At 40.2% G+C, this 112,979-nt stretch overlaps 2 protein-coding genes across 3 annotated transcripts; one reads left to right on the top strand and one right to left on the bottom strand.

Moving 5' to 3' along the window:
* The first annotated feature begins 979 nt into the window (after positions 1 to 979).
* Positions 980 to 66,707, top strand: KIAA1958 (KIAA1958 ortholog). Of its 2 annotated transcripts, XM_068974698.1 has the most exons (4): positions 980 to 2,147; positions 32,115 to 32,198; positions 50,829 to 51,001; positions 65,901 to 66,707. In XM_068974698.1, exons 1-4 carry the CDS (start codon positions 980 to 982, stop codon positions 66,705 to 66,707), a joined length of 2,232 nt encoding a protein of 743 aa, XP_068830799.1. The 2 variants fall into 2 exon arrangements, with proteins under 2 accessions (XP_068830799.1, XP_068830800.1); XM_068974699.1 differs by lacking the exon at positions 32,115 to 32,198.
* Positions 66,708 to 90,953: 24,246 nt separating this feature from the next.
* On the bottom strand, positions 90,954 to 108,201 carry INIP (INTS3 and NABP interacting protein). The gene is made up of 5 exons (XM_068974157.1): positions 108,076 to 108,201; positions 106,740 to 106,815; positions 97,065 to 97,167; positions 94,913 to 95,003; positions 90,954 to 93,591 (listed from the first exon to the last, which is right to left on the bottom strand). Exons 2-5 carry the CDS (start codon positions 106,762 to 106,764, stop codon positions 93,496 to 93,498), a joined length of 315 nt encoding a protein of 104 aa, XP_068830258.1. The 5' UTR covers positions 106,765 to 106,815; positions 108,076 to 108,201; the 3' UTR covers positions 90,954 to 93,495.
* Positions 108,202 to 112,979: the final 4,778 nt, after the last annotated feature.

Below are 112,979 nucleotides of genomic sequence, written 5' to 3' on the forward strand. Positions count from 1 at the left end.
TGTATAGGAACCTAAGATGGTAAAATAGACCGGATGAATCTTTTTACCTCTGAATTGTGAGATAAAGGCAGTATTTCAGGAATTTCAGACAGCAAGAAGATGGGAAGCCTGCTCCTAAGACTTGGTTAGGGTCTGGCAACCAGCCTACCCATCCTTGCTTCTGGTCTGCAGCCTGCCTGCACCCCATCCCAGCAGGGGCCTCTAGTGGCTCTCCTTTCAGTCTGTTTTCCCTTCTCTGTTAAAAGATTTTTCTTCCCCACATCTCAGATTTAGCCCCACATTTCCTTCAGGGACTCCCAGTAATGTCATTTGTTTTCTGGTATCCAGCAGAAAACAGCCAGACTTCCCTTCTCTTCCATCCATCCTAGAATGGATCTTAGCCTTTGTTAACTCTTCCTCTAGTGATGAAGTTTATGGTGGTGGAAGGTGAAATTGGAAGTTCATCCTCCTGGTTAATTGAACCTGTCTCTCTGTAACTTTGAAAGTAAAATGTGCTATGAAAAAGTTCACCTCTTTTTTATTGCTTGTTTTTTTTTTCACTTGCCTGCAGTGCAGGAGACCCAGGTTCGATCCCTGGGTTGGGAAGATCCCCTGGAGAAGGAAATGGCAACCCACTCCAGTATCCTTGCCTGGAAAATCTCATGGACAGAGGAACCTGGTGGATTGCAGTCCATGGGGTTGCAAAGAGTCGGGCACGACTGAGTGACTAACACATACAGACATTATATTAATAACAATAAAGGAAATAACAGAAAATTCTCAAATCCCACAGCCAGAAACCATAAACTGTCTCTACTTTTTGCCTACATTCTCTTCCAGTCTCTGCCCATATACATGATATTAACTATTGCTTTTATTGTGTGCCACCTAATCATAGTTCAAGGAAATTGAAGTGATTGAGATCTGGGAATATATTGGGTAATAATGGCTTCTTATTTTGATTATTTCCTTTTAGGAAAGACACTGCTGATCCTGTAACATGGAGGATTGCCTTCATACCTCATCTGAAAATCTATCCAAATTGGTCAGCTGGGCCCACAGCCATGGGACCATTTGCAGCCTCATTCCAAACCTGAAACACTTACTTTCAGAAGGTTCCCATGGGAACCTGACGGCAATGTGGGGCTGTAGTGCAGGCCACGCTTATCACTGGCCACTGACAGCTACTTGCAGAGCTGGCTCCCAAGAAAGGGTCTGTTTCCAGGATAACAGAAGTTTTAACTCTGATAGTCCAAGTATAATTGGCATGCCCTCTGAGACTCAAACTAGCCCCGTTGAAAGGTACCCTGGGAGACCAGTGAAAGCAAAGCTAGACTGTAATCGGACCAGAGACTCTTGTGACTTCTCTTATTGCAGTGAGCCCTCTGAACTGGATGAGGCGGTTGAAGAGTATGAAGATGAAAACACTCTGTTTGACATGGTTTGTGAGTCCTCTGTGACGGATGAAGATAGTGACTTTGAACCCCAACCGCAGAGGCCTCAAAGCATTGCGCGAAAAAGGCCTGGAATAGTCCCATCTTCTCTCCATTCGAGCTCCCAGACTCAAATGATTGATGAATGCAGCAGTGATGTCATCATTAAGAAGATCAAACAAGAGATTCCCGAAGATTACTACATTGTGGCAAATGCAGAGCTGACTGGAGGGGTAGATGGACCAGCCCTGTCATTGACACAGATGGCAAAACCCAAGTCTCAGGCTCATGCTGGGCCCTCCTTAGGGTCTGCTAAGCTGATTTCCCACGTAACATCCGCCATCAGCACAGAGCTGGACCCACATGGTGTGTCCGCATCCCCCTCTGTGATGTCTAGACCAGTCGTCCAGAAGACCACCAGGGTATCTCTGGCTTCACCTAACAGGGGACCCCCTGGTGCCCATGGCACCAGCCAGCACGTGGCCATGCAGATGCCCGTGAGCACATCCCATCCTAACAAACAGATCAGCATCCCTTTGTCTGCCCTGCAGCTGCCGGGACAGGATGAACAAGTTGCTTCCGAAGAGTTCCTGTCCCATCTGCCCAGCCAGGTCTCTTCCTGTGAGGTGGCCCTTTCTCCCTCAGTTAACACAGAGCCAGAAGTGAGCTCCAGTCAGCAGCAGCCCCCAGTCGCTCCAACCATAACCACCGAGGCCACGGCACAGTGCATACCAGGTATGGCGCGTGAGGCGACAGAGTCCCTCGTTCACGTACATCAGAGAGTTGTGCGCCGTCAGCACTCCTAAAACCGTCGGCCCAATTTGCTAGAATTTGGGCCTTTGTTATTCTCAGAAAGATAGAAATAACGAAATAGAATATACTCAGGTGATATAAAAAGGAAATTCATCATCCAGTCGGTGTACCTCAGGGCTGAGAGGACAGCTGTAGGATTGTGCTGTTGATATCACATGGCTAGATTTAAGGTTTATATCTGATCTGAAGCTGAATTTTTATATAGTAAAATGATTTTTGAAAGCTTTGCTCTCCTATCAGTATCAAGGTATTTGGTTACAGTTTTGAAACCAAAATGATGTTGGGTTAGGCATATAATGAAAATAAACCTAATATTTTTTTTGCCAGTATTATTTATTGGAACCAATTTAGCACTTTATTCATTTTAGTGGTGTGGCAATTTAAGACAGGTTTTTAAAAATAAAAGCAAAACCAAACACACAAATATATCTAGAAGAAGTAGTTTATATTTTTTCTCAAAATATATAATAATCAGATAACTTGCATTTCTGAAATACATGCATCTAACTAGAATGGATTGAGAGGAGAAGAAAATAGTTGTATGAGGCCCCTGTCTGTAATTCTAACATTCTGAATGTTCTGTAATTCTAGCATTCAGTATTTATTTAATCTGAGCTGTTGTTATATAGAAGGGGCTTGAGTGTCATGGTTTTGGGTTCGTGATTCAAATCTGATAGGCCAGAAGCAGAAACATGGAAGGGATGAACAGACATGCAGAGTGCTGTGGAGAAAGCAGACATTCGTGGCACATTTTGGTTTCATTTTAGTTCTTCTCATAAAGTCATATATTTTAGGAAAAGCTTCTGGAAGCCTGAGATATCTATGCTTTTACCCTCTAACTTCCTGAAATGACATTGCTTTGCAAACATGCTTTCTCCATTTTAGTGTCAGCCTTAAGATTCCAAAAGGAAATCTTCAATTTATAATTTCCAAATATAATCTTGATACTACTAATAAAATATACAATGAAAATACTCATATCTGATTCAGAATTATGGTTTTCAGTTTATTCATCTTTCTTTCTTTTCAAAAAACAGCTTTATTGAGATAAAACTCGTGTACCTTAAAATAACTCTTTTTAAAGTTTTACAATTTGGTATTTTTTGGTATATTCACAGAGTTGTGTAACTATCGCCACTGTCTAATTTTGGAATATTTTCATCACCCCAGAAAGAAACCCCATACCCGTTAGCAGTCATTTTTTCCCCCTTCTCACAGCCCCTGTCAACTGCTTATCTACTTCTGTCTCTATAGATCTGCCTGTTGTGCACAGTTCATATAAATGGATTCTTATTTTATGGCCTTTTGTGACAGCCTTCTTGTACTTAGCATACTTTTTTTAAGGTTAATCTATGTGGTAGTGTCTATCAGCATTATTTTCCCTTTCATTATCAAATAATATTTCATTGTACGGATAGACCACATTTTGTTTTTTCTTTATCAACTGATGGACACAAGTGGTTTCCATTTTTTGACTGTGGTAAATACTGCTGTTAATGTCATTTATGTACATGTTTTTGTGTGGACATACAGACACGACTGAGCAACTGAACTGAACTGATGTTTTCATTTCTGTTGGGCAACTGTCTAGAAGTGGAATCTCTGGGTCATATGGTAACTCTATGTTTAATTTTTTGAGGAGCTGCCAAACTGTGTTCCAAAGCATCTTCACCATTTTACAGTCTCACCAACAATTTTAAATGATTCCTGTCTCTCCATATGCTCACCAACACTTGTTTTCCATTAAAAAAAAAAAAAATTATCCTGCTGGGTGTGTGAAGTGATATCTTGTTGTGGTTTTAATTTGTGTATCTTCTTCTGAGAAAAATCCATTCAGATCCTTTGCCCATTTTCTAGTCATGTTGCCATGTTATTGGTGAGTTGTAAGGGTTCTCTGTGAATTCTAGCTTTAAGCCTTTTATTAAATATACATTTTGTAAATCTTTCCCCCATCCCTTGGGCTGTCTTTTCCTTGTCCTTCCTTCCTTGTTTTACTTCAATCACTTAATCACAAAATGGTCTTTGACTTAATCTTCACATCATGAGACACAACATTGTCTTTATTAGGCCGGTGAAAGTTTTTTCTAAGAAATCTGATTCTGGATATCTATAAGATATAAGTAGTACCTTTTCACTTAAATAGTTGTGAATCTAGTTTATTTGTCCCCCTCCCCTTTTTGTGTGTGAAATAGGAGATAGCCTGACAACAGTTTCTACATTCTACTTTATGTTTGAGGGTAGAATTCAGAAATGTATCTTACAAAGTGGTCCAGTATAACAAAACAGCTTAGTAAAACTGCCACTTGTGTTGTGTATCCTAATAATTTAACCATGCGAAAAGCAAGTTGCAAGATTTCCTTGCATCTGTCTAGTGGATATTAGTCCACTGTACGTGTATAGTAAATTAGAAATTAAAGCTTGAACTAACTGTAATAGGAATTTCCTAAGGAGTGATCCTGATATTTTGATCCATTGTTCCATGAAGGATGTTATATTATTAGGAAATTATTGGGTTTGGAGAAACACTTTCTGAACTGGAAGTATCAATGAGACAAATTAAAATCTGATTGATACTCTTCTTTAATGAGAGATATATAAAGTTAATTTACAATTTACCTTTGTTCTGTGGAGCCCAAACTATGTTCTGTGCTCTTGAAAGTTTTATTTATTTATCAGTATTTGTGTTTTTTGCCTATTTATAATAAAATGAAGCAAAGTGAAAGTCGCTCAGTCATGTCCAACTCTTTGTGACCCCATGGAATGTAGCCTGCCAGGCTCCTCTGTCCATGGAATTCTCCAGGCCAGAATACTGGAGTGGGTAGCCATTCCCTTCTCCAGGAGATCTTCCCAACCCAGGGATGGAACCCAGGTCCTCCCACATTGCAGGCAGATTTTTTACCATCTGAGCCACCAGGGAAGCCCTGATAGCAACAGAATAAATTTTTTTGAAACATAGATTTTTTAAAAAAGAAATTCAGAATCCAGCACATCCAAATGTATGTGGATGAATATGTGTAGATGGACTATAAGCACTTAATATGTAAAGCATGCTTAGGACTAAGCAAGGAAAGGTTCTAGAAGAACTAACTGAAAGCAACATTGGGTACTTTTAAAATGGATGTTATATTCGCTTAAGTATTTATCAGATCACTGTAGAAATACTGTGTATCTTTGAATAATATTTTTAAAATAAATAATTTGACAAATGACTATTGAGTCAGCCAGAAACAAGAAGAAACTGTCCATTTTGTTTAGTTTTACTGATACCATTTAAATTCTATTTTCTGGGAGCACCCTGGTGGTCCAGTGGTTAGGACCCAGTGCTTTCACTGCCATGGCCCTTGGTTCAGTCCATGGTCATGGAACTAAGATCCCATAGGCTACAGCATGCCCCTCCCCCTAAAATCTGGCTCCCTATTGGAAAGCCATTCTTATTTCTTTTCTATTCAGGACTAAACTCACAGCGTTATAAAATGTTAACAAGGTGTGGATAAAACTGCTAATTTTCATGTTAGCTCTGTTATAAAGCTCAACTCAAATCTTAGCAGTCATGCGTAAAGAGGATATCCATTGTTAGAAGAATTATTGTCTTATCCCCAAGTGGTTTGGATTCTATTAATTTTTGAGATTTTTATGTAAATTTGGAGCATTTGTCACAAATTTAAATTTTTATTGCATTGTAAGTTGAGTTTTTATGTGTATATTTCTTAAATATATATATACACACAGCTTCCTTTATGATTTTGTGCAGGAACTCTCCCTTTTTTATTGAACTATAGCTGATTTACAGTATTGTGCCAATCTCTGCTATACAGCAAAGTGATTCAGTTATACACATACATACATTCTTTTTTTATATTCTTTTCCGTCATCTTTTATCACAGGATATTGAATATAGTTCTCTGTGCTACACAGTAGGACCTTGTTATTTATCCATCTAAATGTAATCGTTTCCTCTGTTTGTGTGCTGAGTCGCTCAGTTGAGTCTGACTCTTTGCAACCCCATGAACTGTAGCCTTCCAGGCTCCACTGCCCATGGAATTCTCCAGGCAGGAATACTGGAGAGGGTTGCCATACCCTCCTGCAGGGGATCCTCCCAACCCAAGGATCGAACCCAGGTCTCCTGCATTGCAGGCTGATTCTTTACTGTCTGAGCCATCAGGGAACCCCTACCAACCCCAGTTTCCCAGTCTATCCCTCTTCCTTGCCCCATCCAGCCACACTATGTCACTCTATGTCCATGAATCTGTTTCTCTTTGGTAGGGGGTTTCATTTGTGCCGTATTTTAGACTCCACATATGAGTTATATCATATGGTATGTCTTTCTAACTTCAGTTAGTGTGATAATTGCTAGTTGCATCTATGTGTGTGTGATAGTTGTGTTCAGCTCTTTGTGACTCTATGGACTGTAGCCTGCCAGGCTTCTCTGTTCGTGGGATTTCCTAGGCCAGAGTACTGGAGTGGGTTGCCATTCCCTTCTACAGGGGATCTTCCTAACCCAGGGACTGAACCTTGGTCTCCTGCATTGCAGGCAGATTCTTTACCGTCTGAGCCACCAGGCTGCAAACAGCATTATCTCATTCTTTTTTATGACTGAGTAGTACAGCAAATCTGGAAAACTCAGCAGCGGCCACAGGACTGGAAAAGATCAGTTTTCATTATAATCCCTAAGGAAGGCAATGCCAAAGAATGTTCAAACTACCACACAATTGTACTCATCTCACACGCTAGCAAAGTAATGCTCAAAATTCTCCAAGCCAGGCTTCAATAGTATGTGAACCTTGAACTTCCAGATGTTCAAGCTGGATTTAGAAAAGGCAGAGGAACCAGAGATCACATTGCCAATATCCATTGGATCATGGAAAAAGCAAGAGAGTTGCAGAACAAAATCTGCTTTTGCTTTACTGACTACACAAAAGCCTTTGACTATGTGGATCACAACAAACTGGAAAATTCTGAAGCAGATGGGAATACCAGACCACCTGACTTGCCTCTTGAGAAATCTGTATTCAGGTCAGGAAGCAACAGTTAGAACTGGACATGGAACAACAGGCTGGTTCCAAATGGGAAAAGGAGTATGTCAAGGCTATATATTGTCACCCTGCTTATTTAACTTATATGCAGAGTGCATCATGAGAAATGCTGGACTGGATGAAGCACAAGCTGGAATCAAGATTGCCAGGAGAAATGTCAATAACCTCAGATACTCAGATGACACCACCCTTATGGCAGAAAGTGAAGAGGAACTAAAGAGCCTCTTGATGAAAGTGAAAGAGGAGAGTGGAAAAGTTGATTTAAAACTCAGCAGTCAGAAAACAAAGATCATGGCATCTGGTCCCATCACTTCATGGCAAATACACGGGAAAACAATGGAAACAGTGAGAGACTTTATTTTGGGTGGCTCCAAAATCATTGCAGATGGTGACTGCAGCCATGAAATTAAAAGACACTTGCTCCTTGAAAGAAAAGTTATGACCAACCTAGATAGCATATTAAAAATAAGAAACATTATTTTGCTGACAAAGGTCCGTTTAGTCAAGGCTATGGTTTTTCCAGTAGTCTTGTATGGATGTGAGAGTTGGACTATAATGAAAGCTGAGTGCCAAAGAATTGATGCTTTTGAACTGTGGTGTTGGAGAAGACTCTTGAGAGTCCCTTGGACTGCAAGGCAATCCAACCAGTCCATCGTAAAGGAGATCAGTTCTGAATAGTCATTGGAGGGACTGATGCTGAAGCTGAAACTCCAATATTTTGACCACCTGATGTGAAGAGCTGATTCATGGGAAAAGACCCTGATGCTGGGAAAGATTGAAGGTGGGAGGAGAAGGGGATGACAAATTATAAGATGGTTGGATGGCATCACCGACGAAATGGACATGAGTTTGAGTAGGCTCCGGGAGTTGGTGATGGACAGGGAAGCCGGGCGTGCTCCAGTCCATGGAGTTGCAGAGTTGGACACGAGTGAGTGACTGAACTGAGCTGAGTATTGCATTGTATACATGTACCACATTTTCTTTATCCATTCATCTGTCAGTGAACATTTAGTTTGTTTCCGGTGATGTGTCAAACTCCTGCCCTGGAAAGGATACCGAGACCAGTTCTACACAGACTACACAGCTGACTGTGGGGGTCAGATGGCAGTGTTCTTCCAGGGCCATTCTGGATTCTAATCTTGAAAGAGACAGCATACCAGAGATACCTACTACTTTTTTTTTTTTTGAAAGTCGCTCAGTCACGTCCGACTCTTTGCAACCCTGTGGACTATACGGTCCGTGGAATTCTCTAGGCCTGAGTACTGGAGTGGGTAGCCTTTCCCTTCTCCACCTACTACTATTTATACAGGGTGAATTTTTGTTGTTGTTGTTGTTTTTGAACATTTAGTGTTCTTTGTGAGGCAGATAGAGTTGTTTATATATATATATCATTCAAATGCTGGATGTACTAGAACAGTGTTCTAATCTAAGGGATAAAAATATACATAAGTAAATATATGCTTATGTGTATATGTATGCATATGTATACATACATACACATGCAAACATAATTTTATACAGTTCTTTGTTCCACAAGAAATATGTGACTTCTTATCAAACAGACTAATACTATATTTGCTTTCTTAGGCACAGTCTTTCTTGTACCTTCCCTGCAGGAAGACCTGCAACATGAATTCTGAAAGCTAAGAGAAGCAGAGTTGAAAGTCAGGCTTAGTTTATGCCATCATTTCCCTGCTTGTTATAAAGGGGTGCTTATCTGAGGATTGGTGGCAGGGAGTGTGGGCGCTGAGATAGTAGAGCTTGGCCACTCAGGGTTTGGGGTCAGACATGCCTGGGTAAATTCCCAGCCCTGTCTCCTACTGGCCTTGTGACCTTAACTCAGTTCATTTCTGACACTCAGTGTCTTCATTTGAAAAGTAATAACAACTGTCTGTCTCACAGGATTGTTTGAGGACCAAATGCAAAGTATAGGTGAAGCACTGAACAGAGTATTTGACATATGATAAACATTCAGTGAATAGTAGTCTCCATCATTATTATTTTCATTGTCATTGTTACTGTTATTAGATTGTGCTGAATACTCTTGAATAGTCAAGTAGATTCTGATTCTGATTAACATTCATTCATCTACTAAAATGGTCCATGAGCAAGTATCACCTGGGTTCTTACTAGAAATGCAGGTTCTCAGGTTCCACCCCAAACCCACAGAATCAGAATTTGCATTTTAACCATGATCTCCAGGTAATTTGTATGCACACTGAAACTTGAGAAGCAGGGATGTAGGAAATGCAGGTTCCATGTTAGATGGCACATTGTTACTCCTTTTGACTGCACAGTGACTTTGAACACTTTTCCTGTTTGAGAGAATTCCCTCCTTTGTGTATCTGCACTACTCCATTGGAGAGGCCAGAAACTCTCTTTTCCAAGTTGATATTTCAGTGAGGGCACAGTCTTGTGACCTGAGGCTTTGCCATTCAAATGCATTCACTCTAGACTCTAATCAGAAGTACCTAAAACTTCCCTGGCCGTCCAGTGGTTAAGACTCAACGCTTACAATGCAGGGGGCATGGGTTCGAGCCCTGCTAGAGGAACTATAAAATCCCACATGCTGCACAGCATGGGCAAAAATAAATAAATAAAATGGTCCCTATAGGAATCTGTTTTATAAAATACAGTCCAATTTCTAGAGGCAGCAGGAACAGGATTCCACCCCCTGGGCCTAAGCTGGAGTGTGCTGGCTGGTTTGTCTCCACCAGGGCAAATCAGTGGTTGACCACCTCCATATCTGGGTTCTTGGTGTTCTGGGAAATTATGTGGCCTTTATTAAATTCTTTTTCTGCCTAAACTAGCTAGACTGGGCTTTCATTGTTTTAAACAAAGAAGCTGGAGAAATATAACCTCCAGATAATTTTACCCTTGAATTGCCTTTGGTAGTGAGTGGCAAAAATATGGAAAGTTTGGTAAGCTCTTATAAGGGAGAGTGAGCTTTGTTTCATTGGGCCTCTTGTTGTTGTTTAGTTGGTAAGTCATGTCTGACTCTTTGCGACCCCATGGACTGAAGCATTCCAGGCTTCCCTGTCCTTCAGTATATGCTGTCTATGTTTGACATAGCTTTCTTTCCAAGGAGCAAGCATCTTTTAATTTCATGGGTGCAGTCACCATCCCCAGTGATTTTGGAATAAAAAAAAAAAAAAATCTGCCGCTGTTGCCATTTTTTTTTTCCATCTATTTGCTATGAAGTGATGGGACTGGATGCCATGATCTTAGTTTTTTGAATGTTGAGTTTTAAGTCAGCTTTTTCACTCTGCTCTTTCACCTTCATCAAGAGGCTGTTTAGTTCCTCTTGACTTTCTGCCATTAGAGTGGTATCATCTGTATATCTGAGGTTGTTGATATTTTTCCCAGCAATCTAGATTCCAGCTCATGATTCATCCAGCCTGGCATTTCACGTATTTTAAATAAGCAAGGTGACAGTATAAGCTTTGATGTACTCCTTTCCCAATTTTGAACCAGTCTGTAGTTCCATGTCCCATTCTAACTGTTGCTTCTTGACCTTCTTACAGGTTTCTCAGGAGGCAGGTAAAATGATCTGGTATTCTCATCTCTTTAAAAATTTTCCACAGTTTGTCGTAGACCTCTTAAAAGAAGGTAAGTGGACTAGATGCTTACCTAGTTTATTCATGTACTTCTTCTCTTGTAATGCTCAGGGCAGCTTAATGGAGCTACTAAGCACTCTTCTCTTCAATCCCAACACGTTGTGCACCATACCATGCAGCCATGTGTTGATAGGTAGTCAATGTTGAGAATGTATCTGGGGTAAGTTAAATACCTGCTCCCAGGAGTTTTCAGGACTCACTGCTTGGTATTTGCAACATCATCTAAAAACAACAACTTTGTTCCATTCAACTCACCTAATTGCACAGGGAAGAAATCAGGTCCCTCTCTCCCATTATGATATGGACTTCACGTCCACAGGAAGAAAGAGCAGATCAAAACCTTGATGAAACTGCATATCCTTAAACGTGTTGCTGACACTCTGAACCCGCTAAGATATTTCTATCAGCACCCCTTCCCATAGCCGTTTGGAGGCTCCCCTCTACCCTTATGCTGAGCGTCACAGGTCTCAGCTGTTTCTGGACAAGATAACCACCTCTTAACTCCCCTGCCTGAGTCTCACAGGATCTCCTGTCCACTGCCTAAGCGTCACAGATTCCCTTCTCCCCAGCTGATCAAAGGGCAGTTCTCAGAGTGGTGGTGGTGGTGGGAGTTGTCTTAGGTTTTATTATGTGTAGTAGAATACCTGTGATCAGAATGAGTTTAAGGAACTGGGGATGGTGGTCTCCAGCCTCTGGCTGAGGGGCACTTTCCTCCTTCCTTCTTTCCTTCCTTTTTTGTAGTTCTTAAGAAAGACAAAAGTTGTGGTTTTAAGTTAGTTTTTAGGCTTGTTTTCTACACTTGGGGAAAGGGATAGGGAGGAGATAATGTGACTAAGTATATACACTCATTCTGTTCTAAAAAAAAAAATTGATTATATTGCCGTGTCTTTTCAAAGTATTTAGGTTTTTACGAAGAAAGTTTTACCAAGACAGTAATGAACACCCACTCTACCTTGTATAATATAGTTTATAACTTAGGATAACTTATATATAACTTATCATAAAGCTGTAATAATATCAGTGGAGTAGTCTGACCAAAAAGATAGACAAACAGAGTGATGGAACAGAGTAGAGAGCCCAGAAACACGTGTACACATGTGTGGGACTGTATGTGAAAGAGAGGCACCATGGGTCAGTGGGGGGGGAATCCACCAGGCAGTGGATGGCATTGCACAGTTGGTCTTTGCTGTAGAACAAGATAAAATTAGATCCTTACCTCACATCAGGCATGACAGTAAGTCTCATATAAAGATCTAACTATGAAAATATAAAACTTGAAACAGCTTTAAGGAAGTCTTGCTAAGTGGCCTTGGTGTTGGGAACAGTACACAGACCATAAAGGAAAAGATTGAAAATGCTGACAGCTATTAAAATCTTAGATGGGACAAGGGATATCATAAAGTTAAAAGACAAGCAGTTAAACCTGTGTGATGATTTTAATGCACATAACCAAGAATATTCATTTATAGAATATGTGAAGAACTTCCACAGATCAGTAGGGAAAAGGTCAAATAATCCAGTAGGAAAATGAGCAAGGGAAAATGAAGAGGCGCTTCTAATAAGAGCAAACCTGTTTAGTTAATAAACATATGAAAAATGCTCAGCCTCACTGGTAATCAAGGGAATGCAAAGTAAAACGGCGATATGATACCATCAGAAAGGCCGAAATTATGAACTTCACTGCAAATGTTGCTTCAACTATAGAGAACATGCTGGTGGCAGTATGACTTGGCACATCCACTTGGGAGAGCAGTTTCTAGTATCTTATAAAGTTAAATGTGTGCATATCATACAACCTTGGAGTCCAGTTTCTAGGCATCTGTCCTAGAGAAACTTCCTCACATATAAAAGGAGAAAAGTACAGGGGTGTACATTGCACCTTTGTTTGTGATAACAAGAAAAAATCGGTTAACAACCTTAGTGCCTGTCAGAAGATAAATTGTGATATATTTTTCAGTGGAATATATACGTCAGCCAGATCTGCATTCATTAGTATAGATATATCTTTGAAATGGAGTTGCGGAATAATATATAGAGTACCATACTTTAAAAAGTGAATAAACCTCATTGTGTGTTGTTGTATGTTACATTCTCACATACCACATGTAGTTACGAAACGTAGGCTGGGAGGAGGCATACCAGTACACAATGTTTGCCTTTGGGAGAGAGGAGGGATGACATTGAGTACACGGAAACTTGAGATGTATCTATGATGTTTTCTCTTAAAACCATGGGATAGATATTACGTTATTAACATGTATTAAGTCTGGCAGAAACACAAGTTCATGTTATATACAGGTAATAGAGGCACGGTGCTTCATTATGAAAATCTGGGTACACAACTGCCTAGATTCAAGTCCCAGCTCCGTTACTTATTTTCTGGGTGACTTTGGCAGGTCATTTAACCTCTCTGTCTCTTAGCTTTATCATCTGTAAAATGAAGAAAATAATGGATCTATTCTCTAGGGTTGATATAAGGGTTAAATTAATCCATATAAAGCCATCTGGTTCATTGGTAAGCATAATTTAGTATTCCGCATACTTTTCTGTATGTTTTTAAATGTGAGTACTGGAGAAGGAAATGGCAACCCATTCTAGTACTCTTGCCTGGAGAATCCCATGGAGGGAGGAGCCTGGTAGGCCACAGTCCATGGGGTTGCAAGGACACGACTGAGAGACTCCACTTTCACTTTCACTTTTATAATATAGCTCATGAAGCATCAAGTTGATAGTGGAATATTTATGAGATAAAGGCATTTGACATTATTGTTATTACTGAATATAGAAGGTTTTTTGGTAAGAAAGCAAACTTTACTAACATTATCTCCCAGGATACTTGTTTATAGACAAAGAATTAGAGAATTAGTCTCACAGATTTCACTATGGCTTTCCTCAGGATTATGATGGGTGAATTATTTTTTAAGTTCTTCTATTAGAATGAATAAAAACCACAAAAGCGAAATGTCCTGTATTATCTATATGTATAGCACTTTCATTTCCAGGATCACCACTGCGTGAGTTCCGTGCAGAAGAGATTGTTTGCTCTAGGTTACTGACTGGAAGTGAGGTGCTAGATTTGCTTGGAGTTCCAAAAGTGTAGTTTCCTACTGTTTATCTAAGAGAGAAAGGGTTGGTACTCTGGTCCCTGGTCTCTATCTCTGGCTGTCTTGGTGTAGGAATAGCCCACACCAAATTGTTTCTTTCATTTTTAGGTCATGCCTATCACTTTTCCAAAGTTTGGGCTGCTAGAGTATATCATAAAGCGATTATTTTTTCTGAGAATCATTTTTAGGAAGACCTAGGGTTTAATATGGAGAAGGCAATGGCACCCTATTCCAGTATTCTTGCCTGGAAAATCCCATGGACAGAGGAGCCTGGTAGGCTGCAGTCCATGGGGTCGCTAAGAGTCAGACAAGACTCAGCAACTTTACTTTGACTTTTCACTTTCACGCATTGGAGAAGGAAATGGCAATCCACTCCAGTGTTCTTGCCTAGAGAATCCCAGGGACAGGGGAGCCTGGTGGGCTGCCGTCTCTGGGGTCACACAGAGTCAGACACGACTGAAGTGACTTAGCAGTAGGGTTTAATAGAAGGATTCTCTTAGTCAGAAGCAAGAAACATGTATCACGGTCTCTTTTTCTACTAAACCTCCGGACAAGTTGCTTGCACTTCAGTTTATTAAACATTTATTGCAAGATCTGCTCTATGACAGGACTAGTGAAGATACAAGGATGAATGGCAGATTCCCTGACCCCAGAATATCATTGTGTAGAGGAGGGGGCAGCAGACCAGCAAGACCATATCTAAGAGGGATATAAAATGTCCCAGCCTTTTGGGACACAGGGAAGGGTATTTCAGGGTGATGGAGCAACATGAGCAAAGACATTGGCACATGAGCATGCAGGGAGGCAAAGGTCTGAGCGTGGTGCGAGTCAGTTTCAAAGAGGCCAGGAGAGCTGCTGCTGGAAGATGGACTGCAGCCACCTGTGGAGGACTTTGCACGTGAAGTCACAAACTTACAGGCAGAGCAGAGGAGCACCGTTCCTCTGTGATCTTAGAAGATCACCCTGATAGCAGTGGGGAAGTAGGGACTGGCACTGAGGACTGTTTTACAGGGTAAAAATTGCAATAATTCAGATGGGAGATGGCAATAAATGCTCAAATGAGGCAACAGCAAAGGCACTGGAGAGCAGGAGACAGGTGGGTGATTTGGAAATTAGACTTGGTGACTTTTGAGTGTTTGGCCTCTTGTGATCTCTGTTGCCACTTTTGTATTCTCTGTCCAAGGCACAACACTGATTTCAGTAACACTGAAAGATCTTCAGGACTTTATCTGTATATAGGATGAAACAGCCATTAAGAATTCTGAAACATGCCGTGACCATTTATTCAACAAATGTCTACCAAATGGCCTACCAAAGGCCAGGTCCAGGTTGGGTGCTGCAGTTACTCAGTAAACAGGTAATGAACAAGACAGAAGCATGGTTCTTCCTCTCCCTGCCCTCTAAATGGGAGACAGACGTTTTAACTCTTCCTCTCTCAGAACCTCCCTAGTTTTAAAAAAACAAAAACTTGTCTTATATGTCCTGAGCTAAGATGCTGTTAAACTGTCAGTGACTTTATAAGAAGACTGAATTGCTTGCCTTTAGATAGCATATATATGAAGACGAGGGTGATATATGGCTAAAAGTGGTGAAGTGAACAATTAGGCCACTATGATAAATGAAAGGAAGGTCTTTCTTAGCTGGGAATTAAAAGTACAGTGGCTACAGGCAACCTATTTCACATCATAATTTATTTGAGACACTTTCTCCATACCTAAAAATAACATGAACTTAAACTTGTAATATTGCTTATTTTTACAGAGAACTAATGATCTTTCTTTGAGAATTACAAATATAATTGTTTACTAGTTTTCTGAAAGGCAGAAGTAGAAAATCAAGTTAATTGCTCTGAGTTGTACAAATGCATAATTTTCTGAGAAGTTTTAATCAGTTTTATCAGCTTTTTAAGTATCATTTGTCTTAATATTTTACAGGAAAATCTTCCCAGTTGACTTTTTATTTCTTTAAAAGAGAAGCATTTTTCTATTTTACCAGTAAAAGTAGCAAAAACTGTTGTTTTTATATGTTTAAAGCTCATCCGCATATGATTGAGACCTCCCAGATAGGCAAAATGCATCCAAATACAGCAGCCTAGCAAATTGCTGTAAACCTGAAGATCTAATTCTCTTCAGTGAATTTGGATTTGAGTAAGACTGCTAGGAAACCAGGCGCCAGTTCAGAATTGAGGAGGCATTGACCTTGATTTTCTAGCCATGGTATTCATTCCTTGTGGTCTGGAGAGATGAAATAATGTACAGCCTGTGGGCAGACAAGTCAGTGTCAGAGTGCCGCAGTCTTAGTTAGCTCCAGACGTCATCCCTGTTTCTGTTTTCCTGCGAGAAGCAGCGGCCTTCTCCCACTCCTCCCAGATTGAGCCGCCTGACTGTCTTGGGTCTCTGCAGGGGTGGGCAGAGTGCAGGTGACCCACTGTAGTTTAGGCCCAGCGATAACTTCTCTTTCAGTCTGGATCTCATTTATATAACTAATGGCTTGTGTTCCCAAGGGTGTATTAGACCCAGAAAAAGTATTTATGTAACATGGCAAAAATGGTGAGTTGTGCTTCTGTGACTGCAAGGTAATTTTAAGCTTTATTTTAGGTGAGAACAGTGATGAGTACAGTGATCAGAGAACAGTAAATCTGACTTAATGATTGGTGCATCCTAGGTGCTTTATTGACTTCAGTTGTGATACACATAGCAGCCTGATTCTTCAGTACTGCCTTAAAACTTTGATTGCTTTCTTAGACAAAAACAATAATTTTATTGCCTTTTTAGTGTTCTTCATTTTTGTCCAAGTTATTAATGTATTTGGCAGTCCTAAATGTTGAACAATAACAGTCTCACCTCATCTTTCATCGCCTCATAATTCCACTCTTCAAAGGAAACTTCTTTTGAGTCTATTTTCAATTCTTCCAAAATTTGAAATAAACTGTTTATACTTCTGTTTCTTGATTTTTTTTTTCTTGGTTTATCAACTTCAGAAAATACCTTCAGATTCCTTGTTATCAATGATGAGGATTTAACTCACTTTCTGTTACCTCCCATTATTTGATTAATAACATCATTAAAACAGTTACCAACAGAAAACTAAAGATAATGAAAGAAGAAATAAATATGCTTTCTCAACCCAAGGGTGAAGGTATTAGTGTTCATATGCTGCTGTCTACTATTCTCCCCCTCTCCTTGTCATCTTCTTAACTTTACAGGATTGTCAGTATTTTCATTTTCTTCTGTGGCCATAACTAGTCTTTTCTTCTTTATCCTTAGGTTGACTGTAAACATCCAAAACCATTTATATTGTTTTGACAGTGTACATATTGTGCATAACTATTAGTGTTCTAAGATTGAATTACTTTTCAGCTTGATGAATTTCACAGCATTTGGGACACTGAAAGGAGAATGTTCCTAAGCGCTGTTATGTGGATTAATGACTTGATCCATGTAAAGGGTTTAAAACAATGCCTGGTACAGAGAGTAAGTTCTCACTGGCTTCCCTGGTAACTCAGAGGTTAAAGCATCTGCCTCCAATACGGGAGACCTGGGTTTGATCCCTGGGTTGGGAAGATCCCCTGGAGAAGGAAATAGCAACCCACTCCAGCATTCTTGCCTGGAGAATCCCAAGGACGGAGGAGCCTGGTGGGCTACAGTTCATGGGGTTGCAGAGAGTGGGACACGACTGAGTGACTTAACTTCTAACTTCTTAAGTGTGTTCCAGCATACTTTCAGAGGTGTTAAAATGTGAAGAAGTGCATTTTACAGTCAGTGAAATACGGTATTATTTTAGTTTGGGGGTTTTATGTGTGTGTGTGTGTTTCCCTAAAATTTTGGTAGCATATTTGGACAAAAGAACAGTGTGCTCTTACATAGCTTTGTGGTCCCTCCAACGTTCCCACACTGGGCCTTCAGCCTTGCTGCTGCAGTTTGGACAAGCTGATTTATTGTAAGCCCGAGGTAACCCTCCCACCTATGCTGAGTTTTCCCCTGGTTTGTAACTGCTGTTCTCTAGATTTCATGTTTCCCTTTACTTTCTCCTTTTTTTTTTTTTTTTGTTGGAGTCCATCAAATAATTTCCCAAGAATGGATAGGTAGGAAGTAAATTTTGAGTCTTTAAATTGCTGAAAATTCCTTTCTGAAATAACTTTTGAAAGTATTCTGTTAGTACTTGTTTCTTTTATGAAGATTATAGTTATAATAATTTATCAGATCTTCTTTGAGAATTTGAATTTGATTTAAAGAAATTACTTTCTGTCTTTGAATTTTTTTCCTGTATTTTCTATGTTCCTTTTTCTTCTTTCTTCAATGCAGCCGCTTTTCTTCTGATGCCTGATCTAATTGTCTGTTCCCACTGAAGAACACAGGACAGAAATCTGGTGTTGGTTTCTTCTATAGTTGTGTAAATAGGTTTGCTTCCCCTCGGTCCTTTCCTGAATGAAATGTAGGAATTGCCAGGCAGGGCTCTTTGTAGAGAGAGGAGTTGGAAAATTGGTGACTGGTCAGCAGGTGTCCAAAGGCAGGTCTCAGAAACCAGCACCACATTGGAGGCCTTAGCTCTCCTGCCATGACGTGTTTGTTCAGTTTTCTTAGCAGTTTTGTCTGGCCGTTTTAGCATCTGCAGTTGTGTGAACAGGGGCATCTCCCTCCGTGTCCTTGGGCATGCAGGCCTGTTCCTGTGATGGGGCTGGAGCCAAGTTCAGGGTCCCTTCAGATTTTCCAGGGTCATGGGTGAGAGTATCTCCTGTGAGGTCCCTATGTCAACCTGACTCTTGGTGACTGTGGCTGGGATGGGCCAGAGCCCTATTGCAGGCCCTTTCAGAATCTCCAGACTAAGTTGAGTGGGCTTCCCTCTGGGGCTCCACACCGCAGCCAGGAGAAGCTGTAAGCACTTAGGGTCCACAGCCAGAACCAAGATCTGTACACTATTACCCAACCTATGGCGGATGTGACTCCTCCTGTGTCTTTTGGCATATAGTGCTGGTGACAGAATCAAAGCCAGACGGGGGTATAGCTGAGTCCCTCACTATATGGAACTGTTTCTGGCTTTGTAACCAGGACCATAGTCAGCAAGTCAGCCACCTGGGCGCAAGCTTGCCTTCTCAAAACAGCCATCCTTGGTCTTGGACTGTACCAGGGTTTCACGATCTCTGACCCAGTCCCAAAGCTCCCACAAAGGCACTTTTGTACATGGATAGATGCCAAATTGTTGTTGGGAGACAGGGGGGGAATGTCTTACTTGGCCACCTTGCTGATGTCACGCCCTGAGAAATTTAAAAATTAGATAATTTAAGTATTACTTAATTTTTTACCTAACTTCATTCAGCAAGAAAAATAAAGGATCTTTATGATCCTAGAATGTGCTGTGCCTGTAAATTTGACTTTAGGGTTTGGTTCAATGAATAAGAAATACATATTTCTTAATACCTGAAAGGATATTTCATATAATATTTTTAGTCTCTGGAGTATATTCAGATTTATGTTACAAGTCACTAGCTTTTCAACACCTTCATACTGTTATAATTAGTGCTGCTAAGTTATTATTTTATATAATGGAAAACAGCTATCTCATTGTTAAGAAAAGGGCTTTATTTCTGTTTTGCCTGTACTTATAAATGTGCAATAGAAAGCCAACCCATATAGATAAATATTAAAATTTTTATTTTATAATGAACTTTTCAAAAATATGTTTTGTTATTATCCATTGACTCAAGAAGAATTGGCATCTTCCTATCCAGTGGGTTATTACTTCTTGGATGGAATCTAATGAATATTAATAGCATCACTCAGAAAAGGAGGGGGTAATTTATTAGAGTTTTGTGCATTTTCATTTTTACATGTTATCTGTTTTCTTTTACTCTATGTGCCATACATCTTTTGTTTCTGAGTTGATAAATAATTCCTCTGTGGTTTTTACTGTATTATGCATTTTCAGTAAAAGATACTGTCACATTTTGGTCCTTATTAATTAAGATATGCAGTTCTGTAAATTGCATGGAAATTTAAAGGAAGAAATGGTTTCTAATAAAAAGAAGTTTCCTGTAACCATTTCCATTGTGATATACCATTTCATCTCCTAAATTCATCAAATATTGCCTCATGTATTGTGCTTGAGTTTGTTCTCACTCATTGAAGCCATAGAATTTCAGCAAACTCATGAACAATCACTTTTCAAATACTCAGTACTGACATACTGATGAACTGTTAACAAATGGTGATGATTGTTTTGCTTTCAAAATCCTCTTCAGTAGGCAGGGTCATATACGGTTAGCTCTCTGATTACTGCATGCAGAATAGCAGTTATAATAGCTAATACTTACAGACTGCTTATTATCTCACTAATTATTTCTCGTAACTCAGTTCTCACAACTCTGTGAAGTTAGGACTATAATTAACTCCATTTCGCAGGTGAATAAACTAAGGCAAAGAAAGGTTGAACTTGCCCAAGGTCATACAATAAGAGGATGGGAGAGCTGGGATTCTCACCCAGGCAGTCTGGTTCCCAAGTTTCATGCTCCTCACCACTAGGCTTACTGACCATGGGGACTCCTCCTCTCCTACACATTTCAGCATTCATCATTTTAGCACTTAACAGGCCTCTTAGGATGTTTTCCCTTAGTTTTTTTCATTTCCCCCAAACTTTTACTCCTCTTTCTTAGTTCCAGTTTCCATCTGCTTTTATGTCTAATTGTCTCCACCACTAGGAGATGAAAATTAAAGTGCTTTAACAGTTGAGGAGACGTGTACAGATGTGCCTAGAACGGTGCCTATCGTGTTGAAGCACCAAATATATTTTTATTAAGTGGTGAGCCAAATATGCAAATACTAAAATTTCCAGAAAGAAAATAAGAGCGAACGTTCATTTCCTGTTTCTTTTAGGAAAATTCATTAGGGCTGCTGTGTGGAAAACAGTTTGAAAGGGGGCAAGAGTGGACATAGGGAATTCTCAGTAGCTAAGAAAGGAATTTCTGTGAAATCGGTGGATAATAAATCCAGTTCTAAACTCTTACTAAAGTCTTAAAATATGTCATTTCAGATGATCAAAAGGAATATGTCAGAAATAGTAACTTATCCAGGAATTACCATGTTAAAAGTTTTCCTCTTAAATGTGAGACAGAGCAATATTTTCAGAAAAAAAAAATTGCAAGAAAAGTGTATAGTTAATACAGAATGGACCAGACTCTTGGTGATTAAAGAATACTATTTTTAATTAAAATTTTAAATTGAAGAGATATATACCAAAATGTATCCAGTGGCTATCTTTGAAGGATGGATTTATGGGCAGTTTTTCTCTCTTTTTTAACCTTTATTTTCTGGGGAAATTTTTTATAGTAAGTGTGTTACTTTAATGATAAAATGAATAAAATTATTTTTTTATTAAATGTGTTACTTTCATGATTAATGAATAAAGTTATTTTTATTAGGGGACGTATACATGATCTTTTCCTCAGGTAAACAGGTACCCGTGTGAATAAAGGGCCATTAAGCCATATATTTTTAGTGTGGGTTTAAAAAAATTTTTTTTAATTGAAGGATAATTGTTTTACAGTGTTGTGTAAAGCAGTTATCCTCCATTAAAAATAAAAAAATTTTTAAATGTATTTTTAAAAATTTCAGTATTTCTAAATTAGAAAATGCTTACATATGCAAAGCATATTTAAGAGTATGTAAACCCACTGAGGTAAAATGCATTTATGGATGAATTCCTGAACTGCACAAGAACTAAGTTTTACTTTTGAAAAGGGGTTAACATTCAAGAACATTTTACTTAGGAGTCAGATTTTGAAAGGGAAAGGACACAAAGAGGTTGATAAAATAATGCCTGTTTAACAGTATTCTGCACTTAGTTTATAGTGGAGTCATCATGAAATAAAGTGAATAGGAGAGTCATGCTTTGAAGCATGTGACTTCACGACTGAAACCATGGAAAATATGAATGTCACATCTCTAATGAATCCATGTATCTTCTATGACTGACCTAAGTCAAGAAAAGTAAAAATTAAAAAACAAATTCTTTTTGGAAATCGGGTATTATGTGTTGTATATCCAAGTCTGATAGCAGCTCACTGTATATTTTAAGTATCACACCAGCAGCAGATACTTCAGACACATCAGGAGGTATTGTTGATTCAGTGTCTCTGACAGTATAATAAAAAAAAAAATGCAGGAGAAGTCTCTAGTCCCTAATAAGCAGTATATCAATGAGCACTGTCAGGTTCTGCAGAAGATTCCACAACATGATTTATTACATTAATTACAGTCATGTGGGTTTCATGCTGCTAAGCTTGAAAATGCAGCCACATTCGAAGGTTGATTTAAGAATATATTTTGGCCCAGATGAAAGTGCTCCTTATTGTGATTAATGCAGTACAATATTTATTCTCTTGTTCTATGCTTTCACCTTTGGAATGCTAAATTTATTTTCTATGACTTGAAATTAAGTTTGAGATTTGAGAAGGTTCGTCTAGTTTTTATTCATGCCTGTCATCTGGTCTCCCTTTTGCCTTTTGTGTCTCCTTAGTTTGTCACGGAATGTTGAATCTCCTCTTTGTGAAGCCTGTTTGAATTTACTCCCTTGTAAGCCAGGATGGCTGGCCTCGAGCTTCCCTAGCTGACGGGGCTGCCCTTGAGACTTATTGCATTACGGTTGGGTCGCTGCATCTCTTTTTGAGTAGAAGGAGCAATTGAGGAAAAATCTTCATTTTCTTCATTTAATTCAAAATAGCAGCATTCTTAGAGAATTCCATGCTTATACCTTTGTCTAATACCTTACTGAATTCATACAGTCACATGTCTCTTCTTACAGTGACACACTGAGCTTGTCAAATCACAGGATTCTAGGTCATGTGGAATGAAAGGTCTCCTGAGAGCTGTTTTAGAGATAGATGTTAACTCCAGTTGTTTCCATGTGCCCATGGTGGGGTATGTTCACTTATGCTCAATGTTGGTGGCCTTTATAAATCTGTCTTGGAAGAATTAGTAAATATTTGCTAGAGATTAAAGCATCGATAGAGAAGGACTCGAGTGAGGTAGGAAGACGTTGATTTAGTGAGTTGGAAGACATTTCTCAGCAGTGATATGTATAAAGAGTTGAATTAGGTTATTTATGTGTCCAACACTGAGGTAAGTGGTTTGCTTTCCGACCTTAATTCTCATACAACTCTAAAGACATAGGTACAACTATCATATCCATTTAACAGTGGAAAAAACTGAGGCTTAAGTTTGCAGCCTCGTATGCAGATTCACATAACTGGTTAAGCAGCAGAGCTGGGATTTGAACATAGGTGTTCTTATCAGCAGGAGCCATTAACCATTCACTACACTGCCTACATCAACTGCCCTGAAGGATGGAGCAGGCTAGGTTAGAGTTTAAAAAATGATATTTGGCAATTAGGGAAGCAGTGTTGAACTTAATAAAATTGGAGGTATTATGAAAGAAAAAATCTGAATCCAGTGGGTTTCAGAGGGATACAATTCTTTGACTCATCCATTATTTTGTTGGATGACAATATTAGTCCAGTATGATTTTTTATAGTATTTTTCACTTAATAGAAGTCACTTAAACATTTAGGAAGCACCTCTTCTGTCTGGGACATAAAAACATTCAGGTTGGAAAATCTGGCCATCCCAGCAGTGTGGCAGCTGCTCTAACTGAGACGTGGGCTGAGGCTTATTTGAAAGAAGAGTCATTTTCTAGGCCTTGTAGGGGGAAGTAGAGATGAAGCTCTGTTTTTCAAAGCATGGCCTATTCACCCACAGCTCTATTAGAACCACCTGAGAACTCATTAAAAATGGAGACTCTGCACCCTGTTGGCCATAAATTAATTCCTTGTTGCAGGGATCTGCAAGTACCCACTCCAGTGTTCTTGCCTGGAGAATTTCAGGGACAGTGGAGCCTGATGGGCTGCTGTCTATGGGGTCGCACAGAGTCAGACACGACTGAAGCGACTTAGCAGCAGCAGCAGCAGCAAGTCAGTACCTAGTCTTTACACAAGTGATGTCTTACCTTACCTTCCAACAGACATAGCTCCTTGGCCTGATTTAATTCATATATGCAGACAGCAGTGAATACGGGTGAGGAAGAGGCCTCAGTTTCTTCGGCCTGCACTTTGTTTATTTAATAAACACTGGTGTTTTTCGTGCTCTATTTTATTTCTACATTTTTATCAAGGAAAGAATTCTCCAGAGATTCTAGAGTCACATGCTATACAACCAGGATAAATGAGCAGATGACTAATGTTTATTTAAGTGATTTCTGCTTCAGTGAAAAATACTATCAAAAATCATACCAGACTGACTGGTACTCTTGTGCTAAATTTTCATGCTCCTGAGTGTATATGTAAGAAATATATTTTACTTCCATTATTGGAAATGATTAACCAAGCATAAAAATAATTTGCTGGTCAGATAGCTATAATAGCATATAAGTCTGGCTTCAATTAGTGATGTTAACAATCCTAGAAAATAGCCTGAGTTTTAAGGTTTTAAGGAAAAAGCATTGAAATGTGCAATGAGTTGAGTGTTTAAAGGAGAAAAAAGACATTGACTTTTTAATACATTTTATGGTAGTTATAAGGGTATTGCACTTTGTTTTCTACCTATAAAGTAAATATACCTGTTTTTTTTTTTTAATAAATTTACAGGGGTTAGAAGCTATTGCTGTATTTTAAAAATGAAACATGAATGTTGACAAATATGACTTTGGATCCCCTGACAAAATTAAAGTAGGCCTTGATCATAAGATTACCAACCAGGGCATATTTTTGTAAAATACCAAGATCATTTTCCTTGAACATAGAGTCATAAGAAAATTTATATCAAATGAACATATGTATAGAAGAAGTAAGAACCTAGTGGATGGATGACACCAAAATGCCAGTATAATCTCTTTTAAAGTAGAGGTCAGGATTGGGGGGATATATTGATTTCTGGTACTGTTAAAGAATTACTGCTTGTTTTTTCCTTATTCCGATAGTAAGATAAAGATACTGTCTTGTAGCAATTTGTGTGAGAGCTGATAGATCCTTATTTCTTAAGGAAATAGCCCTAGGAAAAGCTTGCAGTGGGCTTATAAGTCATTTCATCATTACAGACATCCAGATCACCGTTCCTGACCACAGCTGACTCTGAAGAACCTTAATAAAGTGACTTTGAGATTCTGTGAGTCCCCAAATTGAATTTTATGTCGCCTATTTTAATTTTTAGTTCTTTCTAAATGCAGTCAGTACAGTTGGTCTAAAGTAGATTGTATAATTATGCATACAAAGTTATCTCAGTAACTGTCCTTTCAGCTTTGATGTTACTTCGGTCAACAAAATATGAATGATTATTGAATGCTCCTACTTCTCAAGAGCTTTTTCAGACCCTGGGATTAAAGCAGCAAAGTCCTGGCTTTTACAGAGCTCACAGCTCACCTGGGCAGAGATAAATGCTAAACAGGTTGTTGAGTAAATATATATTATGTTAGATGGTAGTAGGTATATGGAAGAAAATAACAGCTTAAGAGGAGTAGAGAATGTCAGAGGTGAGAGATGTTGGGTTGATTTTTTTTAAGTAGCTTCTACTTTTTGAAGTAGCTTTCTTAGCATGTGGAGGATCTTTGTACTTAGTATATTCGGTCTCCTTTTCTTAATATATATCTTTATAATTACTATATAAGACTCTCTAAGTGTCCATCCTACTGGCCTGGCTTTATTCCCCACTCCAGCCCTTCTCCCACTCGCAAACCAGGATCAGTGTTTCACAGTCCTCATGAACACAAACCTTGCCATCCCTTGCCCTTTGCTCATGCAGTTTCTTCCTGGAATGTCCTACCCTCCCGTTCTGCTTAACCAAGTGATGCCTATCCTTTAATACCTAACCCAAATCTCTGTTCCCCCATCGTATAGAGCTCCAACCCATCTCAAACTCATTTTGACTTCTCTCTCTTTTCTTTCTGAATTCCTGTAGGACCTGCAACTCATGCCACAAACTCAGTGCCTAATTACACAATCATGCATGGTCTTTTTATTAGTTTTATGTGTGTTTCTTATCTCTTCTAATGATGATCCCATCTGTGTAAGCATCAGAGACTTGCCTTTGTCGACAAGTCGTCCTAAAATGCTAGGTGGGGCACAGTGTGTACTCACACATGTGGATTAAATATTAATTCCACTGCAGCCTCATAAATATAAATCTGCTCACCAGATTTCTTTTACTTTCTTCTTTACTTTTCAAATTTAAAATATACTTTTATTTAATAAGCTTATGGGCTTATCTTTCACTGGTTTATAAAGAGAATTTGAACATCATTTCTCTATCAAGTAAAAAGACAAAATAGTCTTCTTGATTGAATTAAAAAGAAGTTAAACATCAGGAAATGTTTAAATGTTTCTTGTTGCTTCAGATGTATGGCTTTAATAAAATCACAAAAGGGATGAGATAGGTAAGTTTATTTTTTGTTAAACTGAGTGCCACAGCAGTAGAAGTAAACCCTCTGAGTTTAAATCTAATATAAATCTCCTCAGATTAAATGAGAACACAAGATACCGAACTAGTTACCTGTTTTTTCATGCTATCTCCTAACAAGGGAGGAAATAATTGGATTGATGGGGCATGGAGACTATGTAAATAAGTACAGAAAAACTCTCTGCATAAAAACTTCATGCAGGCTTTCCAAAGAGTCCCGGGGCCCTTCTCCAAATCATAGATCCCTTGAAAGTAATTTAAAACCTTTCAGTCTGTTGGCTACATTTGTCAAAGGCCCATTTCACTACACTAGTTTTATGGGATGACTTCTCCTTTTTAGAAACTTTGAGCAAGTTTTAGTAATAAATATTATGGCAATAAATATTATGGATGGTGCAGGCAAGAAATAAGCAACCGTTGATCTGAAGAACCAAGGCCACTCACATCTTCTGTGTACTAAGGTTACCCACTCAACCTACTTACAGCCGAAACCATACTGGTGATAGTGATAGCAAGCACCCCTAAAACAGTAGCCCAGCAGGCTTATGTGGTGAGAAGGGAGGTAATCTAAACTGAAGGTCTGGGGGAGAGGCAGACCTTTTTAAAATCCATTTTTGCAAGCCATGCATATCCAAAAGTTCTCCCTTTTTATATCAGACTTAGACCAAAATTCAAGATATTGAGTCGTTTAAAATATATGTGGAGGATCTGTGGATTTAAAACTATTAGTACATATTCAGGCAGTCTTCAAACCCAGTCATCATTTGGTAGCTCTGGGGTGCTGGAACACATGCTGGCTACTCAGAATTCACAGATGATAAATACATGAAAAGCAATGTAATTAATGGGGCATAGAGACTATAAATAAGTATAGAAAAGCTATCTGCTTTAAAACTTCATATCTTTCCTAATACCCTTTCTTGGAGGGGAGGTGGGGGTTGACTCGGACGTTCTCTTGTTGTTCCCCCCCGGCTCTGACCTTCTGCTTCCACTGAAGAGGTTCATATTATGGATCATTTCATTGTCTGGGATTGTTTCCACCAGCTCATCTAGATATGAACTAACCCCTGTTTTAATATAGAGCAGAGTTTGTTGAAGATTTTCTTAGCATGGGAGGAGATAGGTTTATATCATAACAGAGTATTACAAATCTGACCATGTAGTTTTCTGAGCAGCCAGTTTTGTTAGGGTAAAATGCAGTGTATTAATAATGACTTACAGACACGACCCAGCAACATCCGGCCTGTGGGTTTTCAGACCTCTCCTCGTGCCTCTCTCCTTCGGATCCCTTTTCTCCAGGCACACTGATGCTCTTTCAGGTCTCCTAACTCAGTTTCCGTTGCAGGAGCTTCTCGCGCTGTTCCCCTGCTCTTCCTCCTGTACTCTGTGTGATCGGCTTCTCATTTTCAAGTCTCACCTGAAAGGTCTTCTTAGAGTCCTCCCTGGAACATCCATCCTTAAGCAGGTCATTTAACTCTTTTTCAGAGTACTGAGTTGTTTTTCTTCATAGCACTTGTCAGTTTGTCTAAAATTTATTTATTTGTGTTATTGTCTGTTTCCCTCAGTCTGTGATGCATTCCACAAAAACACTCATCCATTCAGACTCAGTTTACTTAATTCCTGACATGTTTTAGTTACTTATTAAGTGTGCTTGAAATGCGGCGGGCCCAGCAGGACTTGATGGATTAGCTGTGGCAGGGAGGGAAAGCAGGTGTCAAGGGTGGCACTCGGGTTTCAGGCTAGGGAACATAGGCTGGTGGTGAAGGCACTGACTGAGTGGAAGAGCAGATTTGTGGAGACAGGGCTAAGCTACGTTTTAGGTCTGGGTACTTAACATTGATTAGGCCGTTCGGTATGTGCGGGTCAAGGTAGGCGTAGGAAACGTGATTCTGATGCTTACTCATTCATCTTTTGTAGAACTTCGTTTCTAATTATTAAATGCACGATCTGTTTAGAAAATAAAATTTGTGCTTGCATATTTTGGACTGCCACCTTGTCGTCTTCATCCAGTTTTCAAGACCTTTGGGATTTTACCCACATTCAGTTTTAAAAATTTGTTATTAATCACAACTTCCTTGATACAATAAAAGCATTTTGCTCATCTCAGTGCATTTTTTTTCATTAATGACAGTGGCTCATTTAGTTTGCCTGCTAAACCATATACATACTTCTTTTAAGAAAATAAAAAGTGATCTTTATCTTTGTGTTGAAAACAATTTTTGTTGTTATTTAGAATCAAAATTCTATTTCTTACCACATACATTCAAGCAAAATGTCATGAAGTTTGCTGAGTTTTTGATGAATGCCAGAATCTTTCAGGAATGTAACACTGCTTCATAGAGTATATTTCATGGATCAGAAAGCATTCAGTGAACACTTATGGGATCCGTGTTACATGCAAGGCACCAAGTCAGGGACTAGAAGTTGCAGCAGTTGGAAATTGCCTGGCGGTTGTGGTTGAGACTCTGCGCTTGCAATGCGGGGGCCCAGTTCAACCCTGATGAGGGAACTAAGACCCCACATGCTGTGTGGTGTGGGCCAAAAATAAAATTTTAAAGATTAACTGAAGTTGCAGCAGTCTCATTCAGATACAAAGAGCTGGATCAAAATTCTGACTTCTCTTTGAGAGCACTTCAAGACAAAAAGAAGCAGAAATAAACATTTTCTCAAATAAAACTAGAAATCTTCGGCTGGAACCATGGTATGTAAAGAAAGGCTGCCAAATGCAGTGATGAAACAGGGATTTGGATATGCTGCTAACAGAAGTATGACTGTAACTATCAAATGGAGGTGTGAGACCTCAGTTTTATTCTGCTGAGTGGCAGAATTAACAGTCACTGTTGGGCTTCTCTTGTGGTAGCACTTCCATAGCAGGGACCATGGGTTTGCTCCTGGGACAGGGAAGTTCCACATGCAGTGGGATGTGGCCAAAAAATGAAAAAATTAATAATCACTTTTAAAGACCTGGAATGGGGAGCTTGAGTTAGTGATCAGAGCTTCCCTGGACCCTGTTTGACACCAGAGAGGAGTAGAGGAAGCAGGGCTGAAAGGAGAACCACATGCACTCTTGCTGTCTTTGCAGGAAGTCACTTGCCATGGTGATAGACAGTGGAGAGATGCTTGAGTTTATGGCTTGGAAGGGCACACGGTGCACCAGAAGGAAAAAAGGTGGATGCACAGTAAAGTTATAGCCATTCACAGATAAAGGCATAATCATTTAGCTACGCAGCTCCCACTCCTATAATGCAATCAAGAGATCCCTAAGGGAGAAGGATTATGCTGACCGTTGCCTTCTCTACAACCTTGATCGCCTCTGTTAATTAACAGCTACATGGCTGTCTAGGGGAAAATATGTTAGTACCTGCCTTAAACTAAATTTAAATTTTATTTGGCTTCTCAAAGTCTTTGATATCCCCAGAGTACATAACACAATAGGTTTGAGATGGAAAACTCGATCTTCATCTGAGAAAAATAAGTTTTAGAGAAGAGTCCATGTGAAAGTTGACGAACTGGAAATGTTTCCCCTAAAGTTGTCTGTGAATGCTTATTTCTGAAAAAGTCTTTGTTTAAAGTTTGAAAACTTGTGATAAATGTTTGAACAAGTAGCCACAATGAACAGATGTGCTGACCACTTTGGCTTTGCATGTAAACAGGGAAGTCAGCGTGGTAAAAGGTTAAGGTAGCTTCACCTTCCTAATGGAAAGATACACATTTTTATTGTTGATCCAGAAACAGTTTCAACTGGAAGAAGATAGCACAGCCGAAAGTTAAGTCTAATGAAGCGTAAAATACACTGTTGTGTATTGGAATTTTGGAAGTAACTCAAAAATATGCCTATAAAAATATCGAATTAGCTAGTTTAGTGATTTTTTTTCATTTTATAAAGTTATGAGGACTTTAGCGGTTATACCTTACAACTGTCATTTTAAAATAATATGGACATTCATAAATGTGTACAATATAAAAATAGTGTACTTTATGAATAAAATTCAATTTACTAGAAATTTTATTTTTCTTATTGTTTGTGGTTATTTCAAAGACTTCCCACCGAACAGCCTTACAGATTAATGTTTTCCTAAATAGGATAATTGGGATAAAATAATTTTATACTTTATAGAGTCAGAAATTATGTTTTTATGTTGTTTTAAATTAACCTCAGTGTTTGCCTCTCAACATCCTTAGGATGGTTTCATTTTTAGAATTTCTGAGTTTCACCCAGACCATGTCTGACGTAATTGTGGTAATTTTGACAGATGTTTTCATTGTTAATATTAACATCCCAATTTTAAATTACATGTTACTGAGAGGAAATTATTTCAATGATACCATTGGATTTAACCATTGTTTTAAAAAAATCTAGTAAAACAGAGTAGAGCTTCCTTCATAAGCCGTAAACACTTTAACTTTTTTCTCAAAGTGTGTTCTCTTGACCCTTACCCTGAGCATAGAGGTGTTAGTTTAAATGCAGATTCCTGGGCCTGTACCTAGGAATCTGATTTTAATTGAGCATCTTACGTGATTCTGAAACTTACTGAAGTGTGAGAACCGCTATTCCAGAGCAACATTACTTAATCATGAGTGATTCATAATGGAAAGAGGTACCTCCAGTCTTAGGTGGCAGAATATAAATAATAAATTAATAAAATAAAACTATCCAGGAAACTACCTCCTTCCTTATATCTTGTTTATAATAGCCTTACTCAGATTTCATTGTCCTGTCTTTATAGCTATGAAGTTTTATCCTCATTACTTTCCCAAAACACCAAATTTTTTGTGTGTTGAAATATAGTTGATGTACAGTATTATATTAGTTTCAGGTATATTACACAATTATTTGACATTTGTATACATTATGAAATGATCACCACAGTAAATCTAGTAACCATCTGTCCCTATACACAGTTATTATACTATTCATGGCCATACTCCTCATGCTGTGTATTTCATCCTTGTGAATTATTTATTATATATACCTCTTACTCCCCTTCACCTATTTTGCCCCCCCTCCCACCCCTTTACCATCTGACAACTACCCATTTGTTCTCTGTGGGTCTGTTTTCATTTTGCAAAACATAGAATATTTTTTATCACTCTTTATAATCTGCCCTGTAATTACATACAGAATATTTATAAACTGGGTTTACCTGAAATGCTGTAGAATGTCACATTAACTGCTATAAATGATCTATTTAGTAATTATTAAATATAGATCTCTATAGAGTTAATGCTGAATAACAAATTTGAATGTTTTTGTTTTAATTCAATAAAATGGAACCACTACAACCTCTGGTTTCACAAATGAAGTGGTTCAAAATGAGTATGTTGCTCTCATGGGGCCCTTGCACACTGCATTAGGATAAATAGCACATTTCTATTTTCTTTTCTTTCCCCCCTAAAACAAAGGCTACCTCTAATTTCACTCTTTCCACAAATCTTCGTGCACTAAACTATGTGCCAGTGACATGAGAAGCTCGTTTTGATGATACTGAGTCATCTCATGTCTAGTACATCATTTGTGAAACTGAAGTTGGCTATTATAATGCAACAGGTATGTAAATAACATTTATCAGTGATCTCTGTAAAATTGTTTCCTTCTTCCCCTTTTCATTATAAAAGGAAACTTTATTTCAGAGTAGAAAGTGCATTGTCTGAACTCATGAACACCCTCTCTATCCCTCCCCTCCCCAATTTGTTGCAGACCAGGATGAAAGAGCAGCTGAGCTCAGCAGGGAGCAGAACGAGAAAACCATCCGGAGCACGCAGACTGCGCTCCGCAATTTCCGGGAGTTCCTCATCTCCAAGTATCCTTCTGAAACAAGAGAGATTTATGTCATCCCTTGCAAGGAGTTGGATGCCTACCTTGCCTCTTTCTTTGTGGATGCCAGGCAGAAGGATGGATCCGAGTATGAACCTAACAGCTTGGCCAATTACCAGTGTGGACTTGAACGGTACCTAAAAGAACACAGATATGGCTACAGTATCACCAGGGATAAGGAATTCAAACGCTCCCAAGAGGCACTCAAACAGAAGCAGATTGAACTCCGCTGCAAAGGAAAAGGAAATAAGCCACACAAGTCCATGAAGCTCACCTTTGCTGATGAGCTCATTCTGCGAAAGAGAGGGCTGCTAAGTCGCTATAACCCTGAGGGTCTGCTCAACCTCGTCTGGCTCAACAACACAAAAGCTTTTGGGCACTGCACAGGCTTCCACGGGTCTACCTTGAAGTGGGGTGACATTCGGCTCCGGGTAACAGAGACGGGACTGGAGTACTTGGAGTGGATGGGCCAAGACGCTGGCGACCTAAATGCCAAAACCAAGAGAGGGGGCACAGACTCCCGTGTGTATGCCACCCAGCACGCGCCACAGACCTGCCCGGTACAGGACTATAAGGAGTATGCCCAGCGGCGGCCTCCTGCCATGCGCTATGAGGATGCCCCTTTCTACTTGTCCATCAAGCCAGTCGTGAACTTGGCGGCTCTGCATTGGTACAACTGCCAGGCCCTCGGCAAGAACAAGCTGGCCAAGATGGTGAAGACCATGTGCGAGAAGGGGAACATCCCGGGCAGGAAGACCAACTTCAGTGTGTATCAGAGCTGCAGCACCTTGTCCGAGGCCCAGAGCAACCAGCTGGTGCTTATCTGTAACAATCTGAGCCAGCAGGCCGCCCAGTCAGTGGCGGGGCACTCCAACAGTGGCAATTTCATCGTCTCTGCCTCCTATGACTCGTCCTCAGACACGGCTTGACCAGGTGGCTTGAGCAAGATCCCAGTCTGGTTATTGTGTCCAGACAAACTGTAATTAAGCACTGGTTCTTGTTCCCTTTCCTCTGCCCTCAGTATTAACTTTATACAAATATAAATATATAATATATTTTTCTTTTTACAAATAAGTCAATGGAGATAGTTTAGTATTACTGACATAGTATTTATAGGCTTAAAACAAATGTACTTGTGGTGATGAAATGTAATTACTGTTATAGACTTTACAAAACCATATTCTCAGGCAACACAAACTAGAGAAGGAATTTCGTTTTGGGGTTTTTTTTTAAACTGTCAGAAAGGAAACTGAGAGTCAGCCTAGATGCTTGTGTCCTCAACTCTTGCTTTTCCTTCCCACCCCACCTCTCATTTTTAGTCTATTTAATAAATGGCAGTATCTTTTTAATTTTTAAAATTCTCCATTAATCAGGAGGAGACAACACTAACTTTCCTGCTTACACAAAACTGTCAGGTCCAGAATATGAAAATGTTGATATAAACTGGACAGATTTTTATATGCTTTTTTTTAAAAGAATAATTAGATTTTAACTTCTCTGCCTCATTTTTTTCAATTTATGAAAATCTAGATGTTTAGCTAACTTGTTGTGGGGGCAAAGAGGGTTAGAAGATGGGAATAAAGGTGCCATTCTTTTTAGAAGCTATATAATTTTTAATATGCAAAGTCCAATATTATGGCAAAAAAGACTGTTACTAGCTCATTTTTATTACTCTTGAACCTGGATAGAATTTTTTAGTTGTTTTCTAAGAAATCAATGTAAATGAAGTTTTATTATCAGATTTACAAGAAATTTTAAAAACTACCAAAGCTTTGAAATGTTCCCAAGCATTAGATTGTGTATCAAACATAGAGAGTAGAGAATGGAAAAGTCTTACTGAAAATCGAGAAACACTAGTCAAGACCACAAAAAAACTTACACTCTTCGAACCCCAAATCCCGACTTGTTTATTAGGACTGAATTTCAGTCTGTTTTCGCAAGGGGATTGTTTGACTCTGTCGTTGAGATCAAAGGAATATTGACACACACTTTAGGTAACATTTTGTTATCAAATTTAGTTCAATTCAAAGCACTCTTGAAAATGTGCTGTTTCTGCTACAGTAAATATAAATGCATTTATGTGTGATAATCCTGCGATCATAATAATTATAATTTTGATTAAGCAACCCTTCGTGGTGGTTTTTCCAAGGTCTTTATTTTTAAGCCTGTGGTGAATTATTGCTTGAGATACTTTAACAATAATAAAAGAGTTTAGATGAGCAAGATTCCTATCCTGTATAATCATTAACACATTAAAAAAAGTCCTAATCTTAATTGTTTTGTTGGATCTGGGCTTCCTGTTGGCAAGTATTTGTTCTTCAAAGCATCCTTGTAATTCACGTTAGCTAGGAAGGTAGATGGCATTTTATGTTTTAATTATACGACCAGGACAAATTTTGTTTTGATTTACTTTGCTGAGTCATCCTGTTAGCTGAGCTTTCCCATGACCAGGCAGCTCTTCCCAACACTAAGTCATAAACACATAAACCCATTTCTCTAAATTGTGACCTTTCCTTTGGCTTAGGAGTGGGAAGTCTGCCACGGCCTTTGTGTTAAGCAATCAACTTCATTTCATGACTTTTCTGTCATAGAGAAGCAGCCAAAAGCAAGACCAGAAGATACCTGTCTTTGATTTTTTGTGTTAGTGATGACAATAGCCACTAGTTTTGAGCCAGTCTCTGTGCCAGCAATGTGTGTGCTAAGTGACGTACATGCTCTCCTTATAGAAGCAGTACTAATTTATGAAAATTAGAAAACAAAATACTTATAAATCTGCTAGCCAAAAATAACCACTGTTAATATTGTGTTGGCCAGAAAGTTCATTCGAGTTTTCCCATAACATCCTATAGAAAACCCAAACAAACTTTTTGGCCAACCCGTTATTTTGGTAACTATATATTCAGATTTCAGTACATACATATTTATTTCTGTATATGTAATCTTTAATCCTTTCCACAACTTTGAAAAGAAGGTTAATTATCTCCATTTTACCTTGAGATCAGTCCATAACAGGTTATATGCTAAGGAGATGGTACTGTCGTCTGACTCCAGAGTTTTTTCTGTTTACCTGAGTTCCAGCCTGTAATTAGTTTCCAGTGATTTGAGCCAGAGATGGGGACACGATGTCTTCCCATCTCTCAGGTCTATCTGATTAAAAGGAAGACTGAGTGATCTTTCAGGATGGCACACTGTCCCCTAGTCGCCCCTCTTCTGCTTAATTTGAACCGCAGAGCCTCATTCTCCCTGTTCTTTTAAAAAACATTCCTCTTATTCTGTAGTGGGCTCAGAAGTGCACGTGACAGCCTACTGTGGAAGATCTTTAAAAAAAATTTATTTTTTTAACAGGTTACCTCTCATAAAAGATTTAAATTGTGCATTTTGTTTTTGCATTGACATACTTTCAAAAATTCTTAATTTGTTTTTTGACAGCAAAGTAGGTTTGTCATGGGAAGGTTAGTCAGTATGCTCTTAGAAAGCAGAACTAGGAAATTTCAAATTTCTATTTGTGTATATTGAGGTACGAAAGTGAAAAGCTCCTGTTTAATCCTCTAGCATTTTCATTTGGAAGAATGCAGATTGTGAATTTTTTTTACTTATTTATATTTTGCTTTGGTAACTTAAACCAAATAGGAACGTTGTGACATGATTTAGAAAACTGTCTTCCGAAGAGTGACTTGGTAGAATTTTCACTGAATTATGTTATCTCTTTGGGATAGTTAAATTATGAAAAATTATTGGCAGCTACCTCTAAATTTTGTGTTTTTGTATAAACGATACTGAGGATATACTACTGCCAGATGCCATTTTATTATTTGTTATTTTAACTTTAAAAAACGTACATCCATATTGTGGCAGTAGTAGATGCCAAAATCGTGTTTGTGCTTTAGCAAAAATACAGCAGTCCAGCAGTCTTCACTATAACTGAACGTGTTGCCTTTCCAGGCAGTCCCATGGTTCATACAAAAACAATAAGACCATGTTTGCAAAGTTTACACTTTAAGGTCAGTGTAATGTCATGTAAGACATTTTCTAGTGCCCCTCCAATGCCTGCAAGTTCGGCTCTGTCTACAACAAAAATGCCAAACCCATTTGTCAGCATTTGGATGACATAGCTGCAGAGTTCAGTTTTTCCTCTATATTCATGTGGGTGACTGGCTATTGAACATCACAGATGGTAGCAGTTTTTTTTTTTTTTTAATCAAACATAGTGCTTGAAAGGTTAGAGATATTCAGGATGTTTATCCAACAGAACTTATTCTTAAGAGTCCATCTGTTTCCATGGTTAGGGCTGGTCTGAATATGATTTATAATATATCAGGTACTTGAAGTATTTTTATTATAGTTATTTTTCCCTATGTTAAATCACTTCTGATCTACAGAAGAATGGTCGAAGTGAAGATCAGGTCTCCTTTCATTGAATTAATTTATCTAAGTCACATGGCTTAGGTTCTAGGTGCCGTGAAATCAGATGACTTTAAGATGAAAGTTTATAGTCATATCATCAAATACTTGAAAACCTAGTGTCTAGAGACTAAGAGGGGTACAGAGATGTATAAAATAGTTCCTGCCTTCAAAAGGTTTATAAAAGATACTGTGATGAAAGTTTGATTTCATTTTTGAGAGCCCAGCAAAATGCTCTATGCCAGGGCTATTTTACATAGTTTCTCGAACTTTGTACTCCTACCGTCTGACCATTATTTAGCCATTTAATGTGTTGGTTTGTTGTAGAATATGTAATACTGCTTTGAGTATTTTGTGATGGATCTTCCTTAGAGCCTGTTTTAAAATCGGTAATAAGACAAAGCCATTTCTACACCATCCATCGTGTTTACACAGAGGCACACACATGCATAGGAGTGTGCAGAGGACCGTCAGTGGGTGCCAGTTATCCCAGTTACTATGTTCTTACAGTGTACCCTGGTACTGAGTGCCTCTGGATTGTTTCATTTAATTTTTGCAATTGTCCTGTGAAAGGATCATCATTTCTCTTTTATAAATGAGGAAATCCAGAGAAGTCAAATAGGTTGCCCACATCACTTAATACATAAGGGCATCAGGAGCTGAAACTAGATCCAGATACCATTAAGCACTGGCCTTTTCTGCTGTAGCTGCCTGTTCACCAGATGATTTACTGTGCTTCTGTGGACTCTCTGAAGTGATGAATTATAAATGGAATTCCTGGTGTAATAAAATCATGCATATTTTTTCAACTCTCAATTGAGAGCAGTGCCCTCACCTGGCTGTTTGTTGGCATAAAATTGTATAAGCCCCTCTAACTGTGGTTCTTTTGAGATGAAACATTCAGCAAAGTTTTTCCTTTTTTTTTTTTTTGCTTAGCTATGAATAGAGAGCAAAAGTTTGTATCATTCTTTAAAGAACTCTTAGTTTTGTCTTCTGGTGAATGTGAATATGCACAAATAATTATATTTTTAACAAATGGTTGTCCTTTGTTTTTACCCCATGTAAACCAAAAATCCTATTTCTAAAGAGTTTCTTCTAATTTAGACAGAAAAGGGGAAGGTTCTAGGCAGAGGGAATATCTCTCTTAAGCCCAGGAGCTGATATTGTCATCCACCAGATACTGAATATTGATTGCCAGTCTGCCAGAAAGTTTAGTCTTCTCTCCAAATCAGTGCTAGCAAATTAACTATTTAATAGAGGATTTTGTTATTATTTTGTTTTTGTTTTTTAGTCAGTCAGAATGGTTTTTAACAGAAAGCCTGGTGGCTTAGACGGTAAAGAATCTTCCTGCAATACAGGAGACCCAGGTTCGATCCCTAGGTTGGGAAGATCCCCTGGAGAAGGGAATGGCTACCCACTCCAGTACTCTGGGAATTTCTGAAAAACTCCATGGACAGGAGAGCCTGGTGAGCTACAGTCCATGGGGTCACAGAGTTGGATATGACTCAGCTACTAACACATTGTGGGAAAATGCTATCCTGTGATTCTCAGTATCGGAGATCAACTAGAACCACTCAAATTTTTTCTGCTTTGACTATCTCCACAGTTTTAGATATTAGAGACAAACATTTCTGATTTTAATCAGCTTTCTTCTGATTAGTTTTCTTTATCTACAGGAAAGGAACGTTTTGATCTTTGTTCCTCTGGCCAAAATAAAGCTGTACTATTTAACATCTATAGATAAAAACTCTCTACTGTGTGATAACAGAAATAAATTTCTAAACCTAGGGAGAAAAATCTGGGAGAGTGTATGATAATTTATTACAGTAAGGTATTTTTAAAAGGTTTATTCATGAAAAAGTAGTTATAAATACTAAGGAATTAACAAGTTCTTTATCAATCAGTGTGAAAGATCTCTCTCAAATAGAACTCCTTTATACAAGGTATTATATATCTCTCCATATCTATCCTATGATGTGATGTAGTTACTTACTAAGAAACACATCATTGGCAAGGGCATCCTCGATCATTTTTTGTTTCATTTTTCCCTTAATGCATGGTATTCAAATAATTGCTTCTTCTCCCCATTGAATTTGGCTGAGGTGATGAATGCATAGCTTCTCATAAGGCAAAGTGATAAAAATATGATTTTAAAAGATCTTGTCATGGAACATTCTGGGATAAAGAAATGTACTACATGATCATCCTTTGGTGGTAGGTGTGATTTTTTAAATATATCTATTTATTTGGTTGCACTGGGTCTTAGTTTGGCATGAGGTATCTGGTTCCCTGACCATGGATTGAAGCCAGACCCCCGGCGTTGGGAGCTCAGGGTCTTAATCACTGGACCGCCAGAGAAGTCCCATGGTGGCCAATGTATTTCTAATGATACAAAAACAGAAGAGAGGGGATGCTTTTGCTAAACTGCCTGCAACTCTGATTTCACTTTCTAGACAGAAAAGGAAGATAATCAAAATCTCTCCTACACCACCCTGTTTGTGAATTGACTGATTGGGCCTGCCAAGGCTGAAGGAAACACATAATTTGGTATTGAAGATTGCATTAGTTTTTGAAAGAAAGCATTGTAATACATTGAAATTGTGTTTTTATGTAAACCATGACTTTATTGAATTAGACTCTATAATTAGGTCATAGTGCTAATTTGATCAGAATATTAATTACGTCAGAGTATTAAAGTAACCATCATCTTTATTGAGTGAATTATAGTCATAGAGGCTAGACCTAGAAACGGAGAAGGCAATGGCAACTCACTCCAGTACTCTTGCCTGGCAAATCCTGTGGACAGAGGAGCCTGGTAGGCTGCAGTCCATGGGGTCTCTAGGAGTCAGACACGACTGAGCGACTTCACTTTCACTTTTCACTTTCATGCACTGGAGAAGGAAATGGCAACCCACTCCAGTGTTCTTGCCTGGAGAATCCCAGGGATAGGGGAGCCTGGTGGGCTGCCATTATCTATGGGGTCGCACAGAGTCGGACATGACTGAAGAGAGTTAGCAGCAGCAGCAGCAGCAGACCTGGAAAGGACCTAAGATCATCTGGCCTGGTGATTTTCAGTGCTGTGAAGAGTCACCATGTCTTCTTAGGAGGAGGGGGCAGGGAGGGCAAACAGATGGATGGAGATTGCATAGGGAACACTTTCTAAAACAGATCTCCCAGGAATTCTCATGTTCCCTGTGCTCCTGACTTCTTAGGTGGAGGCTCACTAGACTGATGAACTACCTCTATTACATATCCTTCTTGTGTGCCAGGCTGGAAAACAAGATTAGAAACATCTCATCTAATCCATCCCTCTTGTTTTATAGGAGAGAGAGAGGCAGCCCCTGAGAGATGAGATGAACACCCAGGTGTACACACTTTGTTAGAATCAGAGCCAAAGTATAATCCAGACACCCTGACTTCCAGTCTGTAGATAGGGCTCAGAGAGGAAGAACAACCCTACATTCCCACTGAGTAAGAAGGGGCATCCTTTTCTTGTTTTGAAAATTGTAATAGTTTTTTAAGCTCTCAAGTTTCTATTAAGAAATAGATTCAAACTGCCAGTTTCCAGATAGGCTATTTTGCATGTGAACTTTTACATTTCATTGTGTAATGTTATACCTGGATTACAGCAACTTCTTTTGAGATTTGATGGGATAATCCTTAAATATAATCAGTCATCTTTTACTTTAACATCTTTCAGCCTACCCCATTTATATTCAGTTTTCATTTCTAGAGGAGCAACAAACTACAGTTTTCAAATATGTGAATTCCAGTCATAGATTATGAACTTAAAAAAGTAACTTTTTATTTAAACTGGTATTCTTTTGAGTATCCAGATATATAGCATCTGTATTATTGGTTTTGAATGTACTCTGCCCTTTTTTAGTCTATGGAAAGTTTTTAGTTTGTGGGTACAATCATCTTAGAGGTTTGGGACATCTTGAATCAAAACGATTAAATTTTTATCAATATAACTAGGATTTTGTGAAGTGTATTTAGAGATAGAAAGGGGAAAGAATGGGAACTAATAAAAGCCTGCAGCAGGAAGATATACAAATATGAACTATTTGTAAATTTCTATATTATCCAGATTACTCTTCTAAACAAGAATTCAAACAAGTATACTTTAAATCTCACAAATTTTTATTTTGTAAGTTATATTTACCAGATCATAGTTGATGGTGAAAGATGAAATTTTAAGATGTTAAAAGGTACAGTGAAATTATTTGTCTTTTGAATGCAGAGTTGGATTTTTCTAGGGTTCTAATGTTCTTTGTATTACACTGGAATTAGACATTTTTCCATCATTACACTCATTTTAAGGAGCTTTGAAAATGCTTTGGCATAGTTTATTTATTTGTGGTAAGTAGAATTAGGAAGAATCAGCAATATAGAATCCTAACAGTATTTGTGCATACTGTATTTAAGTGATTTTTATGCCTGTTTACTTTCTGTGATTCTTAAATTTTATAAATCAAATACCTTAGCATACTTTCACTAGAAATTAATTTATAATTGATTATTTATGCTGGATGAAGTAGCAGTTTCACTTTAGCATTAATCCACTCAGATTAACTGAACTTTGATATCTACAATTCATTATATTACAACTTTTTAAATAGCATTTATAACAAAATAATTTTTGTTTTATAAAGTATTTGTTACAAAAAAAAAAAAAACACCATCTTGCCAAAAACCATTACAGTGTCTATGCATTGTGTATATTCCGTGATGTCATTGTTGTGGTTTTGCATGTGGTTGTAGGTGCTCTTTCATATGTGTGTTTGTGGTGTTGATGTGGAATTGTTCACCATTGCTGCTATCACTTATTGTAGTTAAACTGAAAAACTGTGCGAAGAGGCTGTGCCGGTCAACATTTGTATGTGTGACTTGTGAAAATATGTACTTAGCTGTTTAATTTTGAGCCAGCACTTAGTGGCCTCTACAGAAGGAAATGTTGTCAGGTGATGCCAACGTCAAAATCTTGCTTCATGTTTATAATTCCAGGTCAGCTTTCCTTCTGCACTTTCCCCAACTCTTTGAAAGGGAAACATTTGTAAAAAGAGAAAGCAAGAATTCTGAACTTTCCTAGTACCCCCCCACCTTACATTTTTTTCCCCCCTGATACTTGAGAAATTCCATAGAATGTCAATGTAGCAGCATAATTTCCCTTGATCTAGGTGTTTTAGGTTGAAGAATATAATAACAGAAGACTGTGGTGGCACATACATTATCTTTGTTGGTTATCATGCCATATTGTTTGAATTTCATTTAATAGGAGTATTTAGTATTTTCATTTTGTTTATAAGGGACCATGAAAAGCCCAGCTTCCCAGGTGGCTAGGTGGTAAAGAATCCACCTGCAAATGCAGAAGACACGGGTTTGATCCCTGGGTTGGGAAGATCTGGAGGAAGAAATGGCAACCCACTCCAGTAGGCTTGCCTGGGAAATCCCATGGACAGAGGAGCCTGGCAGACTACAGTCTAAGGGGTCACAAGAGTCAGACATGACTTAGCAACTAAACAACAACATGAAAACCCTGGAGTCCCCAAATGTTAACTTTTATATTCAGCATCTGCCTAGACTTAACATACCTGGTTGCCTTATGACCATCAGAATTCTTTCATGCCCACCTGTCTTTAGTTTGCTTCCTGATATTTGTGACTTGCCTCAACAATTCCCAACTTACTGTGACATTAGAACATTATTTCAGTGGGTTAATTTTACTTTATTAAAATTTAATGGGGGTAAGTTGCATATGTATTTAATAGATTATTAGGCTTCCCTTGTGGCTCAGCTGGTAAAGAATCCAATTGCAGTGCAGGAGACCTGGGTTCGATCTCTGGGTTGGGAAGATTCCCTGGAGAAGAGAAAGGCTACCCACTCCAGTATTCTGGCCTGGAGAATTCCCTGGACTGTATAGTCCATGGGGTTGCAAAGAGTTGGACACGACTGAGTAACTTTCACTTAAAATGGAAGGGAAATATCATAAAATGTTAAGAAAAAAGGCTCTTCTTAAAGAACCTTTTCACACCAACTTTGCAAAACTCACTTCAAGTGCAGGATTTCCTTCTGTCTGTTCAGTGGGTTTATACTTATAATATTCTTATAATAAAGGGACAGTCTTCTGAGTTACACTGAGGCTTTCTGTGTGACTGTTGGTGACAGGCAATACTGTATATGGAAACGTTGCTTCTGAAATTGCTGATTTAATTATAAGAACATTAAAATGAATTCATCAAGGCCCCTGCCACTTCTTTGCTTATAGAAAAAGAAAGGTGTATTTTATGTTGAGCCTTTTCTCCAGAATATGCTTTAAACATTTGTCACTCAATGAAGGTGACAAAGAAATAAAGGAAATTCAATTATGTATGTTCTAAGGAAATTATGCCCTTGTCCAGTGACACAAAAATATTTCTCGTTTTCTGCATCTGGAGTTTTCAGGCGAGATCTTTGTACTTAGAATTCTGTTTATATGAACACCAAAGATTCTGGCGTAATATGTCCTGAAACAATGACTAATAGTTTCTATTAGATAGCTATGGATACATTTATTGAATCCTGCTCTTGGGTTTATTTGCCCTCTTTGGGTCTTTTGTACATTTTGTATGTCTGTCCTGAGGCCTTTATGCCTAGGGCAACTTTTTAATCAAATAATACATATATATTTATTGGGTTTCTAATTTATAGAGTTTGTTCTCACCATGACTTTAAACTTTATTTCATTGCTAAAGTTAGACATAGATTTGCCAGATTAGCCTCATAGTTTGGACATTTTTTGTTGTAACCTGTAAATGTAGTTTATAACCCCATAGGCCTGTTAGGTAATGACTAGAAACATTTTGGGTTCAATAGAATCTCTTATAGAAACTCATTTATCTGTTAATGTAAAGAACTTGGTGATTTCATAAAATGAATGCTGTATACAACTTAAGTTCTTCCATCTTTCTTCTAAGAATGACTTTAAGATTCTTTTTATTCTACCACTTAAAAGTTAATTGAAAATAAAAAGATAGATATAACAATTTGGTATAATTGAACACTAAGCATCTGTTTAGAAATGTAATCACCACAGTTAATACTTAGAAAAGTCATATGAAAAAAATACAATACTGTTCTTTGAAGATGGATTTATTTCCCCCCTTTTGATGGATTGTCAATTTGAATATATATTTTCTGGCCACTTAGCTTTTCATTGATTTACATGAAAAAAACATATGTGTGCCTGTTCACTCAAATCATACTTAAAATTCTCTTTTTAAGCTGCTACAATTATAATGTATGAAAGAAGGAAGAGAAAGGTGAATTGAGGAAGAGGGAAATTTCTGTTAATATTTAAAATGTGTAACTGTGATACCCTTGGTTAATTAATCCTCTGCCTTTTGATATTTGTAATAATACAGGAGAATTTTTTTGTTATTAAGAATATACTGTTGGTTTCATTTTTGTCTTGCTGCTCACTGATCTTTAACACTAAGATGTTTTCATCTTTATCAGTTCAGTTTTTGCTTCATATTTGTCTGTGTACCTGTGTTCTAAATAAAATTACAGTTTTATGTCCCAGTGGCTTATTCTGTTATGTGATAATGGTTATCTCTAATGTAGTGTGACTTTCTATTGTTTTCAGTATTTGTTGGTACAGCCTAAAACTTATAGAAATAAAAAAATCCAATAAAATCAGTTAATGAACATCAGTGATGTCTCTATAATGAGAGCATGCTTTAATCATAGTGTTTTATCTGTGGTTGGGTATGACTAGTCTTCATTCATTTACTCAATGGTTTTCTGCAAAGCTGGCTGATTTTTATAGCTACAACAAACAGTTTAAAAGGCAAGTTAAACCACATTAAAAAAAAATTGTCCTGGTCACCATGCATTAGCCCAGGTTATAGTCAGCGCAGACCGAGCAAAGCATTCCGCATCAGTTGTTTTCTAACCACTGAGGAGGGGAAGTCACGCACGGAGGAGCGTTTCTACATGTGAGTACTCAGACAAAGCTCCTAAGTAGGAAAGACGCTTTCGGAAGGCATTTATAGCTAATTAATCATATGCTTCCTGGAGCCCCAGGCCTAACCGTCCTGTTGGTGGAGCAGAAGTCTCCACTGCAAACTTTGTCTTTCTGTCCACCTGTGGAGCTGTGTCAGCCAGTTGTGTGAGATGATACCAAGCTAAGTAGATGTCAGGTTCTAGACTTCCTTATTTGTAGGAAAATTTTTCTGTTCAGATACAGTTCTCTGTGTGTGATCGGTTGCATTCAGCACATTTGACAATGTTCTTTGGAATAGGAATGGTTGTTCAAAGTGATTACAGTTATCAGTTTCAGACATCCTTGTTGTGTCACTAAAATTATTTAATAAAGAAACCCCCAGAAAATAGTGTTCTCTCTCACAGTTCATTATTTTGCAAAAGTGCAAATAAATTTCTTCCATATCTGTGGATAGTCTCCCAAAGTATTTATTCATAGTAAGCTGAATATTCCAAATAGAAATACTGTATTTTTGTATTATAATACTTTAAATTGTATTGGAAACTACTTTATAAATGGTTATAACTAAGTTTGTGTTTTTAGAACTCTAGACACAAAGGATTCATCTTTAAATGTGTTTACAAGTTAAACATTTAAAATGTAACAAATTTTATTTTCCCAGTAGGGGAAAAATATTAGAATTTAAGTCGAGGAATATTTACCCTACAAGTCAGAAAATGTTTTCTTTTTAAAAGTTTTATTCATCTATTTTTAATTAATGATAAGCTTTTCTAAGAAGGTTTCAAATTACTAAAAATAACTAATATGTATAAAATATTTAATGTTGGTACTATTCTAAAAAGGTAATGTTTAAAAAAATATTGAATTTGGTGGCAAACATTTTCAGACTGAATGTTTTTTACTTTATTGAAATTTATAATGATCTAAAAATGTGAACGCGGTAATTGCCTTCCTTTTTTAAGCATTATTTACTCTCCTGGATAAATTTTATTAGAGTTTTGGTTTCTCAGTGCATATCGTTATGTTTATGCTATACTGTAGTCTGGTAAGTGTGGAATAAGCTTTATGTCTAAAAGAACAAGTGTGCTTTTCCATAGTGGCTGCACCAATTTTCATGCCCACCAACAGGGCACAGTTGTTCCTTTTTCTCCACATGCTCACCAACACTTATTGGTTTTTGTCTTCTTGACAGGTGTGAGGTGATATCTCATTGTGGTTTTGATTTGCGTTTCCCTAGTGATAAGTGCGGAGAAGGCGATGGCACCCCACTCCAGTACTCTTGCCTGGAAAACCCCATGGATGGAGGAGCCTGAAAGGCTGCAGTCCATGGGGTCACTAGGAGTTGGACAAGACTGAGCAACTTCACTTTCACTTTTCACTTTCATGCGTTGGAGAAGGAAATGGCAACCCACTCCAGTGTTCTTGTCTGGAGAATCCCAGGGACGGGGGAGCCTGGTGGGCTGCCATCTATGGGGTCGCACAGAGTCGGACACGACTGAAATGACTTAGCAGCAGTGATAAAGTGATTTTGAGGATCTTTTCATGTGCCTGTTGGCCATCTGTATGTCTTCTTTACATCATGCTTGCTTTCTTGGTTCCTTATTTTGTTGTTAACTTGTCCCAAGTTTTGCTTGATAGGTTGCAGATGTTAGTTAGACTTTTGTTTTTGTTTAACTTTTTCTGGCTAATACCTTTTATTTACTCTCTTATTTGAAAATACATTCTAATAGTTATTTCTTTCATGTGTTTTTGTTTTTGGCAGATTTAAATATATATTTTTAATATAAAAAATTAATTCACATTGGTCATCTCTCCCTTTTTTTCTTCTTTGTTCCTTATCCTTCCCAAAGAGGATGAGATCCTAATTATATTTTTTAATATCTTTCCTCTCCTCTTTTTCCCTTATTATTGAAATTATGGGGAATTTTAGTTCAAGATTTTGTTCCATCACACCCCATCTCTTTTCAGTCTTAACAACTGTGTTGAGCTCAGTTGCCACATTACCTGGTGTTAGGAGTAAACTACCTGCTTCTCACTCGCTATACCTTGTACCCAGTATCTTTCCCTCTCTTTGATTCAGTTTTTCTTTCGTTTGCAAATATCTATGACTTTTTTTTCCTAAGGGTGCTTGGATGATACTCTTTTTATGATTGAAAATACCTTTCTTTTTCAAGTTTAGTTTTTCAAGTTTTAGTTAGGTAATAGAATTCTTAATTTTGGTTGTTTTCCCTCACAACTCTGAGTAGACTTGAGTCAGTGTATTTTCATATTTGGTATCACAGCTGAAAAATCTAATTCTTGTTACTATTGCAATGGCTTTCCACACCCCCTGCACCAGAAAAATTACAGAATTTTCTTTTTATTCTCAAGCTTTGGAAATTTCACCAAGATATGTTTACGTATGTGTCTTTCCAGTGTGTGTGTTTGACAGTTCATGGACCTTAACACTCTAAGGATTAAAATCTTTCTTTGATCAATGGGGTTTTCATATATTTTGGATTATTTTATCCTATTCTCTAACTTTTTATTTTAAATTCTTATAAGATGGGTTTTTAGTTTCATTAGCCTGTCTTGTATGCCTCTTAACTTCACTCTCATCAGTTTTTTATTACTTTGCCTGCCCTTCAGGGAAAATTCCTTCCTAGTAACTAATTTGTCCTTTAGCCATATTCATTCTAATACTCGGCTCTTTGGAGAATTTTTAAAATGTGTTTTTTCCATCATTTAAGCTTTGCAGGATCTTTCTTGTTCTTCTCTTTTCCTTTTTTTTTAAAAAATTAATTTTCATTAGAGTATAGTTGCTTTCCAGTGTTGTGTTAGTTTCTGCTGTACAGCAAAGTGAATCAGCTGTACATGTACATATATCCGCTCTGTTTTGGATTTCCTTCCCATTTAGGTCACCACAGAGCATTCATTAGAGGTCCCTGTGTTATACAGCATGTTCTCATTAGTTATTTTATACTAGTGTCAATAATGTATATATGTCAATCCCAACCTCCCAGTTCTTCCCACCCACCCCCTTTTCTCCTTGGTTCTCTTTTCCTTTTACAATAAAAGCTGTTCTTGTTTTACGTATGCATTATCTTCTCAAACCTATGTATTGATCTTTTATATTCTTTTTTTTTTTCTTCTGGTTTTCTGAATTGTCTGTTTTCAGGTAGAGGATAGGGAACATGAAATTAGTTGCTCTGCTTGTATAACTTGGTAACTTCCATGCTTTTAAGTTTTACCCAGTTGCCAGGTGATGCTTGTTTGTATGCTCACATTTTAAAATGAAAGTCTGGGTTTAACATTATTGATAGCTTATAGGGATTTCCTTAGACCATGTTCAAGGGTCCTGTTTGAACCTGGGCAGAGCTCACTTTTGTGGGTAATAGTTGAGCACAGGGTTCTGCAGGTGGACTTCACCCAGCTGTAATGCTGGGCAGAGAAGTGTCCATGAAGAAGCTTCCCTGCACAGTATAAAATAGAAGATAGGCTGGGAAGCCAGGAACCCTCTCCAGTGTAGACACAGCAGAGGTGCTACCTGAGAGATGGAGTACATTGGGGGTTTCTTTCTTTTAATAGCTGCTTTCCTGTTCTCCCCTCTCTATCCAATGGGGCTGCCCAGAGTTACCTTAGGCAGTGCCCCCTTTTCTCCCTGACCTTGGGGGTAGTAGCCATACACTGCAGACCCACTCTCTTTATACACTGTGCTGTAAATGATGGAAGCTGTGTAGAGAAAGTAGGATAATCATTCAGATCCGGCCATCCTTAGGCTCTACTCCCACAGCCCCTCCTAACTCTGAGCTCAGAGTTGGCCTGTTCTCTAGTGGGAGATCATTCAGAGGCTTCTTTAGTAGTCCCTTCTTTGCCCAGTATTCAGCTGTAAGTTCTTACTTTCGTTTGTTTCTCCATGAGGATGCTCTCCTAAAAATGTCCCCAGCACCACAACACTACAACTTATACTCAGAATTTTTAAAAAGCAGTTAAAGAGACAAAATTTAATCCTTAAATACAGTCATGAAGGAACCATGTATGCTGTTTTATTTTCACGAATTTCTTTTCCCATTATGTAAGTATACAAGCATTCTTTCCCTGTTTCTTTATATACTAGGACTTGGTTTCCATTTTCAGTGTACAGACTCTGTTTCTGTGATAGAAAATTAAATTATTTAAGCCCTTATAATTGTTTAATGTAATAATTAAACTTAGGCATCCTGTCTTGTGATGTACTCTTTTCTACTTCTATGCATATTAAAGTGATAGGGATTAGGCTGTGTGGCAAATAAGTCATTTTTGTATTGTTGTTCAGAAAAGCTATAGTGAAACTATAGTGGTTATTTAAATCAGACTTATGAAGGTTAATCTGAGTAAATTTGGGAGGCAAGGATGTTTTTCAGAAGCACAAATGGCTAGTACCTAAATTGTGTTCCTTACTAAGCGCTGTATCCCTGTAGTACCTGATTCCTTTGGTGTAGTGACCAGAGTGCAGTCTGCAGGACCCAGGAGCAAACCAGGAGTTGGCTCTAATATTTTCCAACTCCATGACTTGGGACAGCACAGTGCCTGGTACAGAGAGAATACCTCAGTAAATACTGGATTAATGATGTATGAACTTACTAAGTGTATGAGGTTCAGATTCCTTACCTGTAAAATAGGCATAACAGTAGGATTGCTTAGAGACGCAGATAATTTATATGATCCTTAGCATATAGTGAGCATTTAATTAGTGCTGGGCATAATAGTACATTTTATACTAGAATTCTTTGATTAATATCAAGCAAGTCCCAGAAATAATACAAGCTATATGTCGGTTTAGGAGGGTGGTGAGAGGAATATGCCTGCATGCCTCAGCTGCTTTGGAAAGCATTTCTAGCATTGTTTCTGTCTTACTTTAAGCATTTATTAAAGCAGATTGTGTGTTCAGCAATACAAAGCCAACTTAAAGCGTGAAGACACAGTCTTAAGGAGCATATAGACCAACTGAAGAGATCTTCCAGGCACAATTAGATTATTAGTTCTAAGGAATAAGAAAGCAAATGTGGGGCTCATACCAAAAGCCAGGATAAGGGAGTTGGATTATATGGGGAACGAGTTTGCAACTGGAATTGAAAAAACATGCTATTTGATTGACACAAAGACCTGAGTGAGATTTCTCAGGGTGTGGGGAGGGTGTGACGTGGTGTCCTGGGCACAGGTGGATTCTGGAAAACAGGAGGCTGGTGGTTTGGGTTCCTCACTGGGAGCAGAGACAGGTGAGGTGAGTCAGATACAAGCACTTTGCAGATCACCTTGGTAATGTGTTAGCTTTGGGTTTTGCTATTTCTCAGCCTTTTTGAGCCTGGTTTGAATACAGAAACATTCCAAAGTGGGTCAGAATCACTGGTTAGAGTACAAGTTGGCATTGTTGTAACTTCGCAGTGGTTTTTACCTTGACTTTTTTTTTCTATCGAAAGACAACAATTTGAACAGTTTAAACCCAGCTTTAGTAGATCACAGAGTGTGAAGAAAGGCCAGCTAAATGGTTGTAGATTTAGCTGTCTCCTTGGCAACCAGTGGACACATTGAAAAAGAGGAGTCTTCATCTACAATCATTTAGCAGTTATAATTTACAATCTGTTTACTCTCAGAAGTGAACCTGTCTGGTGTACCCCTTCTCTTTCCCTAATATTCTACTTGACCTTCCATTCGGATTCTAAGCTAGCAGATGGGTTGTGGAGTCAGGGTTGAAATCTCTCTATCAGTTTGTGAAAAGAAATATGCTAATACCATTTAATTTGAAGCTGCCCAGAATGACACATAACACTTTTGAGACTGTTACAGAAAAATAACAGTTCTTCATGTGCTTAAGGTAAAGAGAAAGAATGTATAACTTGTCTTCCCTTTTCTTTCCCTTCTTTCTAGTTGAAATGCTATTTTTTTCAGTGAAAATTTTGGAATCATTCTTTGTTTCTCCTCATTCATATTTCCACATCTGTTACTGAAATGCCTGTGTTAGTGCATCAGTTAGTATATATGGGGGATTAAATCCAAGGATACTGCATGATTTAAAGCTAGAAATAGTGTTTCATACTATATTCTAATATAGACATACTTGATAGAAACTTTTGTTTCTTAAAGGGTTGTCTCTTAGAAATTTTCTGTTATTTAACATGATCCAAAGATTTAATTCTCCAAAGATGGGAATGGCAAATTATTTTAATGCCTTTTATTGTTTTTCTTTCTAGCCTATTCTACTAAGCTCAACAAATTTCCTGTATTTAATATTAATGATGACTTGAATGATCTATGTACCAGTGCAGTAAGCCCAAACACGACCAAAGCCACACGGTATGCCCTGAATGTGTGGCGATATTGGTGCATGACCAATGGGCTCAAAGATCACACAGACATCACCAAGGTAAGAAACTCTTGACTTTACTTCTTACAGCCAGCTTTACTGAGCTTGCCTGTGTCAGACAGGGTGCTAAGCATTGTGGGGAACATGGAACAGGTGCTTTCTGTCTGGGGAAACTTTGAAAAGACCCTAAAATAGAAAAATATCCACAGTACAAAGCAGAATTTAAATGCCAAAAAATCCAGATGGGTAAATTAATTTGACTTTGTTGAGACTGACAAAGGAATTGATACTTACACTTAATTTTGTATTTTGAGAGAGAGGTAGAGTTTCAAGAGAATTGGATAAAGACATGAGTCTTCTAGATGAATCATGTAAGAAAGAGTAAAATTCAGAGGGACATATTTACCTGCCTGCAGCAGAGGCTTTGTGTATGGGAACAATGAACTATAAAGGTAGATTCTGATAACCCTTAAATGCCAAGCCAAAACCTTGTGAATATTGGCCACTAAAATTTTTTCCTGTGTTTCTTTATAAGGAGAGATTTTATTTGAAAGATGATTACAGGAGCAGCAGGGAAGGGACTGTCATAATTGGGAGAACACTGACCATAGGATCTGCAAATGTCTTAAGGGTCAGGTGAAAGGGAAACACTGAATTTTTTTTGAACAGGAAGCAATGTAAGAAATGTAACATTTTAGAGCAATTAACTGGAAGTGATGAGCAAAACTGTATCTGGTAGATTCTTAATTTTCCCAGTTGTAAAACAAGCTCTTAAAATCTCGTCTAACTTGAAATGTTTGACATTTGTTAACAGAAGGGAAAATTCTAGGACGTGTAGAGACAGATGTCAGAAAGAAAAATACCAATACAGTATAGTAACGCACATATATGAAATTTAGAAAGATGGTAATGATGACCCATTACGTGAGACAGCAAAAGAGACACAGATATAAAGAACAGACTTTTGGACTTTGTGGGAGAAGGCAAGAGTAGAATGATTTGAGAGAATAACATCAAAACATGTCTATTACCATAGGTGAAACAGATCACAAGTCCAAATTTGATGCATGAAACAGGGCACTCAAAGCTGGTGCATTGGGACAAACCAGAGGGATCGGATGGGGAGGGTGGTGGACGGGGCTCGCTATGGGGGACACATGTAAACCTGTGGCTGATTCATGTCAGTGTATGGCAAAACCCACCACAATATTGTAAAATAATTAGCCTCCAATTAAAATAAATAAATTAATTTTTAAAAATGTAGAGCAGAGAGGTATAAAATCACCATAGAGCACCACAATGATAATTGCTTCAGGCAAGATCCACTGGTAATGGCAAGATTAGTGGTGAAAGTGTAAGGATAAACAGGATTTTTGTGTTGCATCAACGTAAGACCCTCTTAAATATGTACTAGAGAGAAATAGTAACTATTCAGAGGAGAACCCTGGCAGATGCCACTTTAATAGTGATCAAGATTAATATTTCCCATGTGCTTAGGACAACACACTGCATGTATGGGATTTTTTCTTAAAAATTCGTAAGCTCAGTGTACTCATGATAAAAAAGCAGACAAATCCAAATTGAGGAAAATTCTACAGATTGCTTAACTGGTACTCTCCAAATGTATCAAAGAATGTATCAAGGTCACAGAAGATGTTAAGAGAGAGAAATGGTCACAGTTTGGAGGAAACTAAGGCGTGCTGCAGTCCATGCGGTCGCAGAGTCGCACATGACAGAGCGACTGAGCTGAACTGAAGGAGACAGGACAACTAAATGAAATGTGGGACTATATTGGTACAGGAAGAAAATTTTACTGGAAAAATGGGGAAATATGAGTAAAGTCTGAAGTTTAGCTAACAGCATTGCAACAATGTTAATTTCCTGGTTTCAATAACTGTTCTGAAAGATATTAACATAGGAGAAGCTCAGTGAAGATTAGTTGGGGATTCTCTCTACTATTCTTGTAAGTCTAAAATTGTATTAAATTAACATATTTTTTAAGACAAAAAAAGAAATATACTTTGATTTGGATATGTTGAGTGTAAATAAATAATAGATACATCTACCAGATGTATATGTCAAATAAGCATTTGGGAACATGAGTTTAAACCATGGGGGAAATATTAAAGCTAGAAGTCTAAATTCAGAGGTGTTGCAAGTAGAAGTCAAAATTGAAGCCTGTGTTTAGGGTACCAACAAGAGATGAAATAGGAAATCCAAGTTTCTACTTCTGGAAGCATGGTGCCCTAGATACTGTGAGGGACCTTTGCAAAAAGAAATGGAGTCATCCAAGGGCTGAAACAAGTGGTGTAAGCAGTAGGCACATATGAAAATCAGGCTCTCCCCTCAGGGCTTATGTTAATAGCATCCACTGAGGAAGGGAAACGACTAGGAGCCAAACTGAAGAACCCTTTATTGAGAAGACCCTGAACAGGTCTAAAGAAGTTCTAAGTCAATAGCATACCCTAGCTCCTTGCAGAGTCATATGCTAATAATCTTGGAAGGGAAACATCCAACATGTAGGTGCAAATTTTTCACAAGTTAATAAATATCAAGTAAATATGTGCTCATAAAAAAAAAAATCACATGCCACTTAAGGAAATAAACCACCATGAATGAGAATAATTAGAAACAGAAAACGGATTTAGACAGCAGGAACTTCAGATAGTAGATTATAGGCTAAGTGTGTATGTAATGTTTGTTGAAAGACTGAAAAGAATTAAAGAAATGAACAAGCAACACCACACTAATCAAAATGATCCAGCAGGTCATTTCCACCTGTGATCGTAAGGGAATAGAAGGGTCCAGAATTACCCTCCGCAGCAACCAGAAAACTGAGCAAAATGTTTGAAATAAGTCTTCCGACAGAACAGGCAACACAGACTTGATCCCTAAGATGAGTGCCACCACCTCTCAGGCTTTCTGCCTGGAGACAATATCTAAACTGCAGGAAAGAGAGGGGGAACCCAGACTGAGCCTGGCAATCTTGCTGAGTTGAGGGGAGACAGAAATCAGAACTCAGGGAGGATGGGGACATGAGAACAACTAAAAAGAAATTACAACATTCATTGAAAAGATGGAACAAATCCAGAATTAAATGTAAAATCCATAGCTTCTAGCATCCAATCAGAAGTTGCTATTCATAGGAAGTGGGAACATGTAACCCATACCCAGGAGAAAAATTAGTTAAATCTTTCACTTCCAACCTAGTTGGAGGAGATTGCTCTCCTGCCAAAAACAACCAAAAAAGCAGACAAATGATATAACTAATATGCAAGTTACTATATAACACACACAGGGCCGTGATGTCTGAGAGATGGGAAACAAGGTGAGCCTCAGGTGTGTCCCACCTTGCTGCCTTGAGAGAGTCTGCAGGGCTGTGGTGCAGGGAGAGGGCATGCAGGCAGAGCCCAGCACACTTGCTGAGTTGAGGAAATGGAGCTAAGGGCCCAGAGAGACCCAGGTGACCAGGACTGTCATGACAGAATATTTGAAAGTAGAGTTACCCAGAAAGAAAACCTGAGAGACCTGAACACATTCCATCTCAAATATTGAGCTGAATACTGATCAATATCTGCATGTGAGGGAACTGCCAGAGGAGGGCAAAACAGCACCTAGAAGAATGAAAGGTGTTAGTGCCTGGAGCTCCACTGAGCTGGAGATAGTGCCTTTCCCCACCAACCATACTGGAGAAACCTCAGGATTCACGCAGTAGAGTATTCAGAAAGATCTTGCATCACATGTGGGGAAGAATTAGCCATGGATTGAGCTCTGCTCTGATCCCACCCAGCAAATCTTAAAAGCAAGACCCAGCTACATGAAAAGGTAGGATATCACGAATCATCGGGGAAATGCAACTCAAAACCACAATGAGCTACCACTTCACATCTGTTAGGATGGCTATTATCCAAACATGAACTTGCATGCAATCCTTTATCTAAAGGAAGTGAAAACATTAACTCAAAAGGGTATATACACCTCTCTGTTCATTGCAACATTGTTTACAATAGCCAAGACATAGAAGCAGCCTAAGTGTCCAGGAAGCAACAGTTAGAACTGGACATGGAACAACAGACAATAGGAAAAGGAGTACGTCAAGGCTGTATATTGTCACCCTGCTTATTTAACTTCTATGCAGAGTACATCATGAGAAATGCTGGGCTGGAAGAAACACAAGCTGGAATCAAGATTGCCAGGAGAAATATCAATCACCTCAGATATGCAGATGACACCACCCTTATTGCAGAAAGTGAAGAGAAACTAAAAAGCCTCTTGATGAAAGTGAAAGAGGAGAGTGAAAAACTTGGCCTAAAGCTCAACATTCAGAAAACGAAGATCATGGTATCTGGTCCCATCACTTCATGGGAAATAGATGGGGAGACAGCGGAAACAGTATCAGACTTTATTTTTGGGGGGCTCCAAAATCACTGCAGATGGTGATTGCAGCCATGAAATTAAAAGACGCTTACTCCTTGGAACAAAAGTTATGACCAACCTAGATAGCATATTCAAAAGCAGAGACATTACTTTGCCAACAAAGGTCCGTCAGGTCAAGGCTATGGTTTTTCCAGTGGTCCTGTATGGATGCTAGAGTTGGACTGTGAAGAAAGCTGAGTGCTGAAGAATTGATGCTTTTGAACTGTGGTGTTGGAGAAGACTCTTGAGAGTCCCTTGGACTGCAAGGAGATCCAACCAGTCCATTCTGTAGGATATCAGTCCTGGGATTTCTTTGGAAGAAATGATGCTAAAGCTGAAACTCTAGTACTTTGGCCACCTCATGCAAAGAGTTGACTCATTGGAAAAGACTCTGATGCTGGGAGGGATTGGGGGCAGGAGGAGAAGGGGACGACAGAGGATGAGATGGCTGGATGGCATCACCAACTCGATGGACGTGAGTCTGAGTGAACTCCGGGAGATAGTGATGGACAGAGAGGCCTGGTGTGCTGCGATTCATGGGGTTGCAAAGAATTGGACACGACTGAGTGACTGAACTGAACTGAAATGAAGTGTCCATAGATGGATGAAGAATATATGGTAAGCCATAAAAGGGAAGAAAATCTTGCCATTTGCAACAACATGTTTGAACCTCGAGGGCATTATACACTAAGTGAAATAACTCAGACAGAGAAAGACAAATACCACATGATCTCACTTTTATGTGGAATCTAAAAGCAAAAACCTCAGACCACACAGAACAGATTGGTGGTTGCTAGACATTGGGAATGAAGGGTAATGAAATGGGTGAAGGTGGTCAAAATGCCTGGGGATGTAATGTTATAGCTTGTTTACTATAGTGAATAATACTGTATTGTGTATTTAAAAGTTGCTAAGAGAGTAAATCTTAAAAGTTCTCATTACAAGGAAAAAAATTAAACTATATGTGGTGATGGCTGTTGACTAGATTTATTGTGGTGATCATTTTGTAATATATATATATTTCAAAACATTATTTATATAACCAAAACTGATACAGTGTTATATAGAAATTACATCTTAATTTTTTAATGAAGAAAAAGCAAGACCCCAAAGGATCCAAGAGTTCTAAGTAATTTAACTATGTCCTAGAGCAAACCTTAACAACATTTATAGGATTATAAAAATATCCAGACCCCAAGAAATAAAATTCAGAATGTCTGGCAAATAAGCAAAAATTTCTGGCCAAGAAGCAAGAAAATATATCACTTAAAAAAATGAATCAATCAAAACCAACCCAGAACTGACACAGATTTTAGAATTAGCAGACAAGGACAGTAAGCCATTATTATGAAGAAGATAAAAGCACATGAAAAGATGCTCAACTTCATTAGACCTCAGGGAAATGCAAGCCTAAACCACATGAGATTCTACTTCACATTCAGTAGGAAGATTCGAATGAAAAAGAAAAAGATAATAATAAGTGTTGAAATTGGAACCTTCATCCGCTCTTACACGGTCCTGGTGGGAAAGTAAAACGATGTAGCTGCTTTGGAAAGTCTGGCGGTTCCCTGAAAGTTAAACATAGAGTTACTATATCCCCCAGAAATTTCATTCAGGGACACAAACTCAAGAAAATTTAAAACATATATCTATGCAAAAACCTGTACACAAGTGTTTGTTGTAGCATTATTCACAATGGCCAAAATATAATCCAGACAACCCAGATGTCCATCAGCAGATAAATGGATAAACAAAATGCAGCATATCTATACAATGGAATATTATTTGTCAACAAAAAGAAATGAAGTACTGACACATGCTTGCAGCATGGATGAACCTTGAATATGTTATACTACATGAAATCTCAGACACAAAAGAACAAATATGTCTTGTTCCGTTCATGCAAAGTAGGTAGAACAGTCAAGTTTATAGAGATACAAAGTATAATAGAGATTACTAGGGGCTGGCAGGAGGAGGAAAGGTGGAGTTACTGTTTAATGAGTACAGTTTCTTTTTTAAAAAATTCTGGAAATAAGTAGTGATGATGGTTGTACAACATTGCGAATGTACTTTCAATGCCACTGGATGGTACACTTGTAAATTATTAAGATGATAAATTGTATGTGTATCTTAACTGTAATAACCTAGCAAATCAATTTAAATGTTACAGTTCACCTTCATTCATAAAAATATAAAAACTCATCTATTCTCGTAGGGCCTTATCACCATTTCTTCAGCCCTTAACTTTAACCTTTTCTAGGCCAGAGGATCTTGTCTTCCAGACTTTGTGAAGTCACTGTGAAGACAGTTATCTGTTACTGGGAAACTTTACACTTCCTTGCAGGAATCCGTGGAAAGAGCCCCATTTCCCCACAACCTCCACAGCTTAGGTAGCATACATCCATCCCAGGTGGTGAAATGCCTCACCTGTCTAGTTGGGTGTGCCTTATCATCACTTCTGGGTAGTTTCTCCTGTGTTGTCTAGAGGAATGTGGATGAAGAAAATGTATTTCAATTCTCTGTCTCACATGGGCCACTTAAATATTTTTAATGATAAATTCTTAAGAAAAGCCAGTCTCTTAGAGAATTAGCAGTATTAAGTTAAAAGGAACTGTGGCATCAAGGTCTACAGTCTTTACTCTCACTTTTTTGGTCCCAGTGCAAGGTATTTTTAGTCTGGTTGTGTCTCTAAAGATCGATATAGCTAGCAGCAGACAGGGCAGTTGCAGCTGTTGACCATGGTCTGGCAGCTGGCTTTCCTGGTGGCACAGATGGTATAGAATCCACCTGCAATGCAGGAGACCTGGCTTTGATCCATGGTTGTGAAGATCCCCTGGAGAAGGAAATTTCTACCCATTCCAGTAGTCTTGCCTGGGAAATCCCATGGACAGAGGAGCCTGGCAGGCTTACAGTCCATAAGGTCACAAAGAGTCAGACATGACTGAGCAGCTAACACTTCACTTTGGACCTTGCATTTAGTTTCTTTTTTTTTTTTTTTTTTTAAGGAGGAAAGCAAGCAATCAGATCAGACTTCAAGTCATCTCAATAAGCAGAGTGAGCCCTGCCAGTCTCACTCTTTCATTACCCTGTGGTCTACCAATGTGTTCCACAGAGTGCTTTTTCTTCAGATGTGATCTAATCCTCACTAATACGTCTTTCTCAGAGTTGCTGTCTCATTGATTTATATATTCCTTAGCCTTACTGAGAAAATAGAGCCTCTTGAAGTTTGTATCTGTCTTTCTCAATAAATGGAAATTTGGTAACTACAAAAGTGAAATCATTTTTGTTGTCAGCAATGGTTACTTGAAATTTTGTTTTGTTTTCCTATTAGAGTATGTATTAGTTCACAAGCATTTTCTCCACTTTCTTCATCTCTTGGTCAAGATTATCACAAAAGGAAGTCTGAGGCATTCCCCAAAAGTAACTCTTGGTTTTACATGTCTTAGAATTCTTTCAATTGCCAAGGATTACTACATAGCTCCAAAACTTTGGGATTTATCAGCAAGTCAGTCTTCTTATACTGTTCTTTCCTATCTGGCATCGTCTGCCCTGTGACCAAGCTCTTACTTCTCTTTGGTCATTTTCACATCAAGGAAGCCAGGTTTGCAATCCATAGTGAATTTTTTTTTTCTTTCTTTTTTTTTTCCATAGTGAATTTAATGTAGTAAATCTATTCAGAGTGGCTTATGGAGGGAAATAGTTTTTGGCAATGTCTTCATAAAAAATTAAAGACCTGGAGGAATGACCATCAACCAAAACACAATCTGAGAAAACAAAGGAGGCAGCCAACATGGGCCAGAATGAAGAGTTTCTTGTGTGCAAAGAATATAAATTTTGTGCCTTGACATTTCTCCAGGAATTGCTTTTGCTATAATTTTTCTTTGAAACTTGTATAAATCAAGAGAGATGATCTGCACCCTAACTCAGCTTGGTTCTCTTGACTCTGAGGTCAACTCCTTACTTTAACCCATGTTTGTCAGTGCATGGGGTATCAGTGAGAACAGTTCAGACCTGCTAGTGGGGATCTTCAACCTAAAGAACCAGTCGTGTATGAGATGTCATTCTTGCCTTCAGGAAGCTTTCAGTCCACTTTGAGAGACAGACCTATAAATTGGGGGGCTTCACTCGTGGCTCAGTGGTAAAGAATCTGCCTGCCAGTGCAGGAGACATGGGTTGAATCCCTGATCCTGGAAGATCCCACATGCTGCTGAGCAATTAAGCCCTGGTGCCACAACTGCTGAGAGTGTGCTCTGCAGCCTGGGAGCCAGCTCTCACGAGCCCACGTGTCTGCAGTTACTAAAGCCAGCACACCCTAGAGCCAGTGCTCCATGACAAGAGAAGCGACTGCAGTGCGAGGCCCACACACTGCAGCTAGAGTAGCCCCCGCTTTCTCTTAACTAGAGAGAAGCCAGAGCAGGAATGAAGCCCCTGCACAACCAAAACGAAATAAATAAATAGAGTTATTTGTTCTAAAAAGATTTGTGGGATCCCACTTGAGAGAGTAACTTGCTTAGGGAAGCTGGAGTAGTCTTCTATTTTGAGCTAGATCTGAAATAAGGTTTCAGAGGTTTTCCAAATAGAGAAGATTAGTGGGGGGGAAAAGCTTTCTAGATAGAGGAAGTAGCATATGCAGAGACTTGGAAGCATGAAAGAGCCTTGTGGTTTATATGACTGGCACAGCGTTCCGTGAGGCTGGAAAGCAGAGTATAACAAAAACTACCACACAAAAAATAGATGTCCTTTTCATCATAGGGGACTGGAATGCAAAAGTAGGAAGACAGGAGATACCTGAAGTAACAGGCAGGTGTAGCCTTGAAGTACAAAATGAAGTAGGACAAAGGCTAACAGTTTGGCCAAGAGAACCCACTGGTGACAGCAAACACCCTCTTCCAACAACACAAGAGACGACTCTACACATGGACATCACCAGATGGTCAATACCAAAGTCAGATTGATTATATTCTTTGCAGCTGAAGATGGAGAAGCTCTATAGCAAAACAAGCTCTACAGCAAAAACAAGACCAGGAGCTGACTGGATCAGATCAACAACTCCTTATTGCAAAATTCAGACTTATATTGAACAAAGTTGGGAAAACCACTACACCATTCAGGTATGGCCTAAATCAAACCCCTTACGCTTATGCAGTGGAAGTGACAAATAGATTCAAGGGATTAGATCTGATAGACAGAGTCCCAGAAGAACTGTGGACAGAGGTTTGTAACATTGTATAGGAGGCAGTTATCAAAACCATCCCCACGAAAAGGAAATGGCAAAATGCTTGTCTGAGAAGACCTTACAAATAGCTGAGAAAAGAAGAGAAGCAAAAGTCAAAGAAGCAAAAGAAAAGTATATCCATCTGAATGCAGAGTTCCAAAGAATAGCAAGGAGAGAAAAGAAAGGAGGAGCAAGGATAGCGAGGAGAGCCTCAGTGATCAGTGCAAGGAAATAGAGGGAAATAACAGGATGGGAAAGACAAGAAATCTCTTCAAGAAAATTAGAGATACCAAGGCAACATTTCATGCAAAGATGGGTACAATAAGGGACAGAAATGGTATGGACCTAACAGAAGCAGAAGATATGGCAAGAATACCCAGAGTCAGTTCAGTTCAGTTGCTCGGTTGTGTCCGACTCTTTGCGACCTCATCAGGAGAACTGTACAAAAAAGATCTTCATGACCCAGATAACCATGATGGTGTGATCACTCACCTAGAGCCAGACATCCTGGAGTGTGAAGTTAAGTGGGCCTTAGGAAGCATCACTATGAGCAAAGCTAGTGGAGGTGATGGAATTTCAGCTGAGTAATTTCAAATCCTGGAAGATGATGCTGTGAAAGTGCTGCACTCAATATGCCAGCAAATTTGGAAAACTCAGCAGTGGCCACAGGACTGGAAAAGGTCTGTTTTCATTCCAATCCCAAAGAAAGGCAATGCCCCAAAATGTTCAAACTACCACACAGTTGCACTCATTTCACACGCTAGCAAAGTAGTGCTCAAAACTCTCCAAGCCGGGCTTCAGTGGTTCATGAACCAAGAACTTCCAGATGTTCAAGCTGAATTTAGACAAGGCAGAGGAGCCAGAGATCAAATTGCCAACATCCATTGGATCATCAAAAAAGTGAGAGAGTTCCAGAAAAAATTTACTTGTGCTTTATTGACTATGCCAAAGCCTTTGACTGTGTAGATCACAACAAACTGTGGAAAATTCTTAAAGGGATGAGAATACCAGACCACCTGACCTGCCTCCTGAGAAAACTGTCTGCAGGTCAAGAAGCAACAGTTAGAATCAGACATGAAACAATGGACTGGTTCAAAATTGGGAAAGGAGTACAACAAGTCTGTATATTCACACCTTATTTATTTATTTAACTTATACGCAGAGTACATCATGAGAAACGCTGGGCTGGAAGAAGCACAAGCTGGAATCAAGATTGCCGGGAGAAATATCAATAACCTCAGATACGCAGATGACACCACCCTTATGGCAGAAAGTGAAGAGGAACTAAAAAGCCTCTTGATGAAAGTGAAAGAGGAGAGTGAAAAAGTTGGCTTAAAGCTCAACATTCAGAAAATGAAGATCATGGCATCTGGTCCCATCACTTCATGGGAAATAGATGGGGAAACAGTGGAAACAGTGTCAGACTTTATTTTTGGGGGCTCCAAAATCACTGCAGATGGTGATTGCAGCCATGAAATTATGGTGATTGCAGCCATGAAATTAAAAGACGCTTACTCCTTGGAAGGAAAGTTATGACCAACCTAGATAGCATATTCAAAAGCAGAGACATTACTTTGCCAACAAAGGTCCGTCTAGTCAAGCCTATGGTTTTTCCAGTGGTCATGTATCGATGTAGGGTTGGGCTATAAAGAAAGCTGAGTGCCGAAGAATTGATGCTTTTGAGCTGTGGTGTTGGAGGAGACTCTTGAGAGTCCCTTGGACTGTAAGGAGATCAAACCAGTCAATCCTAAAGGAAATCAACCCTGAATATTCATTGTAAGAACTGATGCTGAAGCTGAAGCTCTACTACTTTTGCCACCTGATGCAAAGGGCTGATTCATGGGAAAAGACCCTGATGCTGGGAAAGATTGAAGGCAGGCAGAGAAGGGGACTACAGAGGATGAGATGGTTGGATGGCATCACTGACTCTAAGTTTAAGCAAGCTCCAGGAGTTGGTGATGGACACAGAAGCCTGGCGTGCTGCAGTCCCAGGGGTCCGCAAAGAGTCGGACACAACTAATCAACTGATCTGAACTGAACAGAGAGGAACAGGATGGGGAGAGGTCGCGGTGTCTGTCTTTGCAAGCAGTCTACTATTGTATGGAAGCAGATTGTGAAGACTTGCATATAACGGAAAGATTTGGAACTTACCCTAAAGGCAACAGGAAGCTATCAGAAGTTACTTGTTTTATTTTTAGATACTAAGGTAATGTGATTTTCTGCTCAAAACCTCTTATGTAAGAAAACAGGGCTCTCCTACAGTCCCTGTGGTTGCCCCGGAAGCCATTACGCTAGTACAGTGGCCCACGCTTTCGTCAGTTGTTGGGATCAAGAGTGGACCAGTCGAAATCCTCTCTTCATATTTTTTGTTCTACTGAAAATAAGGGTTGGCCTTTTGCTAATATTTGAAACTGTGAGATATAAACCTTGTGGAATGCTAGGTGGCTACATAAAGACAGCTGCTTTGTACAGAGAAGCAGAAGGTGACAGATGGAATCCTGAAGGCCTTGGAATCCACCCATTCTGATAGCCCTCTTTGCCTAGGCTTGTTCAGGTCTGGTCTGTCTCTCTTGTAACCACAGGAATCCCAGCTAATACAAAGAGAGGTTAATACCTGCAAGTAGGGAGTTTCAAATGACAGCGTAAAAATCTGAAACCAGCTGCGTTTGGGGGGGTCATTGTAATTGGAAGTTTTTTTAACTGTTACTAGTATGTAAGAAAGCTACTGCTTTTTATATTTTATGTGCAGCTACTCTCCTCTTTCTGATGGCTGTTTGACTGAATCTCTTGGAGTTGCCTAGACCAACATTTAGATTATCAGAGAACAGTTACATTTTGTCTGTTTCCTTTCCTGTATACATATATACATATGTGTGTGTGTGTAATTTCTTTTTCGTCTCTTGGTCAGAATCTTTAGAGCAGTGTTATGTAATAGCAGTGATATTCATCATTTTTATCCTTTTCCTCACTTCATGAAAAAAGATTTTAATGTTTTCATCTTGGGTATAGTTTTTATAGTTCGTGTCTGTAAAATAGTCTTCATCATACTAAGAGGATATTTTTTCCTCCAACCTGAGTTTAGTTTGAATGTTTTTTCTTTTAATTTATTTTTTTGGTTGCACTAGGTCTTCGTTGCTGCACACAGACTTTGTCTAGTTGCGGTGAGCAGGGCCTGCTCTTCGTCTTGGTGCTCCGGCTTCTCATTGCGGTGGCTTCTCTTGTTACGGAGCGCAGGCTCTAGGTGTGCGGGCTCCGGTAGATGGGACTCTCAGCTCTAGAGCACTGGATCAGTAGTTGTGGCATACTGGCTTAGTTGCTCCCAGATATGTGGAATCTTCCTGAACCTGGGGTTGAACCAAGATCCCCAGCGTTGGCAGGCAGATTCTTTTATATACTCTGCCACCAGGGAAGTTCCTGGTTTGAATTTTTTAAAATTTGAAATGGGATAGCACGTTCTTTCAAATAATTTTTCAGTAATTATCAAGTTCATATTACTTTTCCTTAGTATATGGAATAAGTTAGTTACCTTATTTATTACATTTGAATCATCCTTACACTCTGCCATAATCCCTGATGGTCTCAATGTCCATTGCTTTCCTGCAGTCCTGAATTTGATGTGATAACATAAGTAGCCCAGAGCCGTGTCCTCGTTTGCGTGGTTCTAACATGTATGCATTTTGTTTAACATTTGTGCCGTGCAAAACGGAAATCACCAATATTTTACTTAGTACATTTATACTCATATACTTTGGTTTTTGGTATAATATCTGTCAGAGTTGGATTAGGGAAAAAAATGAAGAACGCTTCTTTTTTCTGTGCTCTGAAATTGTTTAAATACAAAAGAAAAGCTGAATTGACTCCATAATGCCATTTCTTTATGAGTGACGTACATCTTTGGCAATCATTTGACTCAGATCTTCTACCTCTTATTGAACCAACTTTGGTAACTTACATTTTGCTAAGGAATTTTTCAGGTTATTTATATTTTCAAATTAATATGAATAAAGTTTATAATATTCTTTGTTTTCGGTACTTACAGTTTTTCTCATTTCTGAAATTGTCTATATGTATATTTCCTTTTCTCTTCTTTCTCTTTCTTTCTGTCATATTTGCTAGGAGTTTGTAATAGTTTCATTTTTTATCCCAATGTATGTCTTTTCCAGTTCATTAATTTGTTTTATTTTTATTGATTCACTCTACTATTTTTGAATTTGATCTACTTTTTCTAGCCTTTTGTGTTGAATAATGTTCGTTTATTTTCAATAAAGTATCTAACAAAGTCATTTAAGGCTGTGATGTTTTGGGAATGTATTTGGTGACATCTCATATGTTTTGATATCTAATGTTTTCAGTTTGGTTCATTTTTAATGTATAATTCTGTTTTTATTTTCTCTTTGACCCAAGGGCTCTTAGAAGAATGAAAGTTACCTGTATAGTTTCTACTTTTAAAACATTTTGTTTTGAAACGATCTTTTGTCCTAGAATGTGTATTCAACCTAAATTGACAATAAGCAGGGTCTGGTTTTATCTTTATCACTCCCTCTTGAAAGTAAAGCTTTCTTTCCAGCCAACCTTCCTGCTCCTCCTACCATACCTAAGGAGCAGTCTTTAATTGTCAGTATAATCATTAAGTTTTTCATATCTTTTGAGAAAATATTGATATTGAAACTCTGTGGAGCATTAAGTCAGAGATATTTCCAGACTTATTCAGATAAATTCAGGTAAAAAATCAAGGCAAAATCTTGCTGTACAAATTGGACATGTCAGTCGTCTTTCTCTATAGGACGTTTCATACCAGCTGCGCCAAACAGTGCAGAGATCAAGGAAATTAATGTTGGAATGATTCAGAGTTTGATCAGTTTAATTCAGGCATGGTTCAGAGAGGATGGTTGGATTTTATTGAAGGGGAGGGAAGGAAATGATTTGCTAGAAAAGAGAAGAAAGGGCATTCCAGAGACAAATAGTTACAAAGGCCAGTAATAAAATATATGTGTATATATACTTATGTTGTATGTATATGTGTTCATTACAGTTTACAAATCCTTTCATGTCCACTACTTTATTTAAGCATTACAGTAGTTCTTTGAGAAGGTATAATTATTATTTCCTTTCTGGTTGCTTGAAACACTGATGTCTAAAGAGCCTAGTATGGAACCTAGATCTCCCAGCGTGAGGCTCACTGTTTTTTCCATTATTTTATTCTAAGAAGGCAGCCCTCTAGAGGGTTGTCCCCAGCACAGCCCCTAGTGAGGATCAGGAGAAGGAAGGAGGGGTCTGGCTACCTGGGTGTCCGCAAAACGTGTAACCTCAGTGTTTGTCTCATTTGAGATCCCTGCAGTGAAGTTGAACGAGTTGCTCGAGAACTTTTACGTCACCGTAAAGAAGAGTGACGGCTCAGACTTCCTGGCCACGTCGCTGCACGCCATCCGCCGAGGCCTGGACCGCATCCTGAAGAACGCAGGGGTGGGCTTCTCCATCACCAGCAGCACCTTCAGCTCGTCCACCAAGAAACTCAAGGAGAAGCTGTGGGTGCTGAGTAAGGCAGGGATGTCAGGGGCCCGCTCCCGCAACATCGTCTACTTCTCCGTCTCGGACGAGGAGGAGATGTGGCAGGCGGGGTGTCTGGGGGATGACAGCCCTATCACGCTCCTGTCCACCGTGGTCAAGTACAACAGCCAGTACCTGAACATGAGGACGCTGCAGGAGCATGCCGACCTGATGTACGGCGACATCGAGCTGCTCACAGACCCACAGAACCATTCCTACTTCGCCCGGACAGACAGCGTCAAGCGGGAGAGCCGGAGCGCTTCCAGCCGCGTTTGCCACGGCAAGATCTACCACGAGCATTCCAGGGGCCACAAACAGTGTCCTTACTGCCTCCTCTACAAGTACATGTACGTCCACCGGCCGCCCACCCAGATGGAGGCCAAGTCCCCTTTCTACCTTACAGCCAGGAAGGAGGCTGCAGACATGGGCAGGGTGTGGTACGAGGAGCAGAGGATGGGCCTGCGGTCTCTTCGGGGAGTTGTCCCGAACTTAGCCAAGAAGGTCAAGCTGGAAAACTGTGAGAACTTCACCTTCGTCTCATTCACTCAGGTGTCCAGGAGGCTCAGCTCCCACAGCTGCTGCCAGTGAGTGTCCCCTGCGTCCTAGCCACTACCTGGTCACTCATCCTGGTCAGGGGGCGCTCCCCACTGCAGCCAAGGCTAGAGCTCCGAGGCGGCCGGGATGACCATGACTTCATGGTCCGGGTGTGGGACTTCCTGTTTCTTTGACTTCAGATTTGTTTTTTTAACTGAAAGTAGACAAGTGAAGATTTAGAATGTTTTATCCAGATGTGTGTCACCTCTGTTAAATTATAGAATCTAATACAACGTATAAATAACTACATACACAAGAGCAAGGAAGTTCATTTTATCTAGTGCCTTTTTAGCACAGATTTTCTCAAAAAAAGAAAAAAAAAACTATTTCAGTAGTCATTAAAAAAAAGAAAATCCCAGTAGCCTAGTAGCTTTAGAATGTTTTGAAGACTCGAAACACTTTAATGAATTACAGTGAGGATCTAGGAAGAGGGAGGCAGACAGATTAACGACTTTCAGGAGAGAACTTGCGCTTGGCACTCCTCTTCATGTTTTGTTGGTGGATAACTTGATCCTGCAGAGCATGCAGCCTTGCTTGGTGGAAGGTCATGGAGCTCCACTCAGTCATGCTGATAGGAAAGCAGGGTTGCTCTTAGCCCTGGGAGGAACTTGATCTCTGCATCAATGGAGACAGTTCTATGAAAAAAGATTAATACACCAAACAGTGCTTGTGAGAACAAGATTTCCAGTGAACTAGGTGGTTCGAGGGAACTTCCTGCAGTGAGAGAAAGTGTCTTGGAAAAGCGATCTGTGATCAAAACGTGAAAAACCTCCTGAAGCAGAAGTGCCTACATTTTCTTTCTCAGCGTGCTGTGAAAGCTGTTTTTGTTTGACCACTGTTTAGAGGTTTGGTTTTTTTTTAATCTGTTCTTTGTGTCATGCAGTTGTTCTGTCAGCATATAGCACTGGATATGTAAAACAACTGAAAGTAATTTTCAGGCCTAACCAGGAAAAAAAACTAACAAAATAAGCTGCAGAGAAAACAAATCCCCAAATGTGTTTATATTAAAGAGTTTTGAAGTATATTTGTCAAAGTACGACTCTTTCAGCCACAAGAGATGTCATCATTTGAGGTTGGCACCAATGCTTGGGACACGGTGATGTGTCATCCTGCCAGGTAAGCAAACCCAGCATCAAGGACATAGTGGTAAAAATCAGACCACGGTGATAGGCTGTTAACACAGTGTGAACACATTTCACTAGGTGAGATTTAATCTGACCGTATGTTATTCACACATGAACAGAAAGTTATCATAACTGCTCTCAACTATAAATGAAAAAGAAACCCAAAGAGTACTAATTAATAAAAATAACTGCTAGGGAATCTTTATTTTGTATCTTGGGAATGACTGTCACAACCTTACCCCATTTTGTTCCTGTGTGTGCTTTCTAACCCACAATTAAAACTCCAGTATACATTCATTTTGCAGGAGTCCTAAAATTAGTCATATTTCTTTTTCAAAATTTTGTTTCAGTATTAATCATTTTTAAGCACTCATTCACTGGCCCTTGAAATATGTAATACTTCCTTTAATGGAGAAGACTCAACCAGTGCTGCCTTAAGGTTTCATGTCATTCCCTTTTTAGTTCCTGCAACACTGATTTTATTCGTTGATCTTTCCTGAATATAGATTAACTTTGATATGTCTCCATCTGTATGTAAATTACAGGTAATATGTAATAAGCAGTATTATAAGCTATTGTTCTGTTGTGGTTTCCTATAGGGGTTTTAGGGTTTTGATTAAAAAGAGACAGAACCTGAAGTACAGTTTGCCTCACTTGCTGAACACCCAAAGGAAATTTCATTTGAAGAAAGCAAATGGTCATTTTTCTTGTCAGTACTGCTGTTAAACAGAAATATAACCTATGTGAAACAGTTGGGCAGAGCCTGCAGCCTAATTAATAAGACTTCCATTTTTCTTTTCAATAGATTCAAGAAAAAATTGCCATTAGGTGTCGCTGGGATCTTTTCAGATTTTTACCTTTCCAGAAGTAGTGATAACTGATCCAGAGGCTATAATCTTCCTGTCGGTAGTGGCTTTTCATCAGCTGAATAACAATCTGCCTCAACTTTGTCGCTTATCACCCATGTGGTGAACTTTCAACCCTCAAGAGTTCTGAAGGGGATGATTATGATTAGAGTCAGGAAGTAGAATCTCCAGTGATACCTGGTGGAAGGAAAGAGTCATTATCTCAGCGTCCTAACTGCCCTTCATCGCGTGCCTCCTGGGGGAACGGGAGTGAGAAAGAACACAGGTATCAGGTGCTGCTCTGCGCCATCCGCTGTGTATTTGTGTGTAGAGGCGTGTGTGTGTTTGCCCACACACTTTAAGCTTATAGGTAGGAACACCTAATGAACCCGCTAACCTGCCAAACACCTGTCCTGCTACATGGCTGCGTCCATGGTCAGACGATCTAAGGGGGCTGCGTAGCTAGCTCGCTAGCCTTCAGAGCTCAGGCCGTCGTTCTGTCTTTTCAGCCAGCTCTAAATCATACCCACTGGGTTCTCGGGGATTTTCTCCTCTTGGCCTAATAATAAGCCAGCAGCAGGGAAAATCCAAGAGAAGAAAGGGGAAGGTTATGAGTACTTTCTCCACTTACCTGTAGTTGTTGTTGTTGTTGTTGTTTTTAATTCATAAGTGGAATTGAATAAGGGGAATTCGCATGTTCACAGAGGCAGAAGTTGCCCTGGCTCCTGTCAGGAATGGTGGGGCTGAAGGTACCTCGGGAGGACCCAGCAAGTCCTGTGGGTGAGCTCTTGCCTGCAATATTTCGGCATCTGCTCTAAAGGGAGCCCTGCTTGCTTGGTACCTCCTCCCCAGAATCTCCCCAGTCTCCCCTGGGAAGTTTATTCTGCCAGAGACACTTGGGGCATCAGCTTGAAGGGTGTGTTTCATTGAAATGTAAAGGCTTAGCACAGCACTGGACACACAGTAATTATGCAATAAGTCTTCCCTATTTAGTTACAGTCTTTGGTGAAAGCAATAATGATATTCAGCTAATCTGCTTTATACCACTTATTCCTTCCATGATGGAAAGTCTCCTTTAAACTGTTAAACTTGAAACCAAACCTTATAATCTGGTCACATTTATACCCAGCACATCAAATTCTACCTCCTACACCTCGAAGCCCGGATACCTCAGATATAAGCAAAAATGGTTAAAGAATTTCAGAGAAGCCCTGAGAGGCTTTATGAGAAAGCTTTCCTTTGTTTACTGTGTTTGCAAAGGGGAGTGTTATGGGAAAACCTAACCAAAGTTGTGAAAGGATTGCTCTCCTCAGTGGTGTGGCATTTCCCAGCTTTCCTTGGGTTATGTGCTGTATTAACCTGCCCTGACTGATACATGGTATTTGTAGAAATGTGAAACTCTTGTTACTTTGATTTTTATCTCAATTCAGCCTTATTAAAACATCAAGCACTATGCCTACTTCTTTCAGCATGTTCATAGACAGCCACGGAGAGAATCTAGACAAAATAGTCCTCCTGTAGAAGCGGAAGCCTCTGGCTATACAGGAAGGATGGCCAGATTGGCGGCACCTTCTCTCCTCGGCTGGTCAGTGCTGGACTCCATTTCCTCAGCTGTGCAGCGAGATGATTGGATTCGATCATCTCCAGAGTGATCAGTGTTAACATCTCTGCAGTTCCTTAAGGCCGTCTAGTCAGGAAGTGGCAAAACCAGGAGACAGAATTCCTGAGTCCTCAAGATCATACACTCAATCTCCTCAATGAGTGCTTCTCAGTATACTGGAATGCTTTCTTAAGGAATAATAATTTTCTTCAAGTTTCACAACTCCTTAAAATTAATATTTTCTCATCTCTGGAAACAGCAGAATGTTGATTATTTTTCTTAGATTAGGCTAACACCTAATTACCATTGGTAATTAACATGTATTGTTAACACTTAAAATGTTTAAATATTACTGTTACCAGATAATACATCCCTTTGTTGCTTTTATTGAAATCTGGATTGCTCACCATTTTTGAGCTAGTTACCAGTTACCTTTAGCCATCCAGGAATACAAACAATGAAGACCTCAAAGAAGAGTTACCTCATTTCCTCTAAGGAGCTCCAATTTAGTCTAAGTTAAGGCCCATACATACTGAGTAACTGTTAACCAACAGCCCTGAGCCGAAGAATACATTAAAAGTTTCAAATTCATGTGTATCTTTAAATGCTTTTACTTTGGAGGTGATCTTTTAATGCTCTATTTTAAGAGAAAACAAACTTGTTTAGGCAGAGTTCTTAGGTAAGAATCTTTGTTGTACTTTCCCATATAAATTATTATCTGAGCAAAAACATGAGGGGGAGACTGGTGATGACCGAAAGCTGAACTCCCTTTCTAAGAGAAGAGGAGGCTTTAGGGAGATGAAGAACTAGTTTATCTGGAAATTCCTCCGTTCTGTACCCATGTATCCTGACATCAGGGGGTTTCCTGAAACTCCTCTGGGGGAGGTCTCCGGTCCTGGCCAAGTTCACAGATTATGATGATGGTTTTGAGCACTTCTAGTTCTTTACAGCCCAAGAAATCCAGAGAAGTTCGTTATGTTTTAATTGTTGATCAGAATCAGATTTCTATGCTCAATTAAAATACTTTATTATTTATCTAATGTGGCTCATTTGGAAGTTAATAATTTCAGGAAGTAGTTATTAAGACCCGGAAAAAGATCACTGGATTATATGTAGATGCATATTGCTTCCATTAGTATTAAAAGCAATTAGATAGATCCCTCCCTGACATTGAGATGAGAATGGGCTCCTAAATACTTTATGGTCAGTATAACAGATTTGATTAATTTACATTTAGCCATAGTTATTGTTACTGATTGACTCCAGTAAGTTTCTGAAAGATTCAGATTTGACTATGGTAAGTGCTTCTCACGGCTGCCTTGTATTCTCACTTAATTCTCACAACAGCTCTGCAAGCTAGGTCTAATTATTCCCATTAACTGAGAAACCAAGGCTCAGAGAAGTTAAGTAAATCTCCCTAAGTCTCACAGAGCTAGTAAATTGGAGAACTTAAGTTTGAGCTCAAGGCTTCTCACTCCAAATGTAGTGCTTGAGGCATGGATGGTCCAGTGGTTAAGACTCGATGCTCCCAGGGCAGGGGACATGGACTCCGACCCCGATCCCTAGTCAGGAAGTAAGATCTCACATGGGTAGATAAAAAAAAAAAAAAAAAAAAAACCCCAAACCTAAACTACCTTCAATCAGGTCAATCAGGTCAATTTATCACAGAGCTTTTTTTTTTTTTTAAATACATGTTTATTTTTTGGCCACACTGTCCAGTATGTGGGATGTTAGTTTCCCAACCAGGGATCAACCTATGCCCCCTGGAATGGAAGGCCAAGTCTTAACCACTGGACTACCAGTGAACTCCCTATCACAGAGCTTTTGAAAAATTAAACAGTTTATGCTTGTTTGGGAAATATTTTCTTTCTCAAACCATATTGTATCATACCTTGTATGTGCTTTCTTACTAATTTAATATTTTTATATAATTCAATAATTCCTGGAAAGCCTGATTGTTTTCTCTGAATGAGTATGACATTGTCTGCCTATCGAGAACCTTCTGTGTTTATCCAGTAAATTACTTGTATTATCTTTTGTCCACCTTAAAGGGAGATGATCATGCCAGTTTAGTCTAATAAAAGTCAAGTCGTTTACAAACTGTACCTGTTTTGACATGGGTATTACTGCTGAAATGTAAAGGACCTCCTAACCTACGTCACAATTACATGCTCAGGGTTTTTACTTTTGCTTTTTAATTTTGACATCAGAGAATTTTTATAATCTTTAAGCTGAAGCTATTTTCTGTTCTTTCCTTTATGAGTACATTTTTCTGTTTTGAGACTTAAAAAAAAAACAAAAGGCTCTGGTGGTTTTGGTTGTTAACTCTGAGATAGCCTAGTCAAATCCCCCTATTTTACCGTTAAGAAATGGAAACCCAGAGATACTAAAGAGCCCATCCAAGGTCAGCAAGACAATAAGTAGTGGAGCGAAGAGTAGAAAATTAATCCAGAATCTTCCATCTATACCATAGCTGGGAAGATCCAGAATCTTCCATCTATACCATAGCTGGGAAGATTTGGATGTTTTAAAATTCATTAATGGGACTGCGTCTGGCAGAACATCTGGCTAGCAGAAGCCTCTGGTGAATTCCAGCCTTCCCAGAAAAACACTCATAAAGACCCAGAAGAAGGCTGCCTCTCAATTCTAGAATGTAGGAGAAATCTTACCATTTACAAGGCATCTGGAGGTGGGCTGAGAAAAACCGTTTCAGGTTGTAGCTCACTGCTTTCTTTTGTTTTGACTCATGAAACAGAGGTTCTGTGAAACAGAAAATCTGAAAGGTATTTAATACTTGTTCTCATTAACCATGTCTGTCTCCTTACTCAAAGCCCTGGCACTAGAGAAGTAACTGACTTATCCTTTCTCTTAACCAGATTGTCTATCCCACCCTCTCTTCCATCTCCCCACCCACCTCCTCTTCATTCAGTCCAACTCCAAGTCCTAGGGCTAACACGTGAGCAGAAAGCAGAGAGAGTCTATCGGTGGCATCGTGCATTGTGAGAAAAAAACGGTAGATAAGCAAGTAGCAGAATATGCAAATATTGTGATTTTTCACTTACAGTATAGGATCAGAGATCCAGAAAACGAAGCAATAAAAAGGAAGAGGATGCCACTTCAACAGACAAGTGTGAAAGTAGAAATTGGGCTTGGAAATATGCACATCTGTTTACCCTCAACCTGTACATCCAAAAGAAGGGATTTGACAAACACTTGTGTGGACAGATAGCATAACCAAAGGCAAATACGGAGTTGAGGACAGCATTTAAGGATGAGTATAGAGAAAAAAAGGGGGCATTAAAAAAAAAAGTGACTGAATCAAGGAAAACGAATAGCTTCCAGAACACTTGAAAATGAAAGTGATCTACTGCAGAGAACAAAATTTTAGAATTCTGTCATATTTGAAGGAACTGAAGAATCGCTTCTATGCGACAGTAATATGCTACCTTAAGATGGGGATGGACTAAGCAAGAAAAACAGCAGAATACAATGAAAAAGACTAGAAAGAAGGATTTCAAGGGAGCTAAAAACACAGTAACAGATTAAAATCCACATTGGAAATAGAAAATAATACCGATGCTTTAAAAAAAGAAAACTAAACGTGAAGGACAAACTTGGTATTTTCTTGTTAATGGTCTTTCAAAAGAAACAGGAGATGAAAATATGGGAAAGATAATGGATTCGAAAAACAGAACATTAGCTAATATTACTGACATTTGCTTTCCTGATGGAAAGACCAGATTGACAAAAAAAATCATTATAAAAATGAAATCTTCCCTGAACAAAATGAAAATCTGTATGTTTAGACTGAAAGGTCTCACTGCATTCCAAGCCAAAAGTGAAAGAAATTTGTTCCCAATCACCTCCTGGCAAAATTTTAAACTACCAAGGAGAGAGAATGAAAAATCCTGCAGCCTTTCATTCAGTCAGACAGTAATAAGTTACCTATCAGAAAACAAAAGAACATTCTGCCTCCAGACTTCTCTGTTGCACCAAGTGCCAGGAAACAATAGGGAATTCTGAGGGGAAAAGTTGTGACTTTGGCATATGATAACATTTTATGTGTTGTACACATTTTATGTGTAAAGATAAGGGACATATTCTTGGTTATGACATTCAGGAAATAAACCATATATGTACTATTCTTATAAAGATATACTGCAACCTACAAAGCTTGGTTAAAAAATTTTACTAAATATAATTTCAAGGGACTCTGCAATATCAGATCATTACCCACTAGAAGAAAAATATATTTGCTTTTAAATAGATAATATGGCCAGAAGCCACATATCCCAAAATGCCCAAAGTCCTCACTAAATGGACTGAACTAATACAAGAAAATGAAAACCAGTCGCCACCTCACAGCATCATGTTTCTTCCTTTTTTCATGACTAAAGTAATCAGGCAGTCAGTTCAGACGCTCAGTCATGTCCGACTCTGCGACCCCATGAATCGCAGCACGCCAGGCCTCCCTGTCCATCACTATCTCCCGGAGTTCACTCAGACTCACGTCCATCGAGTCTGTGATGCCATCCAGCCATCTCATCCTCTGTCGTCCCCTTCTCCTCCTGCCCCCAATCCCTCCCAGCATCAGAGTCTTTTCCAATGAGTCAACTCTTCGCATGAGGTGGCCAAAGTACTGGAGTTTCAGCTTTAGCATCATTCCTTCCAAAGAAATCCCAGCACTGATCTCCTTCAGAATAGATTGGTTGGATCTCCTTGCAGTCCAAGGGACTCTCAAGAGTCTTCTCCAACACCACACTTCAAAAGCATCAATTCTTCTGCACTCAGCCTTCTTCACAATCCAACTCACACCTATACATGACCACTGGAAAAACCATAGCCTTGACTAGACGGACCTTAGTTGGCAAAGTAATGTCTCTGCTTTTGAATATGCTATCTAGGTTGGTCATAACTTTTCTTCCCAGGAGTAAGCGTCTTTTAATTTCACGGCCGAAGTCACCATCTGCAGTGATTTTGGAGCCCCCCAAAATAAAGTCTGACACTGTTTCCACTGTTTCCCCATCTATTTCCCATGAAGTGATGGGACCAGATGGCATGTTCTTAATTTTCTGAATGTTGAGCTTTAAGCCAACTTTTTCACTCCTCTTTTACTTTCATCAAAAGGCTTTTTAGTTCCTCTTCACTTTCTGCCATAAGGGTGGTGTCATCTGCATATCTGAGGTTATTGATATTTGTCCCGGCAATCTTGATTGCAGCTTGTGCTTTTTCCAGCCCAGCGTTTCTCATGATGTACTCTGCATAGAAGTTAAATAAGCAGGGTGACAATATACAGCCTTGACATACTCCTTTTCCTATTTGGAACCAGTCTGTTGTTCCATGTCCAGTTCTAACTGTTGCTTCCTGACCTACATATAGGTTTCTCAAGAGGCAGGTCAGGTGGTCTGGGATTCCCATCTCTTTCAGAATTTTCCACAGTTGATTGTGATCCACACAGTCAAAGGCTTTGGCATAGTCAAGAAAGCAGAAATAGATGTTTTTCTGGAACTCTCTTGCTTTTTCCATGATCCAGCGGATGTTGGCAATTTGATCTCTGGTTCCCCTGCCTTTTCTAAAACCAGCTTGAACATCCGGAATTTCACGGTTCATGTATTGCTGAAGCCTGGCTTGGAGAATTTTGAGCACTACTTTACTAGCGTGTGAGATGAGTGCAACTGTGCAGTAGTTTGAGCATTCTTTGGCATTGCCTTTCTTTGGGATTGGAATGAAAACTGAGCTTTTCCAGTCCTGTGGTCACTGCTGAGTTTTCCAAATTTGCTGGCATATTGAGTGCAGCACTTTCACAGCATCATCTTTCAGGATTTGAAACAGCTCAACTGGAATTCCATCACCTCCACTTGATCCCAAATAATTCAGTTGGTAGAGAATCCACCTGCAATGCAGGAGACCCTGGTTCGATTCCTGGGTCAGGAATATCCTTTGGCAAAAGAGAGGCTACTTACTCCAGTATTCTTGGGCTTCCCTTGTGGTTCAGCTGGTAAAGAATCTGCCTGCAGTGCAGAAGACCTGGGTTCAATCCTTGGGTTGGGAAGATCCCCTGGAAAAAGGAAAGGCTACCCACTCCAGTATTCTGGCCTGGTGAATTCCATGGACTCTATTAGTCAATGGGGTTGCAGAGTCGGACACAACTGAGTGACTTTTCACTTTCACAGTATAAATCGAATATTTAGACATCTTTTTACAAGTATAATTGCTGTGTTTTCCCTACTACCATTTAAAACACTGTCTTGATGGGCCCTTGCTTCCACGTGAGAACAGGGAGGGCCCCCCACGTTTTTCTTGGGGTCTGAGAGCCCAGACCGGAGCTTGTGGAGTCCGCTTTGTGTGCTTCTCTGCTATTCCCAAACTCAGAACTAACAACCAGTGCAAAAGTAAAAAATTACAGAAGATAAGTGTGTGTTGCAACAGGAGACCAGGAGAAATGAAACTTGTTTTAGAGTACAAATGCCAGAAAAGTTCAGTTTCAACAATAGGAAACTGGCCAGAGGCAGTTGAGGGGTTTTCCTTAGCTGTACTTGAAGTTTTACAGAATCGTGTTTAAATTCAGACAGTAAGAATAAAAGCAGTAAAAATAAAAACAAAAGAGCTCACTAAGTTACTTTCAGCGTCTACAGTGTCAGTGTTAGAACTTAAACCTGGGTTGCTTCGTTTTGGTTTTCGTTTGATTGTACTGGACAGACTTGAAAACACACAGTAATACTGAGTATCGTTGACCTTGCTCAGGTCCTTCCTGGTGGTATGAAGGTTTTGTCTGTGCCCCCACAGTGGTCATGACAATTGAAACTGGAATTTACATTTTCAACAATCTTAGCACATTTGCTTTAAATTTAGCGATAGAAAAGTGAGTGGGTTGCTTTGCGTTTGTTTAGTTTTTCTTCTGAAGCACAGCAAAACCTCTTCCAGATGGAAGGAGTCTCTTATGGATAAATTCCAAGTGTAACCTTTCGCAGGGTCTCCTCTTGCTGGGCTGTAACTGACAAAAGTCTGTTCACTTTAACTACTTGGACAAGAAACAGGATGATTTTATTTAAAATGTTAATGCTTTCTCTAGTTGTATGTTCCACAAGATAGCAACAAAACTGTGTCCTGATGTTTTCGTTGTCCTGGATCTTTTTTTTAATGTAGAGAGGCTGTCCATAATTTCTTAACACTGGCTATAATATCTTAACACCGGGAGCATCATTCTGAATGACAGAGGAAATGGTCAGTACCTTGAATTATTTTATTGTACCGTTTTCAACTTTTTCTTTCTTCCTCCAGTGTGGCCTGCACATATACTCCTGTTCTTGTGCACACGTGATCTCCTGGGTGGGAAGGCGTGCATAACCTTGATTTTCTGTCATAAGAGTGTCAGGGTTCCTTGTTCATTTAGCCCAGCCCTCTCATTGGTAGTCTAGTGGAGTCTTAACAATTTGCAAGGTTCTGGGTTTTTTTTTAAGCTGTTGGTGTATTGTTTGGTTTGGTTTATGTACATGCAGCTTGACTGTTTAACCCAGATTTTTAAAAATAAAATGTTAATGTATATTTTATGTCTGTTTTATTAAAATAACTGAGTCATTTCAACTTAATCAGCAGTATGTATGGCTTCTGGGTTTTTTTTATTTTAGTAGCATGTTTCTGGAAATATGTTTTCCTTTGTATTTTGCAAAACGTTAGAATATTTTGAGCAGCTCTATACCTGTATTCTATGCCTCCTGGCTATTGCTCTGGGTGAAATAGTCCTGACTGACTCTCCCTCTGGTTCTCTGACTTGAGTTTCTTCACTAGGCGGGCTGAGAGCCCATTTGGGAAACTCTCAAATCCTGAAGTATTTTTCAGAAACTTGTTTCTTAGGAATGATCTTAACTGTTGTGTATATAGAGAGCAGTAAATTTCAGTGACTGTATATTGACCATTGTATATATGTCTCTCATGGTTTTCTGCTCTTTAAATTAGTATTGATGACTTTGTTGTTCAGTCACTAAGTTGTGTCTGACTCTGCGACCCCATGGATTGCAGCATGCCCAGGCTTCCCTGTCCTTCACTATCTCTGAGTTTACTCAGACTCATGTCCATTGAGTTGGTGATGCCATCCAACCATCTCATCCTCTCTTTCCCCCTTCTCCTGCCCTCAGTCTTTCCCAACATCAGGGTCTTTTCCAGTGAGTTGGCTCTTTGCATCAGGTGGCATTTATGGTTTTAAGGGAGCGCATTTAATCTTAAAGCCTTTTAAAGTTGAAATTTACTGCTCTCTAGATATACAAGAGTTAAAATCATTCCTAAGAAACAAGTTTCTGAAAAATACTTAAGGATAAGTATAATGTAATAGTGAAAAGATGAGAAGTTTCCTTCACAGTTATTGACCCTAAGGCAAATTTCATCTCTGCTCATTGTTTTGCTTATAATTTTTAAAAAGACTCCTGAACCAGTTAAAAAATTAGATGAGCACTATAGGTCATCTTCTGAAGAAGATCCATATTTGCAGGCAACATTACACATATAAACCCACATTTAAAAACCACTAGATTTTTAAAAGTCATCTTCTTGAGATTTATGCTAAAATAATTAAGAATCTGCTTCAAAATAATCCAGAGGGGTAGAGAAGGTGGAGGTGTCGATAGTACATAAACTGACCTTAGAGTAGATCATTATGAAAGCAGATCATTGGGTACAGGAGCATTCATTATACTCTTCTGGGTTTTTGTAGATATTTGAATTTTTCTCTACAGCATGGTTTAAAACAAACACAAAAAAAAATTCTTTTAATAGAGATTCCCCAACCCTCCTCACCAATTGTAGAGAATCACAGAATTTTCAAGCTGAAAAGAAGGACCTAAGGAAATACGAGAGTAACGATGCTGATAAGAAAGATCCTCTAGATAATATCCGAGGGAAATTTTCAGGCAAGAATGCTGAGTTGGAGCAGTAAGGGCAAAAACAAGTGAAATTTCTACCAGATGGGAACACATTTTTGTCTCTCCGTTTAATGCAGAAAGAAGATCTGGGGAACTCCCGATTCCCATCGTCTTAGGTACGACGTGGAGATGTGATCCACCACGCTGAAAGTACTGTGAAGACGGCCACACTGAGCTGGGGTCCCAAGGGCCTGGGGTGGCACCTGGCTTTCTAGGCCTGGAGGACAAATACTCCTCATGGTGTTTCTCTGGCAACTACAGGCTACCAAAATCTTGGAAGAATAGAGAAGCTGCAGACCAGGAACAGCAAGGGTGCAAGTGTAGGGCAGACAGACACAGCGGGGTCCGTGGCCTGGTGCCGCCCACTCTCCCGTGGATGTCAAGACATTGTTTCTCAATGCCTGAGCGTCTCTCTCACGACCAGTGCCTTTTGGCTTGTTTCCGTCTGTTCCACCTCCTTTTTCTCACTCTCCCAGATTAGAACCTGGAGCCCCAGCAGGTGTGCGGCCTGTCTGCCTTCCTCAGCACATTTCCTTTTCTGTTTCTGCTCGGTTTCCATTTTATTTCCTGCTCTGCTTAGGACCACTTTCACTACCATTTTTGCTGGGAACACACCAGGGACAGACGCAAAAGACATTAAACAAGATCTATTTCAGCAATAAACAAGCTTCTTGTATTTCTCATGGGATCCCAAAGAAATAAGGATGAGGAATAAAAATTCCTGCCGGAGTATTTACAATGTACTCAGCTGTTGAAATGTTCCAAATGCAATCAAGGAAGTAATTTAGCACATTTCTAATACACTTAAGTATGGTAATAATGTGTAAGAGTTTGGTCACATTTAAAGAACCCCGTGAATCTTTCAGGACATTGTTAAAGAATCTAACCCCCACCAATAGCAAATAACATTTTCGACAGTTAATAGTTAATATCATATTTGTGGTTGCTGTTGTCGGTCCCTAGGATAATGGCCCAGAATTGAAAGGATATAATTGAGTCTCCCCCTAGGCAGGGGACAGCATGATCTGGATGGCTCCTTTTGTTATAGTCTCAGGATATGTGCAGACTGTGTACAGTCCACTGCCGTGCATTTCTCCCTTAGCATAACCACCCAGACAGGGCACTGTTGCCCAAGTGTCGGTCAGTCATGTCCCTCCTCCACAACTTTGTGATAGCTATTCTGTTATTTACTGTTTTTTTAATCCATTTTTTTAAACTTGAATTTATTTTAAAGCTAGAAATAAGCACTTCTTCAAAAATCAGAGTTCCTGGAGTCAAACCTCTCAGGTTCAGATTCCAAGTCTACCTCTTACTAGTTCTGTGATCATGGGCAAGGTATTTGACCTCTCTGTGCCTCCGTTTCTTCATCTTTAAAATGGATATAACAATACCTACCTTGTAGGGTTGTGGAGAGGATTAAGTAAGGATTTTAACATATATAAAGCACTTAGTACAATCACCAGTACCTGCTGCTGCTGCTGCTGCTGCTGCTGCTAAGTCACTTCAGTCATGTCCGACTCTGTGCGACCCCATAGATGGCAGCCCACCAGGCACCGCCGTCCCTGGGATTCTCCAGGCAAGAACACTGAAGTGGGTTGCCATTTCCTTCTCCAGTGCATGAAAGCGAAAAGTGCAAGTCAAGTCGCTCAGTCGTGTCTGACTCTCCACGACCCCATGGACTGCAGCCCACCAGGCTCCTCCGTTCATGGGATTTTCCAGGCAAGAGTACTGGAGTGGGGTGCCATTACCTTCTCCAACCAGTACCTGGTAACTGTCAAAAAATAATAACCATTAGCTATGGTTGTTTATGGGCTTCCCAGATGGCACTAATGATAGAACCTGCCTGCCAGTGCAGGAGATGTGAGAGAGACGGGTTCAATCCCCGGGTTGGGAAGATCCCCTGGAGGAGGGCTCGGCAGTCCACTCTAGTATTCTTGCCTGGAGAATCCCATGGATAGAGGATCCTGGCGGGCTACAGTCAATAGGGTCGTAAAGAGTTGGACACGACTGAAGCGACTTAGCACGCACGCATGCCTGGTTATTTATATTGCCACATAAATGCTGTATTACTTGCAGTACATTGAGATAAAAATACATAACTACTGAAGTTGAAAATGTTCACCCGTATACACCCCAAGAATCCTCTCAGCATAACACAATAGCCACCCTGTGGGAAGCGGCTTGGCCGGCCTCTCCTTTCCCAAGTGCCAGTGTTCTTGGCTTCCACGACTTAAGGCCTCGCTGTGTCCCAATTTTTTCGCGATTCTTTTTCAGGCACCTCATCCGTTGACTCTCATTCATACTCAGTTTTCTACGCTTGGTCAGGGTGATTTCATCCACTCCCAGGGCCTGAGCATAAGCAGATCTATGTTATTGAACCCTTTCTCAACTGGGGCTCTTCATCTGAACCACAGAATGCAGAGCTCGACTCAACTTCCTCTTTGCTCAGTTCTCCCGAGGAGAGCTAGTGCCTTTCCAGATCAGGGGAGAGGTGTTCATTCCTTCCAGATGGTGGAGGCCTTAGCACTTACTGCTCTAGTGGAAGCCCAGCTGAGAAAGGCTCCCCAAACCCCTGGCCCACCAGCACATCTCCGTAAGCAAATGGCACCCGTGCCCACCGTGTTGCCCAAGGCAGAATCCTGGCAGTTATTCTCCGACCTCCGTCTTCCCTCTTCTCCATTCCCCTCCCATCCTCCCCTGTGTTTCCGTCTCTGGATAATTCCACTCACGTTAGTGTTAGTAGTGTTAGCTGCTCAGGCATGTCAGACTCTCTGTGGCCCCAAAGACTGTAGCCCGTCAGGCTCCTCTGCCCATGGGATTTTCCAGGCAAGAGTATTTATCGGACTGGATTGCCAATTTCTTCTCCAGAGGATTTTCCCAACCCGGGGATCAAACCCGGGTCTCCTGCATTGCAGGCAGATTCTTTACCATCTGGGCTACAGGGAATAATCCTTGAATTTCTTCCCTTCCCATTGTCCTTTCTGCCACCAGCTTGGTTAGCCCATACCATTTGCCCCAGGATGACATATATTAACCTGAGTGGTTTTCGTGCCTCCACCATTCTATCCTCCACTGCTCCCTTGGAAAATCTCAGTAAATGCACATATTATGTCATTTTCCCACCCATGGCTCTCCAGAGTCCTTCTGATAAAGCTGCATATCCTCCATGTGGATGCTGGCTTGTGCTGTTACCCCATTCTGTCCTCTCTGCCTTGGGCCAGCGCCTCTGCCTGGCATACCCTCTCCTTCCACCCACTCCTCTGCCCTCACCCCTTTCCTTTGTGAAAGTCTTGATCTTCAGTTTTCATCCAGCATGCTGGACATGTGAACTCCTCCTCTAAGGAGTAGCTGACGCTCTTAGATTCGCAGCCTCGGGAGTTAGCAACATTGAACTGGACCTACTAGCTGGTCACTGTTGCCCTGCAGGGCCACTCCCATCCCCAAGGAGCCAGGTGTGTTCAAAGGGAGCAGCTCAGCCTTTGCCCCACGAATTCAGCTTGTGGCTGCTTACAGCCTGTCTTTTCACTGTTGGATGTTTTCCTAAGAGAACTTGAATTAATAGCTCAGTAATGAATAATGAGGGGTTGGCACACACTCCTGTTTTCTTAACAGAATTATATCTGCCAGCTTCACTGTGTTTGCTACAATATTGCAAGGCTCTGGAATCTCCTGGGAGACTCCCAGTAGTTATAACATCTGTGGCATGGAGATGGTTTCCAAAAGATTGCACTGAAAAATCATCCAAAGAGGTACAGCTATGTTCCTTTTGACCAAAGGGTTTTAACTGGCACCCATGGCTGGGCTTCAAGGAGTCTAGGAACCCCCCTAAGATTATAGGCATAGTTTGTATGTCTGTGTGTACATTTGCTTGGGGAGAGGGTCCATGCTGGGGACCAAGATGCCAGTTTTCCCTTTGGATGATTAGACTTATTTCATTTACTCATTAAAATGTTTGAACAGTTGTTACAATTTGCCAGGCACTATCCAAAATCACTGCAGATGGTGACTGCAGCCATGAAATTAAAAGACGCTTACTCCTTGGAAGAAAAGTTATGACCGACCTAGACAGCATATTCAAAAGCAGAGACATTGCTTTAGCGACTAAGGTCCATCTAGTCAAGGCTATGGTTTTTCCTGGGGTCATGTATGGATGTGAGAGTTGGACTGTGAAGAAGGCTGAGCGCCAAAGAATTGATGCTTTTGAACTGTGGTGTTGGAGAAGACTCTTGAGAGTCCCTTGGACTGCAAGGAGATCAGCCCTGGGATTTCTTTGGAAGGAATGATGCTGAAGCTGAAACTCCAGTACTTTGGCCACCTCATGCGAAGAGTTGACTCATTGGAAAAGACTCTGATGCTGGGAGGGATTGGGGGCAGGAGGAGAAGGGGACGACAGAGGATGCGATGGCTGGATGGCATCACTGACTCGATGGACATGAGTCTGAGTGAACTTCGGGAGTTGGTGATGGACAGGGAGGCCTGGTGTGCTGCGATTCATGGGGTCGCAAAGAGTGGGACGCGACTGAGCGACTGAACTGAACTGATCTTTAGCACAGCTTCCCCGGTGGCTCAGCGGTAAAGAAACTGCCTGTGATGCAGGAGATGTGGGTTGAATCCCTGGATTGGGACAATTTCTTGGAGGAGGTATAGCAACGCACTCCAGTATTCTTGCCTGAAGAATCCCATGCACAGAGGAGCCTGGTGGGCTACAGTCCATAGGGTTACAAAGAGTAGGACACGACAAGAGACTGAGCATGCTCGCGTCCTAAGCCCTGGGGGCATATATCAGTAAAACACATACACACACAGAAAAGGATCTGCACGTACAGCCCTTATATTCTAGTGGGAGAAGGCAGATAATTAAAAAGTTAATTACATTCTATGTTAGAGGGTGCCAAGTATCACAGAGAAAAAATAAGCAAGGTGGTTTTGAGATGGATGAAGTTTTGAATACCGTGGTCCAAGAAGGCATTATTGAAAAGATAACATTAAGTAAAGACTTGAGACCGCTGAGAGCAAGCTACATGGATAAAGGCGTGGGTAAAGGGAAGAAGACCGTGCCAAGCAGAGGGGTCAGCAGTGAAGACCTGGGGGATACCCCGATCTCTTCAATTACTTTTGCTTGACATTAAGGCAGACAGCAGGGTCTGAGAAAATATCACCACCTTCTGGCAGAGTGGAACCGCTGAGCATCTCAGGTCAAACCATTTTCTGTTGGATGGACCTGGCTAGTTTGTCTAACCAAAGCGGCAGAGAATATCACTCTGGACCAGGGACCAACATTCATTATCAGTCAAACCTGTTAGTTCTAACACAAGTTAGAAAAACTAAGTAAACTGTTAGTTTTCATGAGATGAAAGCACATATAACTTTTGGCTCAAATTTCCAATTGTCGTTTGGTCACTGGCCATTTTCAGGATATCAACAGCCTCTCAGTAGAAAAGCTTATTAACTATAAGGGAGAAAGGGAGTATATTAAGATTCAAGGGGGAGAAATTTTTAACTTTGATTGCCTGTTTCAGCTAAATTCTCTTTGTTCCAACAAATAAGCTCATTTGACAACATTTTGTAGATTTGTAGTCCATTATAAAGATTTTGGCTTTACTCTTAGTGAGATGGAAACTTATTAAAGACGTGATCTTACATTAAAATTATGGTAAAATATACATAAAATTTACCATCTTAACCATTTTTAAATGTTACAGTTTAGTGGCGTTAAGTACATTCACATTATTATGTAACCATCACAACTATCCATTTCCAAAATTTTTTCACCACCCAGTGGTGTAACTCAGTACCCATTAAACAATAACTCATTTCCCCCCCTTCTCCCAGCCGCTGGGTAACCACTGTTCTACTTTCTGTTTCTGGTGAATTTGACTGTTCTAGGCACCTCATGTGGAGAAGACGATGGCACCCCACTCCAGTACTCTTGCCTGGAAAATCCCATGAACGGAGGAGCCTGGTGGGCTGAAGTCCATGGGGTTGCTAAGAGTCGGACACGACTAAGCAACATCACTTTCACTTTTCACTTTCATGCACTGGAGAAGGAAATGGCAACCCACTGCAGTGTTCTTGCCTGGAGAATCCCAGGGACGGTGGGGAGCCTGGTGGGCTGCCATCTATGGGGTCGCACAGAGTCGGACATGACTGAAGCGACTTAGCAGCAGCTAGTAGCAGGCACCTCATGTAAGTGGAGTCATACAATGTGTGTCCTGTGTCTGGCTTATTTCAGTTAGCACATGGCTGCAGGGTTCATCTATGTTGTAGTATGTATCAGAATTTCATTCCTTCTTAAGGCTGAATATCCTGTCGTATGTATATACCATACTTTGTTCCTTCATCCGATGATGGCCGTTTGGGTTATTTCCGCCTCTGGCTCTTGGGAATAATGCTGCAATGAACGTGGGTGCACACATGCCTGTTCGAGTCCCTGCTTTCAGGTCTTCTGAAGTGGAATCACTGGCTCACGGGAAGCTCTCTGTTTAACTTTTGGAGGAGCTGTCCTACTGTTCTCCACAACAGTTGCACCATTTTACATCCCCACCAATAGCACGCCAGTGTCTCCACATTCTCACCAGCTTGTTTTCTGGGTTTTGTTTTGTTTTTGTTTTACAACAGCCGTCCTGAGTGTGAGGTGGTCTCGTTGTGGTTTTTCGTTTCCATTTCCCTGATGATTAGAGATGCTGATCATCTTTTCAGAGGCCTTACTTACATTTTTAAAGTATCAGGTTGGCCAAATAGTTCATTCAGGTTTTTCCATAACGTCTTATGGAAAAACCCAAAGGAACTCTGGCCAGCCGAATATCACTCTGGCTACTGTGTTGAAATTCTCAACTGTGAGGTGAGATGAAGGCCAACTAGAGGGGCTTCCCAGGTGATTCTAGGTAAAGAACCCGCCTGCCAATGCAGGAGACGTAAGAGACACAGGTTCAGTCCCTGGGTCTGGAAGATCCCCTGGAGAAGGGAATGGCAACCCACTCCAATATTCTAGCCTGGATGGACAGAGGAGCCTGGCAGGGTACAGTCTGTATGGGCGCAGAGTCAGACACGACTGAAGCGGCTTAGCATGCAGACACGCAGTAGTCTAGGTATGCGATGTTGGTGGCTTGGAACAAGACGATAGCAGTGGAACTTGGGAAGGAAGAGGGGTAAGGTAAGGTAAGGAGGTATGGCCCGTCCAGGTAAGGAGGATGGCCCAAGGGGCGACTGGAGAAGGGGGAAGGCAGTCTCTGGAGCCCAGGATGTCCTCTGGAACCCTGGAAGACTGGGGTATTAGCTCACACCGAAGAGTTTGCCTATATCCCCAGGACAGTAGCAGGGATAACACAGGGGAGAAGACAGCTCTGGAGTAGGACACGAGACCTTAAGGAAGGTAAGGAAGCGCCCAGGCAGGATACTCGGCCATGGCGACGTTGGAGTCTTTAAGGGGAGGAGGGGGCATGCATTTTTTAAGAAGTGAATTTTGAAAGAAAATAAATATTCTAAAGTGGCAATGGTCAGTGAGCCGGACACTAGGTGAACCTGCAGCCGGGATGCGAACCCCTAATCTGGCCCCCTTGAGAGACACCAGAGACCTGTAGACCTTGAGAGGAAGGCAGGAACTAGGAAGAGCTCATGCATATAGATGTATTTTGGTGACTGAACCAAAGGAATTCCAGAGCTCACAGCAGGGTATCATCAGGAAAGGACACGTCATTGTGGGAGGGTTGGGGGCCGCGGGTGCATGGCCAGAGGCTGAACCGCAAGGAAGGGAGGTCCTGGCAGCTCACTCTGGTGTTGACTGAGAGCAGAAGGCCAGCAATGGGGGCAGCACCCGTGGCGAGGTGGGAGGAGTTCTGCTTTCTCACCCCCTAGCTGTGTGCCTAAGAGGTCACTTAGCAAGGTCATACATCTTGTGTTTCAGTTCAGTTCAGTCGCTTAGTTATGTCCTACTCTTTGCAACCCCGTGGACTGAAGCACGCCAGGCCTCCCTGTCCATCATCAACTCCCAGAGCCTACTCAAACTCATGTCCATTGAGTTGGTGATGCCATCCAACCATCTCATCCTCTGTCGTCCCCTTTTCCTCCTGCCTTCAATCTTTCCCAGCATCAGGGTCTTTTCCAGTGAGTCAGTTTTCACATCAGGTGGCCAAAGTATTGGAGTTTCAGCTTCAACATCACTCCTGCCAATAAATATTCAGGACTGGTCTCCTTTACAATGGACTGGTTGGATCTCCTTGCAGTCCAAGGGACTCTCAAGAGTCTTCTCCAACACCACAGTTCAAAAGCATCAATTCTTCGGCACTCAGCTTTCTTTATAGTCCAGTTGAAAAACCATAGCTTTGACTAGATGGACCTTTGTTGCTGCTGCTGCTAAGTCACTTAAGTCATGTCCGACTGTGTGACCCCATCGATGGCAGCCCACCAGGCTCCCCCATCCCTGGGATCCTCCAGGCGAGAACACTGGAGTGGGTTGCCATTTCCTTCTCCAGTTCATGAAAGTGAAGTCGCTCAGTCGTGTCTGAGCCTCAGCGACCCCATGGACTGCAGCCTCCGTCCATGGGATTTTCCAGGCAAGAGTACTGGAGTGGGGTGCCATTGCCTTCTCCGAGACCTTTGTTGGCAAAGTAACGTCTCTGTCTAGGTTGGTCATAGCTTTTCTTCCAAGGAGCAAGTGTCTTTCAATTTCATGGCTGCAGTCACCATCTGCAGTGATTTTGGAGCCCTCCAAAATGAAGTGTGTCACTGTTTCCACTGTTTCCCCATCTATTCCCCATGAAGTGATGGGACCGGATGCCATGATCTTAGTTTTCTGAACGTTGAGTTTTAAGCCAGCTTTTTCACTCTGCTCTTTCACTTTCATCAAGAGACTCTTTAGTTCTTCTTTGCTTTCTGCTGAGGTTATTGATATTTCTCCCAGCAATTTTGATTCCAGCTTGTGCTTCATGAAGTCCAGCATTTCTCATGATGTACTCTGCATATAATTTAAATAAGCAGGTGACAATATGCAGCCTTGACGTACTCCTTTCCTAACTTGGAACCAGTCTGTTGTTCCATGTCCAGTTCTAACTGTTGCTTCTTGACCTACATACAGATTTCTCAGGAGGCAGGTTAGGTGGTCTGATATTCCCATCTCTTGAAGAATTTTCCACATCTGTGTTTAGATAGCTACTTTAATCTAGCTTAAACAATAATGACAGCTGATTACCCCCATACATACCCTTCCAAAGAGGAAGGGCAGCACTTTAGGAACTGACTCAGCTGTGCAGTTATGTCCTCAAGGACCCAGTTTCTTTATATTTCTCTGTTGCACCTTTTATGGTGGTGGCTTCATTCTAACACTGGTTTCACCTCATGGTCACATGGTGGCTGCCAAGAATACTCAGGGAAAAAATACATAATTTCGTTTTACACATCTAGAATGACTCCCTTTTAGTAGCAGTCTCAGAAAAATGTAAACACATCTGTACCCACCCAGCAAACCTCTCCAGCAGTCTCACTGGGGTTGAATTTGGGTAACACGTCCACTCTTGAACTAGTTCTCATGGTCTGTGAGATGCCATGTGTCAACTGGCTATGGTGAAAGGGAGTTGTCCTGATCAGTTTGGAGCATGTAAGGCCCACCTGTTGCTGAGACAGTCGGCATATTGCCTGTAATGGGGAAGGGCCATGCTGAATAAAATCTGAGCATTGTTGGGAAGATGGGAAGGAGACACGGGGGATGCAGTTTCAATCCCGGGGTTGGGAAGATCCCCTGGTGTAGGAAATGGCAACCCACTCCAGTATTCTTGCTTGGAGAATCCCATGGACAGAGGAGCCTGAAAGGCTACAGTCTGTAGGGTCGCAGAGTTGGACACACCTGAGCGACTGAGCATGCACACACTATTAGGAAGGGGGAACGAGTAGATTACTGAGAATGCCTACTCATGAGCTGAGCCGTCATGCAGGTTGAATGAATACTGTGCAAGTATGCCTTGCTTTTCCTTTCTTAAAGGTTCTTGGAGGTAGCACTCTAGAAGAGCTGTGGGAGAGAAGAAAGGCCGATGGGGGTGGAAGGAGGTAAGGAAACAAGAAATTTGGGTAAGGATCCAAGAACTAAATGGAAGAGAGCAGAGCTGGATGGGACTAGAGCTGAGGCATGGATGTGTAACGAGAGCACGCCTGTCTGAATTCTCAATAGAAACTGAGAGTAAATATTCCTCTAGTTCCCCTTTCCCCAGAGCTGATTAGGGCCTAACTGGTTCATCTCTGTACCTGTCTGTGCTCAACAATGTTCAGTTGCTCCCAGCTGTTTTATGTCAGGCTAGAGACATTTGCCTCACCCTGGAATTCCAGACTCTCTAGAATGAGTACAGCCTGTATTTGGCCTCATTTCTAATTATTGCTGTATACCAATTTTTCTAGTGGTCAGGTATGGATTTGAGAGTTGGACTATAAAGAAAGCTGAGTGCTGAAGAACTGATGCTTTTGAACTGTGGTGCTGGAGAAGACTCTTGAGAGTCCCTTGGACTGCAAGGAGATCCAACCAGTCCATCCTAAAGATCAGTCTTGGGTGTTCACTGGAAGGACGGACGTTGAAGCTGAAACTCCAATACTTTGGCCACCTGATGCGAAGAGCTTACTCATTTGAAAAGACCCTGATGCTGGGAAAGATTGAAGGCAGGAGGAGAAGGGGACGACAGAGGATGAGATGGTTGGATGGCATCACTGACTCAATGGACATGAGTTTGAGTGAACTCCGGGAGTTGGTGATGGACAGGGAGGCCTGGCGTGCTGCAGTTCACGGGGTCGCAGTGTCGGACACGACTGAGCATTCCTGGCTGAATCTCTCATCTCAAATTCAAATGACTGTTCTCGCAAGGAGCCTTCACTAGTCCTTCCACGCTCACGTACTCATCCCTTCCTCACCTCTGGTGTGCTGTTAGCCTTTGCTACTAGTGTCGCCTCCTCTAAACTGTCAGATTCTTGAGGACAGTGAAGTTCTCCTCCTCCGTCCACGTTCATTCCTTCGTTGTTGTTCAGTTCCTGAGTCGTATCTGACTCTTTGCAACCCCATGGACTGCAGCGCGCCAGGCTTCCCTGTCCTTCACTATCTCAAGTTTGCTCAAACTCATGTCCATTGAGTCAGTCATGCTATCTAACCATCTCATCCTCTGAAGCCATCTTCTCCTCCTGCCCTCCATCTTTCCCAGCATCAGGGTCTTTTCCAGTGAGTCAGTTCTTCACATCAGGTGGCCAAAGTACTGGAGCTTCAGCTTCAGCATCAGTCCTTCAGTGAATATTCAGGGTTGACTGATGCGATCTCCTTGCTGTCCAAGGGACTGAGAGTCTTCTCCAGCATAATTCATTCTCTATTCACTCATTTAAAAAGTTGTAGGTGTCTATTGCATAGTAGTTACTATGCACACAGAGGTGAGGAAGCGGCACTGAGCAGACACTGTTGGACTTAATGCTCCTGAAAAGGGGCTCGTGCCAGCTGAAGGGATTCCAATTAGGGGCACCAACTGCACTAACGAACTGATGTCCTCTCTGTTGATATTCCATTTCTGAATGTAACCATATCTGCCAAAATATTTGCCTCAACAGGCCTTAAATGCATAGCAAGGTTGAGTTTTTATTGCCAAAGTAAAGGAAAGACCTAAGACAACTTAATGAGACAGCTTATAAATTTTTCAGGAAAAAAAGTCAGCCTTTGAAATTATTGAGTCATTTCAGTTTTTATTCCAGAGTCATACAAAGAACTATCATCTGTATTATTTAGAAGTGGCTTTCAAAACATTTTTGCCATGACTCATAGTATTAAAAAAAAACACTCTTTACATCACAATCCAGGTCATATTCATTCATTCCTTCATTAAGTACTGACCACCTGCTATATGCCAAATACTATTCTCAGCAGAATACAGTAGTAAACAGGCAGGAAGAACAAACGCCCTTGCCCTCCAAGACCTTACATGCCGGTGGAGCACATGATAAAGTAAACTCACAAACGCACAGAAAAGGAAGATTCGTGAACCAAAACCCCTATTTCTACATGCCATGTACTCTGATATTTTCTATTAAAAAAAAAAGTGGGCCACACCCCATTCAGCCATTTAGTTGGCCTCTCAATTTGGTAATGTATGGAGACCTGCACTCTGAAAAGTACTGGTCTAGGTAAGTTATGAATTAGGCAGTGTGTGTATTGTTCCCCTTTTACAGAGGAGACAGAGCGACAGGTAAGCCTTAAGGTTAAGTGGGTCGGCCACACCTGCAACCCGAGGGAAGCACCACTGGAGCCCACTGCCACCCTCCCCATTATCCTCCGCGGTCCTCACTGCTGTCGCAGTCCGTACTTTGATGGTGAAATCCTGAGCTCTGCCTGGGGCAGACCTTCTCTCCCTGCCAGGGAAGACCGCGTTAGTAACTTCTAGGCCTGACTAGACTGCATGTGCTCAGGTTTGGCCGCTCCCAGGCCCTGCACTGGATGCTGCTTCCTCGCTGCCGCACCAGAGTGGGCTCCTCTGCACTGCGGCTTAAGAGCAGATCTTAACTCATCTCTTCCCCTTAAAGCACAGTGCTTTACAGAGCAGGCATTAGTAAATACACATGGAACTGAACTGAATTTGTAAGGAAAGGGGTGAAGGAAGTGCTTACTAGTCAGGACCGAAAGATTCAGATGTTTAGGCAATATCTATTTAAAGGGCTGAGACCAGAAAGATACCACTGGGAAAAAGATCTCACCCAGGTTATAAAAGTTACATGTTTGGTAGAAGCATCAATAGTATAAAAACTGTTCAATCCAAAAATGTTATATCCCTAGCATCAGTAGATTTAGAATGATGCCAGTAGCTCAGGGATTGCACGGAAGAGTAACTTACATTGATTCAAGAAAAGGAGGGCCAAGGCTAGCTGCGTGAACCTGGACAGGCAGAGGCAAAGGCCTGGGTGCTCGCCAGCAGTGGGAGAAAGGGCACCTTTGCTGTACCGGTGAGCATTACAATGGGGACAGCTGCCAACTCACGCAAATGAGGAAAACCGGTCCCAATTCTCAACAGAGAGAATCTAAATGGCACAGCTGTATCTAGAACTGTCCACTCCTGCTTCGTACAGTTTAGGTGAGATGGGGCTGAGTGTATGGAACAAATACCTAAGGAAATGAAGGAGAATCTGTTCAAAAAGGGACATGAACTTTTTCTAATTCTTCACTCAAACTGTAACTTCCAGTTTAAAATCTCATCCTACCACCAGACAGGATGGGGACTTAAGGCCAAGATGAGGTCAGTTATAAAAAATACTGTATCTGTGATACAGTATAAAACATAATTTCAATCCTACTGAAAGTAAAAAAAAAAAAAAAAACCATTAGCTCAATGACCTCTAAGGTTCAGGGACCTACATATGTATAGATTTTTAGATATCATGAACACTGAATTCTCTAGCCCATGGTTTTCAGACTTTATTTCGAATTGGAGACACTAATTCCGTAGGACTAAGGTCAGTTGTGGGGACTGCATATTTAAGTAAGCATCCTGGATTCTGTTCAAAGATGCATCGTGTTGAGAAACTTGCTTAACCTAATTCTTTCCTCTTTAACTGAAAAGCGGCTCAACTTTGTTTCTAATTAGAGCAAAAATGGGCAATAAAACTGTTCAGGCACACCATTTATGTAGTAACACTAAATAAGAGCATGTACAAAATTCAAAGCTATATTTCTTATTGTTTTTAATAGCATTTAGTCACATAATTTACAGTGGCATAGGTTTATAAAAGGCATTTACGACTGGCTGGTAACTTATTCACATCTTGGGTTTTCTTTTAAAATTGAGAATAGGGAAACTAGTTACCAGTTAAAGGATATTTTAGGATATGATGACTATAAACACAAAAGGTACACTGATATCAATTCTATAAACAGCAAATGTGAATGTAACTTAAGCCTACTGGTTCACATTTTTAAACAGCGCCCTCATTTGTTTATAAAGTACTTTAAATGGTTCTTGAAACTCTACTATAGACATGATATATTCAGTCCAACTAGTTTGGAAGGTGGGTTATGTGACCACATCCAATCTGGGGTCTGATTCAGAATTAAAAAACAAACTGCCTTACACACAGATTATAGTCCTGAGCAGCAGCATCAGTTCCCAGATAATACTGCTTCCAGAGCTTTCATCAGTCTCCTTTTTTTGCTTTCACTTACACATATTTTTCTTTTAAAGAAACGAAACATATAAAAAAAAGTCCACCAAATTCTGAAAGTCACAGTTTGTATAGCGCTGAATGATAGTGGCTTTGGCATTTGACATTACAAAGTCACTGCCGTTACAGATCTTTTCTTCATTCTGGGTCAAGGCGAGGTAAAACAGGAAGAATGAGATTCCCAAATGCAGAATCTTGAGTTATGAAGTAGCCCGAGGAATGTGCATGTGCATGCTAAGAAAGGGTTTTAAAAAAAGAAAAAGAGGCAGTTTAGTTATTAAGAGTCACAGTTCTTCAACCAAGGCATTAAAATTACTTACCCTTTCTGAGTGCTTAAGACCAAATTTGTTTTAAAAGCCAGTTCCGCTGTTGCTAATTTTGTTTAAATACACAGAAGATCTACAATAATAAAGAATTCACATCAACAAGTTGCACCACGTACTAATTTATCCTCCCTACTCTCTTCCTTGTGGTTCCCATCAGTCAGTAACTGGGTCAAAGATGTGAATTACTTGGTTCCTGGAAGTGGGGAGGAAAACTAGCAACAAGGTCCCAGAGTGCTCTGCTCTTGGTCAATAAAGCAGCAGAGTGAGAAAGAAGGGCAGAAGCTAGAAGAAGGGGCAAGGCAGCTGATTACTGGTGATTAAGATGCCAACATTTTGTAGAGAATGCTGGAATGTAAATAACAAAACCACCAGTGATGTCCTTTGTCACTAAACAAAGGACTGTTTATAGGTGGTCTAAAGGGAGATGATCTTTAATGTAATGTTCCTTGCAATTCTGAGATTCTAAGGCTTAAAAGCATCAGTAATGATGCCTTGTCCAAGGTCTCTGAGAATCTAAAATTATCCAAGATCAATGAAATACTAAAACTGTTCATCACAGTCAATTTTTTTAAGATGATGTGTTGTCAGATTTCCATATTAAGAGTTAAGTCTTGCTCAGTCGTGTCCAACTTTTTGCGACCCTACAGACTATAACCCACCAGGCTCCTCTGTCCATGGGATTCTCCAGGCAAGAATGCTGGAGTGGGTTGCCATGCCCTCCTCCAGAGGATCTTTCCAACCCAGGGACTGAATCTGTGTGTCTCACGTCTCCTGCACTGGCGGTGGGCTTACCACTAGCACCACTCAAAACAGATATGCTGACCATTAAAAAAAGAATCCAACCAACAATAAATCAGACTATCAAAGAACATAACAGCATGACCAATTTGAAAAAAATATATGTACTATTAAACTAGCCAGCCAGTTCAGCTTCTTGAGTTCATTCACGCCATCCAAATATCCTACACGCTTTTGTGCACAAGCAGTCTCTTGCCAGCTGTGGCAAAAAATCAATCATGACCACATCAACAACATAAAAGATATTTCATTACTCCTGTATTGGTCCTTCAAATCCTTTGGGCATGACTGAACATCAGCAAACCACTGCAATTATGTATGGAACATTTTTATTGATATTGCTCCAATGAAATACAAAATAAGAACTGTGCTGGTTTCTAAGCCCTGGAAAATCTCCAGTGAGATAAGAGTGTCAGTCACACTTTTCTCACCTGCAAAGCTGCCTTCTGCTGGGCTGCAATATGCTGCTGCTCAGCGTGGTCCCGGAAGTCCTTGTTGAGGGCGGGTCTTGAGAGCGCGATGCTAAAATGAGAATCTTAGTTACTTGACTATTTAGAGACTTCTTTACTTCTGAATCACATTTTTCATTAGATATTCTATATAGGGATTATTTAAAAAACAAAACATCTTCCTGAATAAGTCTTCTTTCCTTCTTCCACTGTTTACATTAATTTATAAGGAAAAGCCCATATTATTTACTAGTGCTTCAGATTATCTCCTTTTTATCAATGATTTATGGTCTTCTGCTTTCATACTGATTTGAGGTAAAGTTATATTTATGATGAAGACTAAAGAGCTGACTATTTCAAGCAGATGGTGGAGCATTCGAAGGCAGGATTCAACCCTGACACACTGGAAGGAATTCATGGTTTAGCAGGACTGGAGGTCTGGAGGGGGGAGAAGTGGGTTGTCAAAAAATGAATCTAGGAAGGAAGGCAGGTACCAGGACATGTACAGCCTCGTGAAAGAAATCAAGAAATTCAATTCCTAGGCCAGGAAATTAAACATAAGAGAATGACAGATGCTTGGAGAAGGAAGTGACAGGGAATAATAAACAATTAAAGTTCACATTTCTGACTTTGATTACTAGTAGATCTGTACCACTCCTGGCAACAAGCCAAGAACACTAAGCAGGTAGAGAGGGGAGATGAGTTCAGTGTGAAACACACCAAGTGTGAAACGCCTGCAGGACATCAAAGTGCAGATGTCCAGGAGGCAGTCTGGTGAGGAATGGGCTAGAGACGTAAGCGTGTAAAAGTTATCGGCACATAAATAACAGGCTATGAAAGTGGATGCAACTGTCCAGTGAAAAGACGCAGACTGGGCAACTGGTCTAGAACAGAACTCGGAGGAATACCAACATTCAAGAGATAGGCAGTGGAGAAATGTCTAAAATAGACACCAAGACGGTATAACAGTGAATGAATGGAAGCCAAGAAGACTATTTTAAGGAGGAAGAAGCTGTATACAATGGAATAAAAAAATAAAAAGCTTGTCATCTGTGACAGCAAATCCCGTATGAGCTCACTTATATGTGGAATCTAAAAAACAAAACGAAAACAGACTTCTATATACCTGAATCTAACGCAATATTTATATCAAGTATATGCCAATAAAAATTAAAACAAAAAATTAACCAGTAATAATAAAAAAAAGAAAAGAGACTCACAGATAAACAGGTGGTTAACAGAGGGGAGGGGTGTGAGGTGGGAGAAACAGGTAAAGGGGATTAAGAGGCACCAACCTGTTAGAAAATAAAGAGGTCACACGAATGTAACATGCAGCGTAAGAAATGTGATCAGCAATGTTGTAATAACTTTGTGTAGGGACAGATGGTCACTTCCTGTAGTGGTCAGATCACAGTGTATGCAGATGTCTGATCAGTGCGCAGTAAACCTGCAGCTACTGTAAGACTGTACAGTAACTACACCTCCATGTTTGAAAAGGAAGAAATCAGTGGTTTCAAATAACGCTAAGCAGTCTAACAAGAAAAGGACTTTGGTTCATCAGATTTAGCCACAAGGAAGTTGCAAGTGACCTGGGCTCCAATCCATTCTTTGGGGCTAGGGTGGGGAGGCCTGGAAGTCAGACTGTAGTGGGCTAAGGAGTCAGTAAGTGAGAGAGCAGAGATGTGTAGGTAGACAACTCCTTTAAGAGATCTGCCTGAAAGAGAGAAAGGGAAGTTAAGGTGGTGGCCGAATGGAATAATGGGTGTCAGGGAAGAGATTTAAGATGGCAGAAATGAAATAAAGATCATTAAGCTACCTCAATTTTACCTACTTGGCATAATGCTTAAAAAGTGGGACATTAACAACAATTTCATGAATAACAACAACCAAAAAACACAAAACTCTTTTCTTTTTTTGCAAGTAGCCTGTAGAGAAAATTAAATATTCTGATTAGAATGAAAATATTTAAAATTAATCAATTTTTTTAAAATCTAATTTTTTCAAATCCAACTAGGAAATAAAACATCACGTTAAATTCCAATGTTAAAGAAACAAATCACTGCCAACCAATTTTAATTCTGTCCAAGATGCTTTTTGTATCACTAAATATAAAAACCAGATTATTCTTCTATACCTAGCTCCAGGATGATTTGTTGAAGATTGGTTCTGCATTAGTAACTTTCTTTTTTCTTTGTCCAGCTCTGCCAAGATTGCAACTCTATTTTTGTTTTGAAAACCTAAAATAAGAGAGGGGGTGGGGAATGAGAAAGAAAGAAAACAGATTAGAGCTGCTTTATAAGCCTAGGCTACCTAGAAATCCAGAAAGCAAAATTTTATTCTCTAACAGGATAATAAGCTACTAGTAAGCACTTTCCTTCTCTATTGCCTATTTTCAACCAACTGTAACAGCATTATACGCAGATAAAAGCAAAGTATAATTCTGACTGACAACTTTTAAGACTTAGTTCTACAGAATTTTAATCACCAAAGATGGGTAACAGCATTTGTTTCTTAAAATCTCTGTGGCCCCAAATTCGGCAGGGACCAATCTCTACCTTGCTCAGTCAATCTCTGAAGTGGAGATTTTCTTAGTTCTCAGTTCTAGGAGTCTTTATGAATGCCTCTTTCATGGAAGTGGAGAGCGTGAAAAGTATTAGATATACTCAGGTCAAAACAGTATTTCTTTTTCTCAACAGCTTTCATTCAGAAATGACACACACAGTCTTTCAAGGAACAAGCCAAAGAATTGCAACTGACTAGCAACAGTTCTGAGAGAGAAATGGAACATAACTGAAGGGAAAGGCTTCAGTCAGGTCTGTCAGGCTCCTATCTTCTGACCTTGTCTGATGTCCCAGAACTGTACTTCCTTCCTGACCTTTCAAAAATAATTTATATGGCAGTTTTTGCACAAAACATTTACTATATTATAGACATATGTAGTCAACAGAACTTAAGTAACAATAATAGCTTATTTCAATTTGAAACTTAAGGCAAAACACTAGGTAGTCTATTTGTTACATGAAGTACATTATTATGCCTCAGTTCAGTTCAGTTCACTTCAGTCACTCAGTCGTGTCCGACTCTTTGCGACCCCATGAATCGCAGCACGCCAGGCCTCCCTGTCCATCACCATCTCCCGGAGTTCACTCAGACTCACGTCCATTGAGTCCGTGATGCCATCCAGCCATCTCATCCTGGGTCGTCCCTTTCTCCTCCTGCCCCCAATCCCTCCCAGCATCAGAGTCTTTTCCAATGAGTCAACTCTTCGCATGATGTCTGGCTCTTTGCGACCCTATGAACTGTAGCCCTCCAGGTTCTTCTGTTCATGGGATTTTTCAGGCAGGATTACTGGAGCAGGTTGCCATTTCCTCCTCCAGGGGATTTTCCCGATCCAGGGATTGAACTTGAGTCTCCTACATTGGCAGGCAGATTCTTTACCACTGAGCCACCCGGGAAGGTGAGTTATGTGAAGTAGTTAGGTATAATTTTCTAAAGCAAGATTCTCCCACTGTCAAGGTTTGCACAAACTTAACTCAAAGGCATATATATATATAAAATTTAACTTCTGTGACAGTCACTACATGAACTGTTTTTTAACACAAACTACCTCTTGCCATAATTCAGTATTTTACTTTTATGTTATTTTACATGTATCTTAAAGGTAACTTTTACATTCTTAGAAGCATGAGGGTAGTGAAACATATTATCTCATGTACAGTAGGAAATACTTACTATTTCTTTATAACTAAACTTTTTCCTAATAAAATTATTTTATAATGCAGCACACTCTAAAAGTTCCACTTTCAGAACTATAACTCTGTCTGCATTCACAATCGTATGTACTCTCATTTCCACATTCATTTACAGAAACATTTTAATACCACACATTTCTGTGTCACTAAAAATATTCTGGAGTAACTAGCATTACATCAAACTGCACTTAAAACCTAACAGCTAATAATTCACATTGTGTGAAGAGTTCTATGACACTTAACAAGGACTAATAGGAAATCTTTTTATTGAAAAAAATCTAAAACTAAAGAATGAAAATTACTGTTTGATAAGTGGGGTTATGGATAATATACTTTCCAATTACAGTTATTATACTGCTTTCAAAACAATGATTATTTTTAAAGATATTTTAAAAATTCAAATCCTTTCAAGTACTTATCTTACAAGCTATATACTCTTCACAACTCTACAGTGAATCGAACTCTATCACCCTAAGAGAGCTGTTTAGGGGGAGGTTCCCTGGCAGCCTACTGGTCAGCACTGCACGCTTTCAGTACCGTAGCCTAGGTTTAATTCCTGACTGGGTAACTGAGACCCTACAAGCCGCTTAGTGTGTCCCATCCTCAAAAAAACAAAACAGCTGCTCAGTATTGGAGGAGTCCATTCCTCCAATTAGCTTACTGGTTTACTAATAAACTATTAGTTTAACATGTTTTAAGTTATTTATTGTGTATAAATGACATAAATGCAGGCACCAAGGCAGGTGCTAAGAATGCAGCCACGTGTCACAACCTGACTTCACTCTAGCTCTCATGGTTCTTAAAACATTCCAGTGAAGAAGGAAATTATCAAATAATTACACAGATGAATGTATAATTAGAGTCTAAGATGAGCAGTCTGAAATAAAGAAATAAAATTCTATCAGCATTTATAACAATCACTGTAGGACTCAATGTTGAATCAACCTGACTCAGACTGGAAGGAGGGGGAGCAGTGTCAAAGCAGTCTCCCCCAGGAAGGAGTGCTTGAGCTGAAATGTTAGATTAATTAGTTTAATTAGGGGTGGAGGGACAAAATAACCCTTCCCCTGGTAGAAAGATCAGAGAAGCTACAAGGCTGAGAATACACTAGACAAGAGGAAAAAAGCCAGTAGAACAAGCTAGAGATGAGAGGTTGTTCATGGCCAGAGAAATGACCAGACATGCCAAACCCAAGAGCTTTTTAGGCAGTTAAATCAATGGGACAATGAGAGAATTAGTATGAAATAAGGAATAAGGAATAATCATTTCCAACTCTTTGCAACCCCATACTGTAGCCCACCAGGCTCCTCTGTCCATGAATTTTCCAGGCAAGAATACTGGAGCAGATTGCCACGTTTTTGGAGGGTAGGCAGGCAGAATATTATTATGCCTCCTTAATGATACATAAAATGTATTCAGTGGTTCAAGCTTATACTAATTCAGGAGAGATTGCCTGAGTCTAAGTCTTCGCAGAATAAAAAATATAACAACATTATTAACTGAATTAATTAGTAGCAGTATCTGGTCTTCTAGATAGCTAGTTAGTGGCAAACACGTCCTATAACTTGCAAGATTAAAAAATTATTCAACTCTTAAAAAAAATTATTCAACTCTTAGAATCACCTTTTAGAATTTACTGAAAACACAGATCAGGGAAAAGAATAAGCCCTGGTGTCTGCTCAGGTGATCTCCCTGCGTTCAAGTTCTTTCTCTCTTAGGCCCTGGGGACTTACCCCTTTAAGCTGCTGCCTCTTCTATCTACTGAGGTTCCTTGTCTTCATCAGTGGCTAAATAAGACGATGAAATCTCTTCTGCTTGGATCACCCTTTCCTCCTCACTCATTTTTCTTTTCCTCCTAAGATAAACTCATTTCTCTGAGTTTATTTATAGTAAATAGCTTTAGTATTTTTAGATTTTATATTTTATTTTAGAGTTTATAGTAAGGATTTTCTGCTTAATAATAGCTGCATAAGAGATGCAAAAGTAAAGGTGAGGTCTTTTGCCCCTAGTCTAGAGCTCCCAATTTTTTCTTGGATGCTATAATTACAATGTTCAAACCCACAGCAAAAGTGCAGTGTGGGAAACAATCAACAGCGAACTTAGGCACAGATTCAATCTGGGTTCTCATCTCAGTACTACCAGTTACTATTTAATATTGGGAAACTCACCTCACTATACAGGACCGATGGGCATAACAATGACAACTTTGAAGGACGGTTATATGAAATATAGTAAATATAAAAAAAACACCTAGCATACTGCCTGCCACGTGGTTCAGTTCAGTTCAGTTCAGTCGCTCAGTTGTGTCCAACTCTCTGCGACGCCATGAACCACGGCACGCCAGGCCTCCCTGTCCATCGCCAACTCCTGGAGTCCACCCAAACCCATGTCCATTGAGTCGGTGATGCCATCCAACCATCTTATCCTCTGTTGTCCCCTTCTCCTCCTGCCCTCAATCCCTCTCAGCATCAGGGTCTTTCCAAGGAGTCAGTTCTTCATATCAGGGGGCCAAGTACTGGAGTTTCAGCTTCAACATCAGTCCTTCCAAAGCTTACTCAATACTAGCTATTACTTAATTACTAGCTATTTACTTACTTACTAAACACTAGCTATTACTTTTAGTATCACTTAGTGTTCTCTATCCAGAGAAGGCAGTGGCACCCCACCCCAGTACTCTTGCCTGGAAAATCCCATGGACAGAGGAGCCTGGTGGGCTGCAGTCCATGGGGTCGCAAAGAGTCAGACATGACTGAGTGACTTCACTTTCACTTTTCACTTTCATGCATTGGAAAAGGACATGGCAACCCACTCCAGTGTTCTTGCCTGGAGAATCCCAGGGACGGGGGAGCCTGGTGGGCAGCCATCTATGGGGTCGCACGGAGTTGGACACGACTGAAGCGATTTAGCAGCAGCAGCAGCAGCAGTGTTCTCTATCATTTAGTTTGTTAACCTCACTAGATTCTTTAAAATATATATATTTATTTATTTGGTTGCGCTGAGTCTTAGTTGAGGCATGTGGGATCTAGTTCCCTGACCAGGGATCAAACCTGGGCCCCCTGCATTGGGAGCCGTCTTAGCCACTGGACTACTAGGGAAGTCCCCTCACTAGATTCTTGTCAGCCCCATTCTGACAATTCTTGTTCAGTAAACAGGTTTCCATTACAAAGGGTACAAGTGATTAGCACAGCTTTCAAGGTTACACTCACATGACTGGCCTCCCAGGTCAGTCTCAATGGACCGAGGATCACAAGCTCTCTTTTACTATACAAACAATCTCATTCTAGTTTATATAACACTCTGCCTCAATTCAGTTTCATTCCTATTTGAACCTGGGCCTATAGATCAATTCCAGCATCAGAAAACTACTGTAGTGCCTTTGCCTTGACAATGAAAAATGAGACAAAAAGAAATCTAGCTTTATTTATTTAGAAATCTAGCTTTAAAAAACCAACTCCAAATTGTGTCTTTGCATCCACACTCTCATCTTTAAAAAACGTACAAATACAAGAATTTTAAGGTGATTTTTATGCATCACTAGGATAAATTCTTAATTAAGAGGTAGCATACCTTAGCACAAGCCTGAAGGGTAAATTTGCTTTCCTTCTGGACCATAGATGGTTTAAGAACTTGGGTCTGAGATCACCAAGACACCTCCCAAGAGCTATGCTACTCCAATCCTACACAGCATCCTGAAATCACAGCTAAGAACATCCAAAGTGGCCCCAAATCAATAGTTCCCATCACTGGATTACAGGAATTCTAGTTATTACTCTAAGCATTCTGAGGTAACTATGACAGAACTAAAAGAACTAGGATGTTACTTGGTTTTTCACCAGGTTTCTCTGTGTAGCTAAAATCAGGTTAGAGCAACCTCCCAACTGCCAACACATGATCACAGGACTCTGATATTTACCAGTCATGAGAGCCTCTTTCCATAGGAATGGTACCTTGGCCAAATTCCAGTTTGACAATCTGCCTCTACATATTAAATTCTCAAAATGTTACTTATTGATCAAATAATTATTATGAACCCATCAAATGTTCCACACTATGGTGAATGCTAAGGAGAACTGAGAGACTTCAGTAACTGTCTGAAGAGCTTGTGAAATTTAGCAGTTCAGACGGCTACTGCAGTATGACAGACTGCTAGATCTCCAGACGGCCTGCCCCCTACAGTAGAGACACTAATACATTACACCACACAGATGAAGGTTTCTGTAAAAGTCATTGTTCTTTCAGTTATTATTGTAAGCTAATTATGGAACTTTGTCTTCAATCTTCATAGTAAGTAGTTCCAATACACATAAACAGTACAGAAGTAATTTAACATAAAGAGTAAAATGCAGTAACTCCAAAAATAGTTTATTTTCCCTGAGAGTCTCAGAGTCTATAGAACATGATATGGACTCCCTCTGCTGGTGTCTAATAGCAACAGCTCATGACACCAAAAAAATCACTGACAAAAGAGCAACAGAAGTCAAAGGACTAACCTAAATTTGCTTCTATTTAGGGGATGTTTCATAGTGGATTTGACTACGAATCAATCAAAGGCAACAGTAAAAACGATTGTGTTTTATTCCAACTGCTTAAAAAATTATAAATCTTGAATATCTGTGCTATTACAACAGAAGGATGAAAATATTTATTTTGTTTTCATTGTGACTTTTAGAAGCATATTTTCTCTCCAAAATGGATTTCTCTTAGTTTCATTTTGGTTCAAATTAAAATTTTAATCTGAATCCCTATAACCTGTTGAAAAGAAGAGGTCAAAGACCACAGGGGAATGCTGACCTGTAATTAGTCCACAGAACACACAAATCACTCTTGGGTATTTGAGAGAAGAGAATTGCATTAGCTGGTTACACCCAGTAAAGCTATCACCACAGCTAGGCTTTTACAATACCACACTTCTATAAAGGGCTTCCCAGGTGGCTTGGTGGTAAAGAATCTGCCTACCAAGGCAGAAGACTCAGGTTCAATCCTGGGAAACATTCCCTAGAGAAGGAAATGGGAACTCACTCCAGTGTTCTTGCCTGGAAAATCCCATGGACAGAGGAGCCTGGCAGGCTGCAGTCCATGGGGTCACAAAGTGTTGGATGCAACTTAGCAACTAAAACTTTCACACCCAGGATGGATTTTCTAATTCCAAGTACCCTTTGAGGAATTGCCCCATTTTGACTGCTTTGTGTAAAAATAAAGACTGTTGTTTAAGACCAAAAAAAAAAAAAAGTGAGCAAGATTTCAGCTTCTACAGCCAACATAAAGGAAACAAGAGCTTGTTTGGAGTATAAGTTGAGCCAAGCCATCTACTAGAACAAAACCACATTTCAGAGGAATATGCCAGAATCCAGGGTCTCTATAACGTGTTAGTCATAGTACCCAGGATTTCATAACAAATCACTAAGTATAGTAAGAAACTTGGGCTTCCCTGGTGGCTCAGCTGGTAAAGAATCCACCTGCAATGTGGGAGACCTGGGTTCGATCCCTGGGTTGGGAAGATCCCCTGGAGATGGGAAAGACCACCCATTCCAGTATTCTGGCCTAGAGAATTCCATGGACTGTATAGTCTATGGGGTCACAAAAAGTCGGACATGACTGAGCGACTTTCACTTAGAGTAAGAAAAAGACAAATGTGACCCATACTCCAAAAAAAAACCAAAAAACGCAGTCAACAGAAACCAAGTCCAAAACCATCTAGGTGATGTAATTAGTGACACAGAACCTGTATCCAGACTCTTAAAAAAACTGGTAATAAAAACAATTTTTTAAAAAATGAGCAAAAGGAAGTCTGAACAAACACTTCACAAAGATTTGCGATGGCCAATAAGCACATTAAAAAGTGCTCAGCATTTGTCATCAGGGAAATGCAAGTTAATACTACAAGGAGATGTCACTTTTTTACACCCTCTAAAATGGCTAAAATTGAAAAGAGCAACAGTGCTCTATATGGAGCAACCAGAAATATCACACTTTACTAGAGGGAATGTAAAGTCCACTCCACTGCTCCACTCCTAGCTATTTAACCAAGTATCTGCAAAAAGACTTACAAATATTCAAAGCAGCTTTATTCACAATGACCCAAACTGATAGAACCCCAAAGTCTCCAAAAAGGAAAACGAATAAGGAAACTGTGGTAAATTCATGCAATGGAATACTAGTCTGCAATAAAAAATAAACAATTGATACGTGGCACAACATGGATGGTTCTCACAGACAGTACAGTGAGTGTGAGCAGGACAAAAACATGTTTATATGACGTTTAAAATGAAACACGACTAAGCTTAATTTAAAAATAAGATCTGTCAGGTGGACGCTTAATTTTGATATGGAGAGGAAAACAGAAGTTTCAATTTTTCAAGTAGGTTTGTAAGTTTTTAAGTTTCACTTACAAGGTGGAACCGAATACTTTCTGGAGATTAAACTTTGCTTTTGAAAACTTATTTTTAAACAAAACAAAAACTCCTTACTTGGGATGTTTCTAACTTGATTGGCTTAAGGGAGCTCTTAACACACATGAAATGTGTATGGAAAGTTTTTCAAGCAAATGAAAATAAAAGCATGGATATGGCCCAATGACAATTTTAACTTCTTTAAAAGTGGTTCTTATCTCAAGTAAAAAAGTAAGAGAACAAATGTCAGAGCAGGACCTAAGGTTTATAATGTGAGCAATATTAACACAGATTAAAATACAGGATTTAGATGTTCCAGATGTTCAAGCTGGATTTAGGAAAGGCAGAGAAACCAGAGATCAAATTGCTAACATCTGCTGTATCATCAAAATGCAAGAGAGTTCCATAAAAACATCTACTTCTGCTTCATTGACTATGCCAAAGCCTTTGACTGTGTGGACCACAACAAACTCTGGAAAATTCTTACCGAGATGGGAATACCAGACCACCTAACCGGAGCAATCTATACGCAGGTCAAGAAGCAACAGTTAGAACTAGACATGGAACAACAGACTGGTTCCAAATCGGGAAAGGAGTACATCAAGGCTGTATATTGTCACCCTGCTTATTTAACTTAAATGCAGAGTACATCATGAGAAACGCTGGACTACATGAAGCACAAGCTGGAATCAAGATTGCCTGGAGAAATATCAATAACCTCAGATATGCAGATAACACCACCCTTATGGCAGAAAGAAGAACTAAAGAGCCTCTTGATGAAAGTGAAACAAGAGAGTGAAAATTTGGTTTAAAATTCAATATTCAGAAAACTAAGATCGTGGCATCTGGTCCCATCACTTCATGGCAAACAGATGCAGAAACAGTGGAAACCGTGATAGACTTCACTTTGGGGGGCTCCAAAATCACTACAGATGGTGACTGCAGCCATGAACTGAAAAGACGTTTGTTCCTTGGAAGAAAAGTTATGACCAACATAGACAGGTTATTAAAAAGCAGAGACATTATTTTGCCAACAAAGGTCCATCTAGTCAAAGCTATGGTTTGTCCAGTAGTCATGTATGGATGTGAGAGCTGGACTATAAAGAAAGCTGAGAGCCAAAGAATTGATGCTTTTGAACTGTGGTGTTGGAAAAGACTCTAGAGAGTCCTTTGGACAGCAAGGAGATTCAACCAGTCCATCCTAAAGGAAATCAGTCCTGAACAGTCATTGGAAGGACTGATGCTGAAGCTCCAATACTTTGGTCACCTAATGTGAAGAACCGACTCATCTGAAAAGACCCTAATGCTGGGAAAGAGTGAGGGCAGGAGAAGAAGGGGACGACAGAGGATGAGATGGTTGGATGGCATCACTGACTCAACAGACATAGGTTTGGGTAGACTCCGGGAGCTGGTGATGGACAGGGAGGCCTGGCAGGCTTCAGTTCATGGGGTCACAAAGAGTCGGACATGACTGACCAACTGAACTGACTGACATATAGACAAAATGATTGAATTGCTTCAAATATGTGATTTTATTTTGCTAGTCTTTTTTTTTTTGCTATTCATTTTTAATTCTGCCTACAATGACTACCCTATGCTAAATTTCTATCAAAATTAATTTTCTATCAAAAGTTCCTAGTAATAAAAGAAATTCCAGGATGTACTTACCTTGTCCTGAAGGGTTTGCTGCCATCTTCCTATTTTCTGTTTCAACTATGTTCAGGGGTCAGCACTTTACAAACACCTGTGAAAAATAATGTGTACACACTTATCTTCATCTCTTCAGAAACATATGTCTGAAAGGCACGCAACTTAAAGCAAGTACCTCAAGTTATTTAGAGGGCTCAGTTGCTTCAGTCATGTTTGACTCTGCGACCTTAAAGCCGGCCAGGCTCCTCTGTTCATGGGATTTTCCAGACAATACTGGGTTGCCATTTCCTACTCCAGGAGATCTTCCTGACCCAGGGATGGAACCAGTGTCTTTTATGTCTCCCATATTATCAGATGGGTTCTTTACCTCTAGCACCACCTGGGAAGCCCACTTAGAGAGTGAAAATCAAATTTTTATTCTTGCAGATGTTGATACCAAGTTAGCATTACTGTCTTTAATTACATCATTAGGTTATGTTTACCAAATACTACTAAATGTATCAACTAATTGATAGTATCAATGCGATTACAGGACTAGGAAGCAAAAATCACTCAACGATAGTGCCTCTGGATTCATTTAAGATACCTAGCTAACAACTACTGTGTATACTACTTACGGCTAAAAAGGGAAAGAAGCCGAATATTTCTCCAGTATATACTCTGCACTCTACACTTTATGACTGAAATTAGTTATTTTATTTATCACCACTTTATAAATGGGGAGATTGTGCCCAAGGTAACCAAGCTAGTACGAATACTGTTAGTTTTAAATTTCGTGCTTTTGAACTAGACCTTGGGTAGATCCCAAATGAGCAAGACCCTACTCTTGCTCTCATGAAATGTACAATCCAGTGGGAAAACACTGTCTCATTCAAGGAACAATACTAAAAAAAGTTTAATACGCGCTTTTTACAAGGCGTAAACAACGCTCTGTGAGCAGAGACGAACTGATTCTACTGGCGTGACGAGGTATGCCTTATAAGATGCGCACGAAAAGACAAGAGCTGGTAAACACATGTCGGTTTTGAACAAAATAATGTTAGGTATCTCCTGCGGCTTAAGTACAGAGCAGACGAAAACCGGGTTAGGAAGGGAGGAACAAGAGGGCCATCTTGTGATGGGGGACTTCAAGCAGGGACGTGACAAGGTTGTACCAGCCTCTCAGAAGGGTCCCTGGAGCGTGCGTGGAGGCTGGCGCAGCGGCTGCCGCCGAGACCCAGGACAACACGGGGAGTGAATGCTGGGAGGCAAAGCTGACGGGGAAGCCACTACCCTATAGCATGGGATGGCGGCAGCAAGTCAACGCCGGGGCCACACACCTCCATAACCGGTGCCGCCAGGCGGTCCTACTTACCGCGAGGCGGAAGAGCCAGGACCGCCTAGCCGTCAGGTCGCGTTCTCCAAGGGGGCGCGACCACTTAAGGACCCGCAACTGGAGCTCAACGGGTAATTCTACAACCCTCCCGCCCCCGCTGCTCTTCCGCCCCCGCTGCTCTTCCGCCCCCCGGTGACTTACCCACGAGGGAGCGGAAGTCCCGCCTCCCGCCTGGACCCAACTGCCGCTCCTCACGGTGATTCGTACTTTAACTGCCAACCTCATGCATACGCCACTTCCTTTCCAAAGAGTGGCAGCCAGAGAGGCTCGGGGAACTTGCAGGCCGGGGGCGGGGCCCGAAAGGGGCGGGGCGCGCAGTGACGTAGGGGCGGGGCAGAGACAGAATGGGTCCCTAGCACCGCGAGTAGCTATTCCGTCCAGACCGCTGGGGGCAGAAAAGCCACCAGGGCAGCAACTGCGAATCCACTTAGGTTGGGACTGAGGCGGAGGTGCGGTTGGCACTCGGAGAGCGAGCTTTAACAACCATCTTGGCGTTGCGCATCTTAATGTACACAAATCCCGGGGATACTTTTCTACTTTCAGTTCAGTTCAGTTCAGTCGCTCAGTCGTGTCCGACTCTTTGCGACCCCATGAATTGCGGCACGCCAGGCCTCCCTGTCCATCACCAACTCCCGGAGTTCACTCAGACTCGCGTCCATCGAGTCAGTGATGCCATCCAGCCATCTCATCCTCTGTTGTCCCCTTCTCCTCCTGCCCCCAATCCCTCCCAGCATCAGAGTCTTTTCCAATGAGTCAACTCTTCGCATGAGGTGGCCAAAGTATTGGAGTTTCAGCTTTAGCATCATTCCTTCCAAAGAACACCCAGGGATGACTCCTTCAGAATGGACTGGTTGGATCTCCTCGCAGTCCAAGGGACTCTCAGGAGTCTTCTCCAACACCACAGTTCAAAAGCATCAATTCTTCAGCGCTCAGCTTTCTTCACAGTCCAACTCTCACATCCATATATGACCACTGGAAAAACCATAGCCTTGACTAGACGGACCTTTGGAAAAACCATAGCCTTGACTAGACGGACCTTTGTTGGCAAAGTAATGCCTCTGCTTTTGAATATGCTATCTAGGTTGGACATAACTTTCCTTCCAAGGAGTAAGCGTCTTAATTTCATGGCTGCAGTTAATTAAACTTAAGCACTGAACTTGTAGAAATTTTTCACTGCTGTGCACTTGCAATAGTGTGTATTTGTGGATATGCCACATTTCAGATGAAGAAGTCACTCCTTGTGGGATAGCCTGATGCCAGCACAGTAAAGCTGCATGTCTATCAGTACATTGGATACTCAGATCTGAAACCACAGTTTGAAAAAGGAAAATGTTAAATAAAGTTTGCAAAATGTAAACTCTTAGAAAAGAAAAAAAGATCTGTGTTTTACTGGATATCTTGGTCAATGTGCCTGCTCAGTCATGTCAGACTCTTTGCGATCCCATGGACTATATTATATATAGCCCACCAGGCTCCTCTGTCCATGGAATTTTCCAAGCAAGAATATTGGAGTGGGTTGCCATTTCCTCCTCCAGGGCATCTTCTCAACCCAGTGATCAAACCTGCATCTCCCGAGTCTCCTGCGTTGGCAAGCAGATTCTTTACCACTGTGTCACCCATCTATCTAGTCAATAGTTCAGGTAAGTGTGTTGTTGTACAGTCTCACAGTTGTGTCCAATTCTTTCCAACCCATGGACTGCAGCATGCCAGGCTTCCCTGTCCTTCACTATATCCTGGAGTTTGCTCAAACTTATGTCCGTTGAATTGATGATGCCATCCAACCGTCTTGTCCTCTGTTACCCCCTTCTCCTGCCCTCAGTCGTTCCCAGCCTCAAGTTCTTTCAATGAATTGGCTCTTTGCATCAGGTGGACAAAGTATTAGAGCTTCAGTTTCAGCACCAGTCCTTCCAATGTGTATTCAGGGTTGGTTTCCTTTAGGATTGGCTGGTTTGATAAGTATGTAAATCCTGCATATCCACTAGTGGAAAGTCCAAGACAAAAGGAATGTGTGTGATAGACCTGGGGCTCTGTTAACTGGTAAGGAAACTCCAGGTAACAGCCTGTGAGGTGCCTCCTTCTGAAGCCAGTATGATAACTTGTTTAGTCACTACGTTGTGTCCAACTCTTTTGTGACCTCACTGACTATAGCCCACCATTCTCCCCTGTCCATGGAATTTCCCAGGCAAGAATATTGGAGTGGGTTGCCATTTCCTTCTCCAGCTTCCCGACGCAGGGATCAAACCTGCATCTCCTGCATTGGCAGAATTCTTAACAGCTGGACCACCAGGGAAGTTCAGATTGATTGACTTAAAATAGAAACTTTTATTTTGCCACTGTTCTGTCCCTTTAATTAAATAGACTGAACCCTACTGTTTTCAATGGGCTATGTAGAGGATTCACGACACTTCATTAAGCCCCTCTTGGGCCTGGCAGCCTGAATGTAGTGTAGCGCTTCATGTCATCTCCTCTAATGTGGTCACCTCTAAGGGACCAGGTTTCCAGTACAGGCCAGTGTCCTCAAAATCCCCAGAAGAGTGCTAAGCAGGTACACCTGCTGATGGATCTTTAAACATAATGAAGCAGAAATGTGCCCTTCTGTTCATTTATTCAATAGAAGTTTAATAAAAATGCAGGCTAAATGTTATGTCCTTTTCTATAGGATGCTTTTGAGTGTGTAAGCCAGAATCTCACTTTTGCTTTAAAAGCTCATCTAATCCTTTCGTCAAATAATTTTAGCAGGCTGATTCTTTACCACGGGCGCCACCTGGGAAGCCCCTCAAGGCCTTGTGGTCAGCATGTAATCCTGAATTCTGGAACCTATGAATATAAATGTTGTCTTATATGGGAGAAGGGTCTCTGCAGATGTGATTGCATTAAGGGTACTGAGGTGGGGAGATTATCCTGGATTACCCAGGTGAGCCCTGAACACAATCACAAACGTCCTTATAAGAGAGAGAGGGAGTGTTGACACAAGCAGAAGAGATGTGTGATCACGGAGGCAGAGACTGCAGTGATGAAGCCACAAACCAGTGAATTCCTGACAGCTCCCAGGAGCCGAAAGAAGCAAGAGTATTCTCCCCTCTGTTAGTTGCAGCACGAACTGATTTTGGACTTCTCATCTCCAACACCCGGAGAGGATAAATTTCTATTGTTTACGGGCACTGAGTCTGTGGTCATTTGTTGCAGCCTTCACAGGAAAGTAATACGTTGCTTTTCACTCAGAGCATGTGTGAGAGTACCTGAAAACCAAATGCTGGAAAGACTTTTTTGTCTGGGTTGCACTTTCACGACATGATTCAGACTTACAAAAATATGTAATAATGTTATAGACACTGTGGAACTTACTTTACTGGCCTAAAAGCAAAACATTTCAAGTATATTTGAATTCTTCCAGACACCCTTCCTCCACTATGTTCCTCTCAATCCATCTCTGAGGTAAGTCACTCTCCTGAATATGGTTGTCATTGCTCCAATACATATCTTTAACTTTTTGCTACATTGTATTTCTAAAATATATTCAATTGTTTAAAACTTATAAAACCGTGAACATTCTATCTTGCTCTCTATATGATATATATATATATATATGTATATATATTGTTTTGCAATTTTGCTTTTTTTTTTGGTAATTGTTCTCTTTCCTTGAATACTTTCTACATGCAAAGTAGCATATTGGGCAATGTGGATGATAATAGACAAATCGGACAGGAAATTTTTGCACCAACAGCTATTACAGTATTTCCCCATGGTTTTAAAGGAAGGCTCCTACTCAGTCAGGTCAATCCAAAAAATGCAGAAAGCTTCAAATAAGAGTTTGTTGGGGGGGTTTAAGAATTGCAATTCTGGACACAGATTTGGGTAAAACCAGAAGAGTGTTCTGGGGAAGAGAAAGTGTCAGGGGCTTATAAAGGCAAAAGCCGTGACGGAAGAGTACAAAGTACAGAGCCACGTACTCTGACAGAGAGAGGGAGTATTTATCCTGAAGGGATGGCTGTCCCAGGCTGCTTTAAGGTGAGGGTCCATTAAATATCTTGAATTTCTGGGACTTTGGGCAGATGCTCTGGATGCCTGTGTTAGGACAGTAAGTGGTCAAAGGTCAGATTTCCATCTGGGCTGAGATGTACATAAGGCATACTTCTCACTGGCTTCCCAGCTGTGTTTTATTTAGAGAAATATTTTTTAGGCCCCACTACACAGCTTGAAGGATCTTAGTACCCCCACAAGGGATCAAACCCGACCTGCGCCCCCACCCCGCCCGGTAGTAAAAGCACAGAGTCCTAACCACTGGACTGCCAGGAATTACCCTGGCTATACTTAAAGAGGTCTTTTAGCAATTCTGACTCCATTTTTATTTTGCTTGAACAGTATCTACCATCTAATATCTAAATATGTGACTATAACTTTGAGCTAATAATATGCCTGTCTCTCTTGTTACACCGATGCAGTTTAAAGCATGTGATTCTCCCAGAGCAAATATCATTTTATCATTTTGAGAAATCTTTTCATTGGCAACACCAGGTGTGATAATTTTCTATACTTTATTCCTAACACCTGTAAGGCAACAGAACTCCCACTTATCTTTACAAGATTTTCAAGGTAAATATGATGATACTTATCAAAATTAAGAATTGTTTACAACTTAATCACAGAAAAAAACTCACAAAATTGATACATTCAGATTAATAAATTTTATGTGCCACTGATGTTTTGGCAAACTTGGCCACTATTCACAGTGTAAAGAGGATGCCTTTAGCAGCTGCGTGCATCTTTGGGTTTGCTTGCCTCTTCCACCAGTTTTCTCTGTTCAAGATTGTAAACTTTCATCTCTGTGGCACAATGTGAAGTCACTTGGCTTTCATTTGGCCCAGTACTACCAACAGGCC

The sequence above is a fragment of the Capricornis sumatraensis genome, chromosome 6 (genome assembly GCF_032405125.1).
Source record: "Capricornis sumatraensis isolate serow.1 chromosome 6, serow.2, whole genome shotgun sequence".
NCBI lineage: Eukaryota > Metazoa > Chordata > Mammalia > Artiodactyla > Bovidae > Capricornis > Capricornis sumatraensis.

Bases quoted from the DNA above. Each gene is read 5' to 3' on its own strand.
- KIAA1958 (XM_068974698.1), top strand. From the start codon at position 980: ATGGAGGATTGCCTTCATACCTCATCTGAAAATCTATCCAAATTGGTC. The intron at 2,148-32,114 runs GTATGGCGCGTG...AATTTGTTGCAG, and splicing joins CACGGCACAGTGCATACCAG to ACCAGGATGAAAGAGCAGCT. The intron at 32,199-50,828 runs GGGAGTTCCTCA...TTTTCTTTCTAG, and splicing joins GACTGCGCTCCGCAATTTCC to CCTATTCTACTAAGCTCAAC.
- INIP (XM_068974157.1), bottom strand. From the start codon at position 106,764: ATGGCAGCAAACCCTTCAGGACAAG. The intron at 95,004-97,064 runs GTATAGAAGAAT...TTCTCATTTTAG, and splicing joins ACAAATCATCCTGGAGCTAG to CATCGCGCTCTCAAGACCCG. The intron at 93,592-94,912 runs GTGAGAAAAGTG...ACCCTTTCTTAG, and splicing joins AGCAGAAGGCAGCTTTGCAG to CATGCACATGCACATTCCTC.